We start from the raw sequence: 143563 nt of genomic DNA, 5'->3' as shown, positions 1-143563 counted from the left end.
CTCACTTAGACTCGGTGTCTTTGAGGGTAGCCGCCTGCCTGCACTTCCTTCTGTCTCCCACATGCACCAGCCCTTCCTCCGGTGTTTTCTTCCCCTGATGTAAACAGCCAGCTTTCCTGTGTGTGGACAGAGTCCTGAGTTTGCTGCTCTGGAGGCAAAATCTCATCCCTACCCTCCTGGGTTCAGAGATAAACTGCCCCAGAGATGAGCCGCACTACCACACCCCGGACTTCTTGTTGGGGAGCAAAGCAAGCCCCTATTTGTTTAAACCATTGTCACGCAGGATTCCTGTTACTGGTGGCCAAAAACATCTATAGTCTGTAAGACAGGGAATGCGTGAGGAGCCTTGAATTAAATGAGTCGCCCTTTTGGGGCCTGGCCCTTTCCATTGATGGAAAGTTCACTGATATTTGCTGAGCAGTGCGTGAGACGCAGGATGTGGCGGTCCTCACGGACAGGATCCGCAGCTCTATCACACTGACATTTTAAGGAACGTACGCAGACCTTGAACAACTAGTTGCACAAATGGGTACGGTTCTCCCTCGCTATCTGGAACCGAATTGCTTCTGATAAACATTTTAGGAGAGAGATGGTCCAAACCCTCTCTTCTTCTTACCCCAGACTCAGGAACAGACAATGCAGTGTCTTGTTATCAGAACTCACTTTGCCAGATCTCACTATTGGATTCAGGAGCTGAGTCAATTTAGGGAGAGGTGTCCCTGGGTGAGAATTAGCAACTATGGAGTTTCAGGATGGAAAAGAAAGGACACATGCTCAGAGGTGGGCGTGTAAGGGTGAGTTAACTGGCCCCAAAGGATGAGACGGGGTTAGCCCGGTGAGCAGCGTGGATGCTAAAAGAGGTTGCTGGAAACACCTGACAGATCACTCGCTCCTGGCACGTGGCAGGTGCCCAGGGAGGCCTAGCGCTGCCACCTCCTGTGGAGACCTTCATCCGTTGGTGAGCACCCCAGGACTGTCTCTCTCACCTGCGTTCAGCACGCAGTGCAGGGGAAGTTGGATAAAGTTCAGATGTTCCCATTCAATGTCCTTTCCTTTTTAAAAATGGCGTACCTGTGTGACCTCTCTTTGTTTATTATAAATCTAATACTGCAAGTTTCAGTTGAGTGAACGCACATCTCATTTAGGATCTGGGTCTGAAGTCGCCTAAAGCTGGTGAGAATGTAATTGTACAAAAGCAGGAGAGGACTGTTCATTTGCCATCGACAACAGCGCGGCCTGACAGGCTTCACGTTGGGTTTGGAGGAGCTGTTTTCCTAGAACAGCAGAACCATGGAGGAGGCACATTTGCATAAGATGCACGTGGTGTTTTTCACGGGATGAAAACATGTAATTCTGCGAATGTTTATGGGTTGTTAATTTGGCTGAATAGCAAAATCAAATTACAGGTAATAGGCTGTGTGCACTTTCCCTTTTCCTGGGTTTCTCCTGCAGTAATTACTCAGGGGGCCGCACACCAGACTGCTCCCCAGGGGTGCGGAGGGTGGGCACTGGGATTTCTCCATGACCAGAAGGCTGCAGCAAGTCCTGCTGATGTGTCCAGAGCCAAGGAGGTTAGGCTGCACAGGGGTTGATGTCCATGCCCCGATTGGGGATCCTGGGATCCGGAATATTTGTGCTGTCCCTGACCTTGATCAGGAGTCCAGCAGTGGCCACAGCTAGTGGATGGAAGAGACCCTGGCACCTCCTGTACATTTAACCTCTAGTTAGAGGATGCTATCCTGCCCTCAGCCGGGCATCCCGGCACCTGGAGTTGGGGAAGACAGGCCACGACCATGTCCTGCCTCTCTTCCAAAAGGCTCATGAGGCCTATCTGAGCCTCACCTTCCTCATCTGTGAAATGGAGCCACAAAGCCTGTCCCCTGCCTTGCCCTTGGGGTTGCCAGGGCCAGGTGGGAAGAGATGGGAAATGCAGAGTAATAAAAGCCCTCGTTCTTTACATACTGGCTCTGACCAAAATTCCCTTCTGAGCCTCCTGTATCAATGGGCCTTGAAAGGAGAACTATACGCCTCTGGGGAAATAAGAGCAGCCATCTTCTGGCAGTCCGCCCCAGTAGCCCTCTGTCGGTGGCCCCAGCCTGGGCACTGGCCTCCTGAGCACTGGGGGAGGGGGAACCTTCTCCCTCTCTTTGTGATTGCATCATCCCTCCTCTCTGTGCGGGACAAAGCTGGGGGCCCTGCAAGGTGGAGACACAGCCATGGAGACCCCTGAGCCTTTGGACCTGCATGCACACAGTCGCCCATGCCCCAGAACACCCCCCATGGTCAAACTCACGTCCCCTCACCAATGACCCTGTGGGTCTCTATAGACAAGTTGCTGACAGGTGTGGCCAGACCCCTGAGTTCAGATCCTGCCACACACACACCAGGTGAGTGACCTTCTCTATGCCTTACCTGTAAATTGGAGAGTGTCATGTTACCAACTTGACAGGGTCCTTGAAAGGTGAGAATTCTCAGACCAGTGCCTGACACAAAGAAAGCCCTCGGCAAGTACCAGCTCTTGTTCTATGATGATTCGGGTGACTCTCTGGGTGTAGCCTGTCACCACCTGGTTTGGGCTTGCTGGGGTGCAGCACAGTTATTGTGATCTCCATGACTACCCCTCCTCCTCCACCCCTCAGAGTAACTTCTTCCTCCAGACATGTAGTATAAATTTATTCACGGTCTGTGTGCAGGGCGTCCACCACATGAAGAAGAGGAAGCAGCCCATGCAGGGGATTTCTCCAGAATGAAAGTGCCCTCGTCTGTCCTCCCCCAGCATCACCCGCCACATGGTCCCCTGTGCTAAGATGCAGCTGTGTTCCTGTCATGACACACCCTGGGCTGACGTTCTCTGTCACGGGTTTATTGTGGAGCCTCAGCCTGATCAGGAATCCTTGACACGTTTTCTCTCCCCCCAGTTACTGTCTTCAGCCATGTGTTGTCAAGTGAGACCCTTAATATCACTCCAGGTGGAACCGTGGTGCTTGGACACTTGCACTTACTCAAAGTCCAGTCCGCCTTAATGCAAAGCGTTAGTCTCACATCTGAAGGAGGGCCCTGCTCCCTCCCCAGCGGCCCCACAGTCTACGCTGCTGGGGGTGGGGGTTGTGCACCTTCCTCTCCCTTCATTGGCTGGTGGGTGGGGAGGCTTGGTCTGGTCCTTGCTGTGGTAGGTGGCTTCTCTACAAGGTCCCACTGGGGCTGGGTTCTTGGGCAGCCCCTGTCGCTGGAGACCATGTAGCAAGCTGGGGCCCGGCTCCTGCTCCCCTCCCCCCTCAGGCTCGGGTATCTCCTCCTCTGATCTCACAGTCTCTCTCCATCCTTTGGGGGCCATGGGAGGACTGGGGAGCATTGAGCCCCACCGTCCTTCCTTGCTGTGGCTATGGCCTCCTTGCTCCCCATGAGCACCCCAAGGAGAAGGCAGGTCCCCATCTCTGCACCCACAAACTAGGAGACACAGGGAAGCTTCCCTAAGAATGCACCCCAATGTCTGCTGAGACTGAGGAGGGAATTCCAAGCTGGCCTGGATTGGATTTCTTTGATCTGAAAGTGACTAGCAGGCAAAGACAGACCCTGGGTAAAGAGCTACTGTATCCTCATGCAACAGGCAGACCCCAGCCCCAGGCAGGCCTGCAATGCTTATTTTTGTTTTATACTTCTGGTGAGAAACAGGCCTGTTTTCGTTCCTCATTTAGACTATTTATGCAGAAAGATTCCAGGTCCTCAGCATTAGGATAAACTTGCTCTTGTTTGGTCTGGGCCCACATAGCCCAGGGTCCTGGCCTATGGATAGGGTGGGAGTGGGGAGGTTAGAACTGGAGGGATTTCAGAGGGAGCCCAGCTAGTACTCACAGCAAGGGGTGGGGGTGGAGGTGGGAATGGGGACGTCTCTGCTCCTGAAACCCAGCTCGGTACCATGGAGGAAACCAAGGCAGGGAGAGGAAGGCTGCCCGACCCCCAGAGCAGGCCAGTGTAGAACTCAGAGAAGAATCACTGAAGAAGTGAATCAGGTCCAGATCGGGAAAGGAAGCACCCCAGGCCTGTGTCTTTGTGTCACTGGGGGACCCTGCCCTGGTGCCACCTTGAGGCACTCTCCTATCCCCTGGCCTGCCTGTCGGATGGGAGGTGGCCACAAGGAGGCTGGTAGTGCCTAAGGACAGATGACAGGGTCTCAGGGAAGGAGGCAGGGAATCCTGGGAGCTGCTTCAAGGAAGGGAGGTGCCCAGCGAACTCCCCCCACCTGGAGAGCCAAGGGAACCAGTTTCCATGGTGACCCTGCTCAGTGCTTATACCCAGGAGCCAGTCCATCCCCTGCCTCCCTTGCTGGGTCCCAGGTGGGGAAAGAGCAGAGGGGCATTTCAAAGGCTGAAGAAATAGAGTCTGGCCTGGACTTTGGTGGCTGGGCAAGCATGGCTGGTCTTCCCAGGTGTAGCTTTCTTGCTGCACTGCCCTCCAGCCACACTGGCCCTCTGGTCTGTTCCGCAAGCCCCCTGACACCTTCCCACCACAGGGCTCATCTCATGCCCTCCCCATGACCTCGAATGTTCTTTCCTCTTGGCACGGTGGCCCTGACTCACCCTCAAGGCCTCAGCTTGCAGATGGCCTTCCGAGAGAGCTCTGCCTGACCACCCACTGAGTTAGTTTGCACCCACCTAGAGTTGCCCCTATCTCAACACTTGGCAGGCCGGCTTTCAAACACGCACTACCTGCACTCGGTGACAGTTCACAGACTTCCTGTGTGGCTGCCGGACCACAGCCTGTGCCTCTTTGGTTCATAATTGCATCCCAGAACCTAGCACGGGGCTTATGAATTTTTGCTGAATGAATGAACAAACATCCCCCAGCCCTGCTCAATAAAGGAAGGGGGGAATCTGAAGAGAAGATTTTCTCTCTGCTGCCCCAGGAGACAGACCAAGGGCCAATGGACAGCTGCTTCCAGGAGTCTGTTTCAGCTTGGTGTCAAGGGGAGGTGTGCAATCGTCAGCGATGCTAACCCCGGTCAGAAATGGGGGAGGAGGGCAGCATGTGACATCAGTTTGCACTCATGGACCTGGCCATTGCTCTCTCTGCTCCACCTGAGGGAAGGCTGAAGTGGGCGGGATTCTCCAACCTTCTTCAAGAAGTATTGGAGCCTGACTCCTGCAAGACTTGGTGGATGACCCTTGGCCTAGCTGCTGTGAGGAGACACACACCAAAATCTCCTGGTGGCTTGGGCAAAGGAGCTCAGGTCCCTGGTGCTGCCCAGCCCGGCAACTTTGGTCTGCACTACGGTAATTTGCACACACCTCCCCTGAACTCCCATGTGGCAGCAACTCCCAACTTTGTTAATGGAAACCTGGTGATCCATAACTCACGTGTGGCAGACATCTGCTCGGGGGTAATGTGGTGGTAATGTACATATCGATGATCAATCAGCGGATTTGCAAGAGAGGCATAAACTATTTAATTATAATTGCATTGGGCAAGTCTGCGTGGTGGCGGCGACATTTGAATAGGTCACAGCCAGCCCTCACCCCTGTTATGTTGTTGGTATTAAATGCCATTCACTCTAAAGGCTGGGAACCTTTCTGAAGTTGTAGGATATCATGCGCCGGCAAATTGAAAATGTCCCTTTGCTTTTAAAAACATGATTGATATCCTTTGCAAAACAAATGCTACACCTCATAGTACACAGACCTTGCCTGGTACTGCCCTTGCCTTGCCCAGCCACTGAGCTGGCATTTGGCCACAGATGTCTGTGCAAAGGAGACATGCTACTAGGAGTTCCTCTTGTTCCGAGGCCTTGTCTCTCTCTCTCTAAGGTTGGGGCATCCAACAAGTGTCCTGTTTAGGACAAAGGGTTTTCCTGTTCTAAATCAGTCTTCGTTAACCAGAACGAAATGCAGGAATAAAGCAAGAAATCAAAAGATAAAATGCAAACTTTATTTGCTCAGTTGGTAGCAGAAAAATATAATTTTGGATTCTCTATATGCCATATACTTATGTATGGGATCATCTGCATCTTATCACCATCTAAATTATATCTTGTAGAATTTAAATCGATGGTTTTACTACAACCAACAGAGGGATATAAATAACAGGAATGCAGACACACCCACAACACACACATGTGCACATGGCCATTCTGATAACCTGGACTCATCAGCGTGGAGGAAGGGTTAGGAACCCCACCCTAGAGCCACATGCCTAGGCTGCAGGTCCCCCATCCATAAAATGGGCATAAGAGTAACCGCACCTGTCTCTCAGGGTTTGTGTGCAGGCCAAGGAGGCAGCGTGAATCTCAGCATCGTGCCTGGCAGACAGTGGGAGCCCCACGAATGCTGGCTGCTTTCCCAGCAGAGAGTTCTGGAAACAAGCAGGTGGCATTTGCTAGAGAGAGGTGTCTATGTTAGAGGACTCGTTTCTGCTTTCAGGAAAGGGCATGTGGGGATGGGTTTCCTCTCCTGCAAGGCCGAAGAGCAGCCTCGTAGGCAGGCACTGCGGCTGGCAGGGCCTGGAGGCCAAGGAGCGGACACATCACCACTGGTCTCATGACAGAGTCCAAGGCCAGGTGTTTCACGACGTTTGTCAGGAAGGGCCTTCTTCCCTCTTCTCAAAGCAATTAAAGGTACATGCTGTCTCTATTTACAGGGTAGGCGAGTGAAGGAATACTTCCATTTGATGAAATGTCAAGCCTTCTGAATAGGAATCTTTGGCATGATTCAGGTCTGTCTCAGCAGCCCGCCTGCCTTCATTTACTCCCAGCCCCTGTTTTTAAGAAAGTCCGATAAAGCCAGACTATGCAATTTCCAATCGAGACAGCCGGCCTCGCTGGGTGTGTTTTTGCCGTTCACAAAATTATCCGATCATTGTCACCTAGCACATCAGATTAGGTGTAATCCATACTAATGTTCAAATTAAGTCATGGAAAGCAATTAACTCTGCACAAATGGGCTGGTGAAAAATGATAAGGTTGGTCAAATAGTTTCACTGTGCATAATTGTGTTTTTTAAAATGCCCATCTCTACACAGTAATTAAATCATTTACATTTCAAATGGAGTGTACCCACCTCGGATGCTTGTAATGCTGCACGTCCTTAATTGCACACTTCCCAGTATAGTAGGAATTGTATCCACAGCCTGCTAGCGGGCGCCTGCTTTTGTGGGAAACCAGCTAAGCGGGAGGTGCCTGGATAAGGGTTTACTCCCTGCCCAGAAGAGTCAAGGATATTGGACTTTGCCCCCAATATCGTCCCAAATTTGGGCCCATCCCTCCCACCCTTCCTCTCTTCCTCCCTTCTTTCCTGTATAAAACGTGCAAGGGATTTCTTAGACCATCATCAAAATATTCTGTTGACAGCACAAGATACACTTCTCACTCCAATCATATCATCCACAAGGACACTGTCAAAAACTAATACTCACAGGATCAATTAATATCTATCTCCACTGTCTGCACTTCATTATTATTATTTTTAACTATAGGGAAGATGTTCACCAACTTCACCAACGGTACACTGAGCACACTGGCAGCTTTTGGGCTGTGTCTGTCTATGAAGCAAATTCCGAAATGACTGAGGAATGAAATATCTCCTTGACTCCAGAGAACGTGACCCTATGCTTTTGTTCTTCAGAGCAGGAGTTCTGGGTTTATCTAGAGCAAATCCTTAAGTAAAACTGGAACCCAGATGGGTCTTCCCTGCAAGGGAACTCTTTTCTGAATGGATAAATTCACAACATCACAGTCAATACCTTTCACGAGATGGACTTCTGCCCTTCCCGCCAGCCCAGGGCTGGTTTCTGCACTGGGTGGTCAGTCTGCAGAAGTTTGTAGGATGTGGCAATGGTCTGTTCTCTGCACAAGGTGGGGCTGAAATCGTCCTTCCAAGGGAGGAGCTGGTGGGAAGACCCCAGACTCATTCTCCAGCGGCCTCCCGGGGTGGGGAAACAGCCTGAGCCCCCAACTCACATTGTCCAAAAGCGGAGGTTCATTTGCTGGGCCTCCAGCCAGGGGTATCCGCCCTCTTGAGTGTGACAGGGCGCCTTGAGCCCAGGAAAGGGATCGGGGGAGGAAAGGATGTAGTCGATGCTAAACTTAATGTCCCTGGGCTCCTGCTTCCCTGCGGCGGGGATGGCCGCGGTCGTGGACCCGCGGTGGGGGGCGCCCCCACCCGCGACGTCTGGGTTTAGGGACGCCCGCGCGGTGGCCGGCTCGGGCGGATCTGGGGGTCCCTCGGCGCCCCCCGTGCGCGCCCCCCTCGGCCCCTCGCGCTTGGGGCCGCGTCGCCGGCGCCGGCGCCGGTAGTTGCCGTTCTCGAAGAGGTCCAGCAACGACTCGCAGCCGCCTGCGAACGTCCAGTAGTTACCCTTGCCCTTCTCGTGGCCCTCGGTGCGCGGCACCTGTCGGTGCGAGAGGCGCTCAGCGCGGGGCTGGCTCCCAGAGGCGCCCCCCGCCGCCCGGTCTGCGCTCACCCCACAGGTCCCTGCAAAGGTGCTGCTGCCCGGTCACTCGGGGTGGGTGGCGTTGCTCACCGAGCAGGTGGAGGCGGCCCACTTTGCTTTAGAACGAACTTCCCAGCAGTTGTCACTGTGACATTGCAAGTCATCAGGGATGACTTGGCACAGGTGTCACCCATCCGGGGACACTCAGGGGCTGGTCGGGGGCGACGGGGGGTGGGGGTGGGGCTCACCTTGACGAAGCAGCTGTTGAGGGACAGGTTGTGGCGGATGGAGTTCTGCCAGGCGCGCTGGTTGGCGCGGTAGTAGGGGAATTTGCGCATGATGAAGTCGTAGATGCCAGACAGGGTCACCCTGCCCGCCGGGCTCTGCTGGATGGCCATGGCGATCAGCGCGATGTAGCTGCAAACCCAGGCGTTAGGCCGGCAGGCGCCCGGCTGGGGGTCTGGGGTCCCCTCCCCGGCCCACCCCGTTCTTCCCTGCCCCGGGGCGCCATCGGGGTGTTGGAGGTGGAGAGCCAGGACGGGTTGTTTGGGTAAGTGACCCCTGGAGCTGGCTGCTCCTTGCTGCCCCCAAACCCCAGAACGCTCCTGCACACTTGGGTCTCCCCCTCTGCAGGGAAGTTGAGAGAATCTTCTCCCGCTAGCCCCGAAAGTGCGGGCGAATGTGTCCCTTCTCTGAGCACCACCCCCTCCCAAAGAAGAAAGCCGCCTCCTCTTCCGCCATCCCAGGCAGGTCCTGGCAACCCCAAGCCCCCTGCGGAGGAGGGTCGTCGACCCCCACGGTCACCTGTACGCGGGCCGCGTGAGCCGCTTCTCCTCGTCGGAGCTGCAGGCCGGGTAGTCGTCGGCGTCGTCATTGAAGCAATTGTAGGGATACTGCGAGCTGTCAAACATCCTGCGCCCGGCGCTTGAGCGGGCCACCGCTGCCACCTCCTCCGCGCCGCCCACCGGCCCGCCAGCTCCGTGCACGGGTCCTCCCCAGCGCGGGCCAGCAGCGTCTGCACTGCGGGCTGCTCTGCACCCGAGCGGGGAAGCTGGGCTTCTGGGGTCCCCCCCGCCGGCCCCCACCCCGTTCTCTTGCATCCAATCCTGGCTCGGGGGAGGCCCCAGCCACCGGTAAAGCGGCTGAGGGGAGCGGACCGGGGTGTCTCGGTGACCCTCTGACAGGCCAAGGGAGGGGGAGGAGGAAGCGGCGCGCTGGGTGGTCCCACGGGCGGGGCGGCCACCCGCCGCCTCTCGCTGCTTCCCAGGGCGCCTCGCCGCGCTCCCTGCGCTTGTCCCAGAGTTCAGGGTAAGGCTAGCTCCCTCCCCGGAGCCAGCCACCCGCGGGCTCCCTGCACTGGCGGAAGACTTCCTCAGCTCCCTGGTCCCGTGCGCCCTGGGCGCAGCCTGAGACACGGACGTTCTTCCCAGGCGCCTGGATCCCCGGGGTGGACACTTGGTCTCTCCATAGAGCAGAGAGCCAGGACACGGCCACAGAGAGCCAGCTGTCAACCCCTCTGCTACTCTGCTACCCGTTGTGGGCGCCACCTTTCTGCCCCTGAACGCGGGGTCTAGGACAGTTCATAGGGCCCAGCGGGCGTCTCTCTGCCTCGGACACTGGATCAGAGAGCCATCAGCTAACGCTTCCTCCAGCGCCCTGTGTCCCCACCCCACTGTCTCTCACTGCCCAGAAGTGTGCCTCCTCAGGGGCCCCGCCTGCTCTGAGGCAAAAGAACTCCCAGTCCTGGAAGGAGGGCTTTGCACCAGCAAAACCACCACTTAATTGGTCCCTTCTAGCTCCAAAGCTCTGATTCCATGAATGGGTCGGTGCTGCAGAAGAGAAGAGAAGAGATCTGCGTTAGGAAATTGTAGGGAAAAGAAGAGAGGCGGGATCCTAAAGGGTGGGGAGCTTTGTTTCACAGTGGACATGCCACTGAATGCCATTTCTATTAATAATCTGCAGAATTCTTACAATGAGCCATGTCTGTGAGTCTGCCTCAGGTCAGGAGGCCAGGATATGGTCTTCTTCCAGAAAATTCCCCCTTCAAAGCAACACCTCGAGCTCTGAAACAACACATGGAGCTCCAGCTGGCCCAGGAGCACCTGGTGCTGCCTGCTGCCCCAGGTAAAGAAGGGTCAACAGGCCTGGCTCAGTGGGGCTGGGGCTCCTCTTTCCAGGGGGAACCTGGCATGGCCAAGTCTCCCTTAAGCAGCGGGGGTGGACGGGCAATTGCCCCTTCTGCTGTGGGCACAATGGCTCTCGGGCTTCTGTTTGGGATCTTGAGTCACACTGAGGCTGAATGTTCATTCAGTGACTCCCTATTGTTTTCTCAATTAGATGTCAACATTTAAAATGCTGGAACGGGGAAAGGTAAAATAGTACAGCCTGTCTCAAAAACAGTTTGGCAGTTTCTTAAAAAACTAAACAGGCAGCTGCCATACAACCCAGCAATTACTCTTGGACATTTATTCCAGGATGTATCCTGTCATGTTCACACAAAAACCTGCATCTTAATGTTCACAGCAGTGTTATTTGGATTATCACCAAACTGGAAACAACCCAGATGTCCTTCAACAGGTGAATGGCTAAGAACTGTGTGGTATGTCCATACCATGCAGCAATAGAAAGGAATGACCTACTGTTATATGCAGCATGTGGGTGAATCTCCAGCTGAGTGAAAGAAGCCAAGCTCAAAAGGTTACACAATACACGATTCCACTTATATAACATTCATGAGAGCTGAGGTAGAACCTGCATCACCTTTTATGACTCAGCTTCAGCAGTCACGCTGGGCCACCCCACCCCACAGTCACAGTCTTGACCACATTCAAGGGAAAGAATGCAGGTTCTGCCTCCCAAAGACAGGAGTGCAAGGGCACGTTGTGTGGAGATAAGGTGGGATGGGCGGGGCTGTGCAGTCATCTTTGGAAAATGCAGTCCACCACAGAGGTCTAGGGTGATGGATCCAGAAGGAAGGAGAGAGAGAACAGAGAGAAGAACAAAAGAGCCATCCACTTAGAATTAGCCTGTAGTTATACTCTCCAGCCCCCAAAATAAAAAAAAAAAAAAAAAAAAATAGCCTGTCAACCAAAAATTGTAAGAGACACATGGAAATCTAATGCTAGGAAAGCCACCAAAATCAACAATTGGAAAAGAAATTCACTCTTGACAAAATGAGTTTTCTAGGGCAGCTTGACAAAAACTTCATGGCTTAAAACAAGGATGTTGATCCCTTGTCAGATACAGAACTTGCAAGTATTTTCTCCCATTCTGTGGGTTCTCTTTTCACGTCTTTGATAGTGTCCTTTGATGCACAAGTTATTAATTCTGATGAAGTCCAGTTTATTTATTTTTTTCTTTTGCTGACTATACTTTTGGTATCATACACATGAAGTAGCTGCCAAATCCAATGTCATGAAGATTTTCCCCAATATTTTCTTCTAAGAATTATACTATTCAGCTATGAAAAGGAATGAAATTTTGATAAATGCCACAACATGGTTGACAACTTTGAGGACATTATCCTAAGAGAAATAAGCCAGACACAGAAGGACAAATACTTTATGATTCCACTTATATGAGGGACCTAAAGTAGTGAAATTCATGGCAAGAAAGTAGAAGAGAGGTTTCCAGGGGCTGAGGGGTGGAAGGAAGAGGCTGTTGTTATTTGATGGATACAGAGTTTACATTGGGAATGATGAAAGGTTTTGGGTATAGATAGTAGTGAGTACACAGCATTGTGAATGTATTTAATGCCAGTGAACTGTACACTTACAGGTGGTTAAATGATAAATATTATGTATACTTTTCCCACTATAAAAAAACAAAACTTAAAAATATAAGGATGTTGAGAATGTTTAAAGAGGGAAATTAAAGTATAATGTCCATTTGACACAAAAACAAGAAGAAATTGAACATAATAGTGGACATAAAAAGCTATTGAAGACCTCTGGCTTCTGTAAGGATATTGAACAGTAAAAAAGGCATCACCACCACCCTTACAGCAATAAACACAGGGTAATCCGCACAGTCACAACTTCCCTTGAATCCGCCAGAAAACTTGAGTTTGCAGAGAAACAACTAAAATGGAAGGAGAGACAGGCACGTCCAAGGAGAGACAGCTCTGAGCAGTCACTTACTTGCAGCAGGAGCAGGTACCGCACATACAGGCAAGCACAGAGAATTGCCAATGAATTACTGAAGCCAAGTGTGGGCCCAGTGGGAGAGTACAGAACCTGTGGGGGAGGTGGGCATGGGGGAAGTTTGTACTACAGGCCCTTCTCAATGATGCTCAGGAGAAAGACCAGGGGCAGGTGATAGACAGAAAAGCCTCCTTCATGGTCAGGCCTGGGAGAGCAGAATTGCTGCAGCTTCAAAGACAGGCACCAACCCTTGTCCTGGTCCCTTTCTCCTATCTCCCGCATGGAACAAACCCTGAATCCACTGAGGCCTCTTGCCCTCAGGGCATGGAAAAAAAGACCAACTGCATCTGGGAGAAATGAATAGGAAAACGCCTCTGCCCTGGAGTAGAGGCAGGAATATGTGCTGAGCCCTAACCGTTCAGATCCTCTACTGCTGAGGGAGGGGCTGGACATCAGAGAGGACCCCACCTCTGAGACCCTAAGACCTAAGACCATGGCTGAGCCAGAACAACAGAGAACACCCCAGACCCTCATCCACCTGTTGTCCCCACAACAATGCTAGCAAATGTCCAGTAACCTCAGCAGAGAAATGGAAACTATGAAAAAGATTCAAATGTTATAAATGAAAAAGACAGTCATAGAGATGCAAATGGCCTCAGTTGGCACATCGGCAGATGACACAGTGCAGAAATAATCAGTGAACTTGAAGATCAGTCACCAGAACTTCACAAACTAAAATACAAAGATGAAAAAGAGAGAAAAAAAAAGAATGAGCAAACACAAGTTGTGGGACAGTATCAAGTGATTTAACAGACATGTATGAGAATACCAGAAGAGAAGCAAGAGAGAACAAGGCAGAATAAAAATTTGAAAAGACAATGCAATGGCCTAGAAATTTCCAAAAATCAATGAAAGACATCAAACCACAGATCCAAGCTCAGAGAACAAGTAGTATAAATACACACACACACACACACACACACACACAGACACACACACACACACACACCCTTATATATATCCATCCATGAATCTCAATCCCTATACAAAAGTTAACTGAAAATGGATCACAGACCCAAACATAACACTTAAAACTGTACAACTTCCAGAGAAAGACATTGGCAAATATGTTTATGATCTTTGGTTAGGCAAAGATTTCTTTGATATGATACCAAAAACATGATCTAGAAAAGAAGAGAATGGATTAATTGCACATCAGATGAAGAACTACTGCTCTTCAAAGGAGAGGAGAATTAAAAAACAAGCTACGAGCAAGGAGAAAATATTTGCAAAGATAACAACTCAGTTTTTAAGATGGCACTTCCCCAAAGGTAATGTATGGATTGCACATAAGCCCATGGAAATAGACCCAACATTGTTAGTCATTAGGGAAACATAAATTAAAATCATGATGAGACACCTCCACACATCTATTAGAATGGCTAAATAAAAAAACAAAAGAGAAGAAAAAGCTGTAATGGTTAATTTTATGTGTCAACTTGGCTGGGCCACAGTGCCTAGATATTTGGTCACACATTATTCTGGATGTTTCTGTGAAGGTATATATTTTGGATGAGATTAACATATAAATCAGCAGACTTTGAGTAAAGTAGATTACCCTCCATAATTTGGATGGGCCTCATTCAACCAGTTGAAGACCTGAATAGAACAAAGATAGGCTTCCCCCAAGACAGAAGAAATTCTGCAGGGGACGGCTTTCAATCACACACACACACACACACACACACACACACACACCCTGTTGATTCTGCTTTTCTGGAGAACACTGACTAATACAACAATGAAACAAAAAACACCTGCCAATACCAAGTGCTGGAGCGAATATAGAACAACAGGAACTTCCATTCGTCATTGGTGGGAATGCAAAATGGCACAGCCACTTTGGAATATAGTTGGGCAGTTTCTTATAAAGTTACGCTTGCATTTATCACATGACCTACCCACCCCAGTCCCAAATGCAAACTTGTATATGTACAAACTCTTTGTGCATTTATGTGACTTTATAGTGGTTTTATTTGTTATCACTAAAAACTGGGAAAAATCCAAATGTTCTGGAGAACAGAGAAGCTGAGGTATAGCCATGCAATGGAATACTACTCAGCAACAAAGAGGAAACACCCCCGATGTACAAAGTGCTGAATGTCAAACGCATTATGCCAAGTGAAAGAAACTAGATACAAAAAGATACACACTGAATAATTCCATTTATATGACACTGTGGAAGACAAAACCATAGGAACAGAAAACCTATCAGCGGTTGCTGGGAACCGGGGTGGGAAGGCATTTTCTGGGTGATGGAACTGTTCTTTGTCCTGGTTGTGGTGATGACTGCAGGACTAACTGTACTTGGCAAAACTTGCTGTACGCTGAGAACTATAACTTTTAGAATATCTAAGTACTATCTTATTTAAAAAACCCTTTGAAGATACTGGAGACGAAAAATAGTCACTACATTAAACAAATTAGACCAGATGCCATTGAAGATAGAATTAGGCAATTGGAACGTAACTCTGACAAACACAGCGCCATGACCCAGAGATGCAAAAAGCAGCTGAAAGAGCAGTCAGTGAAGGGGGAAGGAGGAAGGGCTGAGATGCTGCGCCGTGTCTCATAGAAGACAAAGATCGTCGAGGATGTGGCAGAGAAGCGGTGTCAGAGAAATCGATTGCTGAGAAGTTTTCAAAATTTGAAGACAAAAGTTCTTAGATCTGAAATGGACTTGCGGACTGAGCAGGACTGATAAGATATGTCCGTTCACAGGTACACACAGCAAAAAAGCCAGTGAAGAGACACCCAAAGCTGTCAGACGAACCACAGACAGATTTCCAGGGGTATCACAAGTAGAAAAGGAATAAATTTAGTTGATCAAACAGCCTTATCTGTTCTGATCATCCAGAAAGGGACTGCACGTGTCTTGGTGTTTTAAATCAGTCTGTTTACACTGCAGCAATGCTGGAGGACATTCCTACATAAAATGATCTTTTTCTCTTTTAAAAATGTATTTTTCTGTTTTTGCCAGTAAGGAACGTTTGCAGCCAAGGTGGGGCTTTGGATTCGTGCTTTAACACTATCTGTCTGCACCACACCCTCAGATGCAGGATAAACACAGCCACCTCCACCAGTCACTGGTGACCTCTGAGGACCAGAATTATAAATATGCAGCAGAGGCAGAGGGGGGTGGCAGCCGCAGCGTGCTGAGGTCCAGTCCCCAAAAGAGATGCCAGTTGAAACAATCGTTTATGTTGAAGGCCAGCGCAGTGGCTCGTCTGAGAGAGGTCCCCATCCAGGAATCTTTTTCTCTTGTCCATCTAAGATAGGGGTGTGGGGGAGGTGGATCTAGGGAGAGGGGAGACGCTTCTGAAGCAGGAAACAATGAACCTTAAAAGCAGATGGTGGAGAAAACAACACAAATCGTTTACCAGTTTTACTAAATAGAAAATAAAGTTTGGTTAGTTAGAAAACCTTTCTAATAAATTTAGTTTCTTAGAGTTCTGAAACATTTGCTCTACTTACTCCTAAAAATAACTTACTAATTAATTTGGGGCCTGGCAGTGAGAAGGAAGTCTTCTCTGGTGTTTAGCCAAAAATTTCCCTAAAATATCAAAAATAATAAAAGAGCAATAATAATAATAATGATGATGTATCAGCAGCAAACACACACACCTTGCTCCATGCCTGCGATGTTTGAAGACTTCTACGTCTATTAACTCATTGACTTCTTACGATGATCCCATGAGCTGGTATCACTGTTTGTTTCCATCTTTCAGGGGCAGAGGCTCATTCACTCACCACAGCTGCCCCCTCGTTTGTGAAGCAGACTTGAACCCAGGCGCTCTGGCTCCCAACTCCAGTGCAGGGTACACCCAGTGACTGAAACCCCAGCTCTCAGAACATTGTGGAGAGAGAGGAGCCTGCACACCCCCACACAAAGACACGGAAGTGGGAAACACAGGAAACAGCCTGGACACCAGCCACTAGGAAACTGTGACCTATCTTTGGGAATATTCGTGGAATCCAGTAGCTCTCGCACACATATCCAGAGAAAGTCCTAAGGCCCACACAACATGGGCAATGTGATACCATGAACGGATATTAAAAAAGAACAGTGACTTGTGCTGTTTGTGACAGATATATATGCAACAAAAATATAAAATATGGTCTTGATAAACCCCAAATCCATACGTAGACTTGGCCTAGAGGAGGAAAACAGGGGACTTCACAATTATCCCTATAATATCTCATTATATCTTACTTGTACATTTTTATATTTTTAAATCAAAAGTTGTGTTCGTTATGGAAAGTTTACAAAGTAGAGAGAGATGTAAAAAACTTAAAGTCACTGTAATTCCGTCATTCAAATCTAGCTACTATTCACATTCTGGTTTATACTTATCTAATTTTGGAATGTGGGTACCATTTGCAAACTGCTAACATATAATATTCTTTAAAAACTTGATTTTTATGTCTACACAATACTGAATCCATTTATAAGTCATATTTTAAACATGTCTGGGGAGCACAGAATTTCAGGAACTTCATAACATAAATAATCACCTATTAATTTGTAGCCGTAGGTTTATTAATGGTGAGTTTCCTTAAACATCAGACACAAACTTGTTTTTTAACATAGAAGCCTTCAAGGTTTGTTCGTTCACGAGCTGACATTGGGTGAGTGCCTACCAGTTTGCAGGTCCTGTGAGCTGCTCTTTTGACCTGGAAACCGCATAGCAACTCAGACAAAAGGATGGTCTGGTCTTTTCTGAGCGATTATACTGGAAATACTTGGAGCCAGAAGGGCAGACTGGCTCTTTTGCTTCAGACCCTTGAGGAATGATGCACAGAGACCAAGGGAGAATATAAAAGTCATGTTCATAGTCACTTTTGCGCAGCAACCCAGCACCGTTGGAATGATGTGCTCTGTCACTGCGGCTGAGTTTGTACTTTTGGCAGCCAACATAAATGGAGGCCATTAGCATCTTGCGGTTCCTTCTGAGTAGGCAATCATCACTGCCTTAATACCACAAGCAAAATGCAGCATTCTTGAAGTCTAAGATTTTCCAAATTCTTTACAAAACCCTGGACTTTGTTGTGAAGAGTAGCTGAAGGAAAAGCAAAGTTAATAACACAAACTCTGTCCTCAACATAGGGCTGGGGAATCCTCTTTTTCCATCTCGCCAGCAACTCACACTCACTCTGAGAACTTCTTTACTGGCCTGGGAGGGTCACCTCTTGCCCCTCAATCAGTTGTTGAGGCTGGGGGCGGGGCGGGTTACAGCTCTCACTGGGAACACCAGGCCTGGTGCCTGCAGGTGAGGTCCGTTGCACTCAAACTGCAAGGACTGAGCCTGGCAGGGGGATGGCCCCACATGAGTCAAGCATCTATGAAAAGAAAGGGGGAACAGTCTATACCTACCACGTGGTATGTGACAGGTGTCGTGTCATCTCCTGGGGCAAAAAGAGTCTTCTAAAGTAGTTGGCATAATCACATTTTACCCCTGTTACTTAGGGTATTGCTGCTGGATCACAGATGTTAGCACAGACAGACTGGGTCTGTGCAATATGATTCCATCTAGTTAAGTAACATGTCTGAGCTCCCCAGCAGTGTGCCCTGACTGTAATTGCATGTACATCTGAAAACAAACACAGCAAAATCCTGGACACAGCTCTGAGCACCAGGGAAGAGAAAGAATTTTCAGCCAAAGTCCAGGAGTAATTTCTCTTGACTATTCCCTCAAGGGTGAAATGTTTGAAAGTCTGTTTAGAGACTTTGCCCCAAACACTTTTTGGCCCAAGGAAGGGTGAGGAAAATGACACCCCCACCCCTGCAAATTGGACCTCCTATAGATCACACATGCTGAGTACTGAGAGGACCTACTGTGATGGCCTCCACGATGACCCTTCATCGTCAGGAGCAGTGTGACACCTGCCTATTCATTTCCCACATGCTCAAAAATGACTGAGACTCTAGTGCTCATTAATTAGGGTATTCAAGTGGTCGAACAGAGCCAGACAGAAAACAGTTTGTTTCCTGGATAAGCTATTTATTAACATGCGGCCTTAAGCAAGTCAATAATATCCTCATCTGTATAATGGGTATAATTATGATAGTTATTTCAACTGGGTTGTTTGAATCTGAGATAAAGTATCTAACACTGCTTAGCACATGGCAGACAGTAAATAGTACAACTGTTGTTACTGTTTCAACTTGTCTTTGAAAGGAGATAGGGAGAACCCCCATTCATAGGAACAGAGAAATTTTAATTAAAAAAAATTTTTAAAACATGAGCCAGGCTTGGTGGCAGGGTGCTCTGATCTCCAAGGGGCTGAAATAGGAATAAATTGGTGAAGTTCTCTTCCTGCTAAGGAAAAAAGAGCCATGAATACAAATTTATAAAAATTGCTAGCATAGACTGATTTCTTTTGAGAAATTTTAAGATGTACAAGTATGGTTATAATCAGCTGAAATTCTGAAATAAAATAATTCAAAGTGAGAAACTATTTCTAGGAGTTAATATTTCATTTTATTATCTAAAGTTTATGCCTCCCTAGAAGCTGTCTGGTTCAGAGAATGATAAAAGAAAACTTAAGGAAAGCCCCACAGAAAAGCAGACAATGTTTTCCCACATGTATTTTCCTGATTATCCATATTGCATCTGCCAAAGGAGGTAAATTATTAAATGAATCTGCTGTATACTTTCACTATGTCTCCTCATTCTCACAAAATAGATATTAGTACGAATTCTTAAAGAATATTTAAATAAATATTAGGACTCAATCATAAATAAATAGATATTAGCACAAATATTTAAAGAATATTTTTAAAGGGCTGCCAAATCCATAGATTGCCTTATACATCAACTCCGAATTTTCAGTAGTGGGATGTCAATCTCATCCTCAGCTCATGTATTAATGGCATATGTTAATACATTATATATTAATATGTTGATAACACTGGCACCAAATGATTGCCCCTTTCAATTGACGGCACTGACTGCCTGCTCAGGCAGCACAATCCATCTTTCCAAGGTTCAAGTGAGAAAAACAGTATTTATGGAGATGTGCCTTGACCTAAATCAAGTGTTTTTCAAATTTAAATAGAGGAACACTTTCTCCTGGGCAGGCTTGGTTGAAGGTGTCCAAGCAGTTGGAGTTAGCATCTGTTGTAGATTTCTCTTCCTTTACCAAAGCTTTAAAAATAATGGGAAAAACTTAAAAATATTTACTCTACAATGTGCTATGACTATATACTAAAGATATTTAAGTACACACACAACAAACATAGTACACATCCATAAATACGCGTGATACTTAGCCATGCTGTCAGTAAGGACACTCCCTGTAGCCCGGAAACCAACAAATCCCACAAAGACACAAATCAGATGAGTCCAGCGAAAGAGGGACATCAGGGTGTGCAGGAGAGTGCAGGGACGCCAGGGTGCGGACACCATAAAAGGTTGCCGACATTCCCAGGAGGGGTTTAGTGAAGGGCAGGTGGTTTATAGGGCACCAGTGCAAGACAGCCCGGTGGAAGGACCCCTGCCCACGGAGTGAGGGCAGTCAGGGTGGTGGAGTCTTTGTCCACGCAGGAGCAATGAGTGGATTCCAGGGAGGAGGGAATGTGCATTGCCCGGGGCAGCCCAGCACACTCAGAAGGAAGGGATGCAAAATGCCCAAAGACCGGCGGCCAGGGACGTCCGCTTGGCAACAACTGCCTCTCCTGCCCCTAATGCTCAGTGAAACAGGCCGCAGTAAGTCTCCCAGGCCGGCCACAAACAGAAGTAGCAGAATGTTCATCCAGGTATCTTAACTGCACAGATGGAGCAAATGTGAAATTACCCAGCACACGAGGTAGTGGGTGCCCGGAAAGAGACAAGTTCAACACATGAAGAACTTACTCTGGAGGTAATGAGATGAATAGGGCATGCCGAAGAAAATTTACCAATGAATATACCCAGTGTCATCAGGTAGTTGTAGAGGACCTAACACCCGTGACGAAGGAGGGCTCCAACCAACAGCCCCAACGGCCCCCAGGCAGACACCCGGCAGTTGACACCACTCGGAGAGAAATGCACCCTCCCTGAGGGCTCCTATCCAAATTGTAGTTTCATGAGTGAAATAAATGATTGTTCTTACTTTAAGTTGTTAGGTTTTAAGGTCGGTTTTAACCAGTAGTCGATAATTGGAAAACCAATACAGTGTCAAATAGCAGTGCTGTTAGTGGGATTCCTGCCTCATTTTCTACCTTGGAGGGAAATCTTCCAATATTTTTATTTATGTATTTATTTATTTATTGGAATATCATTCATTATACATATTTATGTGGTATAGAGTTAACTATCAAACTCTGTACAACATTTGTGTATAATATATTATGATCAAATCAGTATTGTTTAGCATGTTCATCATTACAAACTAATTATTCTGGCTTCTGGTCAAGATGGCAGAATAGACGGTCTCCAGTGTCACACTCTCCCACAAATCAACCAATTTGCAACTATAAAAAAGCAACAACAGCCAAGCTGAGTCCACTAGAGCTCAGGGGAAGAGGAGGAGAAACCTATGGAGTGCATGAAGGTGGGAGAAGCCACGATGAGAGAAAGAAAGAACTGCTCCAACCATTTCATCCCATGGCCCCTTTAAGGCTGGAGCTGCTGAGCACATGGAGTGGGAGCTGGCAAAAAGCCACAGCTGTGCCCTTTGGATAAAGTTGCTTGGAGGCAGCAGAGGAGAAGAGGGTCTTGGTGGCCCCCAGGCCAGCAAGACCACTAATAGGGTTTCTGTGGACCCACATAGGAGGGAGGAGCCACAACAACTGAATAAAAGGAGCCACTCAGAGGCCAGTGAGTCACTGCAAGGGACCAGTGCACGGCCTTTCCCATGGGAAGTGTTTGCAGCACAAGTGGTGGGGGAGATGGGCCCACTGGGGAACACTGGGGCACAGCAAGGACAGCTGATCTGCACCCCAATCAGTGCAGGACCACTCAGAGGAGACTGGTCAGGAATTTAGAATTGCATGGGGTGCAGTTTGATGAAAAGACTCAGGCCCAGACCAGTGTTTCTACACAACCCAGGTGCACCGAGTCTCTGGAGAGCCGGAAGTACCTATAAGATCAACCATTAAAACCTGAGCTGCACGGGCCGGCCCGTGGCTCACTCGGGAGAGTGTGGTGCTGAGAAAACCTGAGCTGCACAAAAAGCCTTTCCCAGGGAATCAGCAGCAAAGCAGCAGTTTAGCTCAACCACACAGCTCAAGTGCTGGTCCCCATAGGAAGTTCTCCCCCTTTAGAAGTAAGCAAAGGGCAAAAAATTAGTTCTGGTCCAGGCACACTGCCAGCACCTCAGGGCCTTCCCAGGGACCTGAGGTATGGAGCCAGGGACCGGACCCCCCCTCCCCCAACCAGGCACACCACTAGTGACAAGGAGCATGCCAAAAACATCACCTCCATGTTGGTGGCCCAACACAGCTACCACAATAACTACGGCTGTCACAAAAGTGGGTAGACACCACAACCACCATGCACGTGGTCCACCAGCCACTGGAGTGCATTGACACAAGGAGAGTCACCAGCAGAAACCAAAGAAAAGAAGAGGATGTCTCTCTCCACAAAGCCCATTCCAGAATGATAGAAGAAGCATCTGCTCTATGATAATACTGGGGGACCTGAACACACCCCTCAGCATTGGACAGATCATCTAGACAACAAATCAACAGAGTAACTATCACTCTTTCAGAAGGAGAGAAGAAATCTAGGGTAATTAGAGGGGGAGGGAGAAGGGGAGGGGGAGAGATTGAACAAGGGGCATAAAGAATAAGTACAATTTGTAACAATATATATGCTAGTAATATTGATTTGATCAACATATCTCAATGTTGAACCCTAAAAAAATGTAAAATCAATTATAATTCCATAATTTTTTTAAATCGTAATTATTCTGTGTCCATTACCCAATTTGTCTCTAATCTCCTTCCCCTCCTCCTTTCCCACCTCTAGTAACCATAGATCTGTTCTCTCCTTCTGTCAGTTCAATGTGTTATTGTGATTGTTTCTTTCTTTCCCTTCCTTCCTTCCTTCCTTCCTTCCTTCCTTCCTTCCTTCCTTCCTTCCTTCCTTCCTTCCTTCCTTCCTTCCTTCGCTCCCACTTATCAGTGAGGACATGTGGTATTTCTCTTTCTGTGGCTGGTTTATTTCACTTAACATAATTTTCTCTAAGTTCATCCAGGTTGCCCTGAATATCAGGTTTCATTCTTTTTATGGCTCAGTAGTATTCCATTATGTACATATATCACATTTCCCTAATCCAATAGTCCATCCATGGACATTTAGGTGGAGATGGACATTTAGGTGGTTCCATATCTTAGCTATTGTCAACAAAGCTGTGATAAACATGGGAGTGCAGGTATCCCTTCGACATGATGATTTCCAGTCCCATGAGAATAAAGCAAGAAATGGGATTGCTGGATCATATGGCAGTTCTATCTGTAGTTGTTTGAGAAACCTCCACACTGTTTTCCATAGTGGCTGCACTAATTTACAGTCCCCCAACCGTGTAGGACGGGTCCCCCTTCTCCACATCCTCGCCAGCCTTTGTTATTCTCTGTCTTTTTGATAATAGCCAGGATTGAGATGGGAAATCTTCCAATATTAGGTGAATGGGACAGTATCCCGCATAAATTAAGACAGTTTAGACAGTAGGGAAAAGGGGAAAAGCTGGGCAAATCAAGTTGCCAGGTGTGTTTTGTGGTATCTGGCATTGGGGTGGGAATCTCTGGGGGGTGTATTAGTCCATTTTGTGCTGCTTATAACAAAATACATGGAACTGGGTAATTATAAAGAAAAATGAAATTTATTGCTTACAGTTTCTGAGGCTGGGAAGTCCAAAGTCCATTTGGTGGTGGCAGCAGTGACTCAGGGGTCTCACATTGCAAGATGGTGGAAGCAGAGAGAGCAGAGAGAGAGAAAGACAGACTCTCCTCTTCTTTTAAAGCCCTCAGAACCATGCCCCTGACCACCATTTGTAATCCATTCACTACAGCATGGTCCTACAATCCAATCACCTCTTCAAGGCTCCACCTTTCAACTACCCATCATAGGATTTCCCACCCTCTTAACAGTCACGGTGGGGACTAAGTTTCTAATATATAAAACTTGAGGGACACAATTCAAGCTTTAAGGGAGTTTTGGGGGGACATAATTCAATCCACTACAGGGGGCCATTTCAGAAATTCTGCTAGCACAGTGTAGGACTTGAGCTCTTGTCTCTTAGTCTTTATGTTTGTGTAACATGAGCTCCTCACCACCAGGACTGACTTGTCAAAGGTCTGCCGAGGGGCAACAGTCCACCCAGATCCAACTTCCAGGTGGCTCAGACTGATGAGGGCTCTGGAGTTTCTCCTGCCTTTGGAAGTAAAGGGAGCATTATGCCATGTGTCTTAGAAGAAGAAAGTTCCCATAACCGGTTTTGTTTTAGATGATTTTTTTTATTCCATCGCTCCAGTCATAAATCTGGAGGGGAAGGTGTGCGGTGATGAAATAGAGGGTCTCGAGTTTGGTCTGTTTCTGACTTTGAGGATGGCTGAATTATGGAAGAGCCTGATGAACAAATTCAAAAGCTACAGAATAAGAACAGGATCACTACCTGTCAAACCAGTGTGGGAAATAAATGCGAATAAAAGTTACTGTAAAGCAAAAAAGCAAAAAGAAACAAAGTGGCAAAGAAGCACAAAACTAGAAAGTATAAAACAGTAGATGTAAAGCCAAACACATTAGCTTTGATAATTAATATAAATGGTTTAGACTCCTTATTAAAATAGAAAAAGTGAAAAATTACACACACCAAAGAATGACTGAAGAGTTATCAGACAAATGTAAATAAAAGAAAGTAAAACTGTTGATCTCAACCTCAGCACAGAATTAATGTAAAAATATTAAATAAAGAAGAGAGTAATTTCATATTCATAAAAGATATACCCTTTAGTGAAAATGTCACATACATGTTTTTTTCTGAATTATTTAGTCCCCAAATATACAAAGCAAAAATGATCAGAAATACAAGGAGAAATAGAAAAGATGCATTTGTGGTGAAGAACCTTTAATATGTCTTTTTCAGTCTTCGACAGAGCAACTAAACAAAACCAAATAGGTCCTATTATTGGATTATTTGAATAATTAATGAGTTTGAATACATAGGTATACAGAAAGAGCAGATCTCCTATTGTCAAGGGCTCGTGGCTAGTTGAATTAGTAGATACATAAAAATTTTGTCACCTAAAAAATACATAGTACTCATATTTTCAAATGTTCATAAAATATCTATAACATCAAATGATGTACTAAGTTAAAATCACAAAAAGCAACAAGACCAAACAAACCTCAGTAAATTCTCAAAAACAAAAATAATGTATTTTACCTTTTAAAATTACAGTGCAATCAGACTAGAAATTGATGATTAAGGTTTAATTCTGAAAATGCCTTATCTACTAATAATTAAGAAACACTTGGCTAAACAACATTTGGATTAAGAAGCTAATTAAAATACAATTTTAGGCTCTTCAGAAAATATAATAAGTGATAGTATTTTGTATCAAAGGTCAATTCAGATTCATAAATGCTTTTATTAGTAAATAAGAAAGTATTAAATTGAATTAATTAAACATTGAACTAAAACATGTTTATATACATGTACATATATATTTACTTATAATTAAAATATCAACCTTAGGAAAATAGAAAGAAGAAAAAGAAGACGAAAGCAAAGCTAGTAATTTTAAAAATTCAGGGATTCTAAAAAAAAAAAAAAAATTCAGGGATTCTATAAATGAATCAAATAGTTAATTTTGGGGTGAAAAGAAAATTACAACACAAAATAAAATAAGACAGTTTGGGCAATGGGGGAAAAGAAGGTGAATAATCCATAAAATAACACATTGATAAATTGGATATTATGAAAATTAAAAACTTCTGCTTTTGAAAAGATACTGCAAAAAGAATGAAAAGACAAGCCACAAACTGTGAGAACATCTTTGAAAAGCCTCCAAGGGTACTTCAAAAGTTTCACAAAGGGCTGGCTGATTAGTTGGTTAGAGCATGGCCTTGTAACACCAAAATAAAGGGTTGGATCTCTGTACCAGCCAGCCACCCGAACAATCAAACAAACCAAAAAACGTTACAGAAAGATCAAAATAGTATCATCTTTTAATTTTATTTTTCCATAAACTTTATGAAGTGCCTTCATATATGTGATTAAGGACTTGTATCTAGAATATATACAGAACTTTCAAAACTCAACAATAAAGACATCAGTGAACATAGTGGAGAGGGGAACTTTAAAATCCATCCATCCACAAAAGCAATGAATAAACTGGCAAAAACTATCAGAATCAACTTTCTTAGAACTCTACATGCTAATCAAAAGCTTGAACCAACCAGGAAAATGCATAATCTAGAAAAAACAGCTGAATCTCAATAAGGGAGGTTTGTGGCACTTTAACTTACCCTGGACCCATCACTGCTCACCAGATTGGTGGGACCTCAGAGACAACAGCACACATTCCTAATACGGGTACCTAGGACCTGAGAGCAGAGCAGACCTTCTTCTCAAAGAACTGCAGTTGTTTGTTTTGACCTCTCTGGTGGCTCCCTGATGGACTGGCTCATAGGGCTTGCCTCTATTTCATGTAACTGGAAACTCTCTAAGGACTTAGTGTCTACCCTAGGGGTATTTATCAAAACCACTTAAAGTGGAATGTATTAGTCACTGCTGCCTGGGGCAAGGCATAGCAGTTAGGAAAATAATAGTTTAACCAAGAAGCTTGAGAGAAAAGACTAGAAATTAAGATGTTTTGGAGTACATGTTTTGAAACCTCCCACATATTCTTGAAAATCTAGAAGGCCAGGTGCATGCCCAGGACTGACACAGGTATAGAAAACACCTGAGAAGTTCCTAGCTCTCACCTCTGGCTGACCTTCATGCTCTGTGCAGCAGGAAGTGAAGCGTAAGACAGAGTTGTAAGCTGCCTGGCTGAGTATTGAAGGTATGTCTCCAAACACACACAGAGCCTGTCTTCAAAGACTAGGAGTTATTTTGCCCATGTGTGTATTGTGTTCAGGTATTTAAGGATATCTGTGCTGAATCATTAGCTGACCACTAAGTTAATGGAACAGAGATTTCCATGGCCTCATGCAACAAAGGAATACAGACTTCATAAAATTAGCTCAGAAAACTCACTAAATAAACAAACAACAAGTAACAAAAAATCCTGCAGAGAAAGGAGACTCTGACTTTCATAGTTGCTACATTATAATGTTCAAAATGTCTACTTTCCAACAGAAAATTGCAAGGCATGCAAAGAAACAAAAAAGTATGGTCCATACATTATTTTTTAAAAAGAGAGAGAGATTGGAACTCTCTCTGAGGAAGTATAGACATTAGACTTACTAGACAAAGACTCTAAAACAACTATTTTAAATATGTTCAAAGAGATAAAGGAAACAACAGGCAAAGAGTTAAAGGAAACCAGGAGAATTATGTATGAATACATAGAAAATATCAATAAAGAGATAGAAATTATAAAAGGAACCAAATAGACATTTTAGATCCAAAAATTACAATAACTGAAATGAAAACTTTACTAGAGGGATTCAATAGCGGATTTGAGAGGCAGAAAAAAGAAGCAGTGATTTGAAGATAGGTCAACTGAAATTATCCAGTCTGAGGGTAACAAAGAAAAAAAAATGAATAGAGCCTGTGAGATCTGTGGGATACCATCAAGCATACTAACATATGCATAATGAAGACCCAGAAGGAGAGTAGAGAGAGAAGGGACAGAATGATTACTTGAAGAAATAATGGCCAAAAAGTCATAAATGTGATGAAATACATGAATCTACACATCCAAGAAGCTCAGTGAACTTCAAGTAAGATAAACTCAAAGGGACCTCACCAAGACATGCAATCAAACTGTCAAAAGACAAACATACAGGGTCTTCAAAGCAGCAAAAGAAAAATGACTTATTACTGGAATAATTTTGTGGTTTTGGTCCCTTCTGGCCTAATGGTGGCTCCTTCTGTGCTTGAAGCACTTTGGAGTCATTTTCATTATTTCTCAAGAGGCTACCATGTCCTGGATGCTTGGGATATATCAGTGAAAAATATTGGTTAAAACCCTGCCCTGCCTTCAGGGCTTATAGTCTGTTGGAGGAGAAAAACTATTGACAAAAATGTGATCGATATGATAGTTTAGAAGAGAAAAGTACCATGGGGAAAGAAATAGAGCTGGGTTGGGGGTCCAGGGTGGCATGTGTGTGAAAAATCCTCATGGGTTAGTAACAGTAGGCTTCACTGTGAGATGACATCTGAGTGACTACTGGAAGAAGTGAGTGATCCATGTGGATACCTTGAGGGACAGTTTAGGTCAAGAGAGCAGCTGGGGCAGAGGGGCTGTGGCAGGTGAGTGGCCACAGATGGAGAAGCATCTGGAGCTGAGGAGCTGAAGAAGAACAGACAAGAGGAAGAGAAGTGGGGGTGACATGAGCACATGGACAGAGGCTGGACTGCAGCGAAACTTGAAGGCCATTATGAGGACTCAGCCTTGTCCTCAAGAAGACCAGGGGACAGTGGCTTGAAGCAGAGGATGGTGTGACCCACTCACATTTTTGCAGGATCCCCAGACTGCTGCAGTGAGAACTGACTCTCCTGAGGGCAAATATGAAAGCAGGGGTGTCAGGCAAGGGAGTTATTTCAATAACCAGGGAAGTGCCAGGTGGTGGCAGTGAAGATAGGAGCAGTGACTGGGTCTATATATTCTGAAGGTGGAGCTGAGAAGATGAGGGGTGTGAGGGGAAGTGAGGAGCAAGGAGGAACACCAGGGGGTTGCCCTGGCACCAAAAGATGGAGTGGATATGAACTACTATGGGAAGAGCAATGTGTGGGTGAAGAGTGTGACATCAGCTTATGTTAAATTTGAGGAGCCCACCACACATCCCCGAGGAAATAAAATCTGGGATATAGGAACATGGATCTGGAAATTGTTTTGGGGGTCTTCCTTCCCTAGCACTTCCCCTGTAGGGACCTTGGCCCCTGGCTTGGGTGATTCCCTCTGGCTGACCACCCTCCCCAGCATCTGTTCTCTGTCAGAGCACCCCACACAGAGGGAGGAGGAGGGAATGGCCTGGCAGGCCACAAATATATGTTGCTAAAAAGGGACTTTGGCTGTGCTTACACATTTTTTTCCTCTGGACAATTCATGAAGGCTGGTATATAATTTTACATCTAGCAAAAAGTAGAAAGAATACAGTACTCTCCCCTTATCCACAATTTTGCTTTCTGTAGTCTCAGTTTACTGCAGTCAACCGTGGCTCTTGCAGAGCCATTTTCTGGCTCTTTCCACCTCTCCTCTGCTCAGGGACTTGGGAATACCCTCTTCTATCCCAACAGAGTAAAATAGGTGAGTACAGTACAAGAAGATATTTTGAGACAGGGAGAGACAACATTCACTTAGATTTCATTATAGTACAGTGTTATAATTGTCTTATTTTATTATTAGTTATTGTTGTTAATCTCTTACTATGCCTAATTTATAAATTAAACCTTATCATAGGTATGTATAGGAAAAAACATAGTGTATATAGGATTCGGTACCATTGGTGGTTTCAAGCATCTGCTGGAGGTTTTGGAAGACCAGGGGTACTATTGTAATATAATGAACACCCATGTATGCTTCAACTTCTAGATTCACCAGTTGTTAACACTTTAACTCATTAACTTGGCAGAAGGACAGAGCAGTTGCACAAGATAGATTTTTTTCTGATTGTACTCTGTGGGTGAAATGTCATCTCAGGACTGAATTTAGGTATCTCCTTGAACTCCTGATAAGTATTTTTTTGCTGAAACATTTCAAGGTGAGTTGCAGACATCATGACACTTGATCCTAAATACCTCAGCTTGCCTCTCCTAAGAACAGGCACATTCTCCTCTATACCTCACCCTCAGAAAATGTGACATCAATACAATAATATTATTAATATATAGCCCATAGGCAAATTTACCCAGTGACTTCCAAAATATCCCTTGTAACTCATTATTGTTATATTTTTAGATCCAGGTATTTGTGGATGGCTTATTAAATCGATTTTTATGTCATTTTTTTCTCCTTTAATCAAATAGTTCCATTGCCCTGTTTTTATCTTTTTTTTTTTTCTTTAAATAGGCAAACTCAATTTGCAGACTTTCAAACTTGCAGACCAGAGGAATTGGAGAATGAATGAATTTCACCAAACCTGAGCTGGCTTTGAGGAACTGCAGCAAGGGATCTGGGGAGATGAGCTGAGAGGGCGGCCATGGGAAGCTCTGCCTCCAGCCCAGAGGGCAGGAGAGACTCTACCCTCTCCAGGAGGCAGGTGGCTGAAGATGGAGGGAAAATCCCCTCCTCCCCTCTGCCAGCTCCTTGGGGGAAGGCAGAGATGGATTTGTCCCCTCACGGGAACTTCTTGCCGGCCCACAAATTAGACCAAGTCAGTTCCCTGGGGTTCAGTTCAAGGATAAGTAGTTTTGTTTTTTGCTTTAGGTTCAACTGAGAAATGTCACCAACCTGAGTGAATGGGAGATAGACACCCAGCCCCACCCCACGCAGAACTTACACAGGGTGTTCAGAAGAACAATCCACGGTTCTTGATTTCAGCCAACTAGAGTGGGTGGGGAGGTTAGAGGGACGAGTCTCAGGAATCTGAGCTAGCTGGGCACTGCCGAGAGGGTCCTCATCCTCACCTCTGCCCACCGAAGTGGCCGCCATGGGACTCTGGTCCCTGCAGAGGCCCAGAGGACAGGCCTCAACTCACACCTGAGCAAAGGTGGGCAGAGAAGAGGGCAGCTCTTTGCTGTGGTCTGCTGGTCCCAGGTTCTTTGGGGCAGATATTGTGTGAGTTTTTCCCATGGATGCTGTGTGGGGAGAGGGTTAGGGGACTAAGGAGGGTGGAAACCTCAGGACCCCCTAAGGGCTGGCAGGTCCCAGCAGCAAGATGCGAAAGGTGAGGTCTGGGGTGCCCTGGCCTAAGGGAGGGGCTTCTGTGGCCACCTGGGATAGAAGAGGGTCTCCCCGAGTCCCTGAGCAGAGGAGAGGTACAAAGAGCTAGAAAATGGCTCCATGAGAGAAAAGTGTCTCTTCAAACACCTCCCAGGACCAAAGGGTGTGAAGCCAGCTTACTGAGGCTTGGCTCAGTGTCCCCAACATCCTCCCCTCCCCTTTGCTACTGGGAAGCAAGCTGGGGGTGGGAAGGGAAGGCAGAGAGTACAGAAACACCCCCTGCACCTATCAGCAGTGGTCAAGGGTAGAGCTTCAATTTATGTCTCAGACTCAGCAGTGCAACTGAACTGAGGCTGGGACACAAAAATCAGTGACCCACTCTGCTGGCCCATTACCTAAGAGTGAGCAGGAATTCAGGCAAATACTTAAAAGTGTAATGGGAGACAGAAAATGAAGTTCTGTTTTGATTACTCCGAAGACAGTCTTGCTGAATAGCCTTCAGTGGCCCCAGTGTCATCAGATGAAGTCTGATGCCCACAACCCTCATGTCTGACCCTATCTCCCTAGGATGGTATCCTTCCAAGGACAGAGACCATCTTGTTCCCTGTCCCATTCCCAGCATCAAGGACAGTTCCTGTTACATAGGAGAAGCTCAATAAAAGTGTGTTGAGGGCAGGAAACATGTTTCTCTCATTCATTGGAAAACTTCAGCACGTGGCCAATAAATAAACACAGGACCAGGCAGAAATTATTAAGGGCAAAAGGAATGTTCACATTTGATACTGTGGCTTTCCCCTCAGGATATTGGGAGCAATGCTTTATTTGGGATACTTTACGTTTATATAGTTTATGGCTGTGGCTAATAGGAAAGTTGGAATCATTTTTCAGGACAGGATTTTCAGTCGTCTTGGTTGGTGTGCAGTTTTTCCTCAGAAATAAGGATGTCTGTGCCACAGGGGACACCAATTATGACCTTTTACTTCCCAAAAATCTTGAAGTCACCTTAGCCATTAGTTACTAACTAACATTTCTCACCAGTTTAGACAGGGAACTTCTCTTCAGGAAGTCTGTACTGAATGACAAGCTGTGATTCACAAGTTAATTTATGTTTATGCTGCTTTCTCATCTGAACATCTTTGAGCTTTTATATCTAATGCACTGTGTCTCTTATGAGTGAAATCCTGATTTATTCATGAATGGAGAATGGCACTAGTTATCCTCATTAAGATTTCAGAGCTCACTTTTGAACAAAATTGACTGAGGTATGAAAAAGAGAGATAAAATTCATATAAATTACAAAGCAGTAGTGAGTTGAATAGTGTCTCCCCCACCCTGAATTCATGCCCACCCAGAACCTCAGAATGTGATCTTATTTAGAAATAGGATCTTTACAGATGTTATTAGTTAAGGATCTTGAGATGAAATCATCCTGGATTTAAGGTGGGCCCTAATGCAATGACTGGTGTTTTTTTAAGAAAAAGGAGAAAGAAAGAGAGTTGGACACAGAGAAACACATAGAAACAGAGGAGACAGAGACATGAAGAGGACAGCCATATGATGATGGAGGCTGAGATTGGAGCAATGATGCCACAAGCTAAGGAATGCCAAGGAGTGCCAGCAACCACCAAAAGCTGAGGAGAGGCATGGAGCAGGTAATCCCTCAGAGACTCCAGAAGGAATCAGCTTTGTTGACACCTTGGTCTCAGATTTCTGGCCTCCTGAACTGTGAGATAACACATTTCTGCTTTTGTAAGGCACCAAGTTTATGGTCATTTATTATGGCAGCTCCAGGAAACAAATACAAAGGCAGTTACTTTGGGATGCAGAGGGGCTGCCTCCATAGTATGCAGTGGAGTGACAAACTGTCCTATATTTTGGTCATTGCATAGATTGGTGCAGTAGCTCATTAGAAACAGAGATAGGTAAGGTGTAGAAATGTAGTCTGAATGATCCCCTGCTCCTAACACATGAACTTTGAGCACCTAACAGGTGAACTTTGAGCAATTGTGCATAGATGTAGACATCTTTGCAATTAATATGAGTCTAAACACAGTGTGTTAGTTATCTACTGCCGCATAACAAATCACTCCAAATTTAGCGGCTTAAAGTAACAATGAACAAACATTTATTGTCTCACAGGGTTTCTGAGGGTCAGGAATTACTGGGTGCCTTAGCTGGGTGGTCTGGCTTAGGGATTCTCAAGACAGTGCAGTCAGGAGTCAGCCAGGGCTGCATCATCTGAAGGCTTGACTGGGGCGGGACAATCCCTTCCAAGATGGTGCCCTCCCACGGCTGTTGGCTGGAGGCCTCAGTTCTTCACCTGGTGGGCCTCTCCACACAGCTGCTCACAATGCAGCAGATAACTTCACCACAGCAAGAGATCAGAGAGAGAGAGAGAGAGAGACAGGAAGAAGCCACAGTGTCTTTCCTGACCTAGTTTGGGCAGTGAGAAGCCATCACTTACATGTCTTCTATTGGTCTCAAAGGCCAATCTGGGTACAATGTTGTAGGGACTCACAAGGGCATGAGTAGCAGTATGTGTGAACCCTGGGGGCCAGCTTGGGGGTTACTACCATAAGTGGGGAAATAGGAACCCTGCATTCTCCAGTGGGGAATGGCATAGGATGTGGAAGAAGATTGGCAAATAACAGGGCACCAAGATGGTGAAAGAAAACTGTGTGTGGATGAGGCCAGCCTGTGCAAGGGCTCAGGGCTGAGAGATGGTACCTTGGTGGAACCTAACAAGTGGAGTGGCAAGAGATGAGCAGGAGAGGTCAGTATGTAGTAAGGACCTATTGTGTGCCGGCACTGTGCTACAGGCATGGGGGATGCCATAGAGTGAAAAGCAGTCCTTGTCCTCATGGAGCTTCCACTCTAGTGGGAAGTGATCATTGGCCATGTAATGTCAGAAGCAAGTGTGTAATTACCATCTACAGCACATGATATGAAACAGGGAGAGCTCTGGAGAGAGTGTGTGGAGGTGTGAGGGACTGACCCAGGCTAAGGACTGGAAGGTATTCTCCACACATGAAACATGTGAGCCCTGCTCGGAGTAGGAAGTAACAAAATTAAGATATTGGCACAGAGACAGAGAGCTCCAGGGTGGGCTGTGACAAGGCCCTGTGGCACCAAGGAGGTTGTGACTTCTGGAAGATTCTGGAAGTCCAGAGTGCTTCAATAGCTTCCACTGCCCTCAAAATGAATTCCAGACTTCTTTTCTGTGTTTAAAGGAGAGTGCCTGTAAATACTCATTGGTGTGCAAGTGTACAGAACTTCTATTCAATACTCACTAAGAACGAATATATTGGAGAAAAAAACATTTATCCAATAGGTATTTATGAAGTGTCGGGACTGTACTAAGCCCTAAGGAAACAATGGAGGGAAAGACCAGAGGCTCCCCCCTCCTGAGGATTTAAGCTCGGCTGTCGGAGGCTGGGGGGGCCACCTTGAATCCTTGGACACTGAGAGGATTCAGTCTGCAACTCGGGCAGCCCGTGCTCTCTGAGGCCTGGCTCTTGCTTTTCTCTAACTCTCCTCTAGATGGTGCAAGGGGACCAGACACGAACAGGTGTCCCCAGTGAGCCTGGGACTCACCTGCAGACCTCCCTGGGTCCCTCCCCCAGTTGCAGGACACACCTGGCCACAGTGTCTGCATCCCTGAGCCCTGGGACCCAGAGACAGGGTGGAATGGGGTTCTGGACAGTGGCTGGCTGACCCTAGCCCCTATGATAACCTTGCTGGGCTGCCTCCTGACCTGGGCTGAGGCAGGCTAGCTGACAAGACTGGCGTGATCCCAGCAGGCAACTACACATACCACACCCAGACCCCCACCTTGGCAGCTGGCCCTAAGGGCCCCTCCCCTGGGCCTCTCTAATTGTCTCTCCCCACTTACCCCAGGGGCTACGTCTGGGCAAAGCTGGGAAGCCAGGAGCAGCCCCACCCCTTCGAAAGGACACCCTCCCAGAAGGCACAGCTCCCTGGGTGGCAGTTCCCAGCAGCCCACAAACCCCTTCTTCCTAATGCAGGTGCCATTCCAAGTGTAGCTCTGAGAACAGCGAGAAAGACTCCTTCTGTGCATATATCCCCCCAACCCCCAATCTGGGTTATGTGTCCTCCTTTACCACATACCATGCCTACCTGGGCAGGCCAAGGCTCCTGGATACTTTCTCTTCTTACCTGCCTTGGGGCAGCGACTTAGGCGAGAGTTCCATGGTAACTGGGCAGGATGTGGTAGCAGTTGGGAGCCACTCAGTGAGGCACCCTCCCCAGGAAGTGGGAAAGTGGCCTGAGCAGCAAGACCCAAGAGGGTGGCCTGGGAGCCCCAGTGTCCTGGCGACCTGGGAAGCTGGCCAAAGGTATCTGGCCTCCCTCTACCTGTGGGCTTGGAGTTGGGGGACTGGCCCGGGAATCTGTATATTTAACTCACTCCCAGGTGACTATGATGTGGGTACATTTGGAAAACCACCTTGGAGGGCCGGACAGTCCTTCTCTTCCATGAAGTGGCCGTTGTCATTCTCTTCAGGCTATGGGTTGGTGTCCTTTATCCATCTCAGACTCCTGGAGTGGGGGGCTGGAAATAAGGGTGTGCCCACCCACCTGAACTTCCTGGCAGCCCCCACAGGTTTTGTCCCCTGGATCCCATTCAGGCAGGGGTCATACACGAGTCCCCATTCATATATTTCCCTATTTGTTCATTTATTTATATTGAAGTAGGGAAAAGTGGACCCTGCCTTCAGCCATCCTGTGGCTTCTGCTGGGGTGCCCAGGCCTAGGGGCCCACTGAGGGTGCCACCTCCCCCACAAAATGAAATCCCAGGCTGACTGAAAGAGGGGTTTTGTTCTGATTTCCCCCCCAGTTGTTTTTGTTGTCTTGTCTTTTGTTTTTTTATCACGTTTGAATTCTAACCCACACATTTCTCACAGGCCCCTCTGGCAAAATGCTGTCCTAGTTGTGAACAAAGCAGGCAGCTTAACTCCCCCTGGGAAGCAGACTTCCACCAAGGGAAATTTAATTGAAAGCCCTTTTCCTTCATTTTGTTCAAGACTTCCTTGGCCCTCAGGTCCTGTCTCTTCCTTCCCCCTCGTCTCTCTCTGCCCTGCACTATTTTGCCTGTGCTGGGGTTGATGGGTTTGTGTTGTCTGCTGCTATAGTGTGTGACATTGATTTTGAGGATGGGTGGAAAGAGCAGGGTTCTGGGGTGACAGGCAGATCTGGATCCCAAACGCAGCTCGCTCACTCCCTGTATTGAACTCAGGCAAGTCACCTCACCCGTCTGAGCCTCAGTTTATATGGCTGTACAATGGACATGACAGGAGAGTGATTCTGATAACTGTGCAGCAAAGAAATGGAGAGAGAGTTGGCCCCACTGGGTGGGACTGGGATAGAGCCAAGGCTGGCCCCTACCTCAGTGGGCTTTCAGCTCTGTCCCCAGCCCACCTCTCAGCCAGCGGTGTCACCCTTCACTTTAAATTTGTATCCAAGAAATAGATGAATAGCATTTTAAAAGTCTTAAATGATACCACAGGTTAGATCCTGAAAACCACAGACCTCCCTCCCCCTTCCTATAGCAAAGACCTAGAGAAAATCACTTTTTCTGAGTTCCGCTGGGCGTGTTTTGTTTTTGTATTTACCTCTGTGTTTCTAAACACTTGGCTTATGTTACAACTTTTTATTTTGAAGCTTTACATAATATGGATCAACTGTCCACCCTGAAAGAGAAGATTTAGTTCTCGTCCAACATCCTTTCATCAAAAACACTTCCCTTCCCCAACACAGTTATCTCACCTTTATTTTTTCTTTTTGGAAAAATAATGTTGATGGCTTGTATATGAGTGTGAAAATGTCGTTCACAGCTGAACCACGGGGGCCGAGCCCGTGGCGCACTTGGTAGAGTGCTGCGCTGGCAGCGCGACGACGCTCCCGCCGCGGGTTCGGATCCTATATAAGACTGACCAGTGCACTCACTGGCTGAGTGCCGGTCACAAAAAAAAAAAAAAAAACAGCTGAACCACGAATGTCCTATGCTTATACAAATGCTCCGCAACTTACGGTGGGGCTACGTCCTCATAAACCCGTCGTAAGTGGAAAATGCATTTAACACACCTGACCTACCGACCATCACAGCTTAGCCTAGCCTGCCTTAAACGTGCTCAGAACACTTACATTAGCCTACGGTTGGGCAACATCATCTCACACATAGCCCATTTTATAATAAAGTGTTGGCTATCTCTTGGAATTTATTGAATGCTGCACTGAAAAACAGAGTGAATATGTGGGTACTCAAAGTACGGTTTCCACTAAATGTACATCGCTTTTGCACCATTATAAAGTCGAAAAATCCTAAGTCAAACCATCGTAAGTCGGGACCGCTTGTATTTCCTTTCCAGCATAACTCTTTTTCACCTGGACATAACAGGATTCTCACTGTTTCCCTGGCTAGTGTTCTAGGTAAGCTCTTACCAGTCATCTACGGAGTCCAGTGAGCTGGGGACACGGGTGTCCTCTCGGGATCCCCTTTGTCATCAGCCTGGGGGGGGGGCCTCACCTCTTTGCTGTGTCCCATTCTTCCTTTTTCTTGATCCACGTCCTGGTTTTGGTGGCGCGTGCCCTCCGGTGGCGTCCTGAGGAAGGGTGCGTGGGCCTTTGCGCAGCGGTGGGCGTCTGGGTGGGAACCTGTCTGCCTGGCGTTTTGCAGGAACGGCTCCACCGCCTTGCAGTCTCCGCTACTGCTGTTGAAAAAGCAGATGATGTTCCCATTTTTGATACTTGAGCGTGTTTTCCAGGTGTGCTGGAGGCCATGTGAATCTTCTCTGTATCCCCACTGTCCTAAATTTCCTTAGTGGTGTCATGTGACATTTCTGCTATTTTTTCCTCTTCTTCTGCTGGAAACTATTTGATCTGGAAGCTCATGTCTTTCGGTTCAGGCTAAGTTCCAGTTTTTCCTGTTTATTTCCATTTATTTCCTCACTTCTGTTTTCTCTGCTGTGTATCCCCTGTTAGCTAACATTGTACCTCCTGGACTGAGCCTCTGACTTACTTTTCTCTGTTCTCCCATTTTCCAATCTTGGTCTCCCTTGTTTTTCTCTGGGCAACTTCCCCAATTCCATCTCCTACTCCTCCTCTTGAGATGTTTCTTTCTCATTTCTCCCCCTGGGCACCGATGTCCAGAGCCCTCTCCGTTCGGACACCCACGCCCTCCCCGACCTTTCTAGCGCTCCTTACCCGTCTCTCAGCTCAGCAATGTCTCTGCTCTTTGCATCAGTGCTCGTCTTCACGTTGTTTTTTTCCGGTTGCTTCGTGTCTCTCCCGTCACAGGCTCTCTCTACGTGTCAATGGCCCTCGTCTGTGCTTTCGCAGTTAACAGCGAGGAACTGTGCTCTCCCTGGACCATCAGCCTCATCCTTGCAACCCGCCTCCCTCACTGCTGGGACAGGGCTTGCTGCTGGTGCGTTCTCTCTTATCTTCAGGCTCATCCCTCCCTACCCAGATTCCAAACGTTGAAGTGCCCTAGGACATGGTCCTCGCTCGTTTTCTCCTCTCCTTGCTAAACGGCTTCATCCCTCACTGCGGATTTACATTTCAACTCGGTGCCCACAACGCCACCTTTTATACCCAGCCCAGATTCCTCCCCAAGCTCATCCATCTTATTGCCTGCCTGATATGACCTCTGGGACACCGAATGGACACAACACATACCACACAGTGGAGAGTCTCTCTCTCCTGCCGCTCACCAACCTTCCCCCAGACCCCCTCACAGGCGAGAGGCACCCACTCCCTGGTTGCTCAAGTCAAGTTCTGGAGGCCATGCTTTCTTCCTCCTTTCCTCCCCCACCACCAATCCAGCAGCAGGTCCTGCAGTTCCATCCCTGTGAGCCCCGGACCTGCTCATGTGTCTCCTCTCCACTGCTCCTGTCCCAGGCTGTGGTGGCTGGGTGACTGCAACAGGCTCCCAGCCACTCTCCCCACTCCGAGCATCCTCCTCTATCAATCCAACCTCTAGGGAAGATTTTTAAAACACTAATTTAATTATGTCACTGTCATGTTAAAAACACCCAATGTCTTTCTCTCCCAAGGCTTACAGGGCTCTGTGAGAGCTCCCAATCATCGTGTCGTCAAAGGACCCCAGTCATATTGGATCAGGGCCACCTACATGACCTCATTAACCTTAATCACCTCCCGAAGGGCCCTGTCTCCAACCAAAGACACATTGGGGGCTAGGCTTCAACCTACACATTTTAGGAGGTCCATGACAACTTCCCTCACCACCCTGTATAAAATGTCCACCCTCGATTACTTTCTATCCCTTTGCCATCCTTACTGCTGCTGCATGTGACGGTCTTGTTTGTGATTTATTTACATGTCTGCTTTACTGCTCTGCAAGCCAGTGGTGATGGGTCCCCACTGGTCCCCACCCTGGCACTCAGCACGTGCCCAGCCAGTCTTTGTTGAACAGATATGCAAGTGAGTGGAGAGCCCTGGAAGGTGGGCAGAGAGTAGTGAGTGCCTCTTCAATTTTTTGCAACTCCTGGGCTATGTAGCCCTGGGCAGGTGACAGCCAGGATTCCAGCGCAAGGCTGCCACACGTTTTCTCTATTCTCCCTGTGGGCAGGCTGGAGTTGGGAGCTCGGGTGTCCTTTGGAGGTGAGGCTGGTGTGTTCCCTGGCCAGAAGCAGCCATCATGGCTCTCAGACACAGCTCCTGCCCCTGCCTCCCAGTGGTGAAGACAGAGCTGACCCCCAAGGCCCATCCCCCTCACCTGCAGCCTCCTCCCTCATTACGCTCAGCCGCTGGGAGCCCACAAAGGGCAGGGGGACCAGGAGTTGGGGGGCTAACAAAGACCCTCGGCTGGGAGAAAACGATGAGAGAGGCCGGAGCCACTGTGAGAGGAGGTGAGAGGAGCTGACCCCAGGCACGTTGTGGAGCTGGAGGTCTTGTGACTTGGCGGAAAGGAAGCCAGATGACTCAGCTGCCCGAGCTGCTGGGTGACTGTTGGGTCTTATGCTGAGACAGGAAGAAGGGGGTGGGGGCAGGCTTTTGGGGGTCCACTTTATCACATCACCCTAGTTACTTCTTTGAGGATTCATCATAGTCTGAAGTTCCCCTGTCAGTCTGGCTGTGCAGGAGCATGTCTTATCCTGAGCTCAGCCCCAGTAGATTTGGGGACTCAGGTGGGGACTCTGCATTCCTTCCAGGCTCATGGGGCTTCTTGGCTTCACCAGTCCAGAAACCAAGACTGACTTATAGGCTGAGTGACTTCCTCTCTCTGAGCCTCAGTTTCCTCGCTTGTAAAACAAGAAAAATAAAATCAGTCTTGCAATTTTGCTTTACAGACCAATAACGATTTATACCGACTGCTTTGCAGGGGCCTGGCACACACAAAACATCGCTCACTGCAGCTGCGTGTCCTCGGGAGCTGATGGGATGAGAGGGAGCCAGTGGGGAAACCCCGATTAAGAGGTGGAGGCCACGACCTTTGGGGCTGTGACTCCTTCCAGCCCCTCTGCTCCCAGGGACTCTTGAGCTTCAAGAACACTGAGGTTTGTGGTGAACCCTCAGCCAAAAAGGTCTCCTCAGCCCTGCTTCCTCCAGGGCTCTACCCTTCCTTGTGCCCAGCACGGCCCCAGCTGGTGACTTGTTGGAAGGAGCCTGGGAGCTTCCAGACAGGGCTCACGGGGGGTGGGGTTCAGGCCCCGTGGCCAGCAGTGGAAAGGGGCCAGCCCCAGCTCAGAGTAGCACCTGTGCCAGTGGCTCCTGGATGCCGTCCTCTGGGGCTGCCGTGGCTTTGGGGATCTCATCCAGTCCTCTGAGATCCGGCCTCACCAGGAGTGGGACAGACGCTGCCCTCTCCTCCCCCCATGCCTTCCCCTTGCCTTTGGAGAGCTTGGGCCTCACCCAGGCCTGTTTATCCAGGGGCTTGGCAGGCAGCTCTCCACAGTCCCAGCAGCCTCAGGCTGCCTGCCACCCTGGGGCACCACAAAAGCCAGGGGCCTCGGCTGTGCCCAGTTCCAGGACTTGCTTTTCTGGAGGGTGGTGGGCAGGTGCCAAGAACCAGGGTGTGAGGGCCCCCACCCCAGTGAGGCTGCCAATGCACATTTGCTGTATCTTTATTGCACTTTTACCACATTGCAAACGATTCCACAGAGGCTGCAAAGATAAACCTACTGCTGCGGTGCACAGCAGACCCTGCGTGATGTTATTTACATCAACTGTCCAAAGGGAGAGGACGAGCAGAGCCCACTGCTGCCAAGGAACGTCCCGGGCTGCTGCTGGCTGCGACGATAAGACGAATAGTCATTTACATCACTCTGAAACCCAATTTTAAGTATCCATCTGCGACACACGGCCATGACGTCCAGCAGGAGCCTCCTCCCACCTTGAGATGAGACCCTCCAGCCTTCTAGTGCAAAGGTCCCGGGAAGGAGGAGAAACAAGTTTTTATTTTAAATTAGGTCCAGAGTGTGAGAGCCCTTAACGGGTGAATTTGGCCAAGTAGGAGCCCCACGGAGCCAGCGGGAGGACAGTCGTTGGGTTAATTTGGTAGGTGATCTGTGGTCTGTATATATGTCTCTCTATTTATATACATATACACCATATATAAATACAAAATAGCAAATAAAGGCTTCCTTTCCCTACAAAAAGGATGGAATGCCTCTGCCGCTGGCCGCCTCTGTCTGTGAGCACAGACAGCACCTTCCTTCCTTTTTCTGCTCTCAAAAACTAACAAAAAGTGTCCTGTTAGACCTGCTGCGGAACTACCTCACCCTCCCCAGAGCCACAGTTCACCGACTGGGGGATGATCCCATCCTGTCTATGAATTCACTGAATTCACGATGTGGCACATGTGTGGTCGCTGTGAGGCTGTCTCCCTCCTCTTTCCTCAATGGGCACAGCGGGCAGCTGGCAGGTCACTACCTCTCGGGGGAGGCTCTGTGTTCAGTGTCCAGGTCATCTTCCACCACACTGTGGATGCCGTCCTTCTCGATGCAGTCCCGGACGGCCTGCAGCACAACGCGCAGCCGTCGGTCCAGGGCTTCCAGGTGCAGCCGGTACAGGACAGGTGCCACCTTATCCCTCTGCAGAGACTCTGCCATCAACAGGCTCAGCTTGTACTCCTCCTTGGCCAGGAGCTGCAGCCGCAGGTAGGTGGACTTCCTGATCCTGGAGGGGAGAGAGGAGATGCCTGGCCATCGGAAACCAGGCGCAGGGCAGCATTGTGGCTGCTGAGAGAGAGAGGGACAGAGAGAGAGAAACAGAGAGAGGGGAAAAGAGAGAGAGAGAGGAAAAGAGACAGATAGACAGACAGACAGACACAGAGAGGAGCCCAAAATCAAGGGCCTCATCAGCTGCTGAGCCATGTGACTGCTCAGGCCCCTGCCTCTCATCTGCATGAGGGATGCAGGTGCTGCCTTGCAGGGATAGGGTGCACGTGTAACACCCCAGCAGTGCCCAGCAGGCATTCTGCGTGCCCAAGGCAGACACAGGGCGAGGACGACATCCTGCCACCTGGAAGACCATCCCCAGGTAGGAGCAGCATGTCTGTCTGGGCAGGTGGGCACTGAGAAGTCTCTTTAGAGAAGTACAAACTGTTTGCACCACAGGCCTGTGTTCCCAACTGTAACAGGAGGGGAACCGGATAGGATAGCCCCATCTGAAGTGGCAGGGGGCAAAGCCTGGCAGCCACTGCCAACAGAGCAGGACCTTTGTGTCCAGCCAGTACTCTGTTCTAGGCCCCAGTGTCCTCATCTGGAAAATGGTCAGACATGGTTGTCACGAGCTTTGGGACCCTGCAGCTTGAGCTGGACAAGCATTAGGGTGGTGGATGAGGTGGGGCACGTGAGCTGCTGTGCACTGGGGTGAGGGTGTGTAGGACTCGGGGCTGTGGACGCCTGCCTTCTCTGCTGTTACAGCCAGGGAGGGGCTTGTGAAGACTCTGGCCTAATCTGCCAGGGGCTCGCTGGTGGGGAGTGGGGTGGGGACGGAGCCAGGCTCCCGGTGGAAGCCGTACCTGCAGCACTGCTGTAAGGGCACCAGAATGGAGAGCTCATCATGTGAGTATTTCCCAAACCTGCCAGGAGAAAAGTGGAATCGTCAAAGGGGCCACCTGTAGAAGGTGGCGAATGGGCTGCTGGACTTCAAGAGCTGCAGTGCTGGGCAGTGTGGCCTGGCCCCTGCCTGTCCTCAGCACCCCAGGCAGTGTGGCTGGCCCCTGCCTGTCCCCAGCCCTGGATGTGGGGTCCTGGCCACTCACCTGGGCCGAGGCACACCAATGAAGGGTTCTGGGCAGCTGGGTCAAGATGGCACGAGGGAGGGTCACCACGGTTTAGCCATTGTAGCATCTTTTACACGGGGTACAGGTGATCCACATGCATAAAGTATTTGAGTGCCCAAAGTGGATCCCTCTAAGGCATCTTTTATCTTTTTGGAATGGACATTCTCCTGCCTGAATTACTCGCTTCCCTGCCTTATTAATCAGGGGTCACCCTCTCCTGGTGACCAGGGTCTCATGACACTGTCCAGAACTGCCGAGTTTAGGTCAGCAGTGGCTGTAGGTTGGGGCAGCGAGGACCATCTCTTTTGACTAGCCCGCTCCAGACCCCGAGTGGGGGTTGAGGACCCAGGTGCTCACCATAGCCCTGCTATTGTTGGCCAGTAGCCCCTTTGAGCCTCAGTTTCCCCAGGGTAACACAGGGCCTAACAGGATGCACTGCACACAGGGTTACTGTGAGAATTTGGTGATATAACATCCGTCATAAACCAAGCACACTTTAGAGGCTCCGCTCCTGGGCAGCCCTCCGTCCCTGCCACGGGTGCCCTGTTGTGCCCCCAACTGGAGACCTGGGACAGCACCCTGCATCTCCCACAGGGATAGGCCTTTAGGGACATCCATGTCCCTTCCCACCGAGGGCCTGTTTCCTCCTGGGTCTGGGCTGGGCTCCAGAGAGGTGGGAGAGGAGATGGCCAGCCTTTCGTGAGGTCTGAACGGGCTCACCCTCTCCCGTTGTCTAAGTGGATAATAAACGTTTCATTCCCAAACTTCTCAAAAGTCTCATAGTGGTGGCGGTCCATGTTTCCTGCGGAGAAAACAAAAATAGTCGCAGCTTGCCGGAAGCCCAGCTGTGTCTTCCAGGGGCCCCTCTGCTCTCTGCACGGGGCATCTTTCTTCCCTCCCAAAGTACGACCTCTGGTCCATGATAACAAAGTGAAAGCAGAACTCCAGCCCCTCCTGCAGCCCTAGGGCCACGGCAGGGTCACATCAGGCAGTGTTCCCACTGCAGACCTCCAGGCTTTGTCCTGTCAATGCAGGGACCCCGCATTCCGAGTGCTCAGCCCACCAGACGTACCCATGAGGAAGTCGAAAATTGTCATGTCCATGATGTCCAGAACACGGTGGCCGCTATCATAGGGTGGTGTCTGCATCACCTCCTCACAGTAGTCGGGGTCCACTTCCCACCTGCAGAGGAGCCCACGTGAGATGGGCCAGGCCCCTCTATATGAACAGGGTGGCCCAAACCAAATTCTGGGGGTGCTCAACTCAGTACAGTGGGGAAGCAATGGACGGCAGTTGGAGAACAAAGTGTCTGCAAAGGGACGTGTGCCAGCAGCTGGCTATGAGGCTGCATTAACAGGAGTATAAGGTTGGGAGGTGATCAGGCCATGGTGCCCACCCTGGACTGACCATGCCTGGAAGTGACCATCAGCTCTGGCACCATGCTTTTTGGAGGTCACTGTTAAAAAATGGGGGCTGGATGCCAAGGTCACAAGGACGTCTTAGTGGCTGCAAGAACAGGAGATGTTTTTCCTGCATGAGCGGAAAACCAAGCTCAAACACTGAGATGTGGTATTTTGAAGGACCCCAGCGGGAGGCCAGCACCACTGGGGTGGGATAGGATGGGATGTACCTAATTCTCAGAGTAAGGATGTTGTTTAATCATGAAGTGGTCATCTCACAGGCAGCCTGGATTTATGCCCCTTCTCTGCCACCCCTTCGCACATGTGGCCATTGACAATCTGATATCCCTCCCAGGCCCAGTTTTCTCAGCTGCAAGATGCATAAAAGCTGGTCCTCCCAAGTCCCTATAAAAGGGGCGGGTGCCAGCTGCGCCCAGAGTCTGCCCGGAGCCACTGGCATGCCTGCACTCACTCTGCCTTCTTGCGCTTGTGGTAGGAGCGTCTCCAGGGGTTCCGCCACGTCTTCCTCTTGGCCAGGGACAGGTCTGGCAGGAAGGCCGCCAGCGACCCCTCTATCTGGTCCGGCTTACCACACACGGCATGCTCTGTGGAGCAGTAGTAGGAGCACTCTCCGTAGAAGCAGATGTTGTTGGCTGATGGGAGAGTGACAGAACGCTGGTTACTTGGAGCCACTCAGGGCCACATCCTCAATGCAGCCCCTCCCCAGGATTTCTGTCCTGGGCCAGGCCCAACTGCACATGCCATCCCATGGCCCTCCCAGGGCTGTGCCGGGCTTCTGCCTGGTGCTTCCCACCGACAGGACGCACCCACAATTCTCACATCCATCTCAGCAACCACCTCCACCCCCACCTTACAGAAAACAGAGCCCCACAGAGATGACTTTCAGAGTAACACAGCTGTTGGGGTAAGAGCTGGGACCTGAACCCAACTTCTTTCAACTCACCCTCAAAATTAAGGGACTGGAGTCTAAGGAAATTCTAGAGTCAATGTTCAATAGCTTAAAAAATGCATTTATATACTATGAATGAAGTGAAGACCCCATCCCTAGAATGGGAGGAGATTTTTGCAAATCACTTATAAGGATCTAGTATTCAGGATATATAAAGAATGCTTACAACTCAATAATAAAAAGATACATAACCCAATGAATAAACGGGCAGAGGACTTGCATGGACATTTCCCTGCAGAAGATATACAAATGGCCAACAAGCTCATGAAAAGATGCTCAATATCATTAGTCATCAGGGAAATGCAAATCAAATCCACAATGAGGTACCACCTCACACCCACTAGGATGGTTTTGATCAAAAGACTAGGTAATAACAAGGGTCAGCAAGGATGTGGAGAAACTGGAACCCTCGTGCACTGCTGGTGGGAATGTAAATGGTGCAGCTGTTGTGGACAACAGTTTGGCAGCTCCTCCAATGGATAAACAGAGTTACGATGTGACCCAGCAATTCCACTCCTAGGTATATACCTAAGAGAAATGAAAACACAGGTCCACACAAAAACTTATACATGAACACTCACAGCAGCACTATTCACAATAGCCCCCAAATAAAAACAACCCAAATGTCCATCAACTCATGAATGGAGAAACATAATTCGACTACCCACATGGTGGAATATTATTCAACCATAAAACAGGCATGCAGCACTGACCCATGCTACAACATGGATAAACCTTGAAAACATTTTGCTAAGTGAAAGAAGCCAGACAGAAAAGGACACATATTGTAGGATTCCATTTATACGAAGTGTCCAGAATAGGAAAATCCACAGAGACAGAGAGTAGATGAGTGGTTGCAGGGGCTGGGGGGGCGGGGGGGGGCAGATGTGGAGTGACTGCTGACAGGTACAGGATTCTTTTTGGAGTGATGAAAATATTCTGGATTTAGACAGTGGTGATGGTTGCACAACCTTGCAAATATTCTGAAAACCACTAAACTATACACTTTAAAATGGTGAATTTTATGGTACATGAATTATATCTCAATAAAAAAGAATAATTTTAAAAACGCATGCCCCTTGCTGCCCAGGCCAGTTAGCAGCTGTGGTTCGCTGCTTTCCTGCTAGAAGCCCTGGCGGTTACCTCATGCTGATCAGAGGCCCGACAGACAGTTCTATTCATGTATTTATTTGCTGGCTTAATCTATGTTTTCACACTTTAATTTGTTGGGTGGAGAAACCCTTAAAAGCCTGGGGTTGTGGAACTATGGTAAGTAAACGCCTCTGGTCTTCAGTGGATCACGCCTCACTCACAAGCTCCCTCCCGCTAGTGCAGGCGGCCAATGCCCCAGACAGACGGTTTCCTCCCTGAAGCAACACACTGAGGCTGAGCCACTCCCAGGATCTCTCTAGGGCTCTGGGAGCCTCCAGGCCACAGGGCAGACTCTCTGTAGGAACAGAATGCAGGCTCAGAAGGTCACTCGTAAGCCACACAGGGTCGCAGGGCTGCAACGACTCGGAGAGGGAGGGGGCAGGTGAACAAGCTGAGGTTGAGAGGGGAGGGCAGCCACTGCCTGACGGACCCTGGGCCCCCGGCACACCCCTCAGGCACCCAGCAAGTCCTCGCCAGCTCCCGATGACCGTCATCTGCCTCTCCCCTCCCTTCTCCCCGCCTCATCACCCAGAGCCGGCGTTGGGTAATTGCTTTAAGAATGATCGAGGGAAGATCAGCCTGTGATCCCGTCTGTGTGTTGCTACAGCTTAATCAGCAGCCCACAGTCAGACAATGCAGCCTCCACCCGGCAACAGCTCCATTTTCAGGAGGAAAATCTGTATCTATTGGCTGAAGCTATGAAATCCATCCACTATAATAGCCTCCCTGTGCTCACCTAAAGTTGGTTTTAGATGGTATCATGTTAAAAGAGAAAGGTATTTCACCGGCCCACAGCTTTTTCCTCATCAGAGATCCAAGTTCAGTTTTTAAAGGGACACCTAGGGTGGGATTAGGAGGAGGCTCTTTCCAGCTGTGTGACCTCCGATGAGGTGCTGCGCCTCTCTGTTCCCCGTTCCCTCACCTGTGTTGTGGGGGGTCACAGCAGCGCGTGCTTGCTGGGCTGAGCATTAAAGAAGGTAATCCATGTGAAGGCCCCAGGTAAGTGGCCGGTCAAGCTGAGAAGCCATTATGAAGATTGCTTGGAGAGGGGTGGACTTTTGGGGAGGAAAGAGCATGAGTCCTTTTCATTTTAGTAATAACAGTAAAGACAGACAGCTGGGAGAAGGCCAGGGTCCCAGTTGAGCCCAAGAGAGAAGCTGCTTCAAATGCCCAGGACCACTCCTCCAATCACCTGAAAATGGGCCCACCGTTAGCTCCCCCCAAGGGCAGGGGGGCCAGCAAATGCATGGCTTTCTGTGAGGATCAAGAAGGTCCCTTCATCTGTGTGGCCTGAGGGCCTATGATCAGTCCTAGCAGGAAGGTGAGTCTCTCAAGGAGGGTATGTCCGGGGCCTTTCTCGCCCACCCTGGACAGCTCCAAATGTGGGTGGCTGCATACACCAGTGACCATGCCATTCTTTAGGGATGATGGCTCTGGCCATTGGCAGAGGACCCACAGTTGCCAACCTCTCTCTTCCTCAATGTGCATTTAAACTGGACACTGTGTGGACAGAGTCCTGATGACTCTCTAGCCAAACCTAGGCCAATGTGGCAGGAAAAAGAGTCAACTTAATGATGCACAAAACCAACCTATGCTGAGTGGGGGCTGAGGGGCTGGGAGGGGTGGGGGCCTTCAGGAGCTGCTCACGACCTGTGTCTCATCACAGGATGGAGTTTGCATAGATGCCTTCACCTTGCAGAAACTCACAGAGCTGTGCAGGACGACCTGTGCACCTTTTAGGATGTTTGCAACATTTCGATAGATATTTACAGAAAAAGTGAAGGAGCATGTTCCGTGAGTGTTTGGAGCTGAGAAGACTTGGGCTCTGACCCCCGCCCTGCCTCTAGGCAGCTGCGTGGCCTTGGGGCACTTAACTGCCCTCTCTGAACGTGACTTCCACAATCCCTACATGGCACAGGAGGCTGGGAGCTATGGCACGAGGCTCAGAGGGCTCCAGCTGGCCCTTGTTTCTCCCTCTCTCCCAGATTGCCCATCTTCCTGCTAACTGCTGGCACTGAGCTGGGATGACTGGAGGGCCACCCCCTCCTCTGCTTCCTCCCATCTGCTCCTGGTTATCCCGCTGGCCGGATAGATTCTTCCCTTTTCTGAGGGACCCCAGAGGAGGGTTCCTGAGGCCACCGGAGGCAGAAGGGATGTCTGCAGTGTCCTCTAGCAGAGCATCTATGGCAATTTGGCATCAGATGGGTCCAGAAGAGCAAGCAAAGCAAAAATGACACAAATCTGAACAGATTTGCTTTTCTAAAATGAGATCAAAGCTGGCTCCCGAGGCCCTGCTGTGTCAGAGAAAACCAAACAGTCCCAAAGGCTTTCAGAAGAAATCTGGCTGACAGGGCAGTCGGGGTGAAGGTGGCTGTGTCCAGAAGTGACTGGCAGAGCTAGCCTGGCAGCCCGGCCTCCTGTGGAGACGTTCAAGGACAACTGTTGTCCAGGCATGTGTGAGCCAATGTCGGGGCACTGGGGGAGGGGCTCAGATGGTCAAGGGAGGTGCTCAGGACTTCATGGGAGCCATTGATAAAACTTCACTGGCCTGGAAACGCAATCAAGGGCTAGAAACTGGGAGCAGGAGGTTGAGCCATCAGGACCGACTAATCAGAGTGACAGCTCTGGTCAGATGTGAGAAGAGTTTCCGGCGATGACCCTCCAAGTGGTGGTGGTTATAAGTGGCTTTACTGTCAGGAGCTCGCGGAAGGCACCGGGTGACTGACAGCTCCCTACCTGCAGAGGACAGGGAGGGATTCCAAAACCTCAACCAGAATGGGAGGTGGAAGTGTCTTAACTTATCTGCTTAGACTAGTAATTAACTCAGTCTTTTGTTTGTAAGAACAAAAGCCAGCAAAAAGGCTCCACAACCCTTTACTAGCACAAAATGTACCTGAAAACACCAGTGCTAAAAACCGTGGAACATGGACGGTGTCGGTGGCTTCTTCCTTAAGATCCCAAAGCCAAACGCCTGTGCCCTCATGAACAACTTGTTGTTTGTCAGCAGGGCTGCCCGCGAGGCCCCTTTGTGCTGGAGCAAGTAGAATTCAGTGTAGAAACTTCTTGATTTGCTTCCCTTTCCTGAGTTTTCAAACCCCAGTTCCTCCACTTCATTTCGGGCAAGTCACTTAACTGCACCTGCATAATGCCCCTCAATGCCCCCTGAACGGATTAAAACAAAGTGCAGAACTCCAGCCAGGGGAACCACGCTCCACTGTAAGGAGAAACCAACTGCAGACGCATGCAATTACGTGGGTGAACCTCAAAATTAGGATGTTGAGTCACAGAAGCCAAACAAAAGAGTACATTCTGGGTGCCTTCACGTGTACAAGACTGTAGAAAAAGCAAACCAATCCACAAGACAGAAAGCAGATACAACGCTGTCGAGGGAGGAGATGGGAAGGGGCCGGGGCAGGCTTGGGGATGGAGGAGTCCACGCTCTCCACTGGGGCGAGGCTTTGCAGGTTTCACGTTTCAGGTGCATACATACACTTTATATACAATGTACCAAATGTGGGCGGCGGCGGCCGAGGAGGAGGAGGAGGAGAACACGGCGGCCGCGGAGAGCGGCTGAAATGCCTGTTCTGCAGGCCAGGCGCGCCGGAGTCTGACGCGATTCGCCGAGCCCCGTCCTCCGACGGGCTGGACGGCGGCCTTGAGCACCTCAGCGGTCTGTCCGCCGCTGCTCCCTCGAGCAGAGCCTGCGCCAGATCTGTCCATACTAATGGGAATGGAACTGGAACTGACTGATTATAAAATCAAGGTCCATCAGGCAAGATCATGCAGTAGGAAACTCTGCTTCCAAATGAAGGCACCAACATTCAGAATTTCTACTTATTCTAAGCTCAGCCCCGCCCACGCTCCTCTCTCAGATCAATTGGAAGAGTATTTGGCCCTTTGAGACTCTGAAGGCCGAAGGGAAGAAGGAAGAAGGGCTCGGGTCTGCTGTAGGCCTCTCAGGCCGCCTAGAGAGGAACCGGAACCGGACCTGGCACCCGGGCGGCAGCGCCAGCAGCGGTACGGCCTCCTCACCTGGCTGCAGCAGCAGCAGTGGCAGCCCCTCCTCACCCGAACATCAGGGCCCACCAGACCCAGGCGCCCCAACAATATCTCCTCAAGCCAAAGCCCCAGGACCCCAAGGACTGCATATGCACACCCTCCCACCCAACTCCCCCTTGGGACCTGACCTGACTGAAGGACATTTACCAGCCAACTGCTCCCACCAACTCACCCTAAGAGAGCAGCAGGTCTGCCTGCTGTGTTCATCAGACTGCCCAGTGGAACAGAAGATACTCTGCTCATTTCATCTGATCTGTGGACTGTGAAACCCCCTGCCACAATGAATAAACATCAAAGAAAAGATGCCAGAAATACGAAAAATCAAGAAAGTACACCACCAAAAGATAATAAATCTTAAGCTCTAGATCCTATAGAACAAGAAGCCCTTGAAATGACTGACAAGGAATTTCGAGTGATAATTCTAAGGAAACTGAATGAGATACAAGAAAACTCAGCTAGACATCATGATGAAACCAGGAAAAGTATACAGGACCTGAAAGAGGAAATGTACAAGGAAATCAATGCCCTGAAAAGAAATGTAGCAGAACTTGCTGAACTGAAGAAGTTATTCAGCGAAATAAAAAACACAATGGAGAGTTTAACCAGCAGGCTTGTGGAAGTTGAAGAGAAAACCTCTGATTGAAATAGACGCAAATCTCCCAAACTCATTCTATGAAGCAAACATCATCCTGATACCAAAACCAGGTAAAGATATAACCAAAAAAGAAAACTACAGGCCGATATCCTTGATGAATATAGATGCAAAAATCCTCACTAAAATACTAGCAAACAGAATACAGCAACACATACGTAAAATTATTTACCACGATCAAGTGGGATTCATCCCAGGGATGCAAGGTTGGTTCAACATACGCAAATCAATAAATGTGATACACTATATTAATAAAATCAAACACAAGGACCATATGATCATCTCTACAGATGCTGAAAAAGCATTTAATAAAATTCAACACTCATTCATGACAAAGACCCTCTATAAGTTAGGTATAGACGGAAAGTATCTCAACATAATTAAAGCCATATATGATAAACCCACTGCCAATATCATCCTGAATGGGGAAAAGCTGTAAGCTTTTCCTTTAAGAACAGGAACTAGACAAGGATGCCCACTCTCACCACTCCTATTCAACATAGTGTTGGAAGTACTAGCCAGAGCAATCAGAGAAGAGAAGGAAATAAAGGGCATTCAGATTGGAAAAGATGAAGTCAAACTGTCCCTCTTTGCAGATGACATGATCCTATATATCGAACAGCCTAAAGCCTCTACAAAAAAACTCTTGGAGGTGATAAATGATTTCAGCACAGTAGCAGGATACAAAATCAACACACAAAAATCAGTAGCATTTCTATTCTCCAATAGTGAACATGCAGAAAGAGAAATCAAGAAAGCTTGCCCATTTACAATAGCCACCAAAAAAATAAAATACTTAGGAACTGAGTTAACCAAGGATGTGAAAAATCTCTATCATGAGAACTACAAACCACTGCTGAGAGAAATTAGAGAGGATACAAGAAGATGGAAAGATATCCCATGCTCTTGGATTGGAAGAATCAACATAGTGAAAATGTCCATACTACCCAAAGTGATATACAAGTTTAATGCAATCCCCATCAAAATTCCAATGACATTTTTCTCAGAAATGGAAAGAACTATCCAGACATTTATATGGAATAACAAAAGGCCACGCATAGCCAAAGCAACGCTGAGCAAAAAAAATAAAGCTGGAGGCATAACAGTACCTGACTTTAAACTATAGTACAAAGCTATAATAACCCAAACAGTATGGTACTGGTATAAAAACAGACACACTGATCAATGGAATAGAATAGAGAATCCAGAAATCAACCCACACACCTACAGCCATCTGATCTTTGACAAAGGCACCAAGCCTATACACTGGGGAAGAGACTGCCTCTTTAGTAAATGGTGCTGGGAGAACTGGATATCCATATGCAGGAGAATGAAACTAGACCCATACCTTTCACCATACACTAAAGTCAACTCAAAATGGATTAAAGAATTAAACATACACCCTGAAACAATAAAACTTCTTAAAGAAAACATAGGAGAGACACTTCAGGAAATAGGACTGGACACAGACTTCATGAATACGACCCCAAAAGCACAGGCAACCAAAGGAAAAATAAACAAATGGGATTATATCAAACTAAAGAGCTTCTGCACAGCAAAAGAAACAATTAACAGAGTTAAAAGACAACCAACAGAGTGGGAGAAAATATTTGCAAAATATACATCTGACAAAGGATTAATATCCAGAATATACAAGGAACTCAAACAACTTTACAAGAAAAAAACAAGCAACCCAATTAAAAAATGAGCAAAAGAGCTAAGTAGGCATTTCTCTAAGGAAGATATACAAATGGCCAACAGACATATGAAAAAATGCTCAACATCACTCAGCATCAGGAAATGCAAATCAAAACTACACTGAGATACCATCTCACCCCAGTTAGGATGGCTAAAATCCGAAAGACTCTAAACGATAAATGCTGGCGAGGTCATGGAGAAAAAGGAACTCTCATACATTGTTGGTGGGACTGCAAAATGGTGCAGCCTCTATGGAAAATGGTATGGAGGTTCCTCAAACAATTGCAGATAGATCTGCCATATGACCCAGCTATCCCACTGCTGGGAATATACCCAGAGGAATGGAAATCATCAAGTCGAAGGTATACCTGTTCCCCAATGTTCATCGCAGCACTCTTTACAATAGCCAAGAGTTGGAACCAGCCCAAATGTCCATCATCGGATGAGTGGATACGGAAAATGTGGTACATCTACACAATGGAATACTACTCAGCTATAAAAACGAATGAAATACTGCCATTTGCAACAACATGGATGGACCTTGAGAGAATTAAATTAAGCGAAACAAGTCAGGCACAGAAAGAGAAATACCACATGTTCTCACTTATTGGTGGGAGCTAAAAATAAATAAATAAATTCACACACACACACACACACACACACACACACAAAACGGGGGGGGGAAGGAGACACAACAACTACAATTCCTTGAAGTTGATACAACAAGCAAACAGAAAGGACATGGTTAGGTGGGAGGGGGGAGAGGGGGGAGGGAGGGAGGTTTTGGTAATGGGCCACAATAATCATCCACATTGTATATCGACAAAATAAAATTAAGGAAAAAAATAAAATAAAATAAAATAAAATAATAATAATAATAATAATAAATAAAAAATTGTAAAAAAAAAAAATGTACCAAACTTACCAAACATTACACATTTTAAATGTGTGCCATTTGTTGTATGTCCATCAGACCTCAAAAAAACTTTAAGAACAGTGATGAAGACACATTCCACCCCCGCCGGCTGGTCCTTAGAATTCAATGAGAAATCACTCAGCAAGCGCTCTGGCCGCTCTTCCTGTGCTCCTGCCGCCTGGGATCCTTCCCAGCTTGGGCAGAGAGGTTTCTAATGGACATGTGCTGGTGGGATGTGAAGGTCCTGTCCTTGTCTCTGTGGGGGGGGGCTTCCCGACAGGACTCTCCCTCCCTGTTCACATCCAGCTGGCCAGAACCGGATCTGTCTGATGGATCTGGGGGAGTTGCTGGCCCTGGATCCACCTGCTCAGGGTGCTTGGTACTGCCCTGCCCACATCTGGACACTGAGCAGGTAAAGGGGCATTTTGACCCTTCCCTGCCTGGCCCTGTGACCTCTTTCAGTCAGTGCTGAATTGAGATCCTCAGAAATTAGGCCTGGTCTGAAACGTAGAGCATCAAGTCTATGCTGGAAGAATGTTAGCAATTGCTGAACTGAGCCGTGTGCACCTGTGCATGGGAGAATGTTATTCTCTTCGCTTTTTGAAACTTTGAAATATATCACTATGAAAGCTGCAATAAAAATTGTAAGAAGAAATGGATATGAAGTAACCAAGCATCCAAGCACAGCCTGGGTGGCATCTTGGGGACGGTGGTGGCACGGGCTGGGCACAGCCAGACTGTGAGGTGTTCAGACACTATGAGCAGTGGCTGGACGCTGGAGGAGCTGGGATGTGAGGTTGTGGGAAGGGCATCAGGGCTGACCTCCAATCCACCAGGGGCTGAGGAGAGCAGGAGCTCAGATGCACCTGTGGGATCCCAGGAGGAAGCCTTGGAAGCCCAGCTTGGGGAGGTGGAGTTCAGCCCTTCAAAAAGAAGGACCTTTGCAGCTCAGCCTGCCCACACAGGGACTGAGTTATCCGTGAGGGCATGCAAGCTGCGGCTGTGGGTCCTGCTCAGGTGGGGCTGACTGAGAAGCCCTCAAAGACCCTCCCAACATGTGGGCTCTTATCCTGCCTCTTGATTTCTGGTCATGTGGGTCCAGGCACGTTCTTCCCTGCCTTTTGGGGGGATTTCGGTCCTAGTTTTTTCTTATTAAAGGGCTCTGAGAGGAAGAAACCATACGAGGATCGCAATGAGTACTGAATGACAATAATAGAGCTTAATTAAATTCTGAATTTATGAATGCAGTTGAGAAAAAATGCAGCGTATATAGATCTGAAACATCTACAAGAAACGAGCTTTTAGGTTGAGCTTTTGTGTGCCAGGGAATCTGAAGACACAGCTAATCAAGGGCCTTAATTGGATTTTATCTGCATGCACTAAACAGACACAGGTAGAGTGTGGCTGAGGCATTCCTGCAGCGTGAGCCGTGCCAATCAAGAGTAGCTTTCCCACGGTGTGTGGAGTGTGTAGAGTCCCCCCAGTGACTGCCTGGTCACTTCATTCCTCTGCCCAGCATCGCGGGAACCACTCAAGCACCTTTAATGGAATGCAAGTGACAAAAGTCCTGGGGACGTGGGAGGACTTCACCAGAGCTCAGGACAAGTGATCAGGGACGGACCAGTCAGCAGAGCCTCAAGTGTCAGGTTTAAAGCAACCTGGGGCAGATAATTAAGCAGAATATCATTTGTGTTCATGTGTGCACTTAAGATGTAAGATATAAAGTCTTGAATATTTTTATAAACTTCAGCACCTCAGTAGATATATCTATTTCCACCCAATATGCAGGGCATCCTGTGCCAACCCTCCGAGGGCACCAGGGATTGGTGAAGCTGCTGCTCTGGTCCCTGTCACGATGTGAGGGTCCTGCTGGGGTATTTTTAAATCTGGAGAGGAATCTAGAGAACAGAGGTCACCCCTGGTGGGGCTACCTGGAGATGACATCCTGGAGAAGCTGGGAGTTTCCAAAAGTGAGTTCATTTTGCCTTTTAAAATAAACAAATGGTAAAAATAACCTCTATGCCCAGCAAAGAGGATTGATTCAATAATGCTGGGACAACCATTTCTGGCCACCCTTTAAGCCTGCAGTATAGATCAACACGCACAGATGTGGAGGGCCCACGGTATGTCCGAAAGTGGAAACAGCAGGTGGAAGAATGTTATTCCACAGCAACTTCCCTTTTGTGAGAGAGGTAACCAAGCTCACAGTCACCGTGTGCCCACGGGACGGTGGCCCCTGTGCAAGCCTACCTGGAGAGATGAAGAAGGTTCTCCACAGCTTCTTGTCTCGAGTGACGTCCCGGATTTCCTTGGTCATGTTGACCATCCTGCCAGCCACCGGAGGCACTCGGCGGAAGTCCAGGATCCTGGCAAGAAAGGGGCAGGAAAGGAGGCCTCACTGTCCGTGGCCCCTCCTGGCAGCTCCCAACAGCCAGCCTGAGTGAAGCACAGTTCTCTGCCTTTGTGGAAACCAACCCTGGGGCCTCAGCCTGGGACTGGCAGTAATGGGGGCAGAAGTGGACCCAGAGGACTGAGGCTGGCGACGCTTCATTGACTGGCATCGGCCCTGCCAAGTGCCTCAAGAACTTAAACATGCCCTCATTCCAGGGCTAAACTTAAACTGAAATTGAATTAAATCGGCCACTTCTAATGGCACTCTTTCTGAGCTGTGCGGTATGTGTTGCACTTGCTTAATTAAATGGAGAATGCTGGAGGTGAGCATTCTCTGATGATACAGGATGTCTCGATGGGCCTGCACCGTTGTTGTGAAGGGACAGTGGTGTCCACCATCAACCCAAGCCCCAGGCCCAATGGGAGGGGCTGCAGAGCCCCCGCCAACCCCCCCACCCCATCGACAGGCACCCGAGCCAAGGGGATCCTGCATTTCCTAATAAGTGATGGTAGCTTCATGGCTTTAAGGGATTTCTGTAGTCACCACATAAGATTTTTTATTTAAAAAAAAAGGGGGGGGGGGCTTTCAAATGAATATGCACATGAATCACCCAGGATCTTGTTAAAATGCAGATTTGGCCAGTGCATCTAGGTGGAGCCCAGGACTCTGCATTCTAACCAGCCGGGGCACAGGAGAGGATGCCAATGTGGCCAGCTGCAGCCATGCCCTGGCCAAGACACTCCAGCCGGGGCCCCACGGGGCAGGCTGGGGAGAGTCCAGAGGACCAAGGGTGGGTGCCTCCTCCCCTCCACTCTGCCTGGGTGGGAGTCTCCCAATCCTCTGGAATCCTCTGGAACCCTCGGAGCTTACCCCAGGGTCAGGCCCATGAAGTGTCCCTCAAAGACACAGAGGCTGAGCCCAAGGGGCTGCTGAGGAGCCCACTTCACAGAGCTACATGTCAGCCATCCTCCCACCTCCCTAGCAGCAAGGGGCCAAGCGGAACCTAAAGAGTAATTCACACTCTGCTGGGTCAGAGCCATTCCTCAGGAGACAGGTGGCCACACAGGTCTCCCACTCACTCTCACCATGAACGCCATTTCCTCCAGGAAGCCTTCTTTGGTGGCCAAGAGAAGTTCATACCCCATGATCCTTAACACTTAATACTCCTTCCTTCCCTCCCTCCCTTCCCTCTTTTCTTTTTCCTTTATTCCCAACTATACACCTACCTACCACCTGCCCACAGCTGCTCCTTGTATCTCCCATTTGCCAGGCACTGTGGTAGGTGCTGGGTACGTGGGAGGAGATGCCTACCTAGATTATAAGAACCATGACAGCAGGGACCACTTCTCTCTGTTAGAGAGGAATGGTTAAGGAATGGGACTCTGGGCAAGTAATTTCTCACAGTGCCTCAGTTTTCTCATCTGTAAAATGGGGATATGACAGTACCTACCTATAGGGTATGGTGAGGGCTAAAAGAACTTATATATATACAGTACTCTGAACAGAGCAGCCACTGGACAAGGAGTAGCTATGAGTGTTGTTTATTGTCACTACTGTGTTCCCAGTGCCCAGAACTCGTCGCAGGTGGTCACTAACGGATCTGGGTAAATGAATGCATGACCAAATGAATGCAGGATTGGGCTGCATCGGCAACAGCTCCTCCTTGGGGAGGACAACAGAAGGAAGGGCTCACCTGTCCAGGTGGAAGGCAGCGATCTCCGCATTGTGCCTCTCGTAGTCGGAGAAATAAAAAAAGTCAGGAGGTGTCTCCTGCTCCCTCGTTTGCCTAGAGAAAATGGGACAAAAACAGAAAGGGTCTGTCACTGAGAAAACTTCCAGTTTTAGGGTGCATGCCGCGGTGTGCTGGACCCAGCTTGTACCAGCTGTCAAGAGCTGACTTAAATTTCCAAGAACTTTGCTAACTGGTTGTTAAACAGAGTCATCATTAAAAATTAAATTATATAAACTTACAGTTAAATACATTATATTTTTAAAGCAGTAAGTACCTAAATCTCATCACTTTGTAATTGTTTTGTTTCATTTTACTATTTCCTCTGTTCCTGAGGTTATATACGAGTCTTGTATCTGCAGGGTGGATGCTGTGCGTTTCTTCCCAACTCCGCACTAGTGACCTCATGTTGGCAGTTTGAAATCAGCCAAGCAGGAGGTATTTACACCATGGAAACGGGCAAACTCTACAAATCAGGCTTTTCCCCCCGGGGAATTGGTTATTAAATATTTATCGGCCCACTACCAGGTCTAAGCCACCAGCCAAACACAGACTCTTGGCAAAGCTGATGTGCAAAAGGCAGCCTTTGCCTCTGGGCCCAGAAACTTGGACTGAGTGTGGGCCATGGAGCAGTGGATGGGAGGGCAGGGCAGGCGCTGGTGGCAGAGGAATTGCCCCTAAACTAGACAAGACACAGACTTCTCTAGGGTGTGGGTTCAGGGGCCAGGGTCAGGCTGACAAACCATCCCTCAAACCTGCCCTTAGTCACCCCATCAGATCCTGGGAAGAGAGGAGGCTGGGAAGCCCTCTGGGGGCCATCTGGGGCCCCCTTTCTGAAGTCTACAAGAGGTGATCTATCTTTCAATGCCACTTCCTTTCCCACCAGGGCAACCTGCCCACCCTGCCTCAGCTCCTTCTGCTCTCTTTCCCAACTCCCAGGCTTGAGTCACCACCATCTGCTCTTTCTCACACTTGTCTCCCGGTCCTCCAGTCTCTTGTCTTTGCTTACACTGTCCCATCTTCCTGGAACATCTTTCCCTTCACATCTCCAAATGGCTAAGTCAACATTTCCAAGTGTGTGTCCCACAGAACACTAGGCCCTGGACTTCCCAGCACACAAGGCACCATCAGAGAAGTTTGAAGTTGGGTAATAGTGCCTTATGGGAGCCCCCTCTGGGGTCTCAGCAGTCCACATTCACACTGCAAAGGCTCTGACAAGGCACGCAGCCAGTTAATAGGGCCCACTCCAGTCTGCATTGACTGAGGAACTCATTTTGTACACAGCATGTTACCTCGCCCTGCACTTTTGAGAACCATTGGCTTAAGCTTTAATTGTAAGTCACTTCCAAGCTCCAGCTCAAAGGCAAAATCCACAAAACCTTCTGGAAGCTGCACCAAGGATGAGTGGCTATTCCCCCCATACCCTCCCCAGCCTAGTGAGCAGACACAAACACTCTGGAGCAGCAGATATGCTCCGCACCATGAAGTCTGACACAAAGCCAGACCTGGCCCACCGGCGTGCTGCTGCCTCTCCTGCACTGGATGTGGCTGGCAGCTGGCCCCTCACATTTCAGTTTCCCCATGAGAAGTGAGGGGTTTGGGGGTGATAGGGATGGGGGTTTGATGGAGTTTGGATGTGTTGTCCCCTCCAGAACTCATGCGGAAATTTGATCTCCAATGTGGCAGTGTTGGAAACTGATTGAGTCATGGGGGCGGATCCCTCATGAATGGATTAATGCTCTCCCTGGGGGAGGGGGGATTAATGAGTGAGTTCTCGCTCTATTAGTTCCCATGAGAGCTCGTTGCTTAAAAAGACCCTGGCACCTTCTCTCTCTCTCTTGCTTCCTGTCGCCATGTGAGCCACTTTCCGCAATGAGTAGAAGCAGCCTGAGGCCCATGCCAGATGCAGCTGTCCCAGAATCGTAAGCCAAATAAACCTCTCTTCTTTATAAATTACCCAGTCTCAGGTAATTCTGTTATAGCAACACAAAGCCGACTAAAACAGGGTTTAATGCTACCTGGGTGGCCTTGGCGAGGGACAGGCTGCTCCAAGCCTCACCTCTGAAGTTCAGGAAGAAGCGAGATGGGGTAGGTCACATCTGTGCCTGGTGCCTCTTTGATCAGTGCTGTGTCCAATCCAACCCTAAACCTGGCTTCTCCAGGGCTGAATGGTCATCTGGGCTGTGGTGGCCCTCCTAGCAGCAGGCAGCCTAGGCCTGGAGTACCCCTAAGTTACGGGGTGGGTAGGTGCCCTGCCAGGGCTCTCATAGGGGCACTGGTTCCTCACGGTCCTGGCTGCCCCACTGCCCTGGCTGCTCAGTGGGGCTCTCCTGCTTCTACTATGGAGGCCTCAAAGCCTGTGGGAGCACTTCTGTGATGAAGGAAACTTGGAGATCACACACCCACCCATTTTACAGATGGAGACACTGAGGCCAGAGAGGAGAAGGGACTTCCTCAGGGACCCTCTAGTGTTGGTGGAAGAACCAGCACTCAGCCCTCTGAGTCCCTTCATTCATTCATACGTTCATTCACTCACTCATTCAGCAGAGGCTGAGTGCTTAATATGTGCTAGGCATCCTCCTGGCCCTGGGAAGACAGAGGGGGCTAAGCCAGTGGAGTGGAGTGACCCTCACTCCCCATGTGCAAGTGGGGACTTGGTAGAGTGCTGCCTCGGATGTCACTTATTCCCTATTCCCCCCACCACAGTCTCTGGACTTGGTGGGAGCCCCAGATTGAGACTGAGCCTGGAGCTGGGCTTCCTGACTACCCGCCCAGCCCTGCCCAGACCTCCCTCCTAGAGGACGGAGTGCAGGAGGCTCTGAAGTCCCGACCAGAATGTAGAGTGGGACAAGGGTCGGTTGTGGCTCAGGCCAGCCCATGGGCAAGCAAGGAAGCAGCCAGCCTGGCACCCAGGGAGAGAGAAATATGCTTCTCATCAGGAAAACAGGGTTGACATAAGCACATTCTCACGGAGCGTGAGTATTCCTGTCCGAAATGCTTGGGACCAGAAGTGTTTCAGATTTCAGATCTTTTCAGATTTTGGAATATTTGGAGCATTTCCTCTGAGCATCACACTGTTGTTCAAAAAGTTTGGGATTTTGGAGTGTTTCAGATTTCGAATTTTCAGATTAGGGATGCTCAACCTGTATTGCCTTTCTGCTCCAAATGATTTCTAACATTCACAGGCACATATGCAGACTTTGGTCCAATTAGTCTTAGGTGGACTTTTATTTGGGTGTTACTCAAATTCACAGGCTGCATTTAAATCTTACTGTAGCAACTTGAGACTGAATATACTTTCTCTCTATAGTGACAGAAACTATTTTGTCTGTTGGGAAGTTTTCTTACCTGTAAAATGGGGTGTAGCTCCATCTCTCCTTGGGGTCACCCTGAGATTTCAGGAAGATGGGGAACCCAGCTACAGATGAGGCCGGTAGAGCAGTGCAAGCCTGATGCAGAGGCTCAAGACCCCAGGTCCCAGCTGGGCCCTTTCTCGACTAAGCAGTTCAGAGGCTCCTCCTGTACTGGCCACACACCCACTCTGGGGCCCGTGGTCACTTGGTGGGGTGCAGCCTGTGCCTGTTGTGCCAGGCCTGACTCTGCCTCCAGTTTGCTGAATGTACCCCTGGTATGGCCCACCCTCCTTGGGCTTCTATGTCTCCACCGAGGGGCCTTGAGGACCCCCGAGGCTCTGATATCGGCTCCTCCCACAGTTAGCAGCAGACAGCCCCAGGTAGAGTAGCACTCACACCTCCCTGTCCCTCCACCCTGGCCAAGGGACACGAAACCATAGCAGGACTGCTTTTGAAAGGTCAGCGTCATTCTGTAAACATTGAAGGTCTCCAGTATCTCAGGCTCCAGAATGTTTAATTAAACTCCTGGGCAGGCAGGGACAAGCTACAGGGGCCCTTTTGGGTTCCTGTCAATACAAATGTTTGACCTTAAAAGTTTAGAAATGTTAACCTATCATCCTTTCATGTCAGAGCAAAAATGCTTCCTGCATGTGATTTGGGTGCTCACTGTGTCCCTGCCTCCACCTACAGTCCACTCCAGGAGGCCCTTCTCAGGCCAGCCCAGGAGGGAACTCAGCCCTCAACTGGATAAGAATTTACCAGAATCAAACGCCGGTGACCTTTCCAGGTGCTGGAAAAGACAGAACTGGCGAGAATCCAGGGCCATGCTTCCTACACAAGGTGGAGACCATCCAGTCTAGGCCTGAATGCTCCTAGTGATGGGGACTCACTACACTCCCCAGGAAACTTTCCCTGTCCCTTGGCTTCCCCAGCCTGGGTCCTTCCATCCAGGTATGCAGCTGAGGTCAGCAGAATCCCTCTGAACACCCTAATGCCTGTCGCCAGCCAGCAGCCAGGGTTATTGCTAAACAAACTCAGCTGATGTGTGAGTCCTGAATAAAAGGTCTCCATCACCAGGGAGTGGGAGGTTTCTGATGGGGAGAATCAAGTTCAGGTCTCAGGGCAATCCATTGCAAATCAGCTGGTGGTTCACTCCCTCTTTGATGCTCCCGGAGAGCTGGAGATGCCGGCTAATCTCCCGGTTTCCTTGCACACAGCTGACCCAAATAAAGTATTTCTCCATTAGGCTTTCTAAGAACCAGTTTGGGAGGCTGGGTGTGCTAGGAACAGACCATTTTTCATAATCCCATGTAACATTCGCCTTTACAGGACTCTGGTTAGGAATGGCCCTGGACCCAAGGCCCTCTGTGAGGCCAGAGGATTATTACAGGAGCTACTTAAAAATACAATGTACATGGCATATTGATAAATGAAAGATGCATTCATTTAATGACCTTGCTGAATTTGTGGTCATTGCAGTTGTGCATTTTGGCAATAGACAGATAGTGAAGGAGGGTTGCCACAGGGCAGAGCTGCTGGTGACCAGAGGTGCGGGCAGCCCCAGGGAAGGAACAGCTGATCGGAGCTCTGTGAGGTTGCCCTGCAGAGTGCAGGCCCAGGCTGGCCGGTGCTTCTGAGATTTCAAGAGAAGGAGTCTAGACTTTGTGGAATCTCCTGATTTTTAAATGCTGGGAAAAGAATTTCATTTAAAAAAAAAAAAAACACTATGGGTTAAACCAAATATGTCAGCCTGCTGGAGTCAGCCCACAGTTCCCAACTTGGCAGCCTTTGGAGTGGTGGATACTTTGAAGGTTAAAAGGCGGTCATTGTACTCAACTTGGAAGCTCTGGCCTCCAGCAAAACCCATGCCACAGATCACTAGTTCTGCTGGATTTTAATAAGTTTTAACAGGAAAAAAGAGAACACACATTGAGGCAAGAGCTCTTTTGTGCAAACTTCTTCGAGCCTTCCATCTGCAGGGCGACTGCCCAGAATGGCCCAGCACACGGTGCAACACTCCCCAGTGCATCCGATTGCAAGCCCCCCCGACACACACACCTATGCCCTGGCCTGTTTAAAAAATCTGTTGTGGAATTAAGAATTATTTTCTTTGGATACTACTGGCCTCAACCACTCATTACCTGGACAGTCAGAGCTCAGTGTTGGCCCCTGGGCAGAGCCCTGACGGGGCTCCTAAAACGTCCACTCCCGAGGCAGCACCCAGTACTTTCTTTGGGGCCAAGCTGTTCTCACCCCATCCAGGCCATATGGAAAAACAGATTCTCCAGTCTCTTTGAGTCTACTCCTTGGTGGGCTCCCTGCATCAAACCTTGACTTGGGGGTCTCTTCCTTATCCTCTAGCCCAGAGCAGTTCATCAGAGCTTTCCACTGGCCACACATGGTAACTGGGCAATCCGAGTGTAGCTAGAGCCACTGAGGAACCGACTTTAAAGTCTACTTTATTTTAATTAATTTAAATTTAAATAGGCACACATGGCTAGTGGCTAGTGTACTGGGCAGTGTGGCTCTGTGGATGGGGCCTTTCTAATGCTGTCTGGATTTTGTGGCCGTCCCTCTCTCTGTCCTCCCTCACCTGAGTCCATCCTCACTGCCTGTCTCTCTGACCCTGCCCCCCGGGGTTATCTGCTACTGCAGCAATTGCACTTAACAACACCGGCTTCCTTGGCCCTCCTTCCCCACCTTCCTCCCTCCTCTTTCTCAGTCAGTCCTCTCCCCTGGCCACTGCCTCCAGAAAGACCCTCTGGAATCGTTCAATCCTTTTGGGGGCCTTTCCCCTCTCTGCACCCAGGTGGCAGCCACAGTGCACAATACCCATCAGTGACAGGGCAACATTACTGAGCCCTTCCCTGCTCCCCTGGCCCTGTACACAAAAGGCCTGAAGAAGGGCGTTTATCAGATCTGCTTCTATGGGACATTGCAGATAGAGCATCTCCAGGTCTGTGTTTTCATCTTGGCTCTGCCACTGATTGGCCGTATGGCCTCTCCTCAGCCCTGGATTCCAAACCCTAGAGGGAGAATGACAACAGCTGCCTCTCAGGGCTGTTGTGGGATGAGGTAGTGCCTGGTACACTGTAGGCACTCAGTGTGTGGTGGATCTGCACCTGCAAGTGCAAATGGGACATCCATGTGGAGCTCTCCAGGCCTGGCTGGCCCTGTGGTGGACTCTTTAATGATCACAGAGCAGTAGAGCCTCCAGAGAGGGGCAGACTCGGGTGATATCTGCTGAGAGTCAGTGTGGGGCTGGACCCAGGATGCTGTGTGATTTAGTTGTGACCACCCAGTACAGATGTGCACAAGTGCATGCCCACAAGTGCACGCTTGCACACATGCACACACGTGCACTCATACACGTGTGGGCACAAGGCGCACACGCTAGCGCACACACATGCCCTTGTACACTCACAAATGCACATGCTCCCAGGTATGCACACTCACACGTGCACACCTCCCACAGAACAGAGCTGTTGGAGGGATCTTGAAGAGAAGGGGATTAAGACCTGGCTCCACTGATTTTTTTTCCAGCACAGCCACGCAGAGGGGCTGGGAAAGAGCATTTAGTGGCTGTGAAAAGATAAAGAGTTTGATTTCCTCACTGCAAAAGGAGACTCGAAGCTCAAGCAGGAGACAAATAACTTGCTGACTTGAGTAAACCGCACAAATCCAGTCATTAAAACACATCCCATCTGGTGGCTCCTGCCAGACCCTGTGTTCGTTCCTGGGCCAAGCACAGCAGGCAGAGTCTGGGAGCAGCCTCACTGCAGGCTCTGGGGCCATGCGCCCCACACCCTTCTGGCAAGTTCCCACAAATAGCAGGGCTGAGAGCCCCCAGCAGGGGACAGCATCAGCCCTGGGCCAGACCCAGGTGCCCCAGGCAGGAGGGAAGCAGGGAGCAGCCCCTGAGGGGAGATGAGGAAAGTGGCTTCCAGCAAACAGACCCTCAAAGCCACAGGATGCCGGACAATCTCATCCTCCTCCAACTCACCGCACCTCCTTAACACCCTCCCCCACCCCAGGGGTATTCCAATCAGCTGGAAACACCACTGGTTCCCTCCAGAATTTGTCAGCTTCCTAGCCCTGCCCTCCTCTCCCACCCAACTCCTGCAGATCCCCCTCCCAGTGAGGATGTACCCAAGCCCCCAGGCCCCCAGGCCTTAGCAAGCACTGTTCCCCCTTGCCTGTACTTCCCTCCCTCCAGCCCCCTTCTGATCTGCCTCAGCCCCTCTATGGGTCCTTCTCTGGCAGCCTGAGACAGCACGACTCCTTCCCTGAGGAGTGCTCGGCACACACTACACTGGACAGCATTGTTTGCTTGTCTCGAGGGGAAGGGCCTGGGGGCAGGAGCGTTCTGTCCTCTGGGTCATGTGCCCAGCCAAGTGCTGGCCTTAGAACAGGTATTTCATAAACAAATGAATGAATGAGGAATTGATGGGAGAAGCACAGAGTGGGGCCTAAATTTATTTGCAGCCTAGAGCTCTTGTCACCTCATTTCTTCAATTTCTATCATTCTCACCACCATCATCATCATCATCACCATCACCATCACCATCACCATCATCACCACCGTCACCATCATCATCACCATCACCTCTACCACTTTTGTTGCAAATGCATGCTGAACTCTCATTGCCTGATACACAGTGGCAATATCTGGAATGCTAAAAAGTGAGCAATTCTATCTGCCAATGATTTAGCCTTGTTCCTCTCTCCCTCGCCCCTGTCTACCCCTCCAAGCAGATAACACACCTGGAATGCTCTGCTGCTCTGGCACTTGCTCCAGGCCTCTGGACCTAGTTCCAGAACAGTTCCTGGTTCCCACATTTCACACCTTGGGACTTTCTCAGGCTGTCCCAGCCCAGCCCCAAGGCAGGCTGCCCTGGGCATCCTGCAGCCTCAAGTCAGTCCAGGCTGAGTCAACCTACTCTATGGGCAGCCTGTGGCTGTCTCTGGCTTCCAGATGCCTCCTTTCCCGGAACAGTCCAGGAAGTTCAGAGAAGTGGTGAGGAAGTGCCTTCTGTCTGTGGAACACTCCCTACAGAGGCCCTAAAGTGCCCAGGAGCCTCCTGCCCTCTGGGCATGCCCCAGGAAGTGTCCAGCACTCACTGCCACCCCAGACACAGGGCACCCTCTTTCAGCTCCACACAAAACCCTAACCATCACCTCCTCGACTACCTTACTGTACCCTGACCTATGAGATGAGGGGGGCAGAAAGAGTGTGTGCTGGGTGGTCTTGGGCCTCAGTTTTCCTTTCTACACAGTAAGAAATGGGAACAAGAGGATGCCTAAGGGGTCTCCAGGTGAAGGTGAGGGAAAGGGAGGAAGGCGGTGGGCCCGGCTGATGTACCTCAAGGCTGATCTGAGTGCTTTCAGCACTCCAACCTCACAACCCCCCACACTTCCTCTGCCAGCCCAGCCAATTGGCCCCTCCCCAAGCTGTCTGCTTGTCCTGGTGCTAACTAGAGACCATCTGGGGGCACCTTCTTCAGATCCCACTGGGATGCATATATGGGGGACAGTGAAGGGCACCAGCCGCTCCTTCACACGTCCTTGGTGGGAGGCCTGGCTGGGCTGGGACCCCACCCACTCACCACAGCTCCTGTGAGGGGCAGCCACACCAGGAGCCGCTTGCAGCCAAATCACCTTGGGGAGGGGGGGCTGTCACAGATGACAATTCCTGGGCCCACCCCAGACCGGCTGCATCAGAATCCTGAGGACTGGAGCTCAGGAGGCTGCATTTCAGTGATCACCCCGTGATTTTATGTGCACCAAAGCTGAGAGCCACCTTGTGGAGCATCCCACTGAGGTGTCCAGGGGCCCTCCCCACCGCCACTGTGTCCTGCCTCCCACAGGCATCTCCACAGTCTCCCAGGAGAAGCCGCCATCCCGGGAAGAGCAGCCTACGGTGTCAGAGCCACAGGGACGTGGGGAGGGGAAGAGTGGGGGAAGGGCACCGCGTCCACTATGAGCCTCCAGCAGACAGAGCACGGGCAGGGGCCTTGCTCAGGGCTGGGGCTCACCTGCCTCATTCTTTGGAGACTCCTGTGGAGCTAAAGCCCCCACATCTTGCCCCGGGCCAACCTGCTCTTGCTCCTTTCCTCATAATGGCTCAGGTTCCTCCCAGCTCAGAGGCAGATCTGTGTGCAATTCTCAGATTTGTCTGACCTGTGATCTGGGGGGAGGAATTGGGTCAGAGACATCACAAATGTCCATTTAGGGTAGGGGAGGTCCAACATCTCCCAGGTAAGGGCTGGGGTCCCTGTGGTGGGCAACTTCGCTCCTCTTTTGATAATACCCCTCATCATGTGCTGTGGGTTGTTTTGTTGTCTGGGAGGGGTCTGAAGCAGGGAGGCACCTTCCTCTTCTTGTATAAATACATTCTTCTCCTCTGCCGAAGACAGCTGGTCCCCAGTTACCATGGGCACCATGACTCCTTAATAAACACTGCTGACCCCAAAGAATGAGAGGAACATTTTCATGGACCCGGCCCCGCCCTGCACATTCTGCTTGCATCATGGCATTGAACTCTGACCCTCTGAGGCGGGCGTCCTATTGTCCCCACGGGCAGGTCAAACACATGCCCAAGTCACGTAGCTGTAAGCGGAAGGGACACACCAGGTGTAGCGTAAAAACAAAAACACAGCAAACTTCCTGCACTAAGTTGTGAAATAGAAACATTCCCACTACTAAGGAGGTAACCAAGGTGCTTGTCCGCACTGCGAGGAAGCTCTCTGCCTTGACACGTGAGCTTCCTGGTGCTTAGAACAGACCCTGGTGGAGAAGAACCTGCTCACCTCAGGCTTCAGGGCCAGGTGCTGTCCCAGCCTGGCACCCAGCACTGCCCTCAGCTGTCCCAGAGCTTCAGCCTGCCTGGCACGTGCTGGGGGCCTCCCCACTGGAGAATAGGCCTTCTTCGTATCTCAACACTTATCTCCTCTCATCGGACCCTCTCTGGGAGTAGTCAAGGCCTTGGATGGACAACCTGCGTATAACGTGTAGTTTGTCTTGAGGTGTCTGAACCAAAGTGTGTGTGTGGACCATCGGGGCATCCTCCCTGAGCTCAGCCTGTTTGGTTCTAGACATCTGGTCACAGGTGGCCACCCCCAGGCTCCAGGGGTCGCTGATGGGGAGGGTAGCAGCTAATGGCCTCCCCGCAGTGAAGCCTGGTACAAGGGGACATGCTGAGTCTTAGCTATTGCTGTGTCTTGGCCATTGCTCCTCCCCAGCTGTCTGGAAGCTCAGCCCCATCTCTCCCAGGTGAGCCGTGGCAGTTTCTCTAGGTCTGATGGCAGCCATCCCTCCACAGCGTCATCTCCCCACCCCGGCCCACCCACCCCCCTCTGCCACCAGCATCAGCCAGACCTTGCTTGGACACGAGCAAACTGCAAACCCAGAGGTTCCTTTCTGGCCAAGGAGCCTGTGAAGCTTTCTATTTTTAATGTAAGTATCACTTCCAGGTAGTAGTGTGATACACCTGACACATGAATACACTGGGGTGGCCGACACCCCAGTCAAGACATAGGACCTTCCACTCCCAGAACACCCCACCTGGGCCCATCCTATGAAACTCCCAAAGAAGACCACCACAGATCAGTTACACCTGTTCCAGAATATCCTAAAGTGGAGCTGCGTAACCGGCCATAACTCAGTAAGATACTCCCTGGGGCGTTGTGGGTCAACGGTCCACTCCTTTTTACTGCTGACCGGTTTCCACCATATGGATCCACTCACCTGCTGAAGGACACTCAGGTTGCTTCCAGTTCTTGGCAATTATGAATAAAATTGCCACAGGCAATTGCAGGCAGCCTTCGCGTGATGTACATGTTTGTTTCCTCGGACAAATGCCCAGGAGAGGAAGTGCAGGTGATGGGGGCTGGAGGTGGGGGAGTTGCTAAGGTTCTAAGCTGATCTTCATGTGGTCTCCACGCTGACCAGGCCCTCCTTCCCCAGGGCCGGGCAGACCCTTTCTTCTGCACTTATTATGCTCAGAGACCCTCAGCTGGGAACACACTTCCCTGACTTAACATTTGTACTTTCTACAATATCTTGTACCAGGCCACCACCGCCAGGAACCCTTCCTGACCCCATCAGAGGTCTGCTGAGCTTCCACTGCCTTTGAGCTCAAGGTAGCTGGCCTCTTCCAGGTTGTTAGTGCTGCTTGTGAGCTGTTTTAAGGCTCCTACAGGCTGTGAGCTCCTCAGGGCAGGGACCCAACTCAATCTGTCCTGATAAAGGCCCTCTAAGAGCTGTGCCCTCAGGACATACTTGAAGGGGCAGGGAGGGTTCCATCATCCCAGCATTCAAGGCTCACATTTGGAAGTGGAGGCTTGAGGCCAGGGATGAGAATAAGCCCCTGGTTAATGCACCAGGCTGCTAAGGAAAGACAAGACTGGTCTATTTAAGGTTTGCAACAAAATAAAAGAGGGCAGGGAAAATTACTCGCTGTGCAGGGCCGTTGATGAGAGAGAAAATGGGAATCCTTACAGCAGAGTCCACTCTGGCCCATCAGCTGCCCAGATAACATGGTGAAATGACAACCTTCATGTTACCATCCACCTGACTCCCAGTGGATGCCATCACCAGCCAATAACTCCCCAGAAGAGAGCCAGGGGTCTTAGAGCTGTGTCTATTTGCTGCAACAGGCAGCGTCTCTAGCTTAGAGTCACACCCAGCCTGGCCACACTGGCTTCTCAGAGCCTAGCTGCTGAGCAGGGGACAGCATGGGGATATCTCTGGGTTTGCCAGAAGCCAGCAGTACCAGGGCAATTGGGATTTTTCTCCTCATACCTGCAAGAGCTGAGGGAGAGGCCAGTGGAGGTTGAGAGGAGATGGGACATCCCCCCGTGGAGAGTGTCAGGCATCTCTGCCTCCCTCCTGCACCAGAGAACAGAGGGAGCTGCTGCTGACCGGGCCGTTGGGAAAACGCTTTGAAATAGTACCGAGCCCGCTGTACCAGGCAGGGGATGACCTTGGCTGAACCTGTTACCTGGCAGCCTCCCCTCTCCCCCGTGTGCCCAGGTGTGGAGGGCGGGGGACTGGCGTGGCGCTCTTTTTCCGGGGATGAGGGATGGAAACGTGGAAAGACGTTATCGGATACTGTGGGCTGGCTGAGCACCCAGAGCATACACTGCCCTGACCCATGACAGGGAGACGGGCAGCAGGGACCAGGGTTTCCTGCAATGGGACAGGTCCTCGTCTGAGCACACTGGGAGCCCAGGGCCCACCCGGAAGTCACTGTCCTGGCCAGGAGAACGAGAGGGAGGGGGACAGGTAAATAGCCTCTGTTACTCACTGTGCCGCCTAGGCAGAACATCCGTCACAGCGACCAGCCGGGCTGACCAGCCAGCACGGGCAACACCCCACCCAAGCGGGAGGAGAAGGCAGGGCTCGCCCACCTGGGACCCCCTCACTCAGGCACTCAGGCAGGGGGGCTCTGGTTTTGCTTTCTGTGTGACAGTAAGCAAAATATCAAGTTCAGAGAAGGAAGTTAGTAAAAGTAAATAAATAAATCGACCAAGTACAGGATGGAAACAAAGAGAACCCCCCATCCTAGGCCCGCGGAGCAGGGATGTTTATTCTGAAACTCATATTCACAGAGCCCCAGACATTGACTTGAATGTTGTCACCACCACCACAAACACACACACACACACACACACACACACACACACACACACACACACACACGGTCACAGGGCTGCATGGGTGACAGATCACAAATCACAAATTGGCATGCGTTCTGCATCTGAGAAGGAGCCAGATAAGCTGGATTGGTGGGGGCAGGTGGGAGGGGACAGAAATGCGCTAAGTGTAAAGGGTTCAAGTATACCACAACTTTCACTAGCTGTTTGGACATTTCTCTCATTTTCAATACACTGGGAACTTCTGAGAAGAAGCAAGTGGCCCGTGGCCTGTGGACTGTCCCCTAGCTGGTCCTTGCCTGCCTGGCCAGCCCAAGGTGCTACAGTCAGCACTGTAAGCTGGGAGCTGTCCTGGTCAGGGCAGGTGGGGGGCTCCTGGGATGCAGTGCCATGGTCCCCATGAGACATGGAGTGCACTGTGCTTCTTGGGAGTTGTCCTGGAGAAAGGGTCTGAACTCCATAGACCCAGTGTACAGACAAGAGCACTTCGGCGCACAGAGGGGAAGGGTCTGGGTTGGGCCGTCTACTCCACGTCATCCGTGAGGGCTCTGCTGAAGGACAGCCTCAGAGCAGGAAGCCCCAGCAGCAGATTTTTCAACACCTACCTCTCTGTTCTTTGTAAGTCACTTACTCAACTGTGCACAAAGGAGCCATGTGCTGAGGGCCACTGGGGAGACACTCGGTTCGGGGGAGCCCAGGATGTGCTGGGGTGCTGCAGAGTATGTGTGACAGCTTCTCCCCATGAGTCTTTTGGGCAGAGCCCCCTACCTCTGACCCGAGAGATACCTACACCCTGTGGCCAAGACACCTGGGGTGACCCGGGGGCAGGAGGAGCCTCCAGGTACTGCCACACCTTTCCTGGGAGCTAGAGCTGCCCCTGGACCCACCACCCCTCACACAGGGGGCAGTCAGCACCTGGAACCCCCCTCACCATTGCCTCTGAGGACCGAGTAAACCACACCTGGCCACACCTGGCCTCAGTCCAAGCAGGCAGGAAAATGAAAAGGTGTCAAGGCTGACTTCAGAACCGCCTGACTGGGCTGTTCCCATCCTCATAAAATACCAGCCAAGGAACGAAGCACAAGCCGCAGCTCCGAGGTCACCACTCAATACCAGATGGTCTTGGCAGTGGCGAGTGAGGGGATTAAGAAGGGGTGGAAAGGCAGAACCTGGTGAAATGAAGAAGGCCGGGGGTCCCCAGGAAGACTCAAACACTCCTCCTCTCTCATACCTCTGCCTGGCAAGGATGGCCACCCTGGGTCCCAAAGGCCACTAGAAAGACGGGCAGGGGAGGCAGCCCCCAGGGGTACACTGAGCACCCATGACACCCTCCAATCCCACCTACCACACCCTTTGAGGGGCTGCTCAGGACCAGTTCTCAGGAGCCTCTGGTGGCCTCCACACACCCACGTTCTTGTCTCCCTCTTCCCCAGAGCTGACCACACCCAAACCCCCTTCCTTTAGGACTTCCTTTAGCTCTGAAGAAAACACAGTAAGTGCTAACTGAGGTTATTCATACTAAAGTGAGAATGACTACTGGGTTGGCCTCTCCCAGCCATTTGGTGTGAGCTGGATAATGGTCCCCCCAAAACATCCACGTCTGAATCCCGAGAATCTGTGAATATGCTACCTCACATGGCAAAAGGGACTTTGCAGATGTGACCAAGTTAAGGATCTCAAGATGGGGAGATTTTCCTGGATTATCCAGGTGGGCCCAATGTAGTCATAAAGGTCCTTATAAGAGGAATATTTGACTACAAAAGATGCTTCATTCCTGGCTTTGAGGATGGAGGAAGGGGCCACAAGCCAAGGAATATGGGCGGCCTCTAGAAGCTGGAAAAGTCCAGCAAACAGATTCTCCCCAGAGCCTCCAGAAAAAACACAATCTACAGGTCCATTTTAGACTTTTGAGCTCAAGAGCTGTAGGAGAATACATTTGTGTTGTTTTAGGCCAGTCACTGTGTGGTAATTTACAGCAGCCATAGGAAACTAATATAGAATCTTCAGTCACATTAAAGCAGGACCACTGAACACAGCAAATTAGCTCCCAGCAAGGTTGTGAAATTTTGGTCTATTTCCCCCAAATCTGGTCATGCAATCAATGCTAAAATTTATGACATTTTTAAGAAATGATAAAGAATGTTTTGCGGGAAGGTACTGTTGTTTTCAAAAAAGCCAAAGACAGGCAGAGTCCAATAAACATCACGTGTCCATCCCTTGGCCAGGCAATTACTCCTTACAAGAGCCCCTATAGCTCCCATCGCTGCTCCCATTTTAAAGTCAAGGAACTCTGAGGTCCTGAGAGGAGAAAAGGCATTCGCAAAATCACATGGCTAAAAAGTGGCAGAGGTTGGATGGGGAACCAGTCGTCTCTGGCTAAATCCTGTACTCTTTCTTTCAGGGCTCCCCAAACGTCACATGTGGGCTCCAGGTGTCAGTCCTGAAAGTTTGTGTTTCCTCCTGGATCACAGCCACCTCTGGGCACTAGGACTCCAGCACTCAGAGCTGGGCACATGAGGCCGTCAGCTGCTGGCCACCAAGACGGGTGTTCAGACTCTCATGGGGCAAAGGAAGCTGGTGTCGCAGGCCCAGAGGTCTGGCTCCAGGATCCATCCCAGAAAGTTGCAGGACTCCTTGAACGACTGTGACTTCAGTGGGAGGGAAGTGGCCCCAGTGTGTCTCATCCTGCAACATGCTCTCCCCATGTTTGCTGAGAGGCCATTACCTGGCTGCCTGTCACACACGTGGCCCTGTCCACCTCACTCGACCCTCTAACAACCATCACGATCCCTCCCTCCCTCCTCACACAGCTGCTTCCACTGTTAAGAGTAACAAACCTCTCAACGTCCTTTATTTAATTTTTTTTTAAGTTAAAAATTCCTTAATTTTGTATACCTGGTACCACTACCATAATTTACAGGCAATATACCTGGTATAATGAAAAGAAAAAGACAAAGCTACAAAGATAAAAGACCCCAGGCATGTACATCTAATTGATACTACATTGCATTAATCAATAGCTGCACTTTTTGCAAACGTGGCTATGACAGTCCTGAACAAGAAGGGTTTCCTGGTTAAGCTGCAGTGACTTTTCTGACTATGGAGCATTGTTCCTTCTGTGGCAGATTTTTACATTTCCTCTAATGCACTCAGGACGACTGTCTCGAAGTAACCTGCAGCTTTCCTGACAACTCCTCACTCTCTTCCTGCTAAGAACTGTAGCCCTTTTCTGCTGTTTTTAGAACCTTCTGCTACCATATCCACCACTTCCACCTTCAGATCCACAACCACCACCACAGGGACTGCCCGAGCTTCTTCCACCAAAACTACCCCCTTTCATGGGTCCATAATTTGATTGCTGCTGTCCACTATAATTTCGCAAATCATTGTAGTTCCCACCACCACCATAGTTACCACCGCCAAAATTTCCTCCCTCATTGTAACCATAGTATCCCTCCGCCACCGCCACCATATCCACCACCTTGGTTTCCACATCCTGGTCCACCACCACCATAGCCCTCTCCTGCTATGACCAGGACCACTGCCATAGTTGCCACCCTCACCTCCAAATCTATTATATCCAGCATCACCTCCTCCATAACAACCTCGGCTGCCACCACCTCACCATCACCACAGCCTCCTCTTCCACCAAACTTTCCACCACGGCCAAAATTTCCTCCACGACCCATAACGTTGCCAGCTCCACCTCCACGACCTCTTTGTGATCCAGCAGACTGCATCTCTTGTTTAGAAAGAGCTTTTTCATTTCACAATTATGCCCATTTATAGGGTGGTATTTCTGAAGAACGATGTTATCAACTGTATCATGATCATCAAAAGTTACAAAAGCAAATCCTCTCTTTTTCCCCTCTGCCTGTCTTCCGTAACTTCTATGGCTTCAGTCTTGCCATATTTTTCAAAGTAGTCTCTCAAACTGTATTCTTCTGTATCCTCTTTAATACCACCAGCAAAGATTTTCTTCACTGTTAGATGGCACCAGGCTTTACAGGATCCTCTCTAGAAACAGCTCTCTTTGGCTCCACTACACGCCCATCAACCTTGTGAGGTCGAGCACACATTGCTGCATCCACCTCTTCAAGACAAGAATAAGTCACAAACCAAAGCCCCGGAACGCTTTGTTTGAGGGTCTCTCATTACCACAGTCTGTGAGTGTGGCCCATTTCTCAAAATGTTCTCTTAAACTATCATCTGTAGTTTCAAAGCTCAGGCCACCAAAGAACAGTTTTCTCAACTGCTCTGATTCCTTTGGATCATGGCCCTCCTACCCCCAGTGCTGGCATCAGCTGGACTTGGGCTGTGGGTGACCAGGCAGCGGTTTTATCTCCATTTTGAAACTGGACTTGCCTCTTTGAACTCGAGTTCAATATGGGATCTCAACGTCCTGTAATTCGTGGGAAAACAGAAAACTTCTCCTTTGGTTAAAAATACAGGGAACTGGCAGCTTGTTCGCAAATCCTATGAAGGAACAAAAGCCAGCATTTATGTGGTTCTTTCTTTGAGCTGAGTGCTGTGCTAAGCAGTTTAGGTGAATTCACTCCCCAAATCTTCACGACACTCACACCCTATAGACAGGGAGATGGCCAGTCAGGGCCACTCAGCCAGGAAACAGGGGCCCCAATTCAAGGCCATGTGTTGGGGTCTAAGAGGCCCTGCTTCAATCCAGTCCCAAAATGGCTCTGGGGCAATGTCCCCAGAGAGAGCCTTTGATGAGAGCTTGGCGGGGTGTGGGCTGGGGCATATTCTCTCCCTCAACACATGGAGAGAATGAAGAGTGGGGAGGGTCCGCTCATGTAGAGCCCCCACCCCAACTCCCACCCTCTCCAGGGCTGATGGGGAACAGGTGCACATACGGGTCCCTCCAAGAAGTGACCCAGTATTCTTCCTCCCTCCCTCGCAGGGGGCTGCCCAGCCATGGCCCATGGCCAGTCAGGAAAGGGGGCATTCAGTCCTGTGGGGTGAGCCAAATGCCTGCCTGGGTCAGCATGTCCCATAAAGCAGGGATGGCTGACCTGTTGAATGGATACAGGAGCTAAGGCAGAAACTAACAGCAAACCACCAGCCAGACTCTTGGAAAGGGTGGCTGCTGGGCACAGAGAGGGGTTCACAGCCATTTCCAGAGGCCACAGTCCTCTGAGTCCTAGTCAGAGCTAAGGGCCGTCCGAGATCCCTGGATGCAGATGGGAAACTGAGGCCCTAAGAGGGGTGGGCCACGCATCCACCTTCTGTGCATCATGGAAAACTGCCACCATCCCAAATCCTGCAAGACAGGCAGGAAGAAAACCGGGCATTTAAAAGGCCATCAAGAAGAGCTGCAACGCCTCTGGAAAGTCTGCACACATCAGTGGGCACCCACTCAGCCAGAAACACATGCACCTGTACAGACAATCACCTGGGCCTGGGGCTACCCCACTCACTCTCTAAGGAGCAGGTGAACTTCTATCCAAACCAGGGCTTGCCAGGTACTCTCTCCGCAGCTAGGATGCACAGTATGGTCGCTGGATGACCTACCCTGGGAACTTTCTCCCAAGGGGACCCCATCTGATTTGTGTCTTTAAGCACCATCCATCCTTTGGTTAGTGTGTCCAGCTCTGATCTCCCCAGGCTCCACCAGATCATGCTACTACTGCTACTCCCTCCAGGGGCCTCTGCTGCACTGGAATGAATCCTGTTACCATGACATGGCCCTTGCTGCCACCCCAACCCCATTTCTCACCATTTGTCCATCACACAGGGCATCCACCACACCAGCCTCCCTGATTCTTGATCAGGCAAAGCCTACTGACACCTGTCTGCTCCTGCCACAGGACCTTTGCACTTGCTGCCCCCCAGCCTGGAACACTCTGGCCCTTGTCTTTCAGTATCACCTTCCTTGACCATTTTTTCTAATGAACAGACTTGTTCCACTCACAGGTCTAAGCCAGGAGTTGGAACACTACAGCCCACAGGACAAATCCAGCCCATTTGTCCAGTTTTGTAAGTAAAGTTTTATTAGAACACAGCCTAGATAGTCCATTTCTCTACTGTCTATGGCTGCTTTCATGCTACAATAGCAGAGTTGAGTACTTGCAAAGCCGACAATATTCACCCTCACATGCTTTAAAGAAGTTCACTAATCCTGGTCTAAGCCATCACCTCATTTTATCTTCTTAGCACTGATCCATTTCTGAATTACGTGTCACTTGATCATGGTTTAATAGCTGACCCGCAGTAGGTGCTCAGTAAAAGCGTGTCAAATGAACGAATGAACATCGTTAGGCATTGGTCAAGATCCATGAAGGGTATTTCCCCTCCCACCAAGCGCTGAATCAAAGAACTCGGGTCCTAATGGATTCCAACAAGAAGCCACTCTTCTGAGATGAACACTGCTATGGGAACATTCTGCTGACAGTTACAGTGACTATAATAGGACCCTACTGTTCCCAGCAGCACTATCAGCGGGGGCCACTGGGGCTTGCACGATTTTGCTCCAGTAGGCACCTAAATAATGATAATAGTTATAGTAGTAGCACTGCCTGTTGAACACCTACTTTGTCTCATCAGATACTTACAACAACTTGGGAACCTGATGTCCTTGTTTTCCCCACTTTACAGATGAGGAAACTGAGGCATACAGAGATGAAGTAACCAGCCAAGGCAAGTAAGAGGCACAGCCAAAATTTGTAACCAGCACTAGCTGACATTCCAGAGTCCCAGCTTTTAGACACTAAGCTATAATGTGTCCGCTGGGTGTGGCCCCAGTCTAAGCACAGAGCTGAACATTTTCAGCCTTTTCTAGGGCTAGGCTAGGATGAGGCAGTCACAGAGGACAATGCATGGCTGGACGACAGAAGAACTGGCCTGGGACCAGCCTGTGCCCCACAGGACTACCCATGGGTCTGGCAGTGGGTCCACACTGCAGCCAGCTTTCTGTGACTCTTTTCCATTCATAATAGCAAACACTTACATAGAACTTTCTTTGTGCCAGGCTCTCTTCTCGGTGCTTCATTTATCCTGGATCATCTAATTATCAAATTCTATTTGGCAGGCATTACTACTAGACCCATTTTACAGATGAGAAAACTGAAGCTCAGGGAAGTTAAGGAGCCAGCAAAGCCAAGGCGAGGCATGCCAGCTGGACAGCCCAGCCATCCCCCATCCACACAAGCCCCATGAATGGCTCCTCATGTTCTAAACACCGGGACACAGAAGTCCTATCTATAGGTTTCCTGGAGCTGCTGTTAACAAATAACCACAAACTGGTGGCTTAAAACAAGAAATTTATCCTCTCCCAGTTCTGGAGGCCAGAAGTCCAACACCGGGGTATGGGCAGGGCTGCATTCTCTCCAGGGGCTCTGGGAAGGATCCTTCCTTCCTGCCTCTTCCAGTTTCTGGTGGCTCCAGGTGCTCCTTGGCTTGTGGCTGCATCACTCCCATCTCTGCCTCCATCTTCACATGGCCTTCTCCTCCGTGTGTGTCAAAAATCCCTCTGTCTCCCTCTCATAAGGACACATGATTGCATTTAGGGCCCACTCGGATAATCCTGGGTAATGGCCTCATCTCAAAGTCCTGAACTTAATCACATCTCCAAAGAACCCTTTTCAAAATAAGAGACATTTACAGATTCTAGGGACCAGGACCTGATATCTTGGTCTCTCCTCCCCAATTGTCTTTGATTCCCTCCTCCAGGGCCAATCTCAGGGAAACAAAAGACCAGATAAGATAGTTGCTTCCTCTCTCCTCCTAAGCACACAATGGATCCCTGACTCACCAAATGAAGGCGTGGAGGCAAAAATTAGTCTTTCTATCTTGGATAATCTTCCCATCACTCACAGCAGAAAACAACCACCTTGTCATTAATGAGATATATTAAGCTGTTTAATACCAGGTTTTCGGCTGGTAGATGATCTGGAAGGTGAGAGGGGCCTACCCACCCCCAGCAGTAATGTCAGCGTGACCTTTGAGTCCTGGAGTACACAGTCGATATTTCCTGCTAATATTGGCAGCACTAGTTTTAGCCCCGTGAGGGTGGGGGGACATCCTTTTGTTTGGCAGAACTTAAATGTCTTGTTCTTATGCACCTGGTCTCTCTCGGGATGGGTCACAATCGGACCTGAACCGTCATGCCTGAGCTAGAACAACGAGCTCTCCATTCGCGGCGGCTGCAGACGTAAGAGGGCCCCCTGGGTCTTGGCCGCCACCTGGACCAGTGCTGGCTGAGCCTGTCCCTGCTCATCGTAGGGACTTCTCACCCACTGCGTGTGAGAGTCAGGGGTAACTTGAAAATGAGGAGGGCAGAAGCCCAGGAAGGACAGAAAAGGCAGTTATGTGTCTGAATGATTTATACGCCGGCTGGAACATGCTGTAGTGAAGTTCCCAGAAAATGGATTCCTTACAGCGAAGGGAAACTCTGCATAACAGGCACTTGGAGGGAAAGAAACCCCTCACCTTATGCTTTAGCCCTGGAAAACATGCCTATTTCACATGAATTTGGAGGTGGTGAAGGTTGTGACAAGACCTTCTATTCCAAGACCCTCTTGGGAGGAAGACAGTTTCCCTGCTGGTGGTCCCAGCAGTCCAGTCTCTGTGGGCTGACCGGGAGGCACCTTGGCGGTGGGAGGCACCTTGGCGGTGGGAGGCAGTGGCGCTGTGTCAGGAGTCAGAGTGCAGCCTGACTGTGTCCTAGTGTTGCTACTGATCCCCGATTCTGATCCCCAGCTATAAACAAGAGGGTCTGCAGATGGTCTCGGAAGTAGCTCCCAATGCCAGGTTTTAGGAGGCAGCATCCTCAGGCATGAGACCCTCCAGTGGGCATGGGGTCACTCTGTCAGGACATCGAAAAAGCTGCCCAGGGCCCGATGTGCCATCAGCAGGACCCGCCTGAATTGTGGTGGCTGCTCAGAGGGGCCACTCTTGGTGGAGGATGCAGGAGGGACCCTGTCAGGCACTGCAGACACTGACAGTTCTGCCGAGACTCCAAAGAAGACCTCGGCCCCAGCACAGGGTCGTCCACATCTGCTCTTCTCCTCGGGATGCGTTCGCTGCCATGGCTCACACACACCAGCTCCGTGGCAACTGCTGCCTTCCAAGAGCTGGGTGTGAATGCATCACCCCCCACCCTCCCACAGCCCTCCAGGCGGGGTCCACATGTTGCAGGTGAAGGGATGGGATGCGGACCCGGCATGTTGCTCCACACTCGGCCATGACACCCCCAGATAGCCCCCCAGATGGCTTGTCTCCTGAAGTGGCACAGATTCTGGGACTCTCCCCAACCCAGCTGAGGAGCCTTAGCCCTCAAAGAGTCTGACGCGGGCCACGCTGGCCAGAGAGCCCCCTGGAGGGCTCTGAGGACTCAGAGATTTCTGAGTTTTTCCAGTGACCCTGCCTTCTCCAGACCCAATGGAGGCAGGAGGCACCAAGCCAAGATCAAGTGCAGGGCAGGGGTCTCCTACTGACCTATTTTAAAAATTTGTCAAATTTCTCTGATCGGCCATCAGCCTCCTAATGACCACACCAGGTGGATGGGTTCTCCTGGTATTTTGTTACAAAGGCAGAGACCTGCATACCTGACTGTGACTCAGCTTCCCCCGCCTGCTCCGACGGCCGCCATACAGGGGATCACTAGAACCCTTCAAACGGGCCAGATCTACCCCTCCTCACAGGTCTGTGGGAAACTGCTACGACATTTCTTCAAAGTGGGACACGAAAGGAGAAAATCGCTCATTTCTTTGGCAGGATGGAAAATTAACTCAGAAGAGACTCTTCAACCTCTTATGGTCAATTTAATGAAAATCAATTTAAAAATGATTCAAAGAAGATTTGTAACTGAAGCAAAGTCTGAAGGCATTTCTATTTAAAAATAATTGTGATGGTTTAGACTTGATTTCAAAAGCAAAGGGGAAAAAAGTTGTGCTTGAAAGTTCAGATCTACTGTATTTTTAAATACCCTTCTGCCGGCTCATCCAGTATTCATGGATGTGACTAAAGGGAATACAATTAAAGTGGAAATGAATGTGCTTTCTCCAGAAGCCCTAAAAATACAGGTGCACACTTCTTTCTGTGCTTAAGTCCCTGTGGTTCATCATTTTATTTAAGGGTAATAAAAATACAAGATACTACTAACTACTAAACCAGGAATTAAATATTTAACACCAGGGTTACTGCTATAATCTTGTTTTTCCTCCAAGGAGCCCTAGATGTTTGAAAAAAAAAAATCAGTAGGAAAAATAAACTAAATCCAGTTAGGGGTTTGCATTTCAGCCCATTCTCTGGGCTTGTTTAAAGAGATCTTAAATCTGCAGAATTTCCTTTTGGGCATTAAAAACAACCAAACCTGATCAAACTGCTTTTGAATGAAATCCCCTGACTTTCATTTTCTTCCTCAGTACAAGGAAAATGAAGACCATATTTTCCTTCCTCTCCTTTTAATCTTCCCTCCCTTTCAAGACAATTAGAACCACAGCCCACACACCAGCAGGCACCCCAGCGCCTGTAATAACCAGAGAAAAATACAAAAAGACACTCTCGATATTGCTGTTCAGGAGAATGTTTTTGGAAAAAATGACTTGCTTGCTTTGATTTTCAACAAAGGGGATAATCTTTTCCAGGAGCCCCCAAGGAAACATTCACACACAGTCGGCAAGGGCGGGCCAGCCCAAGGAGGTGGAGGAGGTCTAATCAGAAAATCAGCAGGAGAAGGTGGAGGTGCCCCGCCTGCCCCAACAGCTCTCAGCATAGGTTTCACCTCAGCTTCTCCATCTGTAAAATGGGGGCACAGCAGGGTGCAGGACCAGAATGGTGCTCTCTGAAGGTTTTGATAAATTTGTACCATTTATTCATTTCCCTGCAACTGTTACATAATTGTAAAGAATTTCCTTTTCCTTTTATTTTATTAAGAAAAGAAATTTCCAGCTGTTAAGTAGGAGCAGGAGAAGACAGCTAACTTCTGCAGTCAGCCTGAGTTAATGCAATTTTGGCCACAAGTAAATCAACAGGGTTTGGGTGAGCCAGAGTGACCTCAGCTGCTGAATGATCCAACCCACGGTGAGCCACAGGGGCAGTGTGACCTCCTATGCCCACCCACGCAGGACTTCGGGAGGGTATAATCCCTAGACATTGCATGGCATCAGGGCCACAAAGTTGGGGTCACACAGGGCCACTTGCAAGACCCAGCTCTGCTGTTGCATAGCTGTGGGGCAGTGATTCCCCTTGCTGGGCCTCTGGGTCCTCAGCTGTGAACGGGCAATGAGGACACCTACTTCCCGGGGCTCTTGTGAGGGTAATTGAGAGAACCCTTGTGACGTGCTCGTGTGAGTCAGCACCGTGCACAGGAGAGATGCTATTGCTGTTGCTGCTGTTTTTAAGGCCCTTCCCACTGTGACAAACCAGGATTCCCTGAGCCAGGCAGCTCCTGACCAGACCTTTCCATGGGCTCAGAGAGCTCTGCTGGCTGAGAGGCAGAGGAAGCAACTGTGTCCTCTACAGTTGGACGTGGGGACACTTGGACACCAGAAAGAAGGCCTGCAGTGGGCCCGGGCTGAATGTAGAGAGCCCAAAGTCTCCAAAGGTCCCATGTTGTACTCCTCGCAACAGACCCCCCAGCAGATCAAGCAAGCCTTTCCCCCAAGCTGCCCCCAAGAATCATCTATGCTGCCCCGGCTGTCTCGTCTCATTGTGCTCATCAAAATCCAACTTGTTCTCAGTGATGATGGGACCTGCAGGGTTGACAGCTGTTCCGTGATGGTGCCGAGGGCAGACGCAGGACGGTTCTGAGTCACAGGCCAGGCAGGCTTCATGGGCTCCCCGAGGCTCCACTGGGGAACAGTGCCTATTCAGCCTCCTTGGACCCCCCCATTCTGCCAGAAGGGCTGAAATCCTACTGCTTCCTAGAGGACTGGGAAGGTTCAGCAGTGTCTCTAAAGCCTGTTTCAGGATTGTTGTTTATTTGCTTTCCAAATTAATAAAGTTCATTTTTTCTTTTTACTACAAAAATAATCTATGAAACCAGAAACAGCCCAAGTGCCCTACAACTTGGGCCAGGAAGGTAAAGGAGGATACCACCTATGGTGTCTCTTTAAGACCTCTGCCCAGAGGCTCAAGGGGATGCAGGCAGGAGAGTACTCTGAGGAGAGGCACCAAGGACAGCCCTGACAAGACTCAGGCAGCAGCTGGAAGAGCCGCCTGGACACACACAGACCCTCTCTGCAAATGTCACTGTAGGGGCACATCCACCCCCCGCTGGGATCTTCCCCAGCCACTTGGTCCACCTGCCCCTGGGCCTGGGGACTGGTCTTAGGCCCCCACCATGGAGCTCATGGCCTAGCAGGCGGTCAGACAAATTTAAGTCCCAAATCCCCATCACTGTGTGACTGGAACCATACACCGAGAACCCTGGATTCATACTAAAAAGGAGCACAGCCCCAGGCCCTATTCCCTTTGGGTTGGGACCACAGCTCTAGTCCTAACGGTTCTCATATGGATGCAAATGGGTTCCCACTCACACACATGTGCACACCCATCCACCTTGCATGCATATGCACACAAGCACGCACAATGCACCCCTCCACATGTACACATGTGTGCACACACAACCATGCACATGCATGCATACACACACATGCATGCAGAGACATGCACACAACCACATGCATGCGCACATTTATACATTTGTGTGCACAATACACACCAACTCACACATACACATTCACACCCACCCCTAATACACACCCACTGCCCCCACACATTTACACAAACATGCACATGGGTATGAATACCCCCCACATGCATTCACACAAGCACACACAAATATGCTCCCCGAACACATGCATACAGTGTGCACACATATACGCACATGCACAAACACATGTACACGTGTGTACACCCACACGAGCACACACCTAAACACACATGCATGCACACACATATGCACATGTACCTGCACTCGCACCTGCATACCCACCCAGACACATTCACACCCACCTACCCCACATAAGTACAAGCACATACACATGTGCACACCCACCTACCCATACACACAAGCACATACTCATACACATGAGCACATATGTATACATGCATACCCCATTCCACCTGGTGCCCAGCCACACTCCAAGCACCCCCGCCTGCACTGTCCACCCTCTCACACTGAGCTGTTCTCCATCCCTTAGTTGGCCCCACTGGGGACCCCTCCCCTCAATCCCTGCTTGGATCCAGGTCCCAGGGTCTCAGAGACCTCAGGAGGGGCAGAGTCTCACAGACGCCTGTTGCTTTCCCTTCTCAGAGTCTGCCTTGGCCCTTGGAAGGTTCAGTCCACTCCCCACTGCATGCCTCCCCTTAACTTACAGCTAAAGTCCCTGCATGGCCTCCAAGGCCCTGCATGGCCTCCAGGCTCAGACCCCACAGACCCTAGGTTCCAGCTACCCAAAATTATCCTGACCCTGACTCCCTTGTCCAACTTCACCTGCACACGCTGTTCCCTCTCCGGGGCCTCCTGCTGCTAACTCCTCCTCTTCCATTAAAGCCCAGATCCCAAACAGCCTCATTCATCCCAGCTCCCACCGAGGAGGTGGCTCCTTGCCCTGTATCCTGTGGGGCTTTGTTATGGATGCCCTCGTACACCTGCCCCACCTTCTCAAGCCAGTGCTGCCTCCTGACTTGCTCCCCTGGGTGTAACACTCCATGGGTACCCACAGAGCACCAGAGAAAGGTAAATCGACTGCCATAAACCTCCTTATCTTATCAAAGGTGCTCATGAGCATCAGAAGATGACTTCTGCTGCACCATCGGGAGCCTCCTGCACTGGCAGGGGATGCACTCTCCTGCTTAAGGCTGCGGCCTGGCTCCCATCAGAGGCATCCTGTCCTGCCAGTTGGTCCTGCCCTCCCTCCAGCCTCTCTGCTCCTTCACACGCTACTGGCCTCAGACTCGGGCACTGCAGGTCCCCATGCTGGAAAGTTCTGCTCTGGACCACGTGCTTTCAACCTCTGCATTCAGGTCTCAGCTTAAATGCCACGTTCTAGAATGTGGCCAGAGTGGTGCCAGCACAGAGTAGGCTCTCTACCCATATTTGTGGGATGAACTGATGAATATCATGGGAATAGCCCTGCTTGTCACTAAGCCCATCTCTGCCATGTTCCTTGGCTTGAATTCTCTCCACAGGATTCACTCCTCTCTAAAGTGTTCCTGTTTATCTGTTTATGTGTGTATTGACTGTCTCCCACTAGAACTGAAGCTCCATGTGAGGTGGACTGTCTGCCCTGTCCGTTGCTGAATCCTCGATGCACCGTCGGCTCTCAATGCCTAAACAGAATGACCATGCCAGTCAGGATCTGGGGAACGTGACAGGAGAATGCACTTGGCCTCCTGTAGAGGACCTAATCACCTGAGATTCATAGAGGCCCCTTGTACACCTGGGGCCCAGAAGCTCTGAGCACAAAGTCCACTGCAGCCCAGATGTCATATAGGTCTGTGAGCAGATTCCTATTGAGTGGATTGAGATCTGACTCAGGATCCTGGCCCAGCTTCTCCACGGGGGAGGATGCTAAAGCTCATGAGCGCCAGGTGGCCCTGCCCAGCCAGAACCAGGGTGGGGAGCAGGCTTGGAGGCCAGCCCAAGCCCAGTGTGGACACAAAAGGGTCCTTGTCCATTTCTGGTCAGGCGCAGGCCCCTGCTGGCTCCACACCCACCACTGGCTATTGGGTAATCTGTTTGCCTTTGGGGCCTGGGGAGGGCACAGTGGAGAGAAAACATGAATTATTTATCAGCACAACAAATCCTTGGAAATTCCTAACCATTCCCTCAGTGGTCCTCAAAACCCATTTATTTCCCCAAGGTTTAGGCTGTGGGGCATGTGCCTAGAAGGCTTCCCACCACTGCCACCCCCTGGAAAACTTCTACTCATTCTGCAAGACCCACTCAAAGGTCTCCTGCTCACCCCCAAGACCCACTCAGAGTTCTTCTGATCACCCCAAACCCCACTCAGACATCTCCTGCTCACTTCCAAGACCCAGCTTAGAGCTCTTCTCCTGAGGTTTCTCAGCAGCTGAGACTCCTTCCTTTCCTCCCAGACCTGCACGGCCCTGCCCAAACAGTCCTGCACATCTCTGTGCAGGGTACTGATCTGCTAGCTGGTGCCCAGCACAGTAAACACAAGGACAGGCACGACCCCCAGGTTCTTGTGACAATCCTCAGATCATCCTCTGGAATGGTCTGTCTTTGGGGCCTCACCCACTGCCCAGATGGCCCATCCACGCACTCCGGTGCCCACCTTCAGTCCTCTGGGCTCTTGTTTCTTCTGATGGGCCCTTGTGTGCTGTGAATATGCTCAGAGCCAGCAGGGTCTTGGCTGTGCTGAGTCAGTGCCCACTCAGGCTCTTCTAGTCTGCATCTGGGTGCCAGGACAGCGAGGTTCCCAGAGGTCAGCTTCATCCACTGCCAGGTGATTTGTTCTTTTAGTCTCCTGCATGTCGTGGCATTTTCTGCAGGGCTGTCTACTGCACTGGATATGCTTTGTCCCTTGGTCTTCCCATACCACCCCAAACCCCTGCTGGAGGACCAGGGATGGCAGACACCAGCTGCCCGAGTGGCCTTCCAGCTGGTCTCTTTACCTATTTATAGGCATTGTCCTGCATCTCTGCCAGAGGCAATTTATAGTTGGGATCTGGTCCACACCAGGCTGGGCACTGGCTCTCAACTCTGACCTGTGCTACATCCATTCCCAGTCCTCCTGAAGGATACTCTCCAGTGGGGAGCAGGGCCCCAACTCTGGATGTCTCTGCTCCATGCCCAACTCCCCAAATGGCCTTGCGGAGGCCAAGGACCAAGGCCCCCACTCGGGTGGGATTCACTTTAGCAGTCTCTGCAGGATATCCCAGGCTGTGCATGTTGGGGCAGACGTGCTTTTCTTGTGGGTCCCAAAGCCTTCCACTGAGACCCCAGGAGGGGTCTGCACAGCTACCACACAGGGACCTCTACCTTCCTCGGGTATGGGGATCTCAAACACACCAACATTCCAAAGAGGAAAACATGTCTTCCCTCACAGACTCTACCGATTTTCATGGACGATCTTTGCTGTCTTGGGGTTGGGCATCTTTTACTTTTCAATCATTTATTCATTCATTCACTCAGCAAATACAGAGTATGTGTGCATTTGTGACACAGTTAATGCGGAGACCCCCATCCCCACCATCCATTCCCCACTTTATTCACTTTCTTTGTCCAGGACCAGCCCCACCTCCTCCCCTTAAACCTCTGCCAGCTCCTGCCCGCCCCCTGCCCCCTCCTGCCCCAGCTGGTGACCAAACTTCCTGTGTCACAGAGGAAAGAGACACACCAAGAAGAGAATCATGTCTTCCAACACCATATCCACCCACAGTGCCAAGTGGAGAGCGTCATGCCCCTCCAGCTTCTATAGGGTGGGGCACTGGGGAACCTTCACTTCATGTCCTGGCTGAGCCACAAGCTACTTCAGAGATTCTAAGAAGTCCCACCTTTGACTACCTGGGTTTTGGCTGGACCAGAATGATCTGCATCCCCTGGCCTGTGTTAACTCCCGATACCTTTCCCACCTCCATTTCCCAATCTATCTTAGTCCATAAGCATTGGCTTAGTGAGCCCCAGGGTACAGGAGTGACCAGCCTCAGCCCCTGGGCTGAGCCACACCGTGGACATGGGTCAAGCACAGAGCATGGGGAGGAGTCAGAGCTGCAGGGAGGCTACATAACGTCCACATCTGCTCAGACCCCTGCCACCCTCCCTCAGGAACCAAACTCGGAATTTGGAGGTTCCCTTCAGCCCCAGCTGGGCTGTTGCTTATGGAGACATTTGGCAGTCACATGATAGTGTCAAAGGGGCTACGACTGAGAGCTCAATGAGGATTAACTGAGATCGGGGGCACTCTGCACAGCACCGGACAAAGTCCATGAGGGCAGGGGCCATGGTGGAGTCAGGTGGCCTCCAGGATGTGAGCACTAAAAAGGGGTGCCAGTGGCTGGGGAAGGGGATAAGACCAGGCCAGTGGGGTAAAGAGCTGCCAGGATGGCCCAGCGACACTGTTCATGCTTAAATCCCACATCGGCTCAGGGAGAAAAATAGCCAGAGTGATTGGACTTGAGCTGCCCAGTTACTGTGTCACAGAGTGTCCTACTGTGTCACAGAGTGTCCTGCTGTGTAGCTCATGTGACCCCATTTTATAGATGGGGACATTGATGCCCAGGGATGTTTGGGAGCCTGCCCTACTGCCCACACATCCACCCTACAAAGCATCTGAGGGGCCCGGAAAGTGATGGCAGCCCCAGTCCCCTCTGTACAGGATCCAACACGGCTTATCTAACAGGAACATCGATAGAACATCAATTAAAGAATGTGGCCACATCTTCTTCTCACAGGAGATATGCACGGTGGAAGCCACAGCCTTTCCTGCTCTAGGGGCAGCGACTGCCATCTGGCCAAAGCAAAGCTCTTTAAATCCTCTCTTCGTAAAAGTGACAAGTGGACACGGTATTCAATGGTGCAAGCGTGGGGCCTGGGTCATTATCAAGCCCTCTTTCTCTCTAATATTTTATATGCTTCACTCTCCCCAGATGCCTGGGCTGCCACATGGCCATGTGGGAACCACGAAAAACCTGCCCAATGGCACCTCTGCCTGTCCAGATGCTCAGCCGTGAGGGAGGAGCGGGAGGAGGCGCCAGGGAAAGCCTGCACCTCCCCAAGGCCTCATGCATCAGGCAATTGTCTGTCATCAACGGCCACTCCTGGGACACTTAATCTCTCTCTGAGGACAAGTTCATTACTTCAGGCACACCTGCCCTGTGCTGGCCCCAGAGCAGCACACACAATGGAGTCTCAGAAAACGGGCTCCCCCAGACCTGCTCACGACAGCCAGACGAGGCTCTACAGTGAAAGGGGCACCAGGGTGGGTCTCAAGTGCATGTGGAGCCTGCACTGGACCACTGTCACTAACCTAGAAGCAGGGATGGAAGCCAGGGACAAGGACCCCAGGAGGTGCTGTTGCAGTATCTGACCTAAAATAATGCCCCCGTGGATGCCAGTCCTACAGAAGGTGGGAGGTCAGTACAGGCGCAGGCTGTGGTTAAAGGCTCTTGGCTTCTCACTGGCCTCGGCAGCCCTAGTGCACTGTCCCCCACGTGGCCTGAGGGCTCCAGGGAAAGCTGACACCAGGCACCCCTGAGTCCTGAGCTGCACCTGCTCACCCCATGGGGACAACCAGCCGCCACACTCCCCTTGTGCCCCTCTGCTGGGTGAGGGAGATGCCAGGCCGTGGCCTCAGAGCTATGCCTGGGCCATGGGGGTCTACTCAGATGAGACAAGTCACCTCTTCGAACCAGTAAGATATGAGGATGAGGCTGTCTGTGGCGGACCCCGTTCTCCTGCCTTTCGTTCCTCCTCCCGGCTCACACTAGACTGCCCGGGTGGGACATGCTCTGTCAGACCCCAGAAGGAGGGCTCGGGTTTCTGCATCTAGAAAGGCTTTCCGTATCCTGCAAGTTTTTCTGCAGCTGCCTCTGTTTATGTATCTTGGCTGTGGGGAATTCCTGGGCCTCAGAACAGCTGTCCACAGACGGTTTCTCTGGGAGACACAGATACACACACACATATATGTTTCTATTCTTTGCAAAAGGAAAGAAAATGGATGGCAGGGGAGGCCCTGCAGCCCACGGGACCCGTGACTGAATTTTAGTCCCAGATGCTGGGCCAAGGCCTGGCCCAGGAGAAAACAGGGAAAATCAAGGGAGGTGGGTGGGAACTTTGCCCCAGGCACCAAAGCCCTGCTTCATGGCAAACATGAAACCAATCAGAGTATTTAAGTCCCTGTCACCAAATTGTGGTGCCTCCAGAGATTCCCAGCCGGGTAGGAACAGGGAGCATGAGAGTCTTCTCAGAAAAGATTTTCCCAGACCCGCTATCAAAGATTCAGGGCTCCAGGCTGGCCTTTCTCAGCTTCATGTCTCCCAAAGGGCCTGAAACCAAAAGTCAGGGACCCTGGACTCTTGCCCTGGCCTGCTGCCTGCTCGCTGTTTATGTTTAAACTGAGCCTCAATTTCCTCCTCTGTGAAGGAGAGTTGATAATACAAATAACACCTATACCTAGGTGGTTGTAAAGGTCATATGACATGATGCACACTAAAAAGCTCTCAGTTCTCTGCAGTCACCCAACTACCTACAGCCACCCAATTACCCACAGCCACTCAACTACCTACAGCCACCTAATGCATATTTGTTCTTGATCTAATCTAATCTGTCTTTGTACAACATACAGAAAAAAAGTCCCACAGGGTGGGACGGCAGGTGTTTGAGGGTGAATTGATTAACAGTAAAAACTGAAACTGTTCACTATTTGTCAATCCAGGCAGATGTTCAGTATACGTGAAATATATGTCTTTCTTGGATGTTGTAATGGGTTGATTGTGTTCCACAAAAAGATATGTTGAAGTCCTAACCCCCGGAACCTCAGAATGTGGTCTTATTTGGAAACAGTGTCTTTGCAGATGTTATCAGGATAAGATGAGGTGATACTGGATGAGGCTGGGCCCTAAACCCAGTGACTGGTGTCCTTATGAAAAGAGGAGAGAATGCAGAGACACAGGGAGAGGAAGGCCACGGGACGAAGGCAGAGACTGAGTGATGCATCCACAGGCCAAGATCACTTGGAGCCACCAGAAGCTGAAGGAATCAAGGAAGAATCCTCCCCTAAAGCCCTCAGGGGGAGCATGACCCTGCTGACACCTTGATCTCAGACTTCTGGCCTCCAGGACAGTGAGAGAATAAATTTCTGTTGTTTTAAACCATCCAGTTTATAGTAATGTATTTCAGCAGCCCCAGGAAAAGGATACAGGTAAACATAGCTGTAGAACTCAATTGTTATATGTTCAGGAATTAATAAATGAATCTACATTTTAATGACAACAAAGACAGTCGTGTTTCTCTGGCTCATGCCTGCTTTGAAGTGTAAGTGGGTAAGCAGGGACGGACACAAATGGCACCCCAGCTGCACTGTGAGGTCGGTCGCTGCATGGTCTGGGGGTGACAGGCTGGTTCTGACCCAGCTCCTCCTCCTGCCCCCCTGAGCTTCTGTTTCCGCATCCATAAGGTCTTTGGGTACCTGCAGCCTCCTCTCAGGGTGCCTGAGGCACCTCTGTGAGCTACTCGAGCACTGGGCTCTGCACAGGGCCTGGTGCCTGTAAACCGGTCTGTTGTGGATACTATTTGGATACCCATGACCTCAACCCTCTGCCTTCAGGTCAGGTGGGCAGTTCCTTACAGGAACTTTCCCTGATCCCCAGCTTTCCCCAAGCTAAGGATCACAGGCTCTCATTAAGCCAGACTCCAAATGACCCATTTCAATTTCACTGAGCCTGACCAGCAGGTTTTTCTTCTTTTTTATTTTTTGCAAGCAGGGCCAGATCTGTAGGACATCAGCAGTTATGATTTTCAATATTGGTATTACCCTTGTTGCTAAAGTTTTTCCCCTTGAAGTTTCCACAGGCACAGCTGTGTCTTTCTTTCCTCAATGTCTCTGAAGACGCTTTCAATCCCAAACCATGTACAGGCACAGAAGGCATCTTAGCACTGAGGAAACAGTTATGTTGGAGACCTTTAAACCCACCTGGCCAGCACCAAGGAGTGCTGGGCTCTGTGGCTGCAAAGTGATCAAAAGCAGACAAGCTTCCACAGCCTCAGAGCACCCATTCTCTGCAGCTCTTTACAAGCTGCTCACAGCTGCTCTGCTCTAAATAGCCACCACTCAAGTGCACCAAATAGTCCTCTTCCGGTTAATGTTTAGAAGTGAAAACTTAAAACCCAAGAGCGCCCAAAAATGGTGAAAGAGCAAGGATTAACTCTGGGGAGGGAACCGCAGTCAATCCATGGAGCTCCCGCCAAATCTACCACTCAACTCATTACTGAGAATCCATGACCTTCACTCTCCTGATATGCAAAGGTCTGGGAAGGGCAGAGACCCTCAGTCTCATACTCCTGCCTCGTATAGCCGTAAGGAAACCAAGGCTGGGAGAAGGGCAGTAAATTTGAGAAGGCTGCATAGCAAGAGAGTGGCAGCCCCAGGACTTGACCTAGCATTGTTCCTCTACGCTTCAGGCACCATATGTCCAAGTGGGCCCCTGAAGGCCCCCAGCCACCCAGGCCAAAGCTTCCAATCCCTCAATGCCCACCACATCCAGGCACACCAGACCCAGCAGACGTGCTTCTCCTGATGTCTCTTAACTCCATCCTCTCCCTCCATCCCATGCCATCATCTCACCTGACACCTGACATAGCCCCTCCATCCATTCTGCACAGCAACAGGAAGGAACAGCCTTGCCAGCCCCCCTGACGACTGCTCCTAGGAAAAAATCCAAACACCCAGGCCCCACATGCCCTCAGGATCCAGCCTCTGCCACCTCCCGGCTGCTGTGCCTCATCTCCCCCACAATCTGTGTTCAGGCCCAGAACCCCGCAGCATAGCTTTCTGCAGTAATTGATGAGCTCTGCATCTGCACTGCCCGATATGGTACCCCTAGCCATGTGGACCACCAAGCACTGGAAACACGGCTACAGAGATGAAAGGGCTAAAGCTTAATTTTATTTCATTATAATTAACTTCAATTTAAATAGCCACAGACTGTGGTCAGCTGCATTAGAGTCCATTGTATTGGACAGTTCAGCCTCTATCCTGGTGGAAGCTGTTCAGTCCTAGAATATGACACCTTCTCTGATTTCAGGGCCTTTGTCCAGGCTGTTCATCCGGCCTAGAGATATCTGACCTTCACACTCACCCTGAGGCCTCAGCTGAGGATTGCTTCTGAGAAACCTTCCTGGCCACCCACCAAGCATTACCACTGTGGGCTGTCCTACTCCTCCCCAGCCCCAAACCTTCTCAACGGCAGCGGGAACCTGTTACATGCTCATATCCCCTGACCATTGCTTTTTCTGTCATTCCTTCTGTGCACATCTATGGATTGCCAGTTACAAACCAGGCCCTGCATTGCTGGGGCTACTTTGATGGACTGGACATACGTTGCTCCATGTCCCCCACCGAGCAGCAAGAGAGTATGGTGGTGAGGAATGTTCAGGGAGTGCCTGGAGTAGGGCCTCCCTATCCCACCCATCCAGAGGTCAGAGCCCCTGAGGCTTCTCCAAGAGTATCGGGTCTAAGTCATCTGTATTCCAGCGCTCGGCGCAGGGCCAGGCCCAGGAGCTCGCTAAGGGTTTGTGGAATGGCTAGATGAATATTTCCGCCAGAGGCAGTCATGGCCAGTGTCACGGGCAGCTATGGACATGACTGAAAGTTTCCTTTCCTAGAAGTATGTTGAAATTTGCTGCAAAGAGCCTGTGCTGTTTGCTGGGTCTGCCTACCCCCATCCCCACCCTTGCTAAACCACGAGGTCTTTGCAGCTTCCTTCAAGAAGTATGGTGTCCTGTCTCCTAAACCAACTCAATAGAATTTAGACCTGGAAGGGGCTCCACACCTCTTTTTACAATGGCCTTGTTGGCAGATGGGTAAACTGTGTCCCAGGGAGGGGAAGGTATGGCCACGTTGGCCTGCTGCTCTGTGGATCCACTAGTGTTTCCAAAAGCCAGACCCTTTCCTGCTAACTTTGCCAAGTCCAGGCATCACCTGCACCACTATTTACCTAACGTATATATCTTTTCAATATTAAAACTTAAATACTACACCAAAAGCACAAGCAACAACCAAAAATAAATAAGCTGGATATCCTAAAAATTAAGAGCTTGTGCTTCAAAGGACACTACTTTTGTGATAACAGTCTTGAATCCAGGATATATAAAGAACCTTAGAATTAACAACAAAAAGACAACCCAGTTAAAAAATGGAAAATGCTCTGAACAAACATTTCTCTAAAGAAGATATACAAATGGACAACAAGCACATGAAAATATGCTCTGCACCATTAATCATTAGAGAAATGCAAGTCAAAACCACCATGAGACACCACTTCACACCCACTAGGATGGCTGTAATCAGAAAGACAGATAATAACATGCTGGCAAAGATGTGGAGAAATTGGAACCCTTGTACACTGTTGGTGGGATTATAATATAGTGCAGCTGCTGTGGAAAACAGACTGTCAGTTCCTCAAACGGTTACACATGATCCAGCAACCACTCCTAGGTGTATATCCAAGAGAATTGAGAACATGGGTCCACACAAAAACTTGTACATAAATGTGCAAAGCAGCATTATTCATAACAGTCAAAGAGTGGAAACCCAAATGCCCATCAACTGATGAGTGGATCAACAAAATGTGGTCTAGCCACACAATGGAATATTATTCAGCAATAACAGGGAGTAAAGTACTGATACAGGATGCAACTTGGATGAATCTCGAAAATACATTAAGTGAAATAAGCCATTTATGAAAAAATACATATTTTATGAAAACGTTCATATTGTATGATTCCATTTATATGAAAATCCTGAATAAGTAAATCCGTAGAGAAAAAGAAAGGAGATTAGTGGTTGTCAGGGGCTGTTGGGTAGATTGGAGGGGACTGAGGAGTGATGTAAGGGATTTCTTTCTATAATAATGAGAAAATGACTAAAATTGACTGTGGTGATGAATGCACAACTCTAGGAATGTACTAAAAGCTACTGAATTGTAGACTTTACGTGCATGAATTGTACTGTATGTGAATTATATCTCAATAAAGCTGTTTAAAAAAAAAAAAACTTAATTACTTACTTTAATCTAACTCTAAAGCAAGAATATCCAAGAGCTCACGGGCTAAGGTGCTAGTTACATGTGTTTCGATGTTTATTTAAAATAAAGAACCTATAAACTAAAACTTTAAGTGGTCACCCTCATGCCACATACATTACACTTTGCAGGATACCTGGGCCCTACTCCCACCCTCTCAATTTATATACTGTAAGATCTCAGAGGAAAAATGTTGTGTCCGTCTAATTAATTCATAATATTGTACTGAGAACTTATGAGCCATTATGAGCTCATAGAAGAAAGTCCTTTCTTAAAGAGAAATACTAATTGTGGGTTTTAATTTCTTAATGCTATGGTCGTGAACCACAGCAGTTTTCATATTCAAACCACAGCCACTGGGGAACAAGAAATGTGCAGGCAGACGTCCCCCCCAGGCCCTGGGCACGGCCCTCGAGGTCACTGGGGGAGCTGCCGGCCACCAGACCACAATCAATGACCGACTCAGGCCTTGGTCGGTGGAGGAGAGGCCCGGGTGCCAAGAAAGGCCAAGATCTGATGTAGGGAGGAGCAGGAAGAGGACCAAGCTATGTCGGGGTGAGGGGATAATGTCAGTGGTTTGTGAAACGCTGGCACCCGCCTGCTGGTGTGGGGTTCCCACCTCTGCCTTCATCTCCCCCATGCACACTGTGAGAAGAAGGCACTTGGGCTGGCCTGAGGATGCCCACAGCTTTGAACACATCCCTTCCCTTTCCAGGCCTCAGTTTCCCCAACTGCTGCAGGATTCTGAACTCTGTTTCCACGGTTACAGTCTAACCAGCCTCAGTCTTCCCACTCAGCCCACACTTCACACAGGCCTCTACCAAGTGCTGGCACTGCCCTGTCCCACACTGCCCATCTTTGGCCTAGGCCTCAGACAAGCCAGAGAGGCAGGATCCCCACAAATGGGCTGGGAGTTCCAAGTTCCGAGTGAGGGGAAGGGGTCAAATGGGAACTATGGGAGCTTTCCAAGGGGGCTCTGGAGCTGGCTCTCCCATTTATGAGCTACTGGACCACAGCAGTTCACCTGACCTCTGAGCTCAGCCCCTCATGTGACCATGGAGGGGACGGTGACAGAGCCCACCATGGTGGTAGGAGAGGGGGTGGCTGGTAGGCAGGGCACCCTGGGCGTAAGGGGACTCTGGAGGCTTGGGTCCGACCTCAAGCAATCTATCCTACTTCTCCAAGCATAGTTCCCTCATCTTTCCATGGCAGTAAAACAAAACAGAAAGGTTTACTTACATAAACCCTTAGCACAGAGCCTGGTCCACAGCTAGTAAATGCTCAAGAAATGCCAGCGATTGAAGAGCCTGGCAGAGGAGCAGCTCATTAAATGTCATTGTTATGGTTGTTGTCATTACTAACCACAGTTGTACATTCTAACTCCTCAAAGACCTGGAACTGAGTCTCGGGGATTCACAGGGGCTCACCCAGGGACAGGAGGAGACCTGGAATCCAGAATCACTCTCTGCTCCCTACTGGGAGTCACGGGGGGGGGGGGGGGGGGGGGGGGGGCCTGAGTCCATGCGACTTAACCCCTTGTAACTTGCGGGTGACAGAGACCACTACTTCCAGCCTCCTCAGGGACTCCCAAGCAGCTCTGACTGTACCTTGACACATTTTGCTCAACCGGAAAATGCACCCACCAGAGAGAGGCATAAATCTGTCCCTCGAAGCTGGTGCCTGTGCCCTTGAAGCACAGCTGAAGGGGAGATGGAGACATTGTCATTTTCAGCTATTGTCCCCAGATTCCAGTAATTGTCAGTAAAGGGCCTGCCTCGCAGCGGCCTATCCGAGCCCATTTGTCACCTGCCCCCCCCCCCCAGCTACGCACAGCAATGTTATGATAATGAGGGGCCTTAAAATAGCCTCCTTTACATAAGCCCAAGAATCTCTGAGAGGCTTTGATCTCAGGATCTCAATCTAAGAAGCAGCCCAAGGAGGCCAAGGGGCCTGCACCAGGCCCCACTCCCCTCCAGCTATGCAGGTACTTCCTGTCTCGCTCAGCAGGGCTGGGGATGCGTGACCCAGGCTGGCCGTCCACAGCCCTCACAGTTATACAACGGGCAGCATCCAGTCGTCCACTTCCTCTCAGGCCAAGCCCACCGCAGCTCCCTCCTCAGTGCAGACACTCATAAGGAGATAATGAATTTCACTTCCATGCACAGAAACGGGAGGGAGTGTCCGTGCTCACACAGCCCGGACACAGATACAGAGTGGCCCCACACCATGTGGTAGGAAGCGAGGACAGTCACTCCATCCCACACCAGCAGCCAATCGCTCCAGACCTTTCCACTCTCCTGGTTTCTTTTCAACTTCTGTGAACAGCATTTTCTCAGACTTGTGTGAAGGGGTAATGCTCTCAGCCCCAGGCTCCAGGCAGCCCTAGATCTGAGGCAGGCCAGGTGGATTCTTGGGGAAGCCCGGGGCAGGCCCAACTTTCCCTCTCTTGAGTCCATCCAGGACATCTGTCCAGAGAAATGGGACACCCAGAAACTAAGCCCGGCTACAAAAATACGCCTTCAGCGGCAAGTTGCAAATTAGAGTTATATTGCTTGATGTGCAAGGTATTTTAAATGCTTCTGAATTAGTCACCATCATTTTTTAAACTAGAAGATTAAAGAGAAAAAAAAAATTCATAGTTCTACTTTATCTTGAAAATTAGAAATCAGGCCAAATGGCCAAGATCTGGTGAACCACCAGACAGCTGTCCCCTTCCAGTGGGACCCATCCTCTGCAGCTTGCCACAGTCCCTGCCCAGCCCAGCAGCCTTACTCACATGACTTGCATGTCCTCATGGGCATTTGGGTGTGCAACCCATGCTTTAAACACCACGAAATCTCTCTTGCCAGTGCAAAAATGACCTTGTGTGGGACTAACAGAAGATGGCAGAACAACCTTGGATGGCTCAGGGTATCCAACCTCCATGATCATCAGAGTGGATGTCACAAACCACAGGTGCACATCCTGAATTTCCTGGGGTGGTATAGCTTTCAGGTGTTCCTTCTCCACCACCCCCACAAATTTTCATGTGCCACAGAGTCCTTCAACATTGATTTTGGTGACAAAGTTTCTATTTTATCTTGAACAAGGCAGCCTGTAGTCAGTGGGCCAAATCCTGCCCACCAAGTTTTATTTGGAACTTCCCCATCATTTACATGTTACGTATGGCAGACTGAGTAGCTAAGACAGACACCATATGACCTGCAAAGCCTGAAATAGCTACTACTCTTTGGCCCTTCATAGAAAAAGTCTGCTGCTCCTTAGTAGTGCAAGAAAGGCACTGAAGTCACCTCTTTAGAGAGGCATCCTTTGGAGTCCACAATCCAGGTTCCTTGTTTAAAATACAAGTGCTTATTCTCACATGGGTAAGAATGACCCACGTGTAGGTTTTCAACTGTATAATAAGGGAGGCAGTGGGGAGGTCATGGGAGGGGAGAAGAAGTGAGGGTCCAGGTTACCCTTGTTGTCTGTTTTGCCATGGTGGGGCAAGTGAGATGGTAACCCACAGTTCACCCCAAAACGCTTCTGGGAGGAAACACAGCCCTTCCCACCAGAAGCTTAGTGCCAGCATGGGCTCCAGCATGGGCCCTCTCCAACCTCGCAACCCAAATCCCAACAAGCCTTGGCACTTACTTCATGGGTTTGAAGAGTGCTTGCCCGTAATTCTGGAACGTCATGATGAGCTTGAGCTGCGTGCCCCCTGACTTCATGGCTGCAGGAAGGAGAAAAGAGAAATGGAGTTACTTGCTGCCCTCAGTCCCCTTATCCTCCCAGGTCAGCAGCGCCAGCTCCCAGCTCTAATCCATGGGCCAGCCCCAGTCCTCTGGGTGTGCTCAAGGGGCCCCATTCTGCCTGGAAATTAAGGGTTTTCTGCAATGACACTCCCATCCTGGCTGATACAGACTCCCCTCATGATAATCAGGTGTTAGAGCTGGGGGCAGTCTCTCCCATGGTGACCTACAGACAAAAGGGTCTGGCTTTTAGAAGGGATGGCCAGGTGTATTCACCTGCCAGCAACACCTCTCCCCACACACCACCCCCCATATGCACACCCATACACCCACACCTATACACACACCTACACACACACCCCACTGCTTGCCTAAGAAGAATGGCAGTCTAAGTTACTGCAACTTAGAGGACGCTTGAACAGTTAGTTTGAGGAGACCCTGAAGACACCTTAGGCTGGAGGCCCCTCTGTCATCAGAGGCAGCTCTCGAGGCTCCATGGGGACACAATGGGGGTATAGAAGCCTCCAGAAGCATCACCAGCTCAGACGGCTAAAGAATTCCAGAAAGGACCCCTCTTCCCTGACCTTGTATTTTCCTTTCACTGATGGAATAGGAGAATGGGAACTATTACAGGGTTTCCCGTACTGGGGGAGGGGTTGGCCTTGGCCTAGGGCAGCCCCATGAGTTGAGATGGCCAAAGTGAGAACCACCAGGTCACCCCAAGACATGGGGTGAGGAGGGTGTCATGGTCAGGCCAAGCAAGTGGGAGTTTGTCCAGTGCATGCAGAGGTCTTGTGCACCCACACTGGCACTGACCATGTGCTATTGTCACAGGAGTGAACAAGAGCCAGGCATCCCCACTAGAGTCTGTAAATTACAAATAGCAAGATAAATTCAGGCTGCTGAGTGCAAGAGGTAAAGATGAAATGTGTTAGAGGTGGGGGCCCTGGGGTCAGCCTCAGGAGCAGCCTCCCTGAGGAGGTGACATTTAAGCTGCTCTCTGGAAGAGGAGCAGGGGTTGGTCTGACCTCGCTGGGAGAAGTGCAGCCCGGCAGAGCAAATGGAAGTTTTGGAAGTTCCAGAAAGAGGAGGGGCTGGCACATTTGCAGCACTGACATCACAGCGGATGGGAAGGCGGTGAGAAGGGGTCTGGTGGCAATGTGTGGACCCTGTCCCCAGCTGCTGCATGGGGGTCCCACTGTGGACGGCCAATGGTAAAAGCCAGAGTGTCCTGAATGAGGGCTCAGGACCCAGGTCTGGGACTCATGAATATTTAGGGGTCAGGAAGAGGAGGAGGAAGCTGAGAAGGAGCATCGTTGAGGAGGGGGCAGCCAGGCCAGGCTGTGTGCAGGAAGCCACGGGAGGGAGTGCTAGCAGGAGGGTCTACGGAGCAGGTAAGACGGCAGTCATGTGGCACGGAGGTCCCCAGGGCCCCCAAAGGAGGCGAGGACAGGGGCACAGATGTGCCTCCCCTTTCTGGTTTCTCCTCCTGATGGGCTGCAGAGGCCGGTGTGGCTGGTCAGCACATGCATATGCTGACGAGACAGGCCATGGCCTCAGAAGGCACAGAGTGGGGGAGGCAGGCTCTGCAGGTGGAGATGGCAGGGCAGGGGGAGGAGGCCAGCACAGGGGACGGGTTACAGGTTTGGTGGAAGAAAGACCAAGGTGTTCCCTTCAGATGGGAAGAACTGCCCCAAAGGAACTGACTGCTCAGGTGGCAGCTGGCTGGAAGGGTCGGGACCAGAGGGGAAGCAGTTAGCAGCACAGGCTTTGGGGCCACTTGTCTGCTGTGTCCACAGTGGAGGGGGAACCTGGGAGTCGGGAAGGGCCTGGGTGTGTTATGGATCACTCACATGGATGCTGAATTCTCCATGGATCCCAGGAGCGCAGGGAGGACAGTGAACTAAAATCTGCATGGAAAGTCAGAGTCTCCAGCCCCGAGGTGGGTGGCCCTTTTAGGCACAAGGCAGGAAGGTTGGCACCTCCCTCAGGTGGGTAGGAGGCTAAGCTGAGCCCAATGCATCTGTGACAACAATCAGGTGGCCTCTGATGCTGACCAAGAGGCTCAGCTTCCTGTGGCTGGGCACCTTGGAGGAGTCCTCAGCTCTCTAACCTCAGTTTCCCCTTCTGTTAAGTGGGGCTCTGGATTTCTGCTCAGCCCCTTCACAGGGTCATGGTAAACATCAAAATCAAAGTAGAGAAATGCACCATCTGATCTGTCAGTGCCTCAGGCTGCTCACCTGATGGCATTCACACCCATCCTAGGACCTGTTAGGACGAAGTGGGGACAGTGCTTGTGGAGCATTTAGAGCAGCGTCGGTACCAGGTACACCCGACGTGGCAGACACACATGTGCCAGGCTCTTCAACGTTTCAGCGGCTCTCACTGCTCTGAACACACAGCCCTTGCCTGGCCGCTTGCCCTGATTCCTTGCCCCGGCCACTGTCCCTGACAACTCCCAGTGTTTGGTGGGCCCTTGACTTGAAGTTTAGCAGACTGAGGCTGAAGTCAGCTCCACCAGACTGGTGTGTGGCTTGCATCTATCACTGAAGCTCTCTGAGGCTGTGCCCTCCTCAGGAAAACAAGGGCAGCAACAAATTTCACTTCCTTCCAAAACATTGGAAATAACCTAAGTGCCTAGCGCTGGGGGCAGCTAACTTCACACGATAAAATACTATACAACCTTCTTAACTGGTACCAAAGTCTCTGTAATGACACAGCAAACTGCTTATAATTTTACTACTAAGCGAGGAGTCTTTATACTCCATGAACCATTTTCTTCCAAAAACCATGAATACAAGTGCACGGGAAAATCAGATGCACAGACAGGCGCTGAAAGCTCAGTGGTTCTCTCTTAAAAGTAGAACTACAATTTTAATATTCTATTTTTTCCCTTATCTCTGCTTTCTAAATTTCTACAATGAACATTTATTACATCTTTAGTAAGGTGAAAAAAGGAAGTGATGATTACAAAATTAGTAGCCTGATTAAGCCCTGTTTCCACTTAATAACCAAGGTCACTGGATTTAATTATTCCTTCCTGGGCCAATCGGGAATAGAACATCAGCTCTTCCCAGGGCTTGTAATCCTGGCTTTTTAAATAAAAAATATTATGCAAATTTGGTCAGTTGAATCGTTCTTGTTCTGGAGGCAAGTCCCACCGGCTCTGAGGCTCTGCTGCTCCGCTGACCCTTGTGTTCCGCTGTTTTCCACGCTCCTTCCCAAGGAGCAAATGAATAATTAGAAGTCAAAAGGCATCTCACAGTGACTGAGGACTCCAGAAACATCCTTTCTCTTGAGTGGGGACAGTATTTCCTGCCTAGGTCCACCACTCCATCTACCCAGTTGGTCTACTGCTGAAAGACATTTGGGATTCTGCTCTGAAATCAGATATAGTCTCCCTGCAAAGGCTGACACACAAGCTGTATTGAGTCACGGCAAAGGCTAATGGTGTTCATCTGGGGTGCAGACTCCCACCAGCCTGTGCACGAAGCGATTGTCTCCATTCTGCCCCTGAGGAAATGGGTCCAAGCAGGAGGTCAGGGTAGAGGGCTGGCAGGTGGCAGGACCAGGACACAGACCAGGCCTCGAGAAGGAGGGTGCTATTTGGGGTTTTCTTCTTGAAGACAGACCAAAGCTCCATGCAGTGATCCTGCTGGCCCAGGAGGCCAGGCTAGGGCAGAGGCCGTCCTGGCACACACCCACAGCCACCTCCCCAGAAGACACTCTGCACCACAAACAAGTCTCAGGTGACTCATCTGCTGAATCTCTCCCATCTACCATATTCTCCCCATCTCCGTCTGTAGCTACCACCCAAATCTCAGCCACCATCATCACATCATCGACACATGTCAGGCCCCCAGCTGCCCCAGGCCTGGCTCCTCCCATGCAAGCCCACCCAACAGGCACATGCTCTCCACGCATGTCAGAAGACGCCCACTGTCTTTCGTATCTGCTCTTCCCCTTCCAGATGCTCTCCCCTCCCCAGCCTAGCGGCCCTGCCCACCACCTGCCAGTTAATCCCATCATCTTCAAACCAAAGACAACAGTTCTGCATCTTCCCCAGCATCCCTGAGGGATCATATCCCCCAGGCATACATAATATACATTATTAACTAATGTTGATTAGTTATCATTAGTAAATACATGTTAATATGCATTAATAGCGTGCTCTATACTTTTATTTCACAATGCTTATCAGCACTATAAATTCCATAACCACAAAGATGCTCGGACACCCCTGGATTTTGCTTACTGTCTTTCTCTGGAACAAGGCACAGAATAAAAGAGACTTTAATGTCATCACCCCCTCAGAAGAATCTTAAGAGATGTTGACATTTCTTAGGAATATAAGCTTTTTATATAAAAGAAGAATGACTGTTATTTTAAAAATACTAACGGACTTGGGCACCCTCCCCAGTCTATGTGACTTTGAGCAGTCACTTAACCTCCAGGCAGCTCTGACAACCCATCAGGAATTCCCGAGGGAAGGACCAAGGGCAGCTCTGGGAAGAGAGCCTGAAGGAAAGGGGTGTGCGACCCAGAGCTGGGGGTCCCAGCACCCCCCACAGAGGAAGGAGGACAAAGAGCTAAAGACACAGGGCACAACTCTGTCCTTAGCTCCTCATGCATCAAATGCATGGGCTGCAGCAAGGAGGTCACAGGGACCAGGGGGTGACTTGGTCCTGGGACGCAGTGCACAGCCACCATTCAGCCCTCCTTCCTGAGGGAATGAGGCTGGCACCACAGTCTCCTGCTTCTAACTAGGACGCCAAACGTAAATGTCTTGACTTTTAAGTGAACTAATGCCATTTTTTAAAGACCAGTGGAGCACACAAACATGTCCATGTGTGAGACATCACCCGGTGGTCAGTAGGGGGCCTTCAACATTGCTGTCCTCAGTCACCTCGACTGTGAAGCAGGACCAACAACTGTCCTGGGATGACATCAGGAGGGTGGTCCAGCTGCTTCACAGCCACTGTCTTGTTTTACAGGTCAGAGTGAAGCACTGTTTTTCTGGAAGGTTAATGGGGATGGATGTCTGTGCTGGAAGCGAGGGCCTCCCCTGAGGAGGGCTCAAATTTGGAGAAAGTGACACTCACCAGGGAGCTTAGGTCACCCTGTTCTTCCCTATCCCACTCCACACCCCCAAGCAAAAGAGGAGTCTGCCAAGTGTCCCAGACTCTGGGCACCCACACGGAACCACTATGCCCACTGGCCTTGGGCATCTAGGGACTTGGGCCCATGGAAAAGGGCACGGGGTGTGTCCACCATCGGTTGGGGACAGGCGCCCAGGGCTGGCCGAGGAGGCTAGAACTGTGGGTACCTGTTGTGACATGAGGGGCTGAAAGAGGCCAAGCCAGGAGCCCACTCCTGCTCCAGGCCCGGCTCTGCCTGCCCTCAACTCCCTGGGAGGCCTCTGGAGGCCTTGACCTCAGAGGGTGCGGCCACATCAGCACTGCCAAAACCTTAGTCCGTCCACGCCACCCTCACATGCTCTTGCCATAACTGCCTCCAGCCTGGAATGTTCTTTATTTCATGCTCTCCTTTAAAGCAGCTCACTTTTAATATGAAAGTTATATTTACTTAAAATGGAACCTATAGCATTGCCAGAGTGGGGACCACATTCCTCACTGAAGTTAGAAGGAACATTGGTGTGAACACAATCGGGGTACACTCCCATTGGTTCTGGGGTGCTCAAGGCTGCAGCTGCTGTCTTTGTTCAACACAGAGAAGGCAGGTGTCTGGGAGGACACTGTCCTCACAGCATGGGCTCTTCTTCCTGACCATCCATCAGATGGCTGGAAAGCGAGCTGCTCAACAGGACTGAGCTATGAGCTGTCTGTTCCGTGTACCACAGGAAATCATCCTTTGCAGGTGATGGTTGTCCTTCTTTTGGGATGACTTAAGGCCCTCCAGCACTGGGGTCTTGGGCATCCGGGTAATTGGGCATCTTCAGATCTCTCTCTTTCTAGGTCAGCTGAGCCAGGCCCTGGGACTGTGACCTGTACAAGCAGTTAGGGGTGAGACTGACCTTTCTAGAGCTGGAACTGCCTTCCAAGGAGTCCTGCCTCCGACTAATTAGACAAGACATCTGTGCCCACCCCACCCCCAGGTACCCCCAGGCAGGTCCCTCACGTGGGCTGACCCAGCTGAAGGCCCTTTGTTCCTCAAAGCTCGACAGCCAATTAGTCCCAGATTCTAGCTGGATTCATTCTTCCCCTTTTGGCAAATCAATTAGTGTCGAGGACTTCTGTCCTGTGGAGTCGTCTTTCTTTGTTCAGGCACATTCTCCCAACCAGGGGCTTTGTCCCAATCTGGATGGTGCAACTGTGAAGTCTGCATTCAGGCCAGGGACTGCCTGAATCCTCAGAAGCCAGTGTGACTTCTTTTTTTTTTTAAATAAAATTCCAAGTTCAGAGTAGTTAATTGTGTCATTTATTCTTTGCATCCATAATTGTGCATGATAGCGATTTAATTATCACCGGCCCAAGCCGACAGCGCTGCATGCCTGATTTCAAGCTGAATAGAGGTAGATAATATCCCAAGACTCTTTAAAGGCAGCAACGGCCGTTACCAGGCAGCCAGGAGCCAGCTATAAATAAATCTCTGTTGGCCATAACCAGCTGTACTGTCAGCCACACAGAGCTCCATGAATTGGATCAAGTGGTTCTGAACAGGGAAGATTTAATGGAACCATTCTGAGAGAAGGCTTCAGAACCTTGCAGGCAGCATTCTCCATTACAGCAATATTTCCGGGCTCACATTTAATAGTGAGATGAATAACTGAAGGATTAAAGTCACCACCCAGGGGCTAGATGGTTGAGAGGACAGAACCCTGAGCCGGGAGCAAGGAGGCACTAACCTTGGGCAAGTCTCCCGCTCTCGGAGGCCTTGGTTTCCCTAGTTGTAGAATGGTGGTTGGAAGGCAGGGTTGGCCTTCAGAGGCTCTACCCTGCTCTGGGTCACAGCAATGCCAGGGCCCTCAGGCTGCAGACATCTCCTGTGTAGGGGCATCAGCCTCCACACCTGCCCCGTATCCCTGCCAAGTCAAGGACCCAGCCAGGGGCTGCTGTCTCAAGCAGCTAGGTTTTTGCCGCAAACCTCTGGCTGGGTGTTCATACTCAGAAGGACCCTCAGAGCAGCTGCAGCTCTGAGTCAGGTCATCCAGGGCAGCAGAACGTGGCAGACAGTGCGTGGGGCATTCTCTGGAGAGTGTGCATCCTCTGGGGACACTGCAGCCTGGCCCAGGGCAGCCCACTTGTGCCACTCCCTGCACAAGAGGAAACCTGGGCCTGGACACCTGGAGCTGTTCCCATGGCCCCCTTTGCTCACAAGTGAGGGTCTCCCACTTGCTCAGGAAGATGAGCCTTTTCACAAATGTGAACTCACCTGTGAGCATCTCCAGGCCCAGAGCAGCACGGAGAGTGGGCCCAGCGTCTAGGCTGAAGCCTTAATAAGGCATGGACACTGCCCAGCCCTGGCTTCCCTGGGCGAGGAGGCCCTGCCTGACCTGAAACGCTGCTGTCACACGGAGACCCTATCCAGCAGGTAGTACTTGGGCTCCCATCTCACCTCTTTACTTGTGTTTTTTCACTTAAGGGTCTCAATAGCCCTGTGAAGCAGGGATCATAGTCTCGTGCTCTTCTTCAAAATCTCTGGGGCAGAAGTGTTCAGGGATTTCAAGTATTTCAGATGACCAAAAGCACATGTGGTACCATGCACCTCATGTAGTGCCCCAAATGGGTGTGGGGCAGCACCCCATAATCACACACACCCCTGTGCCTCAGGGGAACATGTGAATATTCACATTTATAACTAGCCTTGACAATTTAGGTTTGGTCTCCGAATAAATTCAGTTAGAGTCAGGCTTCATTTGGATTCCAGATTTGCAAATTGGAGGTTAGAGGGTCAAAATTGCAACCACCTCTACGTTCCAGGTGAGAAAGCGGAGACACTAGAGGGGTTAATCACGCTGGCTAGTGACTGGAAGAACCCAGTTCACACCCAGACCTGCTGGGCCAGCACCTGCCTTGGCAATGGGACCCCATCTGTCAATCCATCTTCCAGCACCTGCAAAATGACTGTGAACAACACCCTGACCTTGGATGGGTACCTCACCACTAGCAACAGACCAGATTAGGACCAACTTGGCCAGCATGGTCTGGAGGGGAGAAGTGAGATCAGCTCAAGCAGCCCCCCACTAGGCAGATGGGTGTAGGACTTAATCCAGAGCACACTGTAAGGCCAAGGCCAAGCCAGGGCCTGGGGTAGGGATCCTCTGGCAAAGGGATCTGTCTACTGCACTATGACATCAGGTAGCCTAGGCACCATGCCCTGGTATAGTCAGACTAAAGGGGATGGAGGTCCCCCAAGGTGGGCATAGCTGCCTATGAGGCCCTGAAGGCCCCACCCACCCCCTCTACTGCTCTCTGAGCTCCTGGGCACAGAATTCCCTGTACCTCTGCACAGAGCAGGTGTCCCATGAGTGTTGGGAAGCTGACCAATCCCTGAGGGTTACAGTGCCAGCAGTGTCACCAAGGGCCTAGGTGGGCTTTGGAGTCATGCAGCCCTCCCACTACCCCAGATCCTACCTTTGCACATGAGGGGGAGGCCATGGAAGCATAGGGCACAAAGCACTAGTTAATATTTTACAGGCTTGGTCACATTCACATCTCATTCTGTCCTCGCAGTGTTCCTGAGCAGGGTGAACCCATTTGACAGATGGGGAAACTGAGTTGGAGGGAAGCCACAGAGGATGCTCTTTGATGTGAGCACTGCACTTCCCTAAAACCTTTTCAAATTGTGAAACACTGTTCTCATTTCCCACCCTTCTGCGAAAAAAGGGTCTCCTCACCCTCCTCCTGGTGGAGGCCAGTTCCTCTCCACTCTCCTGGGCTTGTCTGCCTGGCATCTGAAGCCCTCGTCCTTCCTCAGTGTCAGAGAGGCACAAGTGCATCTGTCTTCCTGGGACTGCAAGGTCCACAGAGGTAGCAGGTAAGTCTTGTTGAGGTTGGATTCACCCTCAACTCCCTGCTACCCAGGAAGGGGGCCGGAAATGCAAGAGGTACCCAACAAAATCTGCTGAATGGATGAAATAGTTGGTCAATGCACTTGATATTTCTTTAACAGACACACCTACTCTCAGGAGTGAACAGGACATGCCAGCTGTTGCATAGTCCCTGCTCCCCAGCACAGTTCAAAGCCCCCTGGACTCCTGCAAGGGGCAGGAGGAAGATGAGCTTCTCACAGGGAGTCCTGGGGTGGGAGGAGGCATTCAGATTCCTCCTGGGCAGCCAGGGAGTAGGGACGAATGCCATCAACTCTTTCCAGGCAGTTTTCTTTCACCAGGGTGAGCTGATCACGTAGTGGGGAGGAAACCGCAAGTTCTCTCTTCCCACTGCAAGGTGGGTGCCCAGCAAACAGCTCAGCACCCAGCAGAGAGAGCCAAAAATAGCCTCTGAAGAAGAATTCTGGAAAACCCACTGGCTAGCATCATAGGCAACACCTAATTCCCCTGTATCAGCAACTAGACAGAACCTTGGGTTATCGGAACCCTTTCAGCACCAGAATTGCTTTCAAGACACACATGAAGATAGTGCTTGGAACTGCTGGCCCCACAATATGGTGAGAAGGTCTCCCCCAACCCACCCATGGCTGTGTGCATCCAGGGAGTCTCCCTGCAAAGCCCTGGGGAGCAGTTCTTCCCACCCCAGGGCCTCAGCCCATCCCCCACTGCCTCTCCAAGCCACTGGTGACTAATTGGGACCTTCACAAACAATCGCCTATAGGCCCGAGAACAATGGCACCCAACCTCCACACCGCAGAAACTGCTGCTGACACATTTTTCTGAAATCAGCAATTAGATGCCCTTTTTTGTCCGATTCAGCAGATCACAAAGTACTTGGAACCATCGCCTTCAAACTACTCCTTCCCGGACAGAGGGGATCCCTGCTTACTGCCTGTCACTGTGAAACTGCAAGAGAACCTTGCTGAGCTCTGATGGAGAGCTGGTTCAAAACCACAAGCAGCAGCCTCCGCGGTTCTCATTTGTGTCTCCCCACCGTGCCAGGTAGTGAGCCAGAAAAGCAGAGAGGCCTGTGCACAAGGCTCATGAGGGAGGGGTTGCAGCCAACAGGGCCTCCTTTATCTCTGGAGGGGAGGACCTTGTGGTGTGGTCAGCACCCCTTCTGAGGACCACCTCCAATGAGAAAGCAGAATGCAACAAAAGGGCTGCTGTGGTGTCTCTCACGTGCTTGCTCACCTTGCAACAGAACAGCAGCTCATCTAAGAGCATGTAAGGCATCAGTCTCTCCTTCAGAGGCCTTGCAGGCTCCTCAGCCTCTGAGGCTGCTGATGAAAACAGCAGGAGGTAACGCTCCAGCAATGAGCAAAGGCTTCTCAGAGCTCTGTAAGAAAAGCCAGTGCGAGCAGCCCTGACACCATCTCACACCAGCACACAAACGACCGTCGGATGCACACCAAGGGCACCTACCCACACTGGTTATCTTCTGAGAGCTGAGATCACGCAGCAGGGCTTCAATTGCTGGGTTCTGTCTGGAGTACAGCTCGTATCGGTTAATGCCAATGTGGAATTTGAGCCAGTTGGGATAGGAGTCCACGGCCGCCTCCCCAGTGGGTAGGAATTCTTCACCTTCAGCACCTTCATGTGGCCTATAGAAAAGGAAGATGACCCAAAGTCAACAAGAACAACAAAAGAATACAGTTCTTGAGAAAGAAAAAGAAAAAGAAAAAGTTCTGGAGGTGGTCATCAAAGCCAAGGTTTTTAACCCAAATTTTCAAATAAATGCAGATCTATCAAAAGGTGCGGTGGGTGCCTCTGCTCAAAGATGGCCCTGCAATGTCTGTGCTTTCTTTTGTGGCTGTTGTTCTACCAACTAATAACACATCTAACCGCCTATAATTCTTATTTACTTTCGGGAGACGCCACAGACAGCTATAACTACAGCAAGACTAATCCCAGAACGTCAGCGCTATCCCCACCGCGTCTGTCCTGGGGTCACCACAACTGCCCGACAAGCATGATGTCAGCTGGGGGTGGGAGGGGCTGTCGGCTCTTCCTGGGAGCAGAGGAGGGAACCTATCATCGACCCCAGATTGCCTGAAAGTTACAGAACAGACACACCCAGTCTGTCAGAAACCTTCCCTGGGCTCTCTGCTTTTGTTCCAACAACCAGGGGTAGGAATGATGCAAGAGGCTAAATTTGATTTTAATGCGAGCAGTCACGGGTGGAGAGAGAGGAAACAGGCAGCCACCTTCTCCAGCCCAGGCTGAAATTGAGGACCTGCCACCCACCCAGCCTGTCCACTCATCTCTGGGGCCCAGGGGCCAGTCTGGAAGAAGGCAGACCCTCTGCCTGCCTGCTGGGCTGGAGGGAGAAGTGGAATTTGTCTCAACTCTAATTCGCCTGCAGGTGAGGCCCTTTTGGCCCCAAGTTCTGTCCTACAACGGGGCAGGAAGGGTGGGCTAAAAGTCTCCCAGAAGCCACCTCCCCGACTGCTTCCTCGCTCTGGGCTGCCCATCTCTCCCCATGGAGGGCCACAGGCCCAGGGCCACTGGTCTGATTCTCAAGTTTCTGAGCACTTCCTTGAACCTGGCCAGCAGACAAAGCTCAGAGGCCACCAAACAGCCCAGCATGGTTAGACAGAAAACACTAAGCCTGGTCATATTTCAGGGAAGAAAAGCTTTTCATGACATGTTTGGAAGCCTGGCCTTTCCCCTCTGTTGCTTGGGTAACCTTTTGCAGGTAGTTATTTATTCTGGACTTGCTGGTAGTTAATATTTCACTACTCTGGATAGCCCCATCTGCTTTACGTGATTTTTGTGGCTAAGGGAAGGGCCTTGGAGGGGGAGTGAAGGGGTTTAAACCAGGACAGTTTAAAAAGACACTCCTGGGGCAGCTTCTCGCCTTTTAGAAAGCCGCCACCCCTGTGCAGCCAGCGTGGTTCCAAGGGCGGCCTCGGTCCACACCCTTGCTGGGAGGGCCCCTTTGTTACACCTCTTTGTTGCCAGCACACTCCTCTGCTAATTTTGTTCTCAGCGACTGATTTTAAAAGACTCGCTAGGCACATCCAGACCTTCTCAGAGGTGTCCGCCCAGAACAACGTCACCGAGTAACTGAAAGCCGGGCAGCCCGGCACCTTCCCAGGGAAAAGCGACTCTCACTCACGCACGAACTCATTCATTCATTGCCTGACTCCATTTCCCAAGCCAGTGGCCAGGGCTGGCCAGCACTTCTTTCTTGTAAATGGGGTACCGACACTCCCCCGGCTCCGTGTATCCAGTCTGCCTTGCACACCAGTGCAAACCACCCAGCAGTCCTTCTCAAGGAGGAAGTCATTCTGGAGACAAAGGCAGTGCCCAGAGCAAGAGGCGGCTGCCCCGCCCCCAAAAGCTCCCCTACTCGGGGCCACTTTGACAGGGATCCCACCCTCCTGGGGTCCCTGAACCTCGGTACGCTGTGCCTTGGGTGTATGGCTCCCTTAGGTGTGGGGACCTGCCAGTCCCCACTCACCAGTCCCCACTCACCAGTCCGGGTTCTCCGCTGCCTTGGGGTTGAATCTGATGTCGCTGTTCACATTAAACAGGACGTCGTCCTCCGTTAGCGGCGGAACAGCGATCCGGTAGAGTGGATGTTCAAACAGCCTGGCCAAAAGTGAGCCGTCCCCGCTCGGGCCAGGGGGCGGCGCCGACCGACGGGGGCCGGGGTCTCGGAGCAGCGGCCGCTGCGCGGGGTCGCGGGGTCGCGGGAGGCCGTGATCCTGCCCCCTCAAGGCGCGCTCGGCCGGCTCAACCACGGGCGGCAATTTCTCTAGCGAGTGGGACGTGAGGTTGGAGGAAGGGTCGGAGCTAAAATCCTGCAGGATGCGCAGCGTGTGCTTGTTGGGCCAGCCCGCGTCGCCGGCGGCCGGGGGCTCCCCGGGGCGGCCCCGCGCCTTAGCCCAGCCCTGCGGCGCCGCCTCGGCCGCGGGCTGCGCGCACGAGCAGCCGGGCTCCCCCGAGGGCCGCGCTGCGCGCCGCTCCAGCTTGGGCAGCAGATCCAGCACAATGTGCAGCGCGCAGGCCAGCAGGAACACCATCAGGATGAGCACGCGGAACCTGCGCACCAGGATCATCTTCATGGCCGCGCGAGTGAGCGGGGCCCGGGGCTCCCAGAGGGCGCCCCTCTAGCCTCGGCTTGGCACAAACACGGCCCCGCCTCTCGGGTCAGGGTCCATTCGGCGCCTGGACAGCTACCAGCTCCGGGGCTGTCCCCGGACCCGAACAATGTGTAGGGCGCCCCCCTCCAAAACGCCGGCTCTCTGGGCCATCCCGGGGCCGTTTCCTCTCGGCCTCTCGGGAGCGGCCGCGCCTTCAGCGGTCGGGCTCAGTGGCCCTTGTCCGCGGACCTGGGGGCGCGGGGAACAGTGGATCCGGTAGTAGGGGTCGCAGCCGGGAGAGGCCCGGTGCACACAGCAGCCGGCGCGGGTCTCCGGGGCTGCGGCCGCGCTCATCAGGCGTGCAGGGGTCCCACGCGGCTGCCCATCCCGGCCGGGGCGCGACGGGTCGGGGACGGTGGTGGCGGCCGCGCGACGCTATCGGATACACAGCGCGGTCCTCTCCGCGGGCTTCGTGGGCCGCGCTAGTGGCGGGACCCGGCGGTCGGAGAAGGGGCGGCTCCTTCGGGCAGGGCTCGGCTGTCTCACGCTGTGGTCCCGGAGATGGGGGACCCAGAGGGCGCGCAGCCGAGCGGAGAGGAAGGGGCGGCAGGGGGGAGCGGGCTGGGGGCGCACGGAGCGGCCGGAGAGTCCCCGGGCAGGTGCAGCAGCCGTCTCCGGAGCGCAGCGCCCGCACGGCCGAGCCTCTCGGCGCCCCGCGCCCCGGGCGCGCAGATATCGGAGCGCCGCGGAGCCGCCCCCCGCGTCAGCGCCCACAGATTGGCGGAGCCGCAGCCCCGCGAGTCACGGCTGGGCCCGGGCCGGCTCCGCTCCCTCTCTTCTTTCTCCTCCCCTCGGCCGCGCCCCGCGATGCCTCTGCAGCTCCGGGCCCGCTAAGGAGAGGGCGCCTTCTTCCCGTGGTTTGCAGAGAGAAGACCGAGAGACCCGAGAGAGGAAGGCGGGAGGGCGCGGGGCCGCGCGCCTGGCTTCTGTGGCAGACGAGACGCTACGCGGCCGCTTCGGGCTCTGCCGAGATGAGCTCTCCCGCCCGGCCGCTTCTCCAAGGACCTCCGCCCGCCCGGAGCCGGCCGCCGCCGCCGCCAACTGCAGCGTCTCGGCCCCTCCCCAGGCGAGCCGAGGGCCAGAACCCAGGCCAAGTCCCTCCCCGGAGCCGCTGGGCGTCTGCGCCGCCGGATGAGCTCCCCGCCGGGCGGCGACCTTGTGCCCCACGCCCCCGTCTCGGGCCACAGCGCGCCCAGCAGAGAGCGAGGCGGAGGAGGAGGGGGCGATGGGGCCGTCGCTGCAGAAGAGGAGAGGAGTGTAATTTGGGGCCCAAATCCGGAGGGAACGCCAAATCAACGGCGAGAATCGTAGCACCCGGCTGGGGCCCCACCCCACCCAAGGGTACCACGCCTGCCCTTAACCCTGGCGGCGCCAGCGCCCCAGCTGGAGTTCCCTTAGCCTTGAATGGTACCGGTGTGGGCAGGAGGCGGCACCTTCCCCGCTTTGGGCGGGGGCTGTGTGTGTGTTTGTGTGTGTGTGTGTGTGTGTGTCTCATTTGCCTCCCCCACGTGCAAAGTCGACCACCCACACCCAGGGGAGAGGCACTTCTGCAACGTGGCCTTTTCTGCGACCACGCACCTTCTGGATCTCCAACCCTCAAGAGGGTATATTAATTAATATTCAGCCTTAAATCACAGTTAGGAAGGTAAGTGGGGGGTGGGGGGAGCAAATACATCCACTGCCAAGCACACAGGCTCTCTGCCCCCACGCCCTGCGCTTCATGTGCCTGCAAATTTCCAAAGCAGGTAGATGAAGAATCCCTCCCTAACCAGCAGCCTCCCTAGCAGGATTTCCCTAGCTTCTGCCTGGGGATGAGGGGACCAGGGTCCAGAGCCCCCTTCTTTTCCATTCACTCACTTGCTGTGTTATCTAGGCCTCACGCTGCTCTCTCTGGGCCTTAGTTTTCTCTTATGTGAATTAAGGGCATTGGGCACGTTATTCCTGACATGTAGGAGGTGCCCACTGGATACTTGATCAGTGAAGAAGAGGAATCCTAGCCCAGCTGGACAGCGAAATAGATCTCTCTTAGGCTGTTTGAAATAAGTGAAAGGGCCAAGTTCAGCCCTCCTAGAGCTGGAGGTTGTGTTGGGGTGGGGGGCAGAGACTAGATGGTGAAAGTCTGTTTGACCTAGAAATGGACCGCTTGGAAGACCACGTTTCATTCTGTGCAAATGGAGCTCATCCCTTTCTTCTTTCCGCTTACATTGACTGCACATTTGTTTGTAGACAGGGTTACTCAGAGAGACCAAGGAGATGGTGTTAGAACTGAGATGGTGAGAAGGAAGCCCCCACCCTCCACCAAGATCTGGAGGTAGGCGGATGGGGAAAGTTCCAGGGGGAAAGGCAGTAGGGATGGATGCCTTATGGCAGGCAGGAGCTTGGGTCTGAGTCTGTGTTCACCCATCCCAGCAGGCATCTCCATTGGCCTTGGCTTTCTGTAGGCTCCAGACCCCTCATCACTCCCATGGTCTGCAGGCCCTGGACCTGATGAATGATCGACATCAGGTGCAGGATCCTCACTGGGGCTCCCTGCACACATTTTAATTGCAGTGTCTCCCCCCCCCCCCCCCATTCTCTTGGGAGCCAAGATGTTATTTAGACTCTTCCATTCGCCACTGGGTGGCTCCCTTGAGTAGTAGTTCTTGGTCCATCTCAACCATCACCTCCTTAGAAAAGCATTGTCTAACCAGGTCATGTTAAACTGCCCCCTGCCTTTGCCTCCCTGCCCCACCACCCTACTTATTTTCCTAGCAACACCCATCACTACCGGAAAATACTTTCTTCTGTTCCTGTTTATTGTGTATCTCCCCCAAAATGACAAGAGCCTCAAATGCTGCCTTGTTCACAGTTCTGCCTGGGGACCTGGGCACAGAACAAGTGCTCAAAGAAGGGACTACAGCCACAATCCAACTTGGGTAAGGTGTGAACAGGCTAAGGTGACACATGTGACAAAAATCTTTGAAAACAGCACACCCACAGGAAGGGAGAGTAGGATAAACCCTTAGCTGAGTCTTTCTGCCTGGTTCCTTGAAACTTTGCTTTGAGGAATAATTTGATTTTGTTCAGTTGATTCATCCGTGGAAATCACAAAGAGCAAACACACACACAAAGACACATATTACATATGGACACATACAGAGACACAGACACAAAGACACATGCAGACATACACAGACACATGTAGACACACACAGAGACACATGCAGACAGATACACAGGCAGAGACACACAGACACACAGACACATGCAGACACATGCACAGACTCATGGACACACAGAGACATGCAAACAGATGCACACACAGACACATATAGACACAGAGACACACACAGACATACAGAGATACATGCAAATAGATACACAGATGCACACACCTAGACACACACATGCACACGGCCTGAACCTCCAGTAGGCCTCTGCCTCATTGTTCAGTGGGCAGAGCCCCTCCTGACCACCCCCCTTCCCGGTCAGGCTGAGGTGCTCAGCAGAGGGTACCTGTAGATGAACATGTGGCCCCAGCAGAGACCAGGGGATGGTCTGCGGACTTTTTTCTTCCAAAGGCTGAAGCTCCAATAAACCAATGTGGAATATGTCAGGTGGTAACAGGAATCATGTAAAAAACAAAACTGAGGGGCAGAGAACAGGGCAGCGTGCAGGTGACAGGCAGCCCACCTGAGGTCTGCAGGTAATGGCTGTACTATGGGCTATGTCCTGGGGGAGATGGACCATTGCAGGGCTGAGACAGAGGGGGGCGCGGGCCTCAGGGCAGGGAGACTGGCCTGGCTGCTGAGAGGGTGAGGGCAGATGCATGGAGACCATTTAGGGGTTGTGGCACAGCCTAGGTGAGAGGAGGTCTGAGGATAGAATAAGAGATCAGCCATGGGGTGGGGAGAAAGGAGAGTCCAGCCAGATCCCTGGGGGAAAGGTGTTGCCATTGCATGGATGAGTGGATCTGGGTGATGAGAGTTAGGAAATTGATTTTGGATTGTGAGTTGTCATCATATCAAAGCCATAAGATGAATGGGCTCACCAGGAATGAACAGGTGCAGAAGACACAGGGCTGAGAACTGGGAGGTACAGAGACCTACCAGGTGGGGAACAGAGCAGGAGCCCCGAGCAACAGTGTCCCCAGGAGAACAGGAAGCACAGTGTTGGGTGCTTCCTGGAGGGTGAGGAAGGAGGCTGAGCAGGTAAGGGGGAAGTTCCCAGGAAAAGCACCGAAACAGGGGTAGGGTTTGTGATGCAGATCTAAGAGTCTCTGGGGATTTAGAGTCAGCCTTCTCTTCCTAGTACGGAGTAGGAGATGCCCTTACAAATGAGGATTTCCTTTATGGACATAAATTTCTCTCACAAAAAGGGTAACTTCTACTTTTGTCTTCAGAGTTTCTCCAGTGACTGCAGTTTCTCAAAATAATCAGCTCAAAAGAATCCTTATGCCAAAAGGCATAGTTTGGGGTGGCATTATCTGGTCTCCTCCGTGTGAAAGGGAGCCAAGAAATGGGGTAGAGGCTGGTGATGAGGGCAGGACAGATCTCCAGTTCCTGGACACAGGTGAGGGAATCTGCATGCCAAACTCTGGACCTCAGGGGCTTGCAGGGATTCTCTGAGGATGCTGAGTCAATCTGCCCAGGGAGTTCCAGGCTCAGCGAGGCTCAGCCTCTGCTCTGCAGCAGCCACGAGGGTAGTGATGAGGCTGTAGTGGGGGGTGCAGGGTTGCAAGGTCCCTCACAGGAGGTGTCATGACTGGGCCAGTGGACATATTGGGATTTCCCAATGAAACAAAGAGAGGAGGAACTTTCCAGGCAGAGAGAGAGCAGCCAGGCACAGGATGCAGAGGTAGGGCCTTTGAGGTTCTGTCACCGTTGGGTTGCTGGAGACTTGTGGCAGGGAAAGATGCCACCTGCTTCTTACCATTTAAGGCAGCTGAACAGTTGTCTGCCCAGTTTTGCCCCCACCAGTGTGTTACTCTTTTGAGTCCTGGTGAAAGCACAGGACTCCTCAGAGGAGATGAGCCAAAAGCCCCGAGCCCCTGGGGGTGCAAAGCCACCAGCTGGCCTGGCTGAGGACCCACCATTGACCTTTAAAAAAAAAAAAAAAAGAGGCTGCTTCTAGGTAAATACAGAGGTGGAAATGGGAGTGCAGAGCAATTGGTGTGCTGTCCTTGGTGTAAGACAGGGAAAGAAGGAAGGGTGCATATGAATAGCCACAAAAGGGGCTGAGACAGAACTGGAGACTAATGCAGTGGTCATTTGTGAAGTGGGGCACCGGATGGTACAGACGAGGGTGGGAAAGAGACTTTGGGCCATAAAGTTTGGGGGCACATGTCGGCATGGGAATAGAAGGATCTGCAGGAGAAAGCCGTTCTAGGAGCCACAGGCCAGAGGAACAAGCGGATCACAAGTGGGCAGGGGTTTATTTGTCCTCAGCTCTGCCCCCCCCTCCAGGAGCCCCCCCATGTCTAGCTGGGGTTCCATCAGCTGCAGGATGACATACCCCCTGGACCCAGCAACCTAGCCTGGAGTGGCCCAGCCCAAGGGTCCAGGGGCAGGTGTGGAGGAGGAAGGCACACATAGCTCCGGCCTGGCCCCTGCACCTCAGGGGATCCTGCAATGTTTTCCTAAGGATGAGTCATCCAAGATCCACCCAGAAGGCTCCCTGGCCATTTACCACAGGCCAGCTCTGGCCACGGGCTATATTGAGAGCTTGGTGGGGGAGCAGGGCTGGTGCTCTGGGCAGCAGGAGGAGGACAGTCTTGTCTTTATTGCGCATCCACCATGCCCAAGTGCTCTACCAAGCAGTTTATGGAGCTTGTGATTTTAATCCTTGTCTGATGGAGCCAGAGACATGATAATATCTTCCGCGCCCTGCCTGCCTCCCACTGGGCTACTGTGGTATTGACCTGGTCATGGGCCTGGTTATCAGGGTTCACCTTGGTAAAGCAGGAGAAAATGCCTCCATAGAAAAGGGAGATGGGGCCAGGTCTGAGAGACTCTTGGGGAGCAGCTGGGGGGAGCGTTCTGTGGATGAACATGGCCTTGTCCCTACAACTGCCATCACTGTCCATCCAGCCTGTCTGCTCTTGGCAAAGAGCTCCTCCAAGCAGCCTCCTCACTGGTCTCTGGTCCACTGGGTCTCCAACCACAGCCTGAGGGGTCTTTGGAAAATAGAACTCCTTTGTTCTAATTACAAGCACAGGTCAAGAAGCCAAGAAAGTGTGAATAAAATGATTAAAAAGCTTGACTTTACTTTGTACATTTTGAATCCCTCAAATGCATTCTTTTCTATCATGCATGTGATAGTCACAGAAACTGACCATGTTTGACCAAGGGAAAAATGTCGAAAAATTCCAAAAGGCAGATCATCTACAGCCTGGCACACAAGCATTACAATCTACAGTCAGCCCACAGAACACAACGCCGTATAATAAAACAAAAGCTAAGCTTTAAAAATATTTCTACCTGGAAATTAATATCGCAAATAAAAACACTCATATATAATTTTAGGGGTTATGAAGGAAACCAAAAGGGAAATTACAGACTTTTTAAATGAACACAAATGAAGAAAGAACCTATTAAAACCTGTAGGATGCCACCAAAGTGGTACTCAGAGGACACTTGGAGTGGTAACTGCATTTATTAGAAAATAATAACGACTAACAATAAATGAACTGAGCTTTCGGTTCAAGAAACTAGAGAAAGAACAATAAAATAAGCACCCCCCCCCAAGAAGGAATGAATTTACAACAGAACAAACCAAAAATAAACACAAAGGAAGACAAACAGCGGTAGAGTTTGTTAACACAGCGAAGACAGTTCTCTGAAAAGACCAAAAGTCACTTCATGAGATTAAGGAGAAAAGAGAGAGGACAGAAATTAGCGCCTTCGGGAATGAGAAAGGAATATCGCTAGAAATGAGAAAGACATTAAAGCATCCCAGAAAAGACTGTACCACCCCTGTGCCGTGCTATTATATTTGAGGATGCAGATGAAATGAGTATTTTTAAAGAAAAATCCAAATTACCAAAATTGACTCAAGAAGTACTAGACAATGGGGCTAGACCAGTCATCACAGGAGAACTTGAAAAGTGGTCAAATCTTTACCCCTGACACAGAAGCCAGGCCAGAAAGTTGTACCTGACAGTTTTATCAATCAAGGAACAGATATTTCATACGTTATAGAAATTGCTCCGACGTAGAGGAAAAAGATGGCAAGTGTCCCGTGGTTTCACGAGGTTGCTGTATGCGGATGTAGGTGCCAGAGAAGACCGTCCCGCTTAGAAGCCGAGATTACTTCATTCACTTCTCACACTAAAGAGGAAATCATCTGATGACTCAACAGTTGCTGGAAAACCACTTTGTAAAATTCAACACTTGCTCCCCTTAAAAGTCTTAGCGAACCCATGAATAGCAGGTAATCACCTTCTCTGACTGGGGGCATCCCCTGGAAACCTGCCGTCCCCTCAGACTGCCACCAAAATGAGGAAGGCCTTCTGAGATACAAACCTGGTCATACTATCGCTCATCTCGAAAGCTTTCCAGGACTCTTTTTCCCTTCAAAATAAGGTCCCCGACCTTAACCTCAGCCGAACCATCTCACCTGCCCTGGCCCTAATAACCAGATGACTGAGATGACCGCCACAGCCCACCTCTTTTCCTTGTCCTCCTCCCACCTCCCTGACCACTCTCCTCGTCTCCTTTGCTGGGTCTTTGCATTTCCTCCCCAAGCTCTTCCCCAATCTCCTTCCCAATCTCTTTCCCAACTTCCTCCCCAATCTCCTTTCCTATCTCCTTCCCAATCTTCCAGCTGCTGCCTCTGGAGGTGTCAATTCAGTCTTAGACTCTCTTCTCTCCACATACTCCCTGGCTGAGCTCCTACAGTCCCAGTAAATATGATCAGTACACAGGCAACCCCACATTTATGTCTTGATGCCTAACCTCTTTCCAGGCTCCAGAACTCTCTGCTTGAATGACTGATAAGAATCTCAAACCCAACATGTCTGTCTCAGACCATATTTTGCTGCTGTAACAATACCACAGGCTGAGTAATTTATTAAAAAAGAAATTTATTTCTCACAGTTCTGGAGGCTGGGAAGTCCAATATCAAGGTGCTAGCACCTGGTAAGAGCCTTCATGCTGCGTCATCCCATGTCACAAGGAAGGCAGAAGGGCAAGCACATGTGAGAGCGAGAGATAGGGCTGAACCCACTTTATGACAACCCAGTCTTGCAATGAGGAACCCAGTCCTGTGATAAGGACACTAATCCATTCATGAGGGCAGAGTCTCCATTGCCTAATCATCTCTGATGGTCCCACCTCTTAAAGCCATCACAATGGCAATTAAATTTCAACATAAGTTTTGGAGGGGCATTCAAACAGTAGCAATGTCCAAGACTGAACTCTCCCCCAATCCTGCTCCTCCCATGGACTCTCCTAGTCTAATATTTGCTTAGGCCCCAAATCATGGAATCATTCTTGACATAAATCCTGTTAATGCAATTTTCAAAATACGTCCCCAAACCAGCCCTTCTCATCACACCCACTGCTAACTGAAGTCACCACCTTCTCTCACCTGGATTATTGCAGCAGCCTCTCAACTGGTCTCCTTGTTTCCAGTCTTGCTCCTCCTGCCCCCCACTGCCTTTTCTCCACACAGCATCAGCATGATCCTATTAAGACAAAGAGGACAGGTTGGTTTTCCCATCAAAGCCCTTCAGTTACTCTCATCTCAGAATAAAATCCAAAGTGCTAACCACAGCAGACCATGCAGCATCTGCCCCTGTCCCACCTGTCTGACTTTATCTGTGCCTTTCTCCCCTCTACTTACTAGGCAAGCAGGTTCCTACCTCAGGGTCTTTGCACTTACTGTCCCCTCTTCCTAATTCAATCTTTCCCCAGACAAGTGCTGGCTTTGTCTCTCACTTCTATTAGATTTCCATTTAAATGTCACATTATATCAACAAGGACTGAGGTCTTCCCTGGTGCCCTTCTCCACCCATCAAGGCCATCACTATCCCTCTCCCAACTTCATTTTCCTCATAGCCTTATTGCCACATGATGCTATATGATTTTTATAGTTTTCCTTATATGCTACTGTATGAGTCCATTTCTGTTGCTTATAATAAAATAACTGGAATGGGTAATTTGCTAGGAAATAAAATCTATTGCTTACAGTTTTGGAGGCTGGGAAGTCCAAAGTCCAGGGAATACATTTGTTGAGGGCTCTGTCCTGATGGTGACTACAGTGATTCAGGGTATCACATTTTGAAATGATGGAGCAGAGGGAGAGAGAGACTCCCATATGCTCTCTCTCCTTTTAAAGCCCTCAGAACCACGCCCATGACCACCATTAAACCATCGACTTAATCACCTTTCCGAGGCCCCATCTTTCAATAACCACAATAGAATTTCCCACCCTCAACTGTTACAGTGGTGAGTAAGTTTTGGTGTGGGGGGGACATTCAACCCAAGGCAGCTACATTTTATCCATATGTTATTTTATATTTATTGTTATTGCCTCTCAGGAGCTTTATGAGATTAGACTTTGTGTATCTGTATCCTGCTCTAAGCCAGAGACACAGCTTCCCCGCCGTCCATCCTGCATGGAAAACAACTCAATACCTACCAGGCACAGAGACTGACCGTGATAATAGCTTAATTCTCTACTCTATCATGGAGGAAAGTGGACTTATACTCACAATTTTGTATAATAAAATGATGTCCTAGATTTACAAAATAATCACTCTTTCCTAAATGGAGAAATAAAAAGAGAACTGTAGACTAGGAGGCAGGGATTATACGTTGGCATTAGTTGGCATTAGGTGTGGTTCATATTTCAGATACTCAATATACAGATTTTTAAAACTATTTCTTGGACTATTATAGGTCAAAAGTATGAAAATATGCTCACTGACAGGTTAGCCAAACTGCCCTCAGCAAGATAATTTGGTATCAATGAAGCAAAAAAGCAGCTGTAACTTGTAATCAAAGGGCAAAACACCACTGATCACTTTGGCCAGTGACCACCTTGAGACCCCTCACCCCCACCCCAGCACAGGAACTAAGTTTCTGCACGCTCGCACAGGGAGTTGGCCCAGCGCTGTGTTTCACCAGTTTCTTGGAAGAGCTCAGAGTTGGAGTCCTCAGAAAATCCTAATAATGTGTTAACCTTTAGTTATGAACACCACACTCGGTAACCATTAGTAACTCCCCCAGTAGGGTACTAAGTGTATAATTCTTGGTCGCTTGGAAAATCTAAATGTCTGTGAGCATCAGCCCCTGAGGAAGGGAAGGAGGGAGGACTCATGTTTCGGGATCTGTGCTGAATCTGTTGGGAAGAGCCTGGTGGGTCAAAGGGGGGCTGGGAGACCAGTTTAAACATCACCTTCTCTGGGCGTCCCTTTTTCTCCTGTGGGGAATTGGTAGCCTCTGCCTGCTTCTCCCTCACCCCCCATCCCCCCTGGCAGCTGTGTCTGCAGAGGCCAGCACCACCTGTGCCTGGGGTCCGTTGTCCCTCCTCACCCGGCGCACTGCAGGCACTCGGTAACCACGCATCCGGTGAACTGATGGGTGGGTGAGTAACAGGACACCCAAATCTGTTCAACTCTGCAGCCATTTGCTGATGACCTACTGTGTGCCAGGCCTGCCCTCTGCTAGGGACAGAGGGGACAGAGGAAGTAAGTCAGCCGTGGCACCACCTCAGGAGCCCAAACACACATAATTCTACAGCTGGAGTAACTTGGAACTCATACCAATAAGTTACTGAAAGCGATGGCCAAATTTCTAAGCCTACAAATTGGAGTTACTTGAAATATTTCAAAAAATGGGCAGGGCCTCTGCTTTCCGGGCCCTCTGGCGGGTCCTGCAAGGCCTCACCTGAGAGAGAAGATGCCCGAGGCTGGGATTGCAGGACCAAGCTTCCTCCAGGAGTCAGGGAAGCAGGTCCCACCCAGGGATGCCCTGGGAAGGCAGAGTTTAGGGGAAAAGGATCCCCCCCCCCCACATGCCTGGGGTGCCCAAAGGGACCTTTGAAAACAGGAGATGGACCACAGGGCCTCCGAGCCAGTCCACGCCACGGAACCAGGCACAGCCCAGAATGTGAGACCTGGAAGAATAAGGGAGGAGCCAGCACCAGGACCAGCTAACAGTCCCTGAACATTGGCCAGCAGGCAAGTGTGGCCCTGAGCACTTTGCACAGATGATGTCAGTGAATCTCTGCTACAAAGTAGGCATTATTATGATTGTTACTATTTGTTCATAAGAAAACCTGACTACCTCCCACAGCTATACTCTCAGTCAAGGTTAGGATTTGAACCTGAGCTGTCTGACAAGAATGGCCTCCACAGACCTTCAAGGGCCCTTCCCTTCATCTTGCTGAAACAGAACAGAGAAACCCTCCATGCTGCAAAGATCCCATAAGGAGCCCCTTGGGGAGGGGTAGGCGAGCTCTATGGGCCCCGATTTGACAGAGGAAGATGGGCAAGGTGGGGCGAGACCCCAAAGGGAAGAGGACAGCCAGAGAGCACCTCAACTTCAACTCGACAGGAGACCTAGCCCTCCTGGCAGCAGCCTAGGACATGGGTCTTGTGCTTGTTTTAACACTCAGCTGATTCTGTCTCGAAATTCAGAATATTGGTTGAACAAGGAGCCCGAATTTTCCTTCCTAGCAGCCCTGCCCCTCACTCCCCTGACACACTGGAGTCAGGTGGGGGAGGCAGAAGGGCAGATGACCTTGGAAATGAACGCCAGCAGGAGGGGCCAGGGATGGCGAAGGTCTCACACAGCTGCACCAGGGTGGGTCTTGGAGCCCAGCTGGTTAAGTAGGGCTCCATCCCTCACCAGCTAAGGGACGCTGAGCCTCAGTTTCCTCATTGTGAAAGGGAGCCATCGACACCTCGTGTCATTGTGAGGAGTGAACCCACTGCCGTCTGTGGAAGCACCTCACATTACCCATGCGTCAGTGCAGCTCCGTGTCCTCGCGTCAGCAACATGGCTCAGCCGTACCCTCTGGGCCCCCGCTCGGCACCACGGTGGGTCATCAGAAGCTGCACTCTGGAATTGGATGAGCCAGGCTCAAATCCTCCTTCTGCTACATCTTCCCTGTGAGATGTGGGGCAAGTTGCTTGGCTTTTCTGAGCCCATCTTCCCCAATGGACAGGGCTGTGGAAGGCTGAGAGTGGTGGCGTCTGAGTCACAGTGTGGAACACCTAGCTCTAAGGGCTTATCCTGTGCCCGGTACCCAGCAAATGCCCAATAAACCTGACTGTCTGCTTTCCATTCTCTTCCTTTCTAAATGAAGGCATTCAGCTGAGTGCAGACACGCAAGGGAACTCTCAGTCCTTTCCTAAGCACGTATCCATCTCTGCCAAGGGCCAGCTCCTGGGCTAGGAACTGGCCACGAGGAGCCCTGTCCCTGCTCTCATCTAAGGAATCTCCAGCCTTGGGAAGAGCAGAGAAGTAGACCTGGAGTTATAAGTGTCTGACTGGACAAAAAGGGAGTGTCTAATGCTAATGGACTGGGTGGGGAAACCCAGCAAGGCCTCACCGTGCAGCATTCCTTCCTCCCAGGTAAGGGCATGGCCATTCTGGAATGAGGGTCTTAATTTCTTTGTGGCCAGCTGTTAGACAGAAGCAGGGAGGTTGGAGTAATATTTTTAGACTTAATGGCTGGCTTTGGCGGAAAGGAGTTCTGGTTTCTCTGATCCACCTTGGGGAAGAGAGATTCTGGTTTCTGTGGCTTTGGGGAGACGGGGAGAATGCAGTTGAGAGGAGGCAGGAGAAGGTCAGAGAGGAATTTTGCTTCTGAGGCCTTCACTATGGGGTCTTGTTTTCTGAGCCCCAACAGCTCCTCTGTAGGGGAAATGGAGACCCCCGGTGCGGGCACGGTGGGCGTCCGCCACACCTGCTCTTGCAGAAGCTCCAGCCCAGCTTCTATGGCGCCCGGTGCTGGTGTTGTCATTTGCTGGTTGGCCTCACTGTCATTCTCTGCAGCCACTTAGACTCATTCTATCTTTTCCTGGGGTGCACTGGAGTAATTTTAGAAGAAGGAATTTTGTTAAATGAAAAGGCATTCACCGAACATTATTTTATGCATGACTGTAACCCACAGGTTTGGTGATTAGAGATGAAAATGCAAATATTAGACAAGTAAGATTGAATACTTAGAAGCAAATGCAAGATTCAAGTGAGAGAGTAAATTACAGGAAAACTTCTTGTTCAGAGCCCTGATATTTCTGGGTCTGGGGCTGTTATGACCTCATGGTGCGGAGGATGTCGGGTCATCTCTCAGTGTTCAGCCTCCCCTCCACTTGGGGCAGCAGCTGTGCTGTGGGGCAGGAGTGAGGGTTGGGGGCTCATGGATTCCCCTGCAGCTTTGGGCCCACACCACCAATCATCCAAACCTCCCCCTGCTGCCACAGCAGTCAGTGCAGGTAAGGCTCCGTTTCCTCCTCTGCCAAACCAGGAAAATTCTGCCATCCCTTCCAATTGTCAGCACAAGCCCAGGTGTGCCTGCCCTTATTCCCACAGGTCCCTCCACCTGCCATTCTCTGCACACAAGGCTATGCCTGGGCCCTGGGAGTCATGTCCAGAGGGTTCTCCTGATAGTGCCCTTGCCAGGGAGGATGCCTGCCCTGGGGACCCGAGTTAGGGTCACATGCCCAACCAAGACCACACCTGCTCCTCTCTGCATGACCCACAGGAAACAGCCACTCAACAGGGCTGAGTTCCTCCTTCTTGGCAACCTGGGAAGTCAGAAGGTAGACAGTCCTTCCACAGGCATTGCCAGCTGACTGTCTGACAACAAAGGCCATTAGCAGATGAACACATGCTGTCACTTGTCACCCATTGAGACAAGGTCCCACAACTGATCAGCATGTTAAAGACACTTCAGTGCTAATGGGGAAAGAAATGCTAAAGAAGGGGCATCAGATGCCAAATGAGGTAATAGTTTTGGGTATAAAACTATTACACACAGATAAATCCTGGAAACAGCTGCCTAGAACATTCTTTGTATTGGAAAGTATGCTGTGAGGTCATTATTCAGGATTTTATAGGCATTTCTTGGCTGAGCCCCAGCGTGGCTTATGGCTGTGCAGAAAGGCAACACTGCATTTTATGAATGGCAGATGGTTCTTATCACACCTTTACATTATCGTTTATGATAATAGGACTGGGCTGACGCCCTGCAGGCGTGGGAACCCGAGTGGGTGCCTTGGGCAGACTCTACTCTTCTGGCCTTGAACAGGGGCTCTCTGTGTGGTGACTAATGATTTTAGTTCTTCTTCCAGTTTTCCTGCTAGTCAAGTTGAGATAGCAGGAACGATCACCAATGCCCTTGCTGTCCCATAGCCCTGGTGCAGGCCGGTCTCAGCAGGGATGGCCTGTTCCCTGCGGGGTCCAGGAAGGTTCCTGTGTCTCAGGGCTGCCCCCTTGGGAGGGCTTGACCTTCCTCCCCCTGCTTTGCTTTGCTCTACAGTGATCTGCTGGAATTTCCTTGGCCAAACCTTGCTCTCTTTATCAGAAGATGAATGAAATCCAATTTCTTTGGTCTAAGCTCCCCCAGTCCAGGCCCTCATTGAGTGGCAAAGGCCATAGGCCCATTCTCTTCTGCTCACTCTAGCTAGATGTTTGCTGAATGGCAGCATGTCTTCTTCTGAGCTCACATTAATCGTGGCTCAGATCTGCAACACTCCCTGCCCCCAGCCTTGCCAGCATTGCAACAGAATTTGAAAAGGAGGACTGATTTCTCAGTCCCAGGGGGATCTCTGCACTTGGCCCAAACAGGCCACAGCTTAAATATCCCTTAAAGCCAGCTTTGGCTCCTCATCTCCGCTCCACAACAGAGCCCAGCAGCCAGGTGGACTCCAGGGAAGTGGGGGCAGCCCTCAAGGGGTTCCAGCTGACCTAACAGGATGCCGAGTTGGATGAGGCAGGACAGAGCTGGAGGGTGAAAGAAGGATCCAGAAGTCAAGAGCTGTGGAGAGACTCAGGTGGGAGCAGGGATCAGGACAGATGATGGGGGTGGGAGGGCAAGCCCTTCTCCAGGGAACCCCACTGGGATGGAAGGTCAGATGAAAGGAGAAGCTTTCAGGCCAAGCCTGTGTCATGGGCACAGGTGAGGGACGAGCATAGCTCACTCTCTTGGAGCAACTCCATCACTTGAGTCTTGTGGTCAGCACAGCATGAACCCCAGGTGAGAGGGGCTTGGGTGACACCTTGAGTATCCTCAGACTCCCCAATCCCACAGTGTGGTGACCTCTCCTGTCCTTCTGGAAGAGCCTGCTCCAGGCTGCTGTCCCCTCTGAGAGGATTTAACTGTCGTCCTTGCCTCTGCCAAGGCCAAAAGCAGCTTCCAAGGCACCGTCTGAGGTGGGGGGGGGGCTTTATTTTCTCAATGGAGCTAGGGAGGGGGCCACCCTGGACAGGGCTGTTGGGTTGCTGGGTTCCCTATAGAAAGCCCCCTCTCCCCACCCCTCAGATGACATCAAGGGAGCAGCTGTGGCTTGTGCCACAGGGATGGGAGACCTGGGATTGCTTTGACCTCTCCCCGGAAAATGTACCCCCTTGCCTGGCTCTGTCCTCTCCTCTCTACCCTCACCCCAACCTCTGTCTTCTGCCTGCAGCACCATCTGTGCACAGACTTAGCCGTGGTAACAGGGCCCAGAGCTGACAGGTCTGTAAAGACCTATCTATTAGACAGAGGGAAAGTGGGATGGGCGGACTTGGATAGACCAGAGGAAGCAGAGTGGGTGGGAGCTGTGGCAGCTGGAGGAGGACAGCTATGTCTTGTTGCATAAAGAACACCAGCATGTATACTCCATGCATGGAGGGACCCACCCTGTGGCTTGGACCCCAGCCAGGAGGTCCATCTTCCTACCAGAGGCTGCAGGATGAAGCTCCCCACAATGCCGACAGTGTGGGCAGAGCCTCAGGGACAGATGCCCAGTGCTCCATCTCAGCAGCACCCTCAGAAGAAAAGCCCCCACCCAACTCAGACCTCCTCTGGTGCAGGTGTGGCCCAGGTGAGGATGGTGCGAGAAGTGGGAGGAAAGCAGAGGTCACGGCCTGGCACAAAGAGAGGATGTCAGCACAGACCCAAGTTGGGGCAGGATGCAGGATGGGAACACAAGGATGGGAGAGGGTCCCAGCTGGAGCACGTCGGGGGTCTGTGTTGAGCCTCCAGGTGATGTGACGTCCTCCTTTCCTTCACTGATTCACGCTCACAGGCACCTAGTGTGCTGGGCGTTGTTCTAGGTATCGGGACCACGTGGCGAGCCCAGCTATCCCTGCTATCTGGAACCCCATTTAGTGAGGGGAGGGAGACAGGAGAAAAAGAAAGGGATGAACAGCAAGGGAGACAATGTCAACAGTGCTGTGGCCCTGGTGAGAATCCACGTGGGCCCCTGCGACAGAGACTGCCATTGGGTGAGTTTGCATTGGGTGGGGAGGAGGAGCCATCTGGGAAGTGACAGAGAAGCTGGGACCAGAGTGACAAGGAGAACCCATGTGGGCAAAGTCGTGTCTCAGAGAAAAGCATTCCAGGGCAAGAGCACAGCTGGAGTACAGCACAAAGTTGTGTCTCAAGGCAAGAGCACAGCTGGAGTACGGCAGGACTGTGACTGGAGTGTTGGATACGGTGGGGGACGGTGGCAGGCAGGGCCCATGATGGGCTGTGTGTGCCGGCAGGGATTTTAAGCACCGTGAGAAGTACGTGAGTTCCATGTGCAAAACTCACACAGCTGGGAGAAAGTCAGAGGCAAGAGAGATGGCGGCTCTGGCTAGGACGGTGGGGAACAGATTCAGGATATATTTTGCAAGAAGAGCTGGTGGCCTTCCTTGGGTCGGCTCAAGTACGGAGGCGGAGGTAGACACCTCTAATCACTCCCTCCTCCTGTCCCCTGATGTTGGGACAGAGATCCCCTCTGATAATGTCTGGCTTCCTGATGAGAGGTCTGGACCTGCAAAAACAAAGGGAGCCCCATTTTAGTTTCTCAAGAAAAAATTTTAGGCTGCTGGCCAATTTCCTGACAAACAGATTAAATCCCACCCTCTCTTGCTCCTATGTTCCACTTCTAACAGGTGCCAGCAGGATCAGCCCAAAACGCTGGCTGCTCAGAATGAGAGGTCTCGAGGATCATTTGGGGCCAGCTCTCGAAGCTGGGGCTTTTTCACAGGAGAAATGTTTGCTTTCTGCAGCTGCTGCCTGGAGATGTGCTGGAGAGCCCCCTCCCCGCCAACACTCCAGCACTCCTGTTGTGGGCTGGAATTCGGCTGCAGAGGCTCTCCTGGGCTGCCTGCCCCCGTCCTGCGTGGAGCCCCCCTGGGTGTGCAGGTGTGGGCAGTCCCAGCCAATTCTCATTGATGGGCCTGGCAAACCGGGTCCAGGGTCCACAGATTGTCACATCCTCTGCTCGCAGCATCTGCTCCACTCTGGGCCTCTAAACCCCCACTTGACCCTTTCTCTATGAAGAGCCCCATTCCTCCCCAGGGCTTCTTTGCCTGCACAGCTGTGAACAAGAGTAGCTTGGACCACCTCTGACCACCCCTCAGCACTGGCCCTGAGTGGGGCTGTCATGAGTTCATGGCCTCACGAGTGTGAAAAACCCCTTTCCCCCCAATTTGCACAGTGCATGTGGTATGACTGGTGTCCCTTTCCAGATGATGGGCCTGAGGGCAGTCTCGAGCCAGGCTGTTCTGCAGCTGCTGGAACTGTGCTGGAGATGGAAGACATGCTGGTTTCTTCACAGTTCAGGGCATGGCCTCCGGGGAGCTGTTACAGACCCTGCAGGCCAGGCAGTAACTTCAACAAAGAGGACTGGAATATTCTCTCGCTGGACCCAAGAGCCCCCCCAGGACAGCCAGCAACCATCTGGGAACAAGGGCAGCCTGGGGACAGCTTTGCTGTCTGAATCAAAGAATCAGAGACCGATTAGGAACTGATCCCCCACACAGGGTGGGCTGGGGGTGTGTTCACCTCACTGGGCAGTTACTGTTAGTGGCTGACAAGCCCAGCTGATAGGAGCTCCCCAGAATGAAGCTCAGATCAGAGTCATCACCCACATGGCCCAGATTGGGGGGAATGCCCTAGGGAGTCGGTCACTATGGAGACCAGTGATAGCATGAGGTAGGCCCCCCCACTCTTCCAGACAAGCTCCTGCAGACCCCCTCCCTTCACCAACCACATCTCACGATCTCAGTGGGTCAAGGAGGGAGAAGTGCAAGGCTGGGGGGGGCACAGCTGGTTGGTTGGTTGGGGTGAGGAAGGGGAACTTCATCACACGGGAAATTCCTAGAGAACAAGACCATAGCCTGGGTTCCAGCCCAGGCCCCCCATTCCTCTCGCAGGGTCCGTGAAGCTACAGACTCATCATGAAGCTGCTCTCGGTTTCTGTCCTCCACTGGCAATGCCATCAACCCCTCCACCTACCAGGGACGTCCTTCGGACCAAAGGTGGAAACTGAGGTGCCCCAAAAGTCTGTCGTAGGGCCTAACACTCTGTCCGTAGTCACCTAGGCCCCTCCTCAGGGGTCTCTCCCGGCCCACCCCTCACTCGTTCCCTGTTCTCGCTTCTGCTCCTGACCACTGTCTGAGATTACAGGGGAGCTGCACCCCTTGCTCCACGTGAACTGCGTAAAGCAGGGACAGCCATCTTGTCATGGGGTCCCCAGGTGGGTGGACAAGATGTGCCCTGCCCCTAGGCCTATGCCCCAGAATGCCATCCGCCCAGAGTAGGGGCACAGTTTCCTGCTGGTTTATCCAAATCAGGGCCCATCTTCTATTTTGCACAGAGGGTCTGTGTAAGCTGGGGCAGCCCCGTGGTCTCCAGCCAGAGGCCAGGCCTGAGCCTGGGTGGGGCTCAGAGAAAGGTTCAATCACTGTCCCACACCATCACTGCAAGGGGCCCTGAGGTTGTTGGTCCCCCAGCTCTGTTCTTAAGACAACGTCCTCCAGCCATGAACCAGGACAGATGCACAGACTGCGGGGGATGGGGGGCAGGGCAGTAAAACAATACTTTCTTCCAACACTTTAGTCAAGTTAGTGAATGGCAAGTTTGGGAGTTTGCTGAAGGGCAGGTGAGGACCATCCCAGAGAACCATGCCCTAGACTCAGAGTTGGTGATGGGTGAACTGCCCCCACAGACCCTGTAGCCCACCCTGAGAATAAGGAGGACAAGGCCAGGCCAGCTGGGGGTAGGTCTCATCCACCCTAGGCCCCGAGGCTTTGCTGCTGTTTGGTCTGCACCCCCCACTCACCAATCTCTGGGTCAGGGTTGTGCTGGGGGAACCAGGATCAGGACCTATCACCTGACTTTTTAGCCCAGGCACAAGGAAGACAGAGACACAGCCAGGGGCAAGATGCTGAGGGTGGTGGTGGGCATGAGCACTGCCTGGGAGCCTGGGTCAGGTGGAGTTTGAGGGCTCTGAGTCTCCCTGGCAGCTGGAGACTACTCCAGCTCCTTCTGAGCCCTGAATCCTGGCACTCTCAGGGAAGGGGCGTTTCAACAACCCCCTCCCCCCAGCCCTGGGAAGTCAAGTCCTCCAGAAAGACCCATCAGGCCAGTGCAACACCAGAGGCAGAAGCCACAGGGCCCCCTCCCCACCCATCCACCCTCCTGGTGCACCCCCCCAGCTCCATCCTCCTGGTGCAGCAGGCCACAACTGGGCCCAACCCCCTCTGCCCGGTCCAAGGGTGAAAGTCCCCGCTGTTGTGCCAGCCTTATCCATAAACATAGACGCAAACACAGACACACACTCAGCCACAGCCTCTCACTTCAGATTGCAGGTGCAAAGACTTGAATGATGTTTTCAGGGGTCTTAGAAATTTGGACTCTAAATATGGTCTGATGAGAACTGGAGCAACAGAAACTGAAAGACAGAAACACACTGGATGCTCACAGTGATGCCAAAGCAAAGGTAGACTTTCCGGAAAATGACACACCTGTGGTTCCTGGGTCCCTCTGCTCCCATGCTTAGTCCTCCTCCCTACCCACATGCCTTCACTCTGAAAGATGGATTGGGGCATCTGCCAGCAGCCTCACAAAGGTCCCACATTGCCAAAAGTGGATATGGCCTACTCAGCCCAGGCTACTCCAGAGATCTGAGGTTGCTGTGCCCTGATTCTGGACAGGGCTCTGGGCACCAAAGGGCCAGGTGTGACCTGGGGGGGTGAAGATGGGGGTACGTGGGGGTGAATGCTCATTCCTGAATTCCCGGGGAGTTGACCACTAGAACAGGACAGCTGGCAAAGCCACCATGCTTGTATTAGTCCTTTTCTCTTGCTTCTAACAGAATACCTGAAACTGAGTAATTTATAAAGAAGTGAAATTTATTTCTTACAGTTTTGGAGACTGGGAAGTCCAAGGTCCGGGGAGCACATGTGGTGAGGGCATTCTGTTTGGGAGCTCTCCACAGCAATGCAGGGTGTGAGAAAGGGAGAGCTAGCCTGCTCACTCATTCTCCTTATAAAGCCATCACAACCGCACCCATTACCCCGTGAATGGGTCAATCCATTCGTGAGGGCACAGTGCTCACAGTCTAATCACCTCTTGAAGGCCTCATCTTTCAAATACCGTAATCAGATTTCCCACTTTCTTAGCACTACTACAATGGAGAACAGGTTTCCATCACATGAACTTTTGGGGGACACATTTGACCCATAGCAATGCTCCCAAGGTTCTGGCATTTGGATGCTGATGTTACCATATGACTGTGGAGACCCTGGAGATGGAGGGACCAAGAATCAGACTCAGTCCTGGAACCAAACCATGAACCCAATCTCAGGGGCATTTCTGTTGTTGCTGAACCAAGAACTAAGTGAGTATTTGAGTTGTGGCTGATGTTATTTGAAATACCTGTGGAACCAGCTGGATCTAAAAACACAACCTGTTTTCCGAAACCACTGAACGTGAAAGGAGCAGAACTATTCAGATGACCTCAGGGTCCTAATTCATTCTCCTTCCACTCTGCCAGCCCATTGTCCTGCCTCACCTCATGGTCTCTGATGAGGCCCTGGCTCTGCAGGTGAAGACTCTGCACTGTACACCTATACCTCCCTTTAGCTCGGACCCTGCAGGCCCAGAACAGTGTGGCCACAGGCTGGTTCTGCTGCAGACAGAATGCATACGAAGTGGTGTAGGAAATGCACCACTCTCGTCTCGTCCCAGATTGCAAATATCCATCAGTAAAACAGAAAAGAAATCTGCCTCCTTCTTGGGGCAGCCACCATCCTGCCCACCTGATATGAAGAGAACTTAACAAGGTGTCAAAGTGCGCAGAATCCAGATGAGAAGTGGGGAAGGTGAGAGGTGAATGAGCTCATCTCAGGCAGAGAAACCCAGAGGGGCTTTCTGGAGGAATCTTCCCAGAAACAAGAACCCTTGAGCTGCTGAGTCAGGAGTCAGGGCTGCTGGCCACCCGTAGGGCATCCTGGGCAACTGCAGGAGCCACTGCCTGTTTTCCCCACCCCACCTCCCTGCACCCACATTCCAACTGCTTGTGCCTCTCCCGGGAAGAAGAGGAGACTTCATCTTGCATTTGCCCACCTGCGAACACTCGGTAGCTTATTTCGGCCCAGTGGAGGGCATGTGGGTGGGTCCAAGCAGCTTCAAGGACTCAGTGCTCAAAGCGGCAGCTGCTCCAGCAAACAACTCCCAGCAGAGTCCCTTTCCCCAGTTCCTTGGATTTATCCATCTCTCTTCTGCCAAGAGAAGGCTTGAGAAACAATGATACTTAATTTTTCTTGGCTTGTCTTTGATTTCTGTCCTGAGGTTGCTTTCGTTTAAACCCAATATAAGAAATTTGGGTTTCTGCAGCAGGAGAGGAGCCTGGCCCCAGGGACAGCCTGGGGAGAACATGGTGCAGGACTGGCTTTCGTGGAGCCTGAAGTCAGGCCAGGAACATCAGCCCATCACCTCCGCAGCTGGCTGGGAGGGCTGCACCTGCCACCTTGAGGGACAGGTGAGAGGTGGCTGGCCAAGGATCTCAGACGATAGGGAGGCAGCAGGCCACGTTTGTCACCAAAGGCTTTCAGGGGAAGGGCTAGGACACATGGACCAGAATGGTAGGGGTGGGTGGGAGCAGGACATCTGGGCCCATTGGCTGTCAGAGAGTCACAGGGGCCTGGTCAGTAGGGAAGGAGTGAGGATGAAAAGCCATCGAGACTCCACTCTCTCCAAGGTGCTCAAGAACACCGTTGGCGGGACAGTGTGCATTTCAGGCTTTGCCTCTGTGGCAAACACCTGCCTCTGCCTTTTTGTCTCAGAGCAGCCTTAGACTCGCGCATGGATGAGCGTGGCTGTGTCCCAATAAAACTTTATTTATGGATGCTGAAATTTGAATTTCATATAATTTCCACGTGTCATAAAATATTCTTCTTCTGATTTTTTTCCTACCACTTACAAATATACAAACCATTTTTAGCTCCCTGGTAAACAAAACCAGAAGCTGAATTGGACCTTAGAACTGTAGTTTCCCTCCCTTGTCTTAGATGATTCTTTTCAGAGAGACAGTTTTGTTTGGATATTATAAATATTTGGTAGGTTATTTTATAAACTTTCCATTTAAACACATGTTTAAAGACAGCTGGGTTACAAGAGGATTCATACCTGCTGCATGGTTTGGAGTCATAAATTCCCTTCTAGACATCTGAGCCAGCTCACGTCAGGCCCGCCCCGGCAGATCCTGGCTGGTCTGGCCCTAACGCCCCTCTCTTCTCTAGCTCTTTCCACCCGAAAGACCCACAACGGCCCCTCTCAGGGGTGGGGGGGACACAGCCCTGGAACCTCCCAGGGACCCTGAGGCCGAGTGGGGGTGGTTACCAGCTGAGGGAGAGGCCAGCTGCCGCCCAGGCTCCACTGAGCATGAGAAGCAGCGATTTTCCAGGTCAAACTTGGCTCCATCAGGCGGTTACATGAAGAGCTGCATATGCCCTTCAGAAACACAGGGCCTGGGCTGAGAGGGACATCAAAACCAGAAGGCAGCTCAGAGGGCGTTGGTCCCGGTCCTCCCTGGGGTCCTCCTGAGGCAGGCGCTGGTGGGGGTCTCAAGGGAGCAGGGAAGACATGACTATGTCTTCTGTGTTTGCTTCCCCCGGGTTCCTGCTCTCCCTCCTCTTATTGCCAATTCCCCAACCCTCTCCCCTGCCCCACGTCCCTCCTCCAGGTGGACTGCGGATGGCATTCCCGTCTCCCGCAACAGGGACGTGGGAGCTCAGCACTGCTGGCCCTGCAGCCTGGGCCGGCCCCTGCCTCCCCCTCCCCCCAGTGTGGACCCTCCTGGTACAGCTTGCCCCAGCCCGAGGCTGTTGTCTGGAGCGGGCACTGATCTGGGATACAAATTTTAAAGTGCTGGATGGCAGAAAACCTGAAACGTGCAGTTTGTTTCTGATGGTTGGAAACTGAAAAGCCATGAAAGCTACACTTGCTGAATTGTCATTTGTCCCGAGGACTGTGGGAAAGAGAAATGCAGCAGGAAGCCTGGGAAGACCCGGCTCCAACCACTCAGGCTCTGGGGGCTCCGAGGCCTCTGTTCGTTCTGGTCCATCACCTGGATTCCCTCCACTTGCCCTTCCTGGAAAACTACACCTCTCTCAAGAGCCTCCGCAAGGAACGCCACACCTGCGAATCTTCCTGGATAGGGTCCGTTTCTCCCTCCTCCCTGTGGCTCCATCACAGCAGATGAAAACCAGCTCGTGGCCGTCTCCCCTCCTACCAGAGCAGCCTTAGGGCTGAGACTGTCTCACCCACCAGCATCCTCCCAGCACGGTCCCAGTGCCCAGCCCACAGCCAGATGTCAGCGAGTGCCCAAGAACCCACCAACAAGGGCCCTGGGTCTGTCCTCTCCCACTGTTTCCCACACTGGCCAGGCCCCCCTCCTCCTGTGCATATAAGGGTCTCCGTGCATATACCCCCCGCCCCCGTCTGTCCCTCTGGACTGTTTCTCTGGGTCTCCTGTCCCCATCTCTCCTCAGCTCACCCAGGAACCCAGCCAACTGCGCATCATGTTAGCATGCCTAAATTCCCAAAAAAAGGACAGAGAATTTGGGCCAATGACCTCTTGTTCCAACCAAATAAGACCACAGAGAACCATCCAGCTGCCGCTTCCTGCTGTTGTGGCCTCATTTCAGACTCAAACAAAAGGGTCACTTGAGGAAGCGGCAGAGCCTGGTGTCCCTGGGGAGACCCAAGGGGAAGGTCACTCGGGGGCAGGTGGAGTCACTGTCAGGAGCTTGTCTGAGAGCAGCCAGCAGTGGCCAAAAGCAATTTCTATAAGCTTCACGATTTAGCATCAGGCTTACTTCTGCCAACATGCAGGACTGCAGCTGATGCTCCCGCCCGAGGAGTATTCACTGTATTAATTTTCCTTTCGATGCATCGTCCTGCTGAAAGGTCCAGTCAGCATGAATCTAATGACCCTGACAGTTGCTAACAGTTGCAAGAGGTATAGATTTTTACCTATGAAATATTAGTGCTCAGAATCACAGCTGTGGAACTAATATGTACTTCGAGCCGTCACTGCCAGCTCATAATAATGGAACTCAGAGATTCATCAGCTCAGGGCTGGCCCGAGGCTGGGGGCCAGACCAGGGCCACCTCCTGCTGCCTCTGGCCTCCAGGGCTAACACTCAGTGTGAAGGTAATGTCAGAGAGGCTTCCCAGAGGCAGGGATTCTGGGCTGGTTCTTAGACGGGTCTGTGGGCCCAGATGTGAGCATTTGTTGAGTGCCTGCCACATGCTGGTACTGGGCACCTTCCACTCTCTGTCTCAGCATAGGACACCCCACAGCCAGGCATTCTCATCCCACCTAAGGTGAGGAAACTGAGGCTCAGGGACAGAAATCAGGGGTGCATCGTCCTCAGTGTGGAGGAAGTGGTTCCATGTGACCCCAGAGCCTGTCATCTCCCCAGACGAGGCCTTTTGGAGTGGATGGGCCTGAATGCAGAGGCCCCACTGTGGCCAACGCCACATCAGGGCCGTGAGGAGATGGGGCCAGAAGCATGACCCCCCTTCACCACTGAGAGCAGCCTTCGGGAATCGGGAGGGCAGCGGACGCTGGGCCTCAGAATCTGCAGGTTAAATCAAGGAGCAACCGTGTGGGGGGTTCTGTCCGTTTCTAAAATCTGGACATGACGCTGCTTTCCTGAGTTCACACTTTTGCGAATTCCCACTTCTCCGTTGCCGTTTCCTCAGGGACATTATTGATGACCCCTCCGTGCTGCCGCCTTTCCACGCATCATGTGCTGATTGTATATCTGAGCGCAGGACACCTGAGGAGCTGAGGGAAAGGCCAGATGCTCATGGCACAGGGAACGGTGGACCTCAGGGTCTCTCTGAGGAAGGGGATTCCTGACCCCAGCCCAGCTCTGCCCCCATTGCCAACTCCATGGCTCAAAGCCTCAGTTTCCTGCTCTGTGCACAGGTGGAGATGACAAACTGTGTGGGATTGGCACTCAGGTCTGCAAAGTGTTGATGCCTTCAAGGATGCTTGGCATAGGGAATCTCTCAAAAGGGGGATGTGGCCAGCATTGGCAGAGTTGGAGCCAGGCCACGTGTTTCTTGCAGAAGGAGCACCGGGACTGCCCCTGAAAAGTGGATAGAAGGTTTTAAACGTGAGGAAAAGGGTAGAGGCAGCACATTGGGGGTGTCCAGTAACCACAGGACTTTGGGCAGGGCCACTCTGTGATGTCAGCGTGGCCTCACCGGCAAACTGAGGAGGGAACAAGCTGAGGTGACATGGCAGGCTTCAGCTGACAGGCATCGCGAGAGCCGTGGCCTGGGAGCATCCAGCTATTGTGGTGGCAGCCACCTGTGTCTCCCAAGCTGGTCACTCAGGCTGGCCCACAGCCTGGACAGCTGCTTTCTGTGAGCCTCCAGCAGGCAGGGGCTCTCCCTGGATGGCCAATGATCATTGGAAACCCAGACACATCTGTGATTGAGACCAGAGAGAGAGGTTTCTTCCCCTGGGAATGCCCAAGGGCTGCCGGGCACAGATGTCCAAGCTCAGCCTCATCCCCTGTGTGCCTCACATGGGTGCCTCTGCCTCATTACAGGTCACTGGCTCTGCACTCATTCTGTTTGGTTTATTCAGCTTGTAGCAGAACAGGGAGGCTGACCAGGCCACAGACCAGAGCTGTGTAAGCTGAGGCCACGTCGCAGCACATTTGTCCCCTTCCAGGACTGTGGGCTTCTCTTTTATTTATTTATTTGTTTTTTATAAGAATATTCATTATTACAAATCATAATTATTCTTTATGCCCCTTATCCAATCTGTCCCCTTCCCCCTCCCACTCGCTCCTCTAGTACCCACAGATTTGTTCTCTCTATCTGATAGATTAACTGCTCCTCTGTTGATTTGTTGCCAAGATGACCTGTTCAGTGCTGAGACAGGTGTGATCAAATCCTCCCCTATTATCATAAAGTAGATGCGTCTTCTATTACTCTGGTGTGTGTGTTGTGGAAAGAGAGGAACTCTTCTTCTTCTTTTTTTTTTTTTTTTGGTCTCTGTTGGTGCCTCTCCTTGTGTCAATGCAGTTGAGAGTCTGGCGTGCCATCTGCATGGTGGCTGTGACTGCTGCTATAAAGATTAGCTGCTTATGTGACAGCCATGACAACTGCAGAGGCTACGGGGGCTACCTGTGTGCAAATGATGTTTTTGGTGTGCTCTTTACCTGGTTGCAGCTGAGTTCGGCTTACCCTGGCTCCACGTCTCAGAACTCCAATGGAACCTTCTCCTTTCTTTTAAATCACCTGCTCTGGCCGAAGGGTGGCTGGCTGATTTTCTATTGCAGGCATCAGTAGCTGTCTTTTTTCCAAGTAGAGACTGGATGTGGCTCAACCACACTTAAAGCTGCCACTACAGATGAATCAGAGCTGGGATGGTCGCTGGGGCCAATGTGCAGTCAGTCTGCATGTTGGACCTGCTCACCCAAGCCCACTGCCCACATCCACCTGCCTGTCCACCTGGAATAGCTGGAGCTGGTTTTCAAAACAGGACCCAACTCCCCCTCTCACCTCTCTGCACCTGCTAGGACATACTGTTTTAAAATTCAGTATGACCTCATCAACATCCAGACCATCTACCCCCGGAGACCACTACCTTACATCCTGTGCTGGGGGAGGCCACTGACCCTCTGCCACAAGCTGGCAGCATTTCCTGGGATACTGAGAAATTCCCTGTATATGCTTGCCTATATGTGTGCCCCCGCATGTACACATGTTCACACGTGCCAAACATACATAGGTACACAACAGGCAGATATGTGTGCTTTCATATGCCTACATGCATGCACACATATACATGTGCATGTATGTTCACATGTGTTCTTGTGTGCACAAGTATGTGTATACTCATGGACACATGTGTACACACAGCAGGAACCACGATGCACATCTTGAGTGAACACAAAAGCTAGGCAGGTAGGACTGGCAGAAATCAATGTCTTAGGCAGCACTAGGGTCTGATCTAGAACCTGCTGTGGGAGTAACGTGTGAAAGACAAAAATTAAACAAGCACCCCATTTCTAAAACAACCCCCAGCAATCACACATGCTGGGTTTCCCTGCTGACTCTGCTGCTTGGATCAGGGATGACACCAGACCCCTAGCACCCAGCCTCACCCACATGCCCTTCTGCAAGATTGTAACTTGCAATGAAGTCCTTTAGTCTGCTCCCTCCTGATTCTCTGCTTAGCATAGGAGGAAAATGCAGCATTTTAGCACCTGAAGACAGAGAGGTACAGCCGTGAGCCTTGTGCTGCAGCCTAGATTTTAAAGAGTAAGATCTAAATCCATGGAGACTTCATGCTCCAGGATGGAGGTTAGTTCTGCAGCTCATCCCAGGGACCGTGGGTCATGGACATCAGCCTCTGAAGACCCTGCCTCTCCTTATGGTCCTGGGGGCTTAGGGGATCCTCTTGGCTGTGGGGGCTATGGCTGGAGCAGCGGGTGGCAGTGTGTGTTTGTGAGGAGAGAGTAAAAAGAGATGCCAGGCCTTTCCTCATGCAAACCTCTCTCGCATCGTAAATGCCTGTTCCTTGGAGAGCTGGGACTCGCAGCAGCCAGATGCTGGGGACCTGCCACCTTCCCCCAGCCCTGCCCTGGGATGCTTTTCTTGGAACATCAGGAGGATGCAGGGTTCTGCTGACATGCACAGGCTCCCAGGGGTGCTTCTCAGCCCTTTTGCAGGGGATGGTAGCAGCTCAGGGGGGCAAGGAGGTGGGGTTCGTGCCAGGCACACACCTGGAAGTCTGACCACCACTCTGGCTTCTGGAGGGCCACGGAGCACCTGGAATGAGCCCCACACAGCACTGCCAGGCAGAAAATGTAGGGCCCAATGCCTAAAAAAGTCCAGGCAAAGCTATTAGGCCTGAAGCTCCTTTCCACCTTTACTTAAAAGAAAAGAAAAGAAAAGAAAAAGGCAGAAACTTTCCCTCTAGGCCAAGGATAAATTAGCTGAGGACAAACGCAGTGCAATGATCATTTATCATCACAAGCCTGGAGAGGATCCTGGGAGCCCTGTCCTGGCCTCATGACTCAAGGTCAGAAGCTTCTGCTTTCCCTCATTATTTCTATTTTTAACAATTGCATTCAGGCCTCCTGCAAAAATAGCAAGAGGTGAGACCATTTCAAGCACTAACGTGTTCCCCTTTTGTCAGAAAACCACAGGATGCAAGAAAAAACAGCCAGGACTTGCACAATGTGGCATTGAATCTTCCACCAGGAGAGCTAAAACAGCCCTCAGCAATGCTCCGAGCTATCACCCAAATTATACAAGTGGGTAAACTGAGGCCAGAGAGGGTGGGCATCTGCCCAAGGTCATTCAGTGAGTGAGGCCCCAGAGCAATAGGTACTGGCCCCCCTAAAATGCCATGTTGGGGTGGCCAGGAAGACCTGGCTGCAAAGTGTGGGGTCCTGTGGTTGTCAATGGGGTCCTGGGCCCACTGCCGTTCAACTTCTCTGCAGTAAACTGTGGACAATGAGCCTTCCCAAGAGTTCCTGAGAGCATGTGCATCGCCCAGCCTCACAGAAGCTGGGCACTGTTCATGGTCCCATCACAGGGAAACTAGGGTATATCCCTTTGGGAAACAGCTGAGGGACACAGAATGCACTTGGGAGTCTCCTTTGTGCATACACACTTGTGTGTGTATGGGTGAACATGCATGCACATTCTAACGTTGGTATGCACATACATGTGTGAATGTGTATACACATGCACACGTACTGTATACACATGCACCTGTGAATGTGTGTGCATACATGAATGCGTGTTACATGCATGTGCTTGTGCATGTGTGGGTGTGTGTACATATGTGCATGTGTGTGTATGCATGTGAGTGTGTGCATGCATGTGTAGTACATGTGTGAATGTGTGCATGTGCTTTGTGAATGTGTGTGCATGTTTTTGTATACAGGTACATGTGTTAGTGTGTGTATGTGTGTACACAGCCATCCCCCCATTCAAGGCCCAGAGGAACAGGGCTTCTCCAAAAGGGTCAGGAGGCTCCAGCTGGCTGTCTGCTCTTCACCACCTAGGAGGTTGGGGCAGCAGGCCCTCATTCTCAAGGGGCTGCATTGAGACTGAGTCAGCCCTGGGACCCAGAGTTTCTGCCTCACATGGCTGTTAGAATTCCTGAGCAGGGTCACATCCTGTGAGCGACAGGCCGTGTCCAAATTGGCCAGGCCCCATGAACATCCACACTCCATTCCTTTTTCCCCTCCTCCATCTCAAATGCATCATCTGGCTCCAGGCTGAGAGACAGATTGATGAGCTGTTGGAAGGAGAGCGGAGGAGATGCAATAACAGGACCACCACAGGCTCCATTCCCAGGCAACCCTCTGGGTCTCCAGCCCACCTTGGTGCCCATGTGGAGCAGAACCACCAAGTCACAACCATCCTTGGCTGCACTATGTCCTCCTTGGAAATACATCCTCTGGGGCTGACTGTGGCCTTGCCCTTACACAGAGGCCTTTAATTAGTCCACTCATTGATTCGTCCCTTGTTAATTAACGAGCAGCCCACTGAGTGCTCACTAGGGGCCAGGCTCTGTCCTCAGCCCAGGGAATGTAGGGAGAAACAAACAGTGTTGCTTCTCTGATGAAGAACTCATAGTCTAATGAGGAAGAGAGACTATAGCATCATCAGACCCCAAATGATAAACACACAGGAGGTGCCTGGCCTGAGAGGTGTGGGTGGGAGGCTGGTGGCTAGCCCTTATTGAGCACCTGCTACGTGCCAGTTCTCTGAGACTCACACAAGCCTGACCAGGGAGGTGCAGTGAATTCCTGGCCCCAATTTGCAGACTGAGGCTCACAGAGGTGAAGCCAGGGCTGGAGTAACTCAGAGAAGGTGACAGCCGAAATCCACTCAACCAGCAATGCTGCTCTCCCGACATGTCTGGAGCCTAGGCCATGTGAATGTAGCTCCTGAGGGGGGGGTCTTGCAGCAGAAGGGAGGTGCCTCCTTTGGAATCCACCTTCTGCAAGCCTAACGTCAAGGAAGGCAAGCCAGCCTCCAACCTCTGCCTTGCCTTCTCTCAGCAGCTTGCTATGTCCAGGGCCTGTCCTGGCCTTGACCTGACCTCAAGCTGGATGTAAAGACCCAGGTCCCAGGTGCCTGGATACTGCTGCTTCCTAGCAATCAGGTCACAGAGTCCATATCTCCACTCAGAAACCCAAATTTGTATCTGAAACCAGCTTCACCTAATGAATCATTATGTCCAAACATCCCATCTAGAATCCTGTGGCCATCTCTCCCTTTCGATCTCCTGGTGTCCCCTTCCTCCCCCTGCAAACCGCACTGTTGCTCATCACTTCTGCGCTTGTCTTGTTAATTGCCTTGTCTATATGTCCCTGGCACTGGGTTGGCCCAACCCAGCTGGAGAGGAGGTCCCTCATGAGGTCCTTGCCTCCCATTTGTGGACACAGGGCTGTGACGCCCCCGGAGTCCTCAGAGGATGACCCCGCAGCATGGGCCCCCCATCCTCTGCAAGTCCCACCTGAACACACTGTCTCCCCAGCTAGTCTCTGGCCCACCCTCATCAATGGGTATTTTTCAGACTTCCTAATTTTCTCATTGCCCACATCCCTCTCCTTACTCCTCATCATGAAGCTGGTGTAATGGACCAGGCCACTCAGGAAAAGCTGCCAGTGCCCCCCTCCTCTGCGCTGGTCTCCTATTCACTCCAGGACTTGCTGCACAGTGACACGTGCACAGAACACCCTCCTGCGTCAGCCCGACGCTCCCTGCGAATGCCCCGCTGGGCTCTGAGGGACCAGACCCTCCAGGAAGGGCCCAGGAGCCCTGAGTCTTCATCTCTCACCCCTCTGTTTCCTCGGGGGCTTTAGAGAAAGCAGAGCCCAAGGCCCCCAGTGCCCAGGATAGGTGGGAAGATCCCCAGTCGGCTGTGGGCTCCCCCGGTCCCGAGCACCACGTATAGCATGTGAAATTTGTGAGGCACCTGGAATCCCAGGAGCAACTCCAGCCTCCCAACCCCAAACCTCATGTTTGTTGTCCCCACATGTGTCTCAGCCTTTAGCTCTTGCTGGAGCCCTTGGGCCAGGAGACGGATCCCTTGGGGACCTCGCACCCGGTCTACGCGTGTGGATCTTTGGGCCTTGTTTCTGCTCTAGGGCAGCAGACTCCCCACAGGCGTCCAACACAAAATGAGAAGTGTGTCCCAGCAGAAAAAACAAGTGACTCCATACTGAGATTTTTAAAATTCCTATCAATGCAGTTTTTAAAAAAATCACCTGAAAGAAAAATAATTATTTCTCAACACAGTATTACTCGAAGAAGTTACTCACTACTTTCTTGGAACTTAAAATATCCACTCAGAGACATGATTCTGCCGAAGCCAGAGCCATAGGAGAGGAGGCTTGAGCTGGGGCGCCAGACACACTTGTGACCCGAGAGGCAACACACACACACACACACACACACACACACACAGCAACCTCTGGACAAGAAAGCCCATGTCCCTGCTGGGGAGGGGACACTCAGCCTCCTCTGGGGTGTCAGAGAGGAGGCTGGGAGGGGCTTGCTC

The 143563-nt window shown here is 50.7% G+C and overlaps 2 protein-coding genes across 2 annotated transcripts; both read right to left on the bottom strand.

The window, feature by feature from the left end:
- Nucleotides 1–7944: 7944 nt before the first annotated feature.
- FOXL3 (forkhead box L3) lies at nucleotides 7945–9332 on the bottom strand. Its single transcript, XM_063088551.1, has 3 exons — nucleotides 9226–9332; nucleotides 8670–8838; nucleotides 7945–8379 (listed from the first exon to the last, which is right to left on the bottom strand). The coding sequence occupies exons 1-3, from the start codon at nucleotides 9330–9332 to the stop codon at nucleotides 7945–7947; spliced, it is 711 nt and encodes a 236-aa protein (XP_062944621.1).
- A 31359-nt stretch (nucleotides 9333–40691) lies between these two features.
- FAM20C (FAM20C golgi associated secretory pathway kinase) lies at nucleotides 40692–112561 on the bottom strand. The gene is made up of 10 exons (XM_063089586.1): nucleotides 110861–112561; nucleotides 108806–108984; nucleotides 98213–98291; nucleotides 57805–57897; nucleotides 55970–56085; nucleotides 44745–44925; nucleotides 43945–44054; nucleotides 43593–43674; nucleotides 42609–42668; nucleotides 40692–41761 (listed from the first exon to the last, which is right to left on the bottom strand). Exons 1-10 carry the CDS (start codon nucleotides 111451–111453, stop codon nucleotides 41512–41514), a joined length of 1743 nt encoding a protein of 580 aa, XP_062945656.1. The 5' UTR covers nucleotides 111454–112561; the 3' UTR covers nucleotides 40692–41511.
- Between the last annotated feature and the right edge of the window lie 31002 nt (nucleotides 112562–143563).

Source organism: Cynocephalus volans, chromosome 3 (genome assembly GCF_027409185.1).
Source record: "Cynocephalus volans isolate mCynVol1 chromosome 3, mCynVol1.pri, whole genome shotgun sequence".
In the NCBI taxonomy this organism is placed as follows: Eukaryota; Metazoa; Chordata; class Mammalia; order Dermoptera; family Cynocephalidae; genus Cynocephalus; species Cynocephalus volans.
Note: the sequence above shows the minus strand (reverse complement) of the source record. Positions and strands in the feature narration are given on the sequence as shown.

Excerpts from the sequence above, each read along its gene's own strand:
- FOXL3 (XM_063088551.1), bottom strand. The coding sequence starts at position 9,332 with ATGTTTGACAGCTCGCAGTATCCCTACAATTGCTTCAATGACGACGCC. Across the intron at positions 8,839-9,225 it reads CTCACGCGGCCCGCGTACAG|CTACATCGCGCTGATCGCCA; the intron begins GTGACCGTGGGG and ends CTGGGTTTGCAG. Across the intron at positions 8,380-8,669 it reads TCAACAGCTGCTTCGTCAAG|GTGCCGCGCACCGAGGGCCA; the intron begins GTGAGCCCCACC and ends TCGCACCGACAG.
- FAM20C (XM_063089586.1), bottom strand. The coding sequence starts at position 111,453 with ATGAAGATGATCCTGGTGCGCAGGTTCCGCGTGCTCATCCTGATGGTG. Across the intron at positions 108,985-110,860 it reads GCAGCGGAGAACCCGGACTG|GCCACATGAAGGTGCTGAAG; the intron begins GTGAGTGGGGAC and ends CCTTTTCTATAG. Across the intron at positions 43,675-43,944 it reads AATTTTCGACTTCCTCATGG|GAAACATGGACCGCCACCAC; the intron begins GTACGTCTGGTG and ends TTTTCTCCGCAG.